The sequence below is a fragment of the Lathamus discolor genome, chromosome 14 (assembly GCF_037157495.1).
Source record: "Lathamus discolor isolate bLatDis1 chromosome 14, bLatDis1.hap1, whole genome shotgun sequence".
NCBI classification, from domain to species: Eukaryota; Metazoa; Chordata; class Aves; order Psittaciformes; family Psittacidae; genus Lathamus; species Lathamus discolor.
This window is the reverse complement of record NC_088897.1, coordinates 11794243-11933908: the sequence shown is the minus strand read 5'-3', so window position 1 is coordinate 11933908 and position 139666 is coordinate 11794243. Positions and strand designations below refer to the sequence as shown.

The window sequence follows — 139666 nt, the reverse complement described above, 5'->3', positions numbered from 1 at the left end:
TATCTCCAGCTCCCATCCATCTGTGAACCTCTTTCCAGTTTTAGCCTGTTAACACCGTAGTTCTGCATCATCTCTGAGGTTTGCAAACTTCTCCAAATTCAGCAGCATTGCCTGGTTGTATTGTCTATCTTACCAAAAACATGAAACAAAGAAAGCTCCCCTCAAACCATAACCACCAGAATTTACCCAGAATTATTCACATTTAAAATGGGAACTCTGTAATACCAGAACTACAGGTATTGAAGTGTTTCCATGGAAGATAATCAGGATGTTGGACTTGCTAATAATTTCGTAGGTGTTCAAGCTATGAAAGGACCCATATGGTCCTTTGCAGTTCTTACTTCTGTTACAAACTGATGTCTGTCTAATTTCAGCAGTGTTGGCTGTCCTAGATGCCTTGAGAATAGCATGTGCTGTTCCCTATGCTGTGAGGCTTGGGACTGTAGCCCAGCCAGTGCTCCCTGTACTTTCCCTACATCCTGAGCCCTCTGTACCCTTCAAACTCGGAAAGTTTCACATCAGAAAGGTCGTTAGAGAAATTTGCCCAGCTCTGCTTATCAGCCTTGGTCCCCCTGGACCACAGGAGCTGCAGATGTGTTTCTGCTCTCATCTTCCCGCTCTGCCATGCCCCAGAGCTACATGATGGGGGAGCTGTTCCGGGTGTCATGGTGCAGTTTTGCCTCCAGCTCTGTGCTGAGCAGATACAACCATCTGCAAAGAATCCACAGCTCAAGACATGCAGGTTCCAGCGTATGTGAAATCACAGGCAGTCAGCAGGAGTGGATGCAGTCTGCATTGCCACATGCCTGGGTGCACTCATAGAATTGCATAATGCAATGTTGTGAACCCTCTCTTCTCAGACAATGTGTTTTAGATATTGACTGCACAGAAGGTCAGCTTGTGCTAGAAAAACAAACAGGCTGCTTTGCTTAGCACAGCAGCACAGGGAGGGCTGGGAATAGGCTATGGCAGGAGATATTTCGCCTTGTTAATCATTGTTCCTGTGATGTGGTCAGGGCATTTCAACCAAGCTTTTAGCAGGCCAGACTTGATGCTCTTTTTTTCATAGGGTGATGTGTAGAGGCATTAATTCAGATTGGCTTCTGATGACATCAGTCATTACACAGGCACTTCTCAGGCCAAACCACTGTCTAAGGGCATGAGACGTATGGGTAAGAGGTGGATTGTGCATGAGTACACAGTGCAGGGTGCAGGCACCTCTGTTCCGTGTGACCTCCTGCCTGTCCTTGTGAGAATCCTGGGTACATCAAGGCAGCTCATGTGACTCCCTGATAAAGTGTTAATTGATTTCAAGCAAATTTCATAGAAAGGAGAAGATAATAGAGAGAATTAAATCCCTACCTGCCTGGGGAAGATAACCTTATGATGAAAGTGTCAAGCTGTAGCATGAACTCATTACCGATCAGACACCAAAGAGAAGTTCTCATCAATGTCCCACCCATGAGAAAGGCTTTGTTTGGAGCACACAGTTAACCACAAATTCCAAATTGCTCTTTGCTCGCAGAATTACTTGACACATCTGAAGGGTTCCATGGGCAGCCCAGCCAATTGTGTTAAGCTGCATGGCCATTGGGAGATAAAGTGAAATGAATGGCTGTTCCCTCTTGTGCTTGTTCCTTAAATCCAGTTATCCAGGCTCTTGCAGTCAGCACAAGAAGACATCCCTGAGCAGAGAAGCTTTGCTCCCAGAGAAGGAGTCAGGAAATACAGAGAGGTATTAAAAGTGCAGTTATGCATTAGCAGCTGAACTGAGAAAAGCACACAGGGTTTGTCTGCACCTGGAGCAAGGGAAAAATAACCACGAGGACTGCAATGTGTGAGGTGTGTAGGGACTTGTCTGCCTTACAGAGCATTGCCAAGGGTCTCAGGCTCTAAATATACAGTGTTTTTTGCTAAATGTATGCAGGTAGTTTGACACAGCCTTCCTTCGCTGGGGACACGAGAAAAGCAGAAAGAAAGGGCTTAATTAAGGCATAATTTATTTTTCTCTTCTGCAGAGGCTATATCTATTCTGTGAGACACATAAAGCAAGACACAGAGAGGCACAGAAACCGTGCTGCCAGGGAAACCTGACTTCTGTTCTTGTTTCCTTGCTTCCTTTAATCCCACATACAGCATCCCTGCTGAGAGCAGGCTGGTGGAAGCTGGTGAATAATGGAGAGGCAGAACACTTAGCCAAGTCATCCCAATGGGCATCTGCTGCACAGAGAGTATTGTTATTTAACCTTTTATTTTTCATAGGTGTTTCAAAGATACATAGATGAGGCAATTATATGCAGAGAAATCAAAAAGATACCACAACAGCAAGAAATAAAAATACCAGGAGATGCAGAATAGTTACTATGGGGTTTTCCCTAGATAGTATTTTCTAAGATGAAGTGACAGTTGTAAGCATGTGAAGACAGCCTTTTTTTTCCTGGACAGATGAGCAATGCTATTTAACTTGTGTGAATTAGGGAGAACACTGCTGAGCAGTGCCTCACGTCAACCTCCTATACCACCACCCTGCTGGAAGAGACATTTTCTTCCCAGGAAACACAGATGTCCTGGTGAATTAAGTGAAAATAGTGCAGGCAATCAAAGACATAAAAATATGGGGTGTTTCCTTGATGGGAGGTGTGGAGGAGGTGAAGCAATGTGGAGAAAGCATGTGCTTCCAACATGTTTTAAAGAGAATCTGTATTTTAGAAAGTGAATTAGAGAGAACTCTGCCAAGAGAGTGAGGTGCTGCTGCAGGCTGGGTCTGGAGGCAATGCACTCCCTGGGGATCACGACATGGCACTGGGAGAGGAATGCAGTCCTGGCTTCCCTTCTGGTTGTACGAGATCTGTAGCTTTGGGCATATCTTACAGGTGATCTTGTGATCTCCTTGTAAGGTGGGGCTGATAAAACTTGCCTGGCTCTTTCCCCAGGTTTCTGGAAAGGTTCATTATTTCAGTAGCAGTAATTTTTCCTGATGACCCCTATTTAGAGGAACTTTGAGATGTCCAGGCTGGGCCCTGCACTAGCTTTAGGGACAAGTGCTGCTCAAAGCCTTGCAGGACCCAGGACAGACAGGAAGGAAAGAAGGACATCTGGTGTCTGCCTTCAGCTGTGGGTTACTGGCAGAGCTGTCAGTGTTTGCAGCTCTTTCATCTATAGCCTGGGAAATGCTGTGCAAGTGTGAAATGACAGAAGAAACTGTTGACCCTGAACATCAGGAAATAGACTGGACTAGCTCATCCCCACATGACTGGGCACTCCCTTCTGGTTATTACCTGGGATCATGATAGCAAAGAACAGGAGCTTAGTCAGGGAATTGCAGGAGAAGGCTCTGACCTGAGTTGTCCAGGAGATGTGTGCTGGATGGCCAGGACAGCTCCCTTCTGTTCCCAAGAGCTGGGAAAACCTCAGTGGAAAGCAGTGGAACTTGCCCACAGTCACTGAGGTTCTCTCAGGAATAGGCAGCGTGCAGGACTGTTAGTGCCATCCCCTGAGCCTTGAGGTGACCAACAGTGAGCAAACAGCTACCCGACAGCATTGCACAATTCTGCCTTTTCTCCCAGTCCGGGAAACCACTTGAGTAAGAAATCGAGCTGGTTGAGCCAACGTGTTTATTGCTACTGGTTGTGGCTTGCAGCCACCACCCGGGCAAGAGTCCCTCAGGCTGTAAATCCCCCCCTGCCCCCCCGTGCTGCTGCTGCCGGGGGGTGCCGGGGCAGGAGCGGGGTTCGCAGCAGGGACCCTTTCACCCGCACGGGTACAGCTGGCGGCTCAGCAGGGACGGGCCCTCGCCGGGTCCTCCCCGGTGCTCTGGTGCCCTCTGCAGCCGGGCGGGATGCGGGGGGCTCCGCGGGCGAACGCAGGGCAGGCAGAAACGGGAGGGTGCCGGCACGCAGCCCTTACCGTGGGCTGAACTCAACACGCCGGTGTGCCGGGGCTGAGAAAGGAGAGTGCAGCCATGGAGAGTGTCCGTGCGTGTGTGCGTGCACGGGGCTGGAGGGTGACGGTGGCTGCACTTCTTTCCTCCCCTCTATTCTGTGTTTTCTCCACCCCAGTCCATGAATTCTGTAACGTACAACCTAGGGAGTCCCTTCTGTGCTGTAATTGAGCCACATGCAGGACAGATAAAGGACCTGCTTTCTTTAAATGTGCATAAATCAAGGTCAGCCCCCTTGCAGCCTCTGGAATAGCAATGTTGAGGTAGGTGATGCTCAGATGCCTGATTAGTGAGGCCACAGTAGCCATTGTCCATGCAAAGTAAGTGAAAGGTAAGGGTATCAAGGCACAGAGGTGCTCAGTTGGCCCTGACTCGCAGTGCGTGTCATGCATGTCACCCGGGGTCCCCTCCCTCTGTAAATACCACTCATGCATTTTCCCAAGCATTCTCCCATGCTCTTGCTATTTTTAGCCTCTACACTACACTGAAGAGGCTCTCTGGCACCCTCAGGTATTTCATGTGACTATGTGAACTCCAGCAGCGCTCACTTCACTATCTTCATCTTTATAATAAAAACAAGTCCTCAAAGACTCACTCTTAAACTTCCGGTTCAGGCTTCTTCCTAAAAATAGTGCTTGGATTGCATGTGGGCTGGAGACATGATTTCATACCTGCTATTCCTGGAGCGTTTTCCTGACCATGAGCACCGCCGGTTATAACCCTCCTAAACACACTTCCTTGAGGAGACTTGTAAAAGATAAATGATGGATGTGATGTCGCAAGCCTGAGGTTGCTTTGTCAACAGGGAAGAGGCTCTTTGTCCCATCCCATGCTGTGATAACCACTGAGGAAAAGAGTGTTATTGATGCAGGTATTCTGAGAGACCCAGCGTTCCCACCACGCCTGTTCTACACGTGTCTCCTCACACTGATGGTGGTTCCTATTACTCCTTTCTTACCAGAGCTGTAACATAGTAGCTTTCTGTCTGTCAGCCACATAACTCAGCCCCTCATACTCATCTGCCTGGTCCCATTACTTACACTTAGTGTTACAGTGTTTTCATTTAAAAGCCCCATTTCCATGTAGCAGTTATGTGGTTTCATGTAAACTTCAGCTTTCACTTTAATAACAAAAAAAAAAAAAAAGCAATTTCTTCATAAAAAAAAAAAAGAAGCTTGCAGGTCTGGTGCTGGGTCCCAGGAGAAGGCAGCAAAGAACACATTTTTATGGAAGATTTTTTAAAGTTAGCTTCCTATTGCTTTTCAGGTGTTTGAATGCATGTGTTTAACAGGTCATATGTAAGGTAATGGGTTAGGAACTGAGGCACCAAGATGTTAAGGCTGCATGAAACTGGAAGATGATTGCAGAGATGGAAATGGAATCAAGTTACCATGAGTCTTAAATCCAGCTTTCCCACAGCTGCTGTGCTGGAAAGGGAACTGTTACTTTATGGCAGTGAAAGATGTTATTTGCAAGACTCGCTTGGCCATGGTGAGCAAAGCAGAACATTGAGTGTTAAATTGCAACGAAACCTCAATTCTTTAACAAAATGTCATCTCTGTGTGGCGGAGAAACAAAGTCGTTACAGAGCTGGAAGCCTCTGAAGTGGTGACTGATGGCTTCATTGTGTTGGGGCAATTTCAGAACGAAATTCCTCAATACTTGCTGGAAGAGCAGTGTTTCCACTCTTCCCTAGGACAGGGGCCAGGCTGGTCTTTCCCAGAAGTGATGAAAATGAGCAGCATTAGCTGGAATGCTCCTGACACTTTCCAGCAAAAGGACTCTTCCAGTACAGCCCCACCAAACAAAAGCACATTGTTCACAGGCCCATACAAATCCTGCTGCAGATGTCAAGTGAGCAGCTTCAAAAGGGGGAACCATGTTCTGATAGATGCCAGTCTCTAGTCACCATCTGGCTGCCATCACGCTCTGAGGCTTCATAAGCAAAGTGTATCAAGACAGGCCTAGAAAGCTGTTCATAATGTGTCATTTCCTTCCTCTTCCTCTCCCAGGGCAGCCGTTCACATGTGGTCCAACTGACCTTTGCTCTCTGAAGGGATCAGAGATAAAGGCTGACAGAGGTGTGTACTCAGGAAAGAAAGCACTTAAGTCTTACATTTGTTTGTTTTTCTGGGGCTGCTGGTGTTTTGTGAGTTGGTTCTTTCCACATTAAAGTGGGGAAACAAAAGATGTGAGAGGTTTGTCTCTCAGCCTTGGCAGAGCTCTTTCACACTCACTGCTGCTGCTGACAGCACATACGAGCAGATCTCCACTCACAAGAAGCCAGGGCAGTAATGGGACAGAAAATCCCACCCCACTCAGTTCTCTCTGCAAAGCTGACACATGCTGTGTGCAGCAGGGTGCTGTCATGGTGCAGGGTGGAGGTGCTGCAGGAGTCTTGCCTCCAAACCCAGGCCAAGCAAATCCCTCTACAAACACACCTTTGTGGGTTTATGACCTGCTAAAGAGCCACTTTCTCCACTCTGACCTCAGTCTCTGCCTTGGTGCATAAACATGGCCTTCCCCCTCAGTCTCCTTTCCCAAATGTCCTCAGAATGGAAATTCTGCCCCTTCAGCTGGTCTGTAGGAGAAGCTTGACAGCTGCAGCCTCACGATACCTTTTGAGGAAAGGCAGTATTATAACCATTGCAACTACTGAAAAGTTAGGTCAGGAGTACAATCCCGGATCTGGTCCTGGGGCAGCTGACACCAAGCACATCAGATGCAGAAGAACAGAGATTCGCTCCCCCCAGGATGCTGTAGTTTTGGACGCATTTCTCTCGTTCACAAGCGATTTCTGCAGTTACAAGCAGGTGGCACCTTGAAGCTTGACAAGGAGTTCACCGGGGTTTTTCCGACCTGTGACCCAGGGGACGTGCCCGGAAGAAAGCAGCTCCGTGCGTTTCCATCGGAGGCAATTTCCACTTCCCACCAGGTGAGCAATAGCGTGTGCCACCGGCAGAGAGCACTGCACACCCAGCAAGGGCGCTGGGAAGGAGGATTCTCCCTGCTTTTCCCGTCGGATGAATACAGCAACAAGTGAAAAACCGGTCCCGGCTTTTGAGGAGAGGTTGAACAGATCCCAGCCAGGGTCAGATGTGAAAGTAAAAGCTCATTAGGATACACACAGGGTCAGGGCTGTAGCTGCACTCCTCGGCAGTGTGGGGGGCAGTGTAAAATGCTGAGCCTGTCTTTAAGGTGGCTTTAACATGATTCAGGTACTTTGGTACCTCTTGACTTTCGTACAGAAATAGAGGTCATGTTCTCAAACATTTCTTCAGAAATACAACACAATTCTGCTCCTCCTGCTTTGAGATGAGATCCATCTCAGATAATTTTCCTCTGGAAATTGAGCTTTCAAGAGTGTTGATCATTGGTGTGGAGTCACAAGACTGGTGTGCTGAAAGAGCAGAGGAAACCAAGGCAGCAGCAAAGCTACATCTGTGATGAGTGGAGCGGTCCCTGCAGACCTGTGTTGACATTTGCTGTGTGTTCTGAGGTGCCAGACAGCCACAGCCGTGTGCCACAGGGACCATCTCCCCACAGCAGGGAGGGAAGTCACATTCCGAGTCTGACTATGCTTTCCCTTGGAGTCCCTTTCTGTGCCTCATTTATTTACCTGTAAGTGAGGGATTTTGTTTGCTGTTCACAGCTTTGTCCCTTTCCTGTTTAACTTGGGGATCTTTGGACCAGAGAGGCGTGTTTATTAAAGGCTTGGATGCTGCTGAATGGGACTAATGGGACTAAACATTTACAGTTTTCCATAAACATTCTAAATGCTGTTATCTTTACATTTCTCAATAGATGCTGCTGACTTACATTATGATTAAAGTATGGTTTGAGGTAATTGGTTATTCAAAATGCTAAATAAGTACACAGTTAATCACATCTGCTGGTGAATCAAAGAACTGTTATAGAGTTAAGAAAAAAAACTAGACTAAACAACCCTCAGCACCACTTTTCTGATGAATTACTAGACAGAACTGATACTAAAAAGAGGAAACCATTCTCTACACATCATATTGCACAAAACATCCTCCCAGCTGATATCTAAGGATCTCTAGTGAGGGGAATCTGGGGTCTGGTGCTGGCTTTGATTTCTGGGGCAAAGAACTCCATAGGGCAAGGGCAGTGTGGGAAGTTCTGCATCCACACAAATGGACATCTTGAATTAATTTCTTTTGGAGGCTGTTGCCAAAAGAACTCCTGATCTGGCCCGTGGACTTTGTGCAGACAGTAGCAGTTTTGTTTAAATCAAACCCTCCAGGTCTGATTGTGCAGATTAGCTGCAAAGAGACCCTTCCTGGCCAGGCTCAGGCTGCTGTGCAGTGTGGGTTCCACTGCAGCACCGGGTGTCAGGCCACGACAGGTCATTTCTGATACGAGGTGGCTCAAGCCTTTATCTCAACAGGGTCACGTCAACAGATGCAACACTTGTCTTGGCTGAATGCCTTTCTGGCACACAAACCCGTAGGCAGGTCAGTCCCCTGCCAGCTTCCCTCCTGTCTCATGAGCCAGTGGACACAGTAAATAAACCTTGTGTTGCCAGCCGGTGTCTCTGCTTCCCCTGGGACCCAGTTGCTACCTCTCCCAAAACAACATTGTCCTGCCAATCAGAGCACAAGTGCTGAGCTTTTCCCAGGCTCAGGAACCAAACCTGGTGGTCAGTTGGCACCAGCACGTTTGAGTTACACACAGACACATGTGGATGGAGGCACTCATCCCACGCCAAGCCATAGTACAGCACAATCGATACATCAGTCTTCCCCTTGTTTACTGCAAGTCTTTCTTTGCTGTGAATGTGACTCATTAGGACCTGGCCATTCATTGATCACGTTCCTGGCATGATGTACTCTGCTTGTTCATGATGTTATGTTGAAGTGTAGTCAGGAGAGGCTTCTCTAGGCAGCAGGTCAAACTGTTTGGCAGGGGCCTTGCTGGGGTCTCTAGGCCTGGAGTAGTTCCTCATCTGCCCCTGTTCTTGGAGGGATCCTTAGTTTAGAAATGCCAATGGCCTGACCAAACCCAGAACAGCTCTCTGCACTGGAACAGCAGCAAACAGACACCTCAGTCTTGTGACATGCCACATCAGGAGCAAAGTTCTTCCCAAACTAAGTCTTCTCACTCCTGTTATCAACAGTGGACCTTGGATTTTTTTCCTTATTTTTTTCCTTTCCCCTGATGCAATAAGATGAAGCAACATTTCTCTTCAGCCTTTCCTCTGGATGTGGTCCTTCTGCTGGGACCACAAGGAGTCAGTCAATAATGAATAGTCCCCCCAGAACACAGCCTGATGGCTGCTGTGCAGGAGGTGTGAATTTGCACTGCTAATAGTACACACTCATATAGTGTTTTCATATCATTTCAGTTTAATTTTTCCATCCTGGAATTTGTTTTGGTACAAGATGCTTTTATGCAGTGGCTGTTATGTGATTTTAAATCAGGTTAAGAAAGTCTTCCCAAAGAGGTGCTTGTCTTTTGGAGCAGGAAGTAACAGAGACGGAAATAGCATCAGTAAAATCTTAGTGCTTCAGTTGTATGGTATAACTGAAAAGGGAATGTGTTTCCGCAGGTCTCTGACCTTATGAGCTTTTTGGTTTGCTGTGTGTATGTAGCACAACGGGATTTCTGTGGCCTGACATGATTGAAATAGTAACAAAAAACCAGAAAAGACTCATTTTGAGTTGTCCCAGCATTGGATGTGAACAGAGCTGCTCCTCCCTAGCTCAGCTTAGATTTTGAAGCCACCTCAGCTTTGAAATATGAGTTACTGAAGGTTTAAAATCATATGTAGTGCACAAAAATGCATTTGTTTAAAGGATCCCGCTTCATGTGTTATAGCAACATATATTTTCTGTTTTGTTTTTTTTAGGAGTCCAGTTTCCATAACTTCCTGGCAGTAGGAACATTACTCCCTTAGCCAGGAAGCAGATCACCTTTCCTCTCCTAGGGATCCAGTGTGAAACTGTGCCTCAGCCTGACAAGTGAGACCTGTTCCGTAGCTGCATTTACAGCACAAGCACCTCTCTTTGGTCATCTTCTGAACTCATGCTAGAAATATCTGCCTATCCAGAACTTCTGCCTGGAATTCTGCTAGTTATACATAACCTTGCTGATACGCAATACTGTTATAATTACTTACACAAAGTTAGTGATTGCTTATCTGAAGTTTACACTGGCCTCCTTTGTGTTCCAGTACATCAAGAATCAAACCTGTTCTGAAACACCTTATTGCAGCTGAATGTGTGCTGGGTTCATGGTGCTGGTAAAACAAAATCATCCTGTGCAGGAGCCAACCTGATACATCAGCCCCATCTGCCTTGCTCAGGTGGTTCTAATCTGAAATCATTACTTGGGTAAAGTTTCTGCCTGACATCTTTACCGGATTTCCCATGGGATATCACAGAACCTCTGGCCTTTATGAGAATATTGCAATATGTGAGGAAAAGAGATCATGGAATTCATGCCCCCTCTTTCTAACCTATTCCAATGGAAAACCTTGTTCGGTATTTAAAAAATGACTCACACACTTTCCGGTGTTCTCAGTCTCTCCCAAAGTGGTTCAACTAAAATGCTGTATATGAACATACGCTTCTGCCTGAAGTTCCACTTTTTCCTGGGCCTTGCTCCTCCTTCCTGCAGCTCCACCCAGTGCTTCAGGGCAGATCCTTAGGCAGAGGCCACTCTGTCCCCTGCCTCCCAAGGCAGGTGGGGACTGGAGCCAGACTGCGAACTGTCCCTGCACCTTTGGGCTCTCCTGCTCCTTGTCTGAAGGCCAGAAGGATGGTTTGTGGGGATGGAGCTCGCAGGAAGCTATGTGGAGCTGGATTTTCAGATGAAAAACTGTTTATTCTCATGGTATTTACACTGTGAGAATCCAACCTAATAATTTTGGTGCCTGCATGAAAGAGACTTTGGCAGTTAAAGCACAGACTTTTCCAGGTCAGCAGAATATGGGACTTCCTTTGGAAACGAGAGGAGCATGTTGTCTGAAATGCTCCTTCCTGCTTACTCCATCATCACTCCCAGTCGCAGCTGCTTGCTAAGGACTGGGCTGTAAAAGCATCCGTCTGCCCAGCCTGCCTGAGCCAGAGTTTACCCCAAAACAGAAAGCACTCAGCTCCATGCTTGTCCCTTCCTGGATCATGGCACAGGGGCTTTATTGTTAGCTCAGGTTGCCTTTTTCTTTCCTTCTTTTGCCTTTTCCCCTGATCTTCCTTGACAGCTGCCACTTAAGAAGAGCTGGGGGGGAATTGGTACCAGCCGGGAGCAGGCCTAATTGCAGTCAAGCCCAAATTGCATCCTCCTGAAGAAGCTCCTTCCCTACACCTTTAATTCTTCAGTTCCTCCCACCCAGCCTTTATTAGGGAAGGGCTTCCCTAGGGAATGCCTTATTTTGTGTTCTGCATGAGAGCTGCTTTTCCATAGATGCTTCTCTGCTGACTGCATGCTGGCCACCAGTGATCCCCAGACCTGCCTGCTGCAGCTCCTCTGTAAGTTATTTGTGGGGTTTTATGCTTCTGGAAATGTTATTATCAAAGTTATAACTAGCTTCAGTCCATAAAGTTTGTGCTGCTCAGGCATCCAGGTCTGTCAGGAAGTGCTATGAGCAAGGATAATGCTACAAGGGATACCAGCAGCTTTGTAACTTACCTATCATGGCACTTCTCAACCACGATTAATGTCCTGAAGATACCTAACTCTGTCAACCAGGGCTTGAGACATATAGGTGTCCTAGAACAGAGTCAAGTGTCACAGTGATGCTGGGGCTTTACTGTACTCAGGCAGAGGAACAGAGCAGGTTAGTTAGTACTCCACATAGTACAACATGCCCCCAGTAGAAACATCTGTTCTATAATGCTGCATGGATTTAATAAGCAGTAACAAGAAAAATGAAAGCCCATCAGCCTTTCTAGTAGCAGTGCCCAGCCACAGAGGAAATGGCCAAAATCTTCCTCACTGAATTACAAATTGCCACTTTGCTCTTGCCTGTTTTGATTTCCTCTGTCTATCACCCTTGTATTCTCAACACCCTTGCCTTTTAAAAGAGCTTCTGGGCCAGTGAGTCTCAATCATTTATTTGTGTCTTTCTCTCTTCCCTCACATTATGTTTCCGCTCCTGCCAGGAAATTCTGCAGGCTCTTGCATCATCCTTCTCCTGTTAATTGCCTTTGCTGCCTGCCCTGGGGAGCTGTGTTCCAGTGTGGTGCTGTATTGCAGGACAGCTTCTGGCTCCCTCTGCTCTGTTCCTGTCAACTTTGTTGGCTCTAATACCCAGAGCATGTCTCAGCAGAGGATTGCAAAAGGATTTGTAGACATTAATTACACTCACCGCAGAAATACTTGCCACACGGAGCATGTTTCCAGATGGCTGTGGCCGGATCTAAACGCACTTCTGCTCAGCCCCAGCTAACAGCCACCAACACCACAAAGGTGCTGCTTTGCTCACTTCAGATTTTCTCTTTATGAGCCGTTTTTAATGAGGCCAGACTGGTTGCAGCAAAGTGTACTTCAGTTCACAAACCACTTCCACCCATCTTAATAACATTACAGGGTACAGGTTATTCCCTTCACTTCTACTTTACACTGAAGGGTAATGGCCCTGGCAGTTTCTGTGTGTTGTTCTAAGGTTGTAGAATTATTTCCTTACTTGGACAGAGCTAAGTACATACTTTAAAATCACAACAGTCTATACCCATCTATTTAATCTTTGCTGATACAGTGATGCTGGTGAAGAGGTGCTTTTTGGTTTGAGGTCTCTGATGGGACAATGCAAATGAACCTCCCAGCAGAGAGCACAGAGCAGAGTGTGCAGTGCTCGAGCTGATCTGAGTGACTGTTTATGGAGGTACGGAAGCTCCCTTGCAGAAAACTCTGTGCCTGCTTGCTATTCTTCACCCATATCTATGTTCAAGTTGAGAGAGTTCTAGGGGACAGAACTTACAGTTCTTCCTTTACGTGGGCAGTGTATGAGAAGCCTTGTCTTAATCATACATATATTTAGAATAAACAGAAAGAGGGAAATTCTTGCTTTAATTAGGCAAAAATTATTGTGCCAAAGGAGTGAGTCATGGAGTAGCCACATGTACACTTTCTGTGTCTTTGAAAGCCAGGTTTTAACTCCTGAGGAAGTTGTGTCCATTGGCTTTGTTCTAGAGTACCTTGGAAAGTGGAAGTTGACTTATGGTGTTTGGAAACAGTGTGCAGGGAAATCTTCCTGGAGAGTAGGGCTGGGGCTCACCAAAGCAGCACAGAGGGAGAGCAGGTAGTGAAGAGCCATGGCCAGGGTATGCCCCTGGACAGCCAGTGACCACCAGTCCAAACTCCATTTCCCACAGAGCAGGGGAACACGAGCACCACATCTGCTTTTAACCTTTGCCCACATACCAGGTTGTGAGATCTCACTGTAGCTCAGTGAGTTTCACCACAATCAGTGTGCTGTGGCCTGAAAAGGAGAACTCTGGAGGGTCCTGCAGCAGCAGATCCCCACTACAGCTGCTGCAGGTGGATAGTGTTGATCCATCAGTCACCAGACAGTGTCAGGAAACTTTTTATACAAGTTTTTAATAAAAAAATTCAACAAAAAAAAATATATAATGAGGCATTTTCTGCAATGCATACATTCTTTGTATCTGCAGGTACAGATAAATAACAGAAGGCAAAACCAAGTATTTTGCTTATCTTTGGCCATTAACCAATAATCACCCTGAAGAGGTATTACAGGGTTGAAGAATAATAAACCGAGTCTGTTACTTCTCATTACAGACCAAGTATCAGGCAATGATACAGTAGTTAGATTTTCAGACATGTAAGGAAATTGCTTTCACACTGCCCAATACTGAATTTAACCTGGTTTGCTGCTATAGAACTTGAGCTGATACACAGCCAACATTCCTGGGTTTACATTAGATGTATTCCAACCCTTCTCTTTCCTACTTCCCCTCACCATACATTGCACTAAAAGCCAGGCTGTACCTCCTCATGACATCAACCAGCATGAATTCTATCTGGATCAGCTTCCCCAGCCAATGTACATAAGGAAGCTTAACTGCTCTCTGCCTATAAGTCAATACTTTTGTAGCTCAGTGTCCCAGAAAATATCCCTCCACTTAATAGCATGGATGCAACTGATGGCTCTATCAAAGCAATATATACACGATACACATTAAAATCAAAAGCAATTTTTAAAGGTACATTGCTAACATGTAGCAGCTTATGTCTATATATGTACATGTTTTCACAGTTACAGTTTAGAAAATTGAGAACACCAGGAATACTTCTACTGTGTTTTCTATAAATAGTAAAAATTTACCTGTCAGGCATTTTGACAAAATAGATTTAGGTATCACTTTAAATAGCTCTTGAAAACCTGTAGAGTTTTAAGCTTAAAGGCTGTAAAGTCTGAGGCCTCTTCAATGTGTTCAGCCAGTTTCAGCAGCTGGGCCCCCTGCCAGTTTGATTTTAATGATTCAGATCTGGTAACAAAGGAACTCCACCACCTTGGATGGGAGGGGCAAGTTCTTGACCTGGGGGGTGGGCATCACTCTGCGAATTGCCATGCGACACAGATGCTGGAGACTGGAAACTTGTCTTGGAGTTGCCCAGAAATACACGCTGCCATCCTGTGTCCTGCACAGAAACAAAACCCACCAAGATTATCCCACCTGCATGACTTCAGCTTAGTACAAATGCTCTCCTACATTGCTAGTTAGGGGGAAGGTGCTCTGTGCTCTCTGTGCTTGGTTCTGGCTGTTCCAGCTCAGTTATACTAGATGCCAGTTCTTCATTTAAGCTACAGCAGCACAGTAAGCCACTTCTGATTATCTGTGTGACAGGCCTGAGCAGATCCTCCAGCAGCTACTGAGGGCATCACCTGAAACACAGCAACTGCCCTTGATTATCTACTGGTCTCTTGCCAATCCACATGTTTGTGGGTCTGTCTCTTATTTATTCTCAGAGATAAGAAACGAGTTTATCAGCTTCTTGATTTTACTGCTATTCCAGGCATGTTTAAACAAATAGTACCAGAAATGCAACTTGGTGCTTCCAACCTGGTTTTCAGTTGTCACAACTGAAGATGTTTACAACACTTTGCCAATGTTCCCAATCCTCTGTACTACCTTAATATTTTAGGAAGGAAAACCCCAGTATATACTTACCCTGCAGCTAGAACACTGCCATCAGTAGAAAAAGTACAGCAGAGCCCATTGTTCAGAGGTGCAACTTGTACAGGGTATTCTTCATCAATTCTCCAGAATCTTACCATTCTGACAAGGGAAGAGCAAAGGAATAAGTTATCAGAGTAGATGTTTAATTCAGTATTTCCTCTGATACTACATGAGTCTGCAGCAGAGCTCACGGAATGCTTATAAACACTTTCATATGCACACAAGGTGTTTCAGATTTGGCCTGAAAAACTAGTGACTTCTTCATTCCTGATACAGACCTTGATCTGTATTTCTTCAATCATTTCAACCCCACCAGTTAGAATAAGACTGCCCTCAAAGCTGAAATACAGTTCTTCCAATACTACCTGCAGTGTTAGTGGAAGTTGAATGTGATCTCACAATACTTTTTTACTTTGGAATCTACTACTATAAAAAAGATTTATATGCAGTAGTAACTCCATCTACTTTTTTCACTGCTTACAACCCCTCTCTTCCTTGTTTAAGCTATTACACACTTGAGTTATTCAGGTCCTCTACTCTATACATGTCTTTCTACATTCAGAGTGAACATTAACATACACCAGACAACTCAGCTACTTTTACGAAGACCATTGGAAGTTGTTTCTCCCTTAAACCCCAAAAAGCCGACTTAGTATTTAAAAGTTCGCATCATCTGGGAATAATCAGAGGAGTAAAAACCTTTCCTCATACTTACTTATCATCAGCCAGGCTTGCAATGTGTAGTCCATCGTGACTAAAAGATACTGATCTGACCCACCGGTCATTTGCACCTCCAGCAAATATTGGAGTAGGAGGAGGAAAGAGATGCCTGGAGACAGAGAGACACTGAGTTAGCAGTGAAATGCTTAAGGACTAGGAAGTGTTCCCTTCAGCCCTGGCTAGCAAAGCTGAGGCAGAAAAACCAGACTGATTTCTCCTATATGGAATCAGCAGTGGAGACTGAACTACTATAGTTTTGTGGTACCAAACACTTCAGCTTTGTTGAAGATGCTTAAATTAGCACACATTAAAACATCAGTGCTTTACATTCCTTCTCAGATAGAAAGATGATCTTCACTGCTCTGACACTTCAGGATTTCCATCAGCCGCTGCTAGATTTTTCGCAAGTCTGATTTTCAGTTAGACACATAAATCCATTAATTTTCAGGAGTCATCTCCACCCCAGAAGAAAGCTCCCAGATTTGACTGCTTCACTTACCCAAACTCCATAAGAATAACTCCAGTATGTGGATCCCAGACATAGACTCGGGTATCATAAGATGCAGTAGCCAGTAAAGCTCCATCAGGAGAGAACTCACAAGCTACAACATCATTGTGATGTCCTTCCAGTTTCCGTATCATGGAGTATTTATCCATATCCCAGAGAAAAACCTGCAATTAAATAAGCTGATGTTATAGCTCTGCTCAGAGCTGCAGGGAAGCACTTACTTTGTTTTAAAGTATAGTTGCTAGTCTTATTTAGGATTATATTAAAATCAGGCATTATGAATTACTACAATTAAGGAATATGCTCAGTGTCATACTCAGATTAAAATCAAGGGTTTTATAAAAATAATTAAAGCAGACATGCAAGTTCTAACTCAGGTTTGTTAAATGTTATTAACAAAATAAGCCAAAATATAAGATAAAGGCAACTCAATTTAACCATGTAGCTTACTGAAATTCATGTATTACAGAACTATTTTATTAAAATATGCAGAAATAAATAGGGTTAAACTCTACAGTCCCCTCTTTTTGTAACTACCAAAATTGTAAGAAATATACAGACAGAAAATGTAAGGTTAACATATTGTTACTCCAGTGGCATCCCTTTGAGTTTAAGATCACTTGTTTACAATTGGCTTGGATCACCAACGTCAGCCTAGGAAGAGAAACAGATACTGCAAGCAAAAAGAATTTTCACAGCCAAAAGTCATGTCTTTGGCAAAACAACAGGGAAGTCTAACCACATTATTAGAAAGGATTTATGCATTTTAAATCAAGTCAACAGTAAAATACAACATTAATATTACAATTTATCCAGGTAATTTATTATATTATAAAAATCAATAAAAGCTGATAGTATTCTGGGATTTTACATGCACTTATACATTAGATATAATATGGCTAATCAACACTGTGCAGAATTACTTAATAGGAATGAACTATGTACTGCAGCATAATTTCATAGAAAACTAAGACTTTAGCATGAGATGTTATGTCCCTAAACAGCTCATTAGGGTCCTTGATGTCCCTGACTCACTTTTACTGCACAGATTAAACACTGACAGCTTGGATAAATGTATATGTTTGAACAAAGCAAACAGTCTTAGTGCCTCATGTACTTCCTCAAACCGACCCATTTACGGTCTGTTATAAAGGTGTTGACCAATTTCTCCAAGGAGACCCCAACATTCCATACAAGTGGAAGCTAAGTTTGAGGAGTCAGGGGGTTTCACTGCTGTGAAAATTATTAAAAAACAAAAAAAAAAAAAAAAAAGGAAAGAAAGAAAGCAGAAGGTGGACATCAACCAGCACCTGCGTACGTACAGGACACCTTGCAGCCGAAGGCAAGGTTACTTCGTCCTACGGTAAAGTTCGCACCCAGCCTGGTAGCCAGAGATGCCACTCTCTGCCCAGCTAACACCATTGTGCTCCTGTGTGAGTGGTGCCAGCTTAACTCAATCACACCAATATTGCTGCCACCACCTGTGACAGGGAAAGCAAGAAGCTTATGGAAAACACACAGCCTAAAGACAGCAATGTATACATCCATATCTGCTCTAAAGAAAAAACAGACCCCAGACCTCAACTATTCTCTACCAAGTCTGCACTGAATTTAAAGTATAAAAAGCATTTGAACAGTCACCCATATAAAGTAGTATCCAAGGATTAAATTGTGCTTTTTATTCAGCATCACTAGGCTTCATTAAACTACCTACAATGCCCCTGCCACTAGACTGAATTACCCTCTCTTTTTTATCCTAATTCTTCAGTGCCAAGAAAAGCAGCTTATGGCATACATGCTTTACCTGCACTGCTTTCAGTTCTCTAGCAGGGCATTAGAATAGGGGTGAAAACAAAACCAGTATGCTGCTCTTCATTCTAGTCTTTAGACATGAGGACCATTTGTATTGGAAAACAGGTAGAAACATTTTTGTTCAATGGGAGACACAATGCCTGGCTCAGACTTTGAAAAGCCCCTTTCATTGACTAGGAGATAGAAAGGATAAAATCAATAACAAAATAGTTCTATGCATTAATCTAAGCATCTTTTAACACTGGAAGCTTTAGTCTTTGGTTTTATACTATGAACATGTGCAGAACTATTGCTCAAAGAACTTTTACAGTTTCTGCAGCTAAAAGCAGTGCAAGTTCAATTCTTAAATCAGTGTCTCGATGCACCATTTGCTTGTTTAATTTCATGCACTTTTACATCATCATAAAACATTAGAAGTTCATGACACCGAGCACAAGCTTGATGTTACTTAGATTTAAAATGATTATGCACTCAATTCAGTAGATTTAATGAACAAGGAACTCTGACACATACTGCTTTACTAGCTCCAACTGAACAGAGGATGGAGGAATCTGGAGAGAATGCACAACCGTATACCCAGTTCTGATGTCCTCTCAACACTTTCATCATGTTTCCTAAAAAGACAGGTATTCCCATAAGAATTGGTTAACTATCACACATCTTGCAGAGGCATTTTACAGAGAAAAAAAAAATTCTGTCATGCAGCCTTTAAATCCCATGTCCCTGTTCAAATAAGTCACTTTGCACACTCTTAACTTAATGTGATACCAGTTTATACCTTTAGGAGACACACAAAGAATTTCAGCAGAACACACAGGGTGATAAAGAGAAGTGATTTTTTACCTAACTTCAATAGCAATAAAAGAGAAGAGTATGTGGCTATTTCTCCTACATATTGCAGCAGATAAACTGAATTCCTACCATCATCTTTCAGGTCCCACACTCGCAGTGTTTTGTCTCTGGATGCAGACACTAAAATCAGGCTCCCGTCTGGGGCAAAGGTTAAATCTCGAACAACTTCTGTATGGTCCATCAGGTTAAGGAGGAGTTTTCCTGTTAAAACACCACAATTCCAAATGAAGGACAGCTTTTTCATTCAGATCAATGCTTTATGGATACAAAATTAGAGCAAGTAAAGCCAGTGGTCTTTGTAGAAATGCTGCCTCAGCAGGAAGCACTTTCAGACTCTTCGGGAAATTGCCTCTTGATACGGAAAGCTAGTAAATTTCTACACTAAGCCCACATGCCTCAGAAATAAGCCAAGTCTTGTCTTTTGATATACATCTCTGTTCTCAGCTTAAATTTACAACACAATGTAAATTACTCAACAGTCTTTAGTTTCATTTCTTTAAAGCTGAGGAGTTCTCTCCCAGCCTAGCAGCTGTGCCACCAGCTACTTGAGACTCCGTCATCTCAAATGCAGTCTCTTACTTAAACAGTTACATACTTTTAAAAGGTTCTCATTAACATAATCCCTCCACATACTCAAGAACAGAGAGCAACTTCAGCTTTTGAAAGTTTCTTTTGTTTGAAAGTATATTACCACTAAAATCCAGGGCAGATTTTAGCGTAAACTACCATTACACAAAGTCAATCACATACATAACCATTTTGCAGCAATGAAGCTTCACCTTATGTCACTCACATCTTGAAGCATGACCTGAATCTGTTCCTTCCTCCAGCAGTATTTGAACATTTCTGGCTGGAGGAGTTTATGCTTTTTTTAGATTAATCTGTATTCAAGATTCAATTCCCAATTCATTCTGTATGTGAATGATGGCACTTCACTGTCACTTTGTGCACTAGTAACAGTTCCTCTCTCCCACTCTACCTGTGTATACATCCCATATCTTGATGCGCCCATTGTTCAAGCCCGTGGCCAGGAGGAGCTGGTCCTGCCCGAACTTGAAGCGGTGCCATTCGATGTTCACGCAGCGGCTCTGCTTCTCCGGCACCGAGGAGCCGAACGCCAGGCTCCAGACGATGTCTCCACAGTCTATGATATGCTCACAGGGTTTGTTTTTCTGAGCACTGTCACTGTTCTGCCTTGGAAGTCTTGTGCCGAGAGAGTTGGCAGCATTCTTTGTGCCATGCACCAAGCTGCAGAGCAAGCACAAATGAAAACCAGCAATGGCATGAGGTATCTTGAGAAAGAAATAGAACAGAGAGGTCTTTAGGATGTGCTGAAATCTGGGAGTTGCTGCAATGTACATTTTGGAGATCTATAATGGTGTGGGTTTAATGTCAATTTACAAAAGCAGCTTTTTATTATAACTGTCTTATAACTAGCGCCTGGAAGCTTTCTTACACAATATAAAACGAGTACTTCTTTACCCCTGTTTACCTCTGCAGGGAACAATGCATGAACTAACCCACTGTGAAAATAGTATTTTTAAAGCATTTACAGAAACAATAGTTACGAAAATTCCAGACTTTGGGCTAAATGAGCGGGAAGTTCCCCGCAAATCACTTCCACAATAAGGGATACTGTGACCAGATCATGGAAACCAAATAACCCCTCACCAGAAGAGGGAAGACAGAAAGGGGAGGTGGGATTTGCTGTGAGGGGAATGTAACCAGCTACAAAAATGCACGTGCTGGTTCCTGACCTCATTAAAACACAACCCAAAAGTGAAAATACAATGTGTCTTTTGGACCTTCCTTGCATTCTAATGAGGAAGGGGTTTGCCTTCAAGCGAATTCCTAAAAACTAAATAGCTTTCTGATAGGAAATTTAAAAGTCCAGCTCTTCCCGAGTCTTTCCATCCCTTTTCACTGTAACTTTCTCTTATTTAAGAGCATCTGAATCAAACACCAAGTCCCTCCTGCACAGCCTATGGGAGGCTGCAGTACAGTTGTTTCTCTCACTGGCCTCAGAGGAAGAGATAAACCAATAGCTGTTACTTTCCCCAAGCCTGAAAAGCCACTACATGTGTTTAAATCTGTCAAGAACTTCCCAACAGGAGACAGCTGTTAAGCTTCTCGGGTGAATGAAAAGCCAGGTAGTTTTGTCTTACAAGTTCCTAAGGCACTGAGACCATGGGACCAGCTTCACCACGCGGTGCCCTTGTGACCAAGCAAAGTAGGATCCATCCGGAGCAAACGCCACGGTCCAGTTTTCACGTCCACACTTCTTGTCAAAGGGAGAAGTTGGGGCCAGGAGTTCTCCCACGGTGCGTGATCGTGCTGAAAGAACACAAGAGATTCCTGCTTTAAAACCTGACAGATCTCACAAGGTTATAAGGGAACCTGGCAACGGGATAAGTGTCTGACTTTTACTGCATGTTAATTTCATGTCACTGGGAAGGTGTTTCACTTATAGCCAATGAAAAGCTCAGCTGCCAGAGGGACTGAGTCACTGCAGAGCAGCAGCTCAGCGTTAAAATGTCCTGATCATCGTGTAAGTAATGGCTCATGTCGCTATCAGAAGCAGAGCTCAAAACACACCGAGGCCCCGCCGCCGCCCTGCGCTTCCGTTCGGGAAGAAAGGGAGAGCGCCTGGGAAGGGACCGATGTCACCTCAGTGCCGTTGAACGAGCTTGTGCCCGCTCCTTCGGCCGACGGAAGCCCCGAATAAGGCACGCGGTTCGCTCCGGGGCTGTGTAACCCTCCGCCGCCCCGCTCCGCCGCCCGGGCGCGCCCGGCCCCGCTCCGCCGCAGCACCGCCGGAACCCCGCAGGGCCGGGCGCGATCCGGCCCCGCTCCCGGAGCCGCTGAGCCCGCCCCGCCCCGCCGCGCCCGGCCCAGCCGCGCCTCACCGATGAGCTTCTCGTTAACCCTCGGGGGAAAGCTGGCCATCTACGGGGCCGCCCTGCGCTCGCCTCGGGACCTGCAACGGAGCGACACCGACCGCGCTCACCGGGACGCGGGCACTGGGACAAAATGGCGGCGGCGGCGGAGGGTGAAGCGCGGGGCGGGGCGGGCGGCGGCAGCGCCCTCGCTGGCTCCTCCCACCGGCACTGGCCCGCATCTGAGCTAAACCGGGGTTTTGTGGGTGCTTTAGCGCAGGGTTACTGATGGGGTGCGGTGTGTGCACTGCTGGGGGACCGCCTATGGCATAAGGCACGTCTTGTGTTGCTTCAGTGCCCCGCCAGCAGCAGGTGACCTTCCTGCCGCAGCGAGTTGGATAGAGGCTGTCTCCATTATCTTTGGAGCTGGTTGTGACATCCTTGGTGGCTGTTTGACCATGGGGCTGCAAGGCAACACATAAACCAAGAGATACGCAAAAGCTTGTGTGAGCTCCCTGCGGAATGTGTGTAGGATGGTGATGTGCACCCCTGGTTGCATCCTCCCTAAGCAGGGGCTGGAAAACTCTTGGGAGTCTCCCACTCTTCAGTGTTGATTTCTTAATGTGTGTAATTCAGTGTCTAAATCCAGCAAGGTCTGGTTTGTGATAAATCGTTGAATTTACTGTTAACTTAATGGAGTTGTCCATAACAACTTGGAGAAAGAAACCCCAAGGCCACATCCTTCTCTGTGTGATTTTGTATTAACATCTGTGTATTCCCTTATCCCCTTCCTTTTCCTCTTTCTTCATCCTTTTGCATATCTAAGTCCTCTCCTCCTCTAGACTAGGTGACTCTTCCTTGCTTCCTCCGGACTTCAGAAAAGCACAGAGCCAGATAATTAACTACAGAGAATAACAGTGATTTCATTCCAAAGTAGTGGCCAAGCTGGCAGAGGCACTGGAATGGCTGCATGGGTTGGCTCTTCAGCTGCAGCAACACCCAGAAGTCACCCTTATGTAAGCAAGGCCAGCAGAGCAGACTTCAATCCTGGAGCGAGATGATGTCAAAGACAGGAGAGGGAAGAAGTTTTGAATACTTCTGGTGGCCCAAACACCAGCATGGATTAATGCTGGTTTGTATAAACCTGGTAACACATCACAGCACTAATCTGACACTGCTTTTTAGCAGCAAGATCCTGCTCTATTAATCCTCTGCTGCCTGCAGATAGAAGAGCCCTATCTTCACTTTATCCCTCAACAGCTTCTTATAACAAGGCAGATTTGTGGCCAGTGAACATTGTGAAATGCTGCTCTGCAGTTACTCATAACTTGTGCATGTTTGAGCGAGGCCAGAGCTGAGATGAGTCACGTTGTAAGATTCCTCCTGAGGGTCTGAGCCTCACACATAGCCAGGATGAGGCTGGATTCTGTTTGCTTACCTTGGGGCTGGTGTAGCCAGGGGGAGATAGCAGCTGGGTTACGCAGCTCTGGGGGAGTGTTAGCACTTCTTGCTAGTTTGGTTTAGTTTTTAAGCAAAGTATTTGGCAATTTATTATGTCTTTCAGTCTCTGTGTTTCTGTAAGTACTGTTCTAGTAGCTGCTGCTTCCTCCTCCATGTGCTTTCTGCTCATTAACGTAATAGATTTGAGGGCCAAAAGGGACGATTCACTCATTAATCTGGTCTTGTGTAACAGAGGAGTATATTTTAACCTAATGTAATACACCTTCAGACAATGAGGGTTTCCAGCAGTTACACTGTTCAGCCTTTACAGCACTGGAGTCCTAATGCCAGTCCTTGAACTTCCCAGTCCACGTTTTGTGTGTTATGGACACCGATTGTGATATGTGAATTCCCAGGTGCTTGCAAGCTTATTAGAAGGTGTTTGGTGCCACAGGCTGTGCTGGAGACACTTCTATATTCATGCCTGGCTGGAAGGGCTCTTGTGCCTGAAGCACAGAGGAGAGGTGGAAAGCTGGGATCTGCTGCAAGCCACCAACCCAACCATTCTGGTTGGTAAGATTCAGTCAAAGAGGAGATAAAGAACCCACGCTTCCCTTGCTCAGCACCCTGGCCGAGTGGGCCTGGATGGTTTCCCTGCTCTCCCTGGTGAGGCATAGCTGTGGAATCGAGGGTGGCATCAGCTGCACACCCTGCACAGTCACATGCTGCAGGGGCCTGCAAGTCTGCCCCATGACTCCGGGATGATTTATGTGTTTTCCATGATCCTCCTTTTCAGATGCAGTTGCCAAGCCTGCACAGTGTTGTTCAGCTGGGAGGAGGCTAATACACTCGGTGCATCTGCCTCCAGACTTTACACACTGCAAGAAGCTTTCACAAATGAAAGGACTTTTGTTGTCTGCCTGCCTTGGAAATACTCTCCAAGATCCAGGTTATGGAGTTCTTTCCCAGGCTGCTGAAGCACCGGGATCTGCTTCTTTCACATTGTCCTATGGTGAATCTGGTTACACTAATTTCAGTTATTTTTTCTTCTTTGATTTTTGTAACTGATTTGTGATTGTGTGTTTCTTAATCAGCTTTGCTGAAGTCTTTTTGACTCACTCAGTAGTTAGACTGCACTAGGAAAGGCATCTGGAATTAGTGCACGTCCCAGATAAAGGATTGTGCTGGTTTTACGGCAATTGGTTTGGGTGCTGTTTTCTCTTTGTATCCCCTTGTAAGATTACCTGAGGTTTGTAAAATGAGCCCTGGTGTTTGCCTGTCTTTTAGCTACTCACAAGAATCTGCAGTGTGTTTGCTGTGCTCCATTTCCATTGCTATGGCTTCCTGCTGGAAGGCTTCCACCACTGAAAGGCCATTCGTTCCGGTGTGTGAACCCTCAGATCTCCAAGTTCTCATTGTGCTGTTCCCCACTCAGCTTGCAGCAGACACCCCACCAAGGTTACTCTGCTCAGGGCCCCCCGAGGCTATCAGTTCCTGTTAGCTGTGGGGTTTGGATTGCAGAGCCAGAGCTCTGGGAGGAGATCAGCACAGCAAGTGTGAGATCCAAAGGACCAGAAAAGCCCATGGTGCTTTTGCAGGCCATGAGTTATGTTCCCCCTCCTCACAGCTCTCATTCCATAAAGCACTCCTGACAAATGAGAGGTGAGGGAGCAAACAAGGCCAGTCACACTAAGACCAAGGTGGCTGATCTGTGCACCAGTGCATGCATCTTGGTGGTCTGGCTGTCATTAAATATTACACTATTTGTGGTCTACACTGTTAATAATTCACAAACTCCTGCTTGTTTTGAGAAGCCTCCTTGGGATGGAGAAAGTTCAGCAAGAGTTTGTGGAGGAAAAAGTGAAGGTGAAAGGAAAAAGCAGAATGGAAGGAAGAGAAGGCAAAGAAAGTTGAAGAGGAAAAGGGATTGCAGTGGAGAGAATGGTGAGAAGTTAGAGGAGAAAACATCATCAGAGTCCCCAGACAGATTAGCTGCTGCTCTTGCCCCAGTGCACACTGGAAAACTTCTGCCACTTCTCTGTCCCCTTCTCCCCCAGTGTTCTGTAGCTTTTACTCCCTGTGGCTTATTGTGGAAATTAGAATTAGTTTTCTGTAGGGGGCTATAAATTGATGCATGTCTGGTACCTGAGGGGTTAATCTGTAAAGGTCTGCTAGATGAGTACACTGTGGAGCAGTTGCACAGATGGAATAGCAGAGATAGACTGCAGTCATTCGCATTCTTTTGGTCTCTTTGGGATTTTATAATTCTTGGACCACATCTTTGGGTATAATAAACAGAGCAGATGGCTTCGTGTGTGTGTGGTGAGTTCAGCCCTTCATGATGAGTCGCTGCACTGGAATAAGGGAGATGAAGGTTGGGGGTTATTCCTTTCAGGTTCAAAACCATCCCTCATTGTAAACTCACCAGGGTGCCCTGCAAGGGAGCTGCTTCCAGGAACATCTGTGCTAAATTTACCCACTGAAGCTGCAGGAGCTGTTATCTCCGATAGCTGAAGGTCATGCTGAGGGTTTCGAACTTGAACTGTCCTAGATGAGGATAACAGAAAAGGGTCCCTGTGATGCAGAGAAAGGTGCTCAGCCTTGCTCGAGGCCACTGTGCCCACAGCCTGGTTTATGTCAGTGTAATCTCAGTCACTGACCTTTACCACAGCTATTCCACTTCTGTGAAAAATCCTTTCCAGACCATACCGTTCCTCTTTGGCCTGGGTTTACCCAGCTGCCAGTCACTTGTATTGTCTGGAGCTCAGGCTCCTTGCTAGAGGAGCACAGTGCCCCACGGGCACCAGCACTTGGGCTCTGGCGTTCCCTAGTTTTGGAATGACGCTCCTGTCCGCTGTGAAGTGAAAAATGTTACTGAGCTGACTGGCGTTCCTCTGGCTCCAGAGGAACATAGGATGTAGTCAGCAATCAACTGCTGACCATGTTTACAGTAGGAAGAATAGGTTTTGCTTTTCATGAAATCTCTGTTTGGCACTGAGCGAGCAGGATTACACAGAGAGAAAATCAGTTGCATGCAGGGCGTCACTGTAAACTTCAATACATTGTCTGTAAGTGCAATTTGTGAAAGAGCAAGTTGAGTTTAATAGGAACAATGAAAGGCACAGACCACCTACAGTCTGTAAAGCAGATCAATAATATCATAAGGACAGAAAAAACTGGCATGTCAGGGAATTACAGGGTTGGGTCTGACAGCTTCTGCCTGGAAACAGAGGAGCTGCATTCCTGCTGTGGCGGGGTTGGGAAAGAGCAGGTTGCTTGTAGATAAAGAGTGTTTGCTCACAGATGAGAGATGGGCCAGAGCTGATGTGGAACTGCGCTTGGAATACTTGGGTGGCTCATATCCAGGCCTGTTGCTACAGGGAATGTGTGCAGAGGGCAACAGAGAAGAGTTTGAGGCAAATGGAGGCTTAACAGCTTAAAGCTCACAGTGTCTTTGACTGCTGGATAATATTAGCATTGTTTTATAGATGGATATGCAAACTCAGACTGAAGATCAAGGATTTACCACAGCCTGAACAGCCTGAACAGCTAAAACTCCTCCAGAGCAAACGGCCAGCACTTCAACTTAGGGACTACCCTGTTATCCCTCCTGAAGCTGATGGCAGGAGCTTCACATGGGTGCTGAGTTTCGTGGGTTCTGGATACTCTCAGCAGCTCTCCTGAGCTGGTGCTTCACTTCAGGCGAGAATCAGTGTTAGGGCACACTGCTGGAGCCTGCCCTGCCTCTCCCAATGCAAATACCATGTGGGAATGGTAAAGAAAAGCAGCCCATTCAGCACCCTCACACATGTGCAGAAGAGCAGCCCCTGCGAGAGGAGAGGACTCGGGATGGGTGGTTTGTCCTGCGGTTGGTGTGGTGGGACTGATGCAGGTGTAATGCTGCTGCAGGGAGTAACGCTGCATCACCACGTGATGGTGCTTGTCAGGCACAGCCATAGACTTGGCAACAATCCCGGTCTCATCCTAGTGACAGTCCAGGCCTCCAGCTTTCTTCCTGTGACTCAAACTCTTGCCCTTTCTATGAGATCACCCAGGAGAGAAGCCAGAAAGTGCCAGTCAGTGCTGAAGTCACAAGGTCTCTCTGGTTTTCCTCTCCTGTGAGAATCCTCTTCTCTTTTTGACCCGTTATACAATAAATGAGTAAGGAAACAGAATGGCAGGGAGAGGCAGTGATAACCTTGAATTATCCTTTGGGGCAGTGTGATAATCCAGCCTGAGCTGATTAGTCATCCAGAATAATTAAAATGCTGCTTTATAGTATTATGAGTAAGAATCTCGAGATGCTGTGGGAAAGGCACCGCTTGCAAGGGGAAGAAAAAAGTAGATGCACAAAATGATCTCATTCCTCTGCAATTTTTAGAACATAAACCCAGAGAGTGGGAGTGATTGTGAGCAAACAAACTCCAACGAGGACTCAACAAGGAGCTTGTTTACACCTCTGGGGCCAAACGGCAAACACTGACTGTATCTTTATCCGTTTCCAGTGCATGGCACAAGTCTCCTGTTCCATTAAGTTCCTTTAGAGTATCTGAGCTCTTGTGACATCTTTATAATGCCTCAGATCAGGTATCAGGGATTAAACTCCTGCTGTTTTGCATTCCAAGTGAGATTTCTACTGGAATAGAAATACTTGCATTTAGAAACTGATTGTGGGCAACAGTGTGCTACAATTGTAATTATCCTTTGTTGATTAGACTTTCCAGGATGAAGGTTCCGGTGTGAATATTGTGTGTGGTAACTCTGCTTTCTCTGAAGTATAACCCATCACTCTGTAAGCACCACTAACCTCAGATCAGTTGTATTTAACAGGTCCTATTGCAGTCAGACAGAATACAAAGGAAAATCCACGGCTTAATTTTCAAGGGAAAGCTTCTTCACATATTGAAATCCACCCCGCACATGTCAGGTAAGTCAATAAGAGACAAGTCATGGGAAGAATACAAAGCCACCGCTCATTTGTCAAACAAAAAGGAATATGGGCCACTTCCCTCTCTGGTTAGTTCGGAATTCAGGGATTTGAGTGGCCTCTAATGCCCTCTAATGGACAAATCTGTTGGAGCAACGTCCTCTCGGGGTGAAACCATCCAGGATCCGTAACGCTGCCAGGAGCCTGCCCAGCTTTCCCTGGGAGCCTGCCAGCTCCCAGATTAAACCCATGTTTAAGGGTTTGGAGCTGAGAAATATTAAGTCACCTCTTACCCAAAACTTGGCAGCTCTTTCCCTCCCTCCCTTCCTTCCGCATCTGCCCGGGTTTGTTTGTTTGGCTTTACTTAAGAAAGGTGGGAAAATGTTTTTTGTCCCTGATCCCAGATTTGGCGCAGTCCCTCCAGGATGAAACCCTGTCCATCAGGAATTGCCTCTGTAAATGGTGGGGGGGTTCTGGAGCAAAGCTGATACATAGAAATCAAAGAGCTGATATCATAGAAATCATAGAGCTTATACATAGAAACCATAGAGTGTCACTGGTGTGTCCAGAAGAGTGCCACTTCTGGAGTGTTTGACAAATGTGGTGAGAATGAGAAATGGGATGGGAGGAATGAAGAGGAGAATGGCAGTATGAAACACAGACTGCTGGGAGTAGGAGGGAAAAAAGATAGGCTGATAAATAAATAATCTGAGTTGAAAATACACGGTAGAGAAAAGCAAAAGGTACAGATGTGGGAGGGGAAAAATCCATATTCTCGGGGACTTTCCTCTTACATGTGACTCCTACCACCAGCGCCACTCTTGACAGCCACAATGGGACATTTTTAGTGAGGAAAACCCACTGGCATTCCCACAAAGCCTGACAAGACTCTGTGGATGCCTTAGGCTGTAATTTCTCATTTTGGTTTGCACATAAGCTTAAGGAAGTGCATTAAGAAGCTCTTGCCAAAGTGTCTTAAAATAATCCACCAGCATAACCATGAAACATGAGATTGTAAAGAGCTGCCAAATAAATGGTTCCACAACTCAGGAGTTATCTGGGGCTGGGGAACTTGGTGTGATTTACCTTTGGATAATACCTAACCAGCAGTTACAGACTGGTATGTGTCTGCCTGCTGGGGACAGAACCGTCTGTGTGTTCATGTGGCCAACAGATGGGATCTAGCACAGCAGTTAGCACTGGTTTTTCCTAGGCCAGCAGATCCCTTCTGGGATAGTGGGTCTCAGGCACTTAATATCTAGCCCAGGGAGAAGAGGAAGCAATTAAAAGGAAGCAGAGAGCTTTGGGAAAGAATCGTCTTGACCAAGTACTGGCTGGAATTTTCCAGAGAGTTTTGAGGAAACACTGAGGATTTCCAGCATCACCATTCAACCTCTGAAGTTTCCCACTGTCTAAAATCTGGGAATACTACAGCAAGCTGTGTTTGCTTTTAGGGAACAGATTTGCTTTGGGAAAAACATTAGGAAAAAACAGGAAAAAGCACTGTTTGTTGTGTTTAGTAGGTTTTGAAGGGAAAAAATAGCCTTTTTGTACCTAAGGCAGGAGTTCCCAGATGCTTTTCTCTCTGACCAGCCCTGGTTTCTTCCTTGGTTTCAGGACGTTTGCAGAAACCTATCAGTAAGCTGAAGCCCTTTCCTGCCCCTGCATGGATTATTATTGTTTAGATTTTGGCAGAACGTAGAGATCCCCATGAAGATTGTGGCTGTACTGCCTTAAGTGGATATTATTCCTGTTGGATTGCTATGGGATACTTAAGGAACAAATCTATAAAGAGTTGAAAAAGGAGACTGGGCATGTTGATGGAGGAGCACACCACTGGTGTTCTGTGTTCATTCCCTCTTGCGCTCTTTGTGACAAAGCTTTTTCTGTCAGCCCAAACAGGTTCTGGATGTGAACCAGAGGGACTCAGAGCCGGCTCCGTCCCCAGATGCCTGCACACCTCCTGGGGGAGCACAAGCAGCGGGGCTGGAAGTCCTGGAGAACAGATCCCTACCCTCATCCTGTTTTCTGGAGTCCAAGTAACCATTCACCTTTGCAAGGGGAGAATAACAAATGTTTATGGAATGGTGTGGGGATGCAATGTGCCTGTTTGCTTGGCTTTTGATGGAGCCTTTGCTTGTGCTCAGACAAACACGACTGGGAAAGGCCTCAGGGAGCAGCTTTACTTACAATCTGACCCAGAGGAGATGTCTGTAATTAAGCACATATATACATGTATCATGTAGGTTTGACTCTGATACGAGTATGCATAGCCAGTACATTAGAGGACTTTTCTAGACCATAAGACAACATTTGTTTTAAAATCCTTTATGAAACATATTAATGCTGACCATTATAGAGCACTCTGCTGCAGAGGGATCAATGGCCTTCACACCACAGCTAGTTACAGCAAATGGATCATACAAAATCCAGGGAACTTAACAGCCCAGTATTGCTCTCTGCAATTTGTATAAATCAGAATGCCCTCTGCATTTCCTGAAGGACAGGACCACAAGTACAGATAGAAACTACAATTTATTCTTCAAACAAATGTTTTTTCTTAAATAAAGTATTTGCAATTGACTTTCATCTTTCTGTAGGACAACTGCCTCTTCAAATACTTGCTATGGGCCACACTCCTGAGTTTATTGCTAGAATGCAGTGGTACGGTTCATATTGTAAATCTGGATTACAGGAATTCTATTGTTTGTTATTTACAGAGAAAGTTTCATCAAAACCAGGATTTATTTGTGTTGCTGTTGCTGGTAATAATTCTTATGTGCTATGACAGTGGCAAGAGTCCCTGAGCGCAACCAAGGCCCCGCTGAATGGAGCTACAGCGAGTGAGTCCCTTTTACTCCCCAGCTCTTCACTGTGTGTTTGACTGCTTGGGAGGTTTTACCTCAAGTTACATCTTCATTGACACCGCCAATGGTGTCAATTCGCCTGGCTCTGCGCTAAAGGACGTTACCTTGTGCTCTGTGCTCTCCCACATCCCGTGTGTAGCCAGAGGGACCCTGCAAGTGGATGTCCCCGTGCCCTGGTGTCCACACACCCGGCTTCTCCGAGTCAGGGAGCCAACGCTGGCTGGGAGCCACGTACCCGGGCAGGGAGGGTTCGTGTGCGGTGACTGCGTGTTGGTAGGTAGTTACTGCGGCGAGGCGGGAGCCGGGACAGGCGCCGCTGAGCTGAACCAGACCGACTCATAGGGATAGCCCCTCCGGAGCCACCGCCACCGGCACACGCACCGGCGCCCCCCGCCCCTGCGCACCGCGGCCCCGCCCCCCTGCCGTCGGCCCCGCCCTCCGCAAGCCCCGCCCACACCGCGGGCTGCGCGCCTGCCGCTGCCCCTTGAGAGGCGCAGGCGCGGGGCGGGGCGGGCCTGCGCGGGGGCGGGGGCGCGCAGGCGCAGCTCGGCTCCGTCCCGCCGCCGCGCAGGCGCCGTGGGTTCACCGCCGCCGGCTGGGTCTCGGCGCTCCCCCTGGCGCGGCGGCCGCGGCGCTGCTGCTCGGGCGGGCGGGGGCGGCCTTGGGCTCCCGCTTCCGGTGTGGTGTCATGGCGGGCCCCGGGCGCTGATGGCTGAGGGGAGCTGAGGGCCCCGCAGCGCGCCAGGGATAACGGAGACCCGCCCGTGCCCTCCCCGCGCCCGGCGCCTCTCCTGCCGCCCTCCCCGCGGGGATCCGCCCCCCTCCCTGGCCGGGCAGGCGGGGGGACATGGCGGCCCACAAGCCGGTGGAGTGGGTGCAGGCCGTGGTGAACCGCTTCGATGAGCAGGTAGCGCGGGCGGCCGGGAGGAGGAGAGAGAACGGGAGGGCCGCCGCCGGAGGCGCGGGGCTGCTGCGGGCCGGAGGCGCGGGGACGGGGCGAGCAGCGGGGGTGGCTGCCCCGCGGCCAGGGGCGCGGGCGGCGGTGGGAGCGCTGCCTCCCGCCGAGCCCCCCCGCAGGGCTCCGGGCCGAGCCGGGGGACCCAGGGAGCCGCCCCCGCCGCGGCGCCCATTGTGCGGGGCCGGTGGCTGGGTGGGGCCGCTCGGTCCATCCCTTCCAGCACACCCGGGGCTCTCCCCGCTCCTTCGGGAGCGGACCTGGGCTCGGCGGCGAGCGGCTCCCCTGCGCCAGCCTGCTCGCAGTGCAGTGTGTCAGCGGGACTGTGCCGGGGTGAGGTGCCCGGGTCCTCGTCGCCTCTGCTCCCCTGCGCTTCCCGAAGTGTTTGCTTTTCATAGACATTCCTGGGAAATTTGCTTACTTGCTTGACACCATCTTTCTCACTATAAAGGCGGTAAAGCCTCAAGAACGAGTTTAAGGAGGGCTCTGTGGAACTGCTCTGGCCATTCCGCCTGGTTCCCTATAGTGTAACCGTGGATGTTGGTGTGCGATTTCACCCACATCACAGGGAGCATAGGCTTGTGGGGAGAAGAGTGTTTTCTAACCAGTGCTGTTACAGTGACAGGCATTTGCTACTCCTTACAACAGCCGGTGCTCGTAGTTGGCAGAAGGATTTTCTGAATGGAAGGATGAGGGATTTGTTGGCCTTAGACTTTGTGTTTCTCTGATCCACACGCAGAAACTGCTTACTGGGATTAGGTGGCATGACTTCCTCAGGGAGGCTAAGCCGAATGCTTGGGCTCTGCATTTCTGCTCCCAGGATGCTCTCCTGACATGTGTCAGCTTGGTTTGGGCTGAATGATCAGCTTCTGGGTTGCCTCCTTTTGCTGCACTGTGAGTACAGCCGTTGTGCCACGTGAGCTCGTGTCACGTCTGTCAGAACCATTAAGCTGGCTTTATAGATTGAGTTTTGTTCACCTGCCTCATAGCCTCGTGTCCCCCTTGGTGATGTTTGGCTCTTGACAGCTCGCAGGAGGACTGGCCTAGTTGGATAAAAATAAGCTCTTCCTCCTTACATTTATATTAAAGCTGCTGTAAACGAAGTTTATTTAGTAAAGGAAAACATCAAACTTTGTCTTTTGACATTAAAATGATGCAGATTTTCCCAATATATTTTAGGCATATTTGCATAGTTAACTTATTCCCCCCCTTATCTTGAGTCATAGATCATTTTTTCCATAAGCCTAAAAAGCATGGTACTGATTATGCTACCAATAACACAAGAAAATGTTTCTTTGTGTACTGGTGTTAAAAGGCCCAAGGCTCTGTCGATTGCTTTGTTATGTATATGGTGGAATTGGGCTTGGTAACATCTGCTAGGAGTTAAGAACTTCAGCTTTGAAACAGAATTATTTCCTTATATGTTTTATGGGATAATTTCAGATAGGTAAATGGGAGGGATCTTCTCTTGGTAGGAAGAAAGCTGGGCTGAGTTTTGAGATGCTGAAATACTAGATAATACACACTAAATAGTGTTGACTGGTAGTCATAGTACAGCTGGTGCTGTAGGGGCTATTTACACAATTTTGATAAGTTTATTGCATATTTTGTGGAAGCAGCGCACTTTTAAGGGAATACTGCATCATCGAGCAGTGAATTGAGGATGAGGCACTAATCGCAACTTCCTTGTGAGGAGTTTTCGCTCTCATTCATTAATTTCAACTCAGGGTCCTTAATTGTGTGTGTTTGCTTTTAATACATCATTTCTTCTGCCCTGCCTGGGCTGCCAGTGATCGTCACGGTGGAGAGGTGACTGTTCTTAGCTGAATACCCAAATGCCAGGTTACAGTGACACCATTGCTACTACTGGATGTACTGCCAACCAATGGTGATATTTACGTGCTCTTGTAACTCCTTACATGTGTGTCATTACTGGGTAGTTGTGTGGTCATTAAGTTTTCTACTTGTTACATTTTACAGTGCTCAGTTGAGCATCAAGTTCGTAGTCCATAAAATATATTGAATATATGCACATTATTTTAGTGGTGATGATGCAGTTTTGAGTCTGCATGCTACGTCTGCTTTTCTAAATGCAGGACCTCTTGATTCAGCACTGAGGGAGCCACTACTAATTGTCTCATAGGTATGTTAGAATGAGGAAGGGGAGCTCCTCTTTGGTGTGGGTTGTTTAGTTTTGTCTTGTTTGAGTTTTTCTTTGTGCTTGGGAGAAGACCAAGCTTTTCAAGGTTTCTTTCTTCCTTTACAAAGGAGGGAAATGTTACCATCTTTCACCAAAATTTATAGATGTAGACAGGCTTCCCATTCATTTGCTAAGGGTTTGAATTAATTTTAAGACAGATGAAACAACAAACCGAGAGAATGCTAATCTGTATTGAAAACAAGAAAAATCAGTGCAAACCAGTCTGCTCTTGTCTGCTCTTGTTTATTGTTAGAAACGCTGCTTTAACCCAAATCTGCTTTTGTGAGGACAAAATGACTGGCAAGAGCAGCGCTATGAGTTAACCAGTGACTGGCTCCCTGGAGAGATTTCTCAGATATACCACATTGGAGATGCTAACTGCTGCAGTGGCCTCTTCCATGAGCCACTCTTGAAGGCTGCGGGAAGGGTTCAGCTGGTGCAGAAGGAACCCATTGTTGGTCTGTGTGAGGCCACATCTCATGCCTCGTGTCACACCTGTGTGATCTCTTGGCTCATTTCCTATGTGGTACTAGTTGTTTGAGTTTAAAACTTCCCAGGGATCAGGGTAGCATTAGGCTGCAGTAGCACAAAGGGGCCAGGCTGTGTTTAAGGGCAGTTCTCTGTGATTTCAGACACAATCAGGTCTTTGTAAAAGAAAATTATCTCTTTTTTTTTTTTTTCCCCCCTATGGAAATGTTCACTTACAGTTTCATGTGTTGTATTTTTATAGTATTTTAAAATGTGTTACAAGCTGAAATCATGCGAAGGCTGATGTAGGGGTGAAGTAGTTCAGAGCATAGTCAGAGGAGCCTTACTGCCTAAACCGTTTAAATCTAGACTGTTTTTAAACTGTCAGATACTATAAAAGGTATTAATCCTGTATAAACTTGTGGTGACTTAAGTGATTATGATATGCTTTAAAGAAAAAAAGCCCTTTATTATGTGGATTATGGTTTAGGCTTCCTATTTGTAGTTTATGAGATCTGATTGCTTTCAGTTAAGAAAGCTTTTGTATAAACTGAAAGCCAGTAGGAACGTTCCACTCTTACTTTCATTAAAAGGCATTAAATTAAAGCAAATATTCTGTCTTCCTGTTGATTCTCTCTGCAGCATCTGAAATCTGTACAGAGACCTCAGAAAGCACTGGCTGCAAGCACTAGCTCTGGGGTTTTCATTGCTGTTAAGAAACCACCAGTAGTAAGTTGTATTTGAAGTGTTTCACTGAGTTACAGTGCCTTGTCCTGTAAGGCAGGGGTTGGTCTGTGCAAGAGATGGAACTCTTTTCCACAGCTGCTCTGCCTGAAACACATTTCCACAGGAGCAAAGAACAGAGCCAGATGATAGCACTGCCCTTAACCACACAGGGTGCTACTTCATCTGTCTCTAACATAAACCTGGAGCAGCTTTGATCTTATTTTTCTAAACCAGGGTGTGTAATGTGTTTCAAACCCAAGTGCTGTACGGCACACAGATGGTGTCCTGCCGAACAGATAAAGGAATGGCCCACATACAACAGATGTTACCTGAGTCCAGTAATGAGCTGCTGACAAGCATCAAGGTGCTTTGATGGTCCTTCTGTGTTTAGCACAGCAGTTTGTGTTAGCAGTAAATACACGTTTGTTCACAGTGCCAGCTTCTAGTTAACCTTGTATTGGTTTTAGGCAACCCATATAAGATACTTTCAGAGTTCTGTGTTCTTCTGAAGGTTTAGTTGTGAGGTTCTTTTACTAAATAATGCCTTTGTACAAGGTTTACAGTTGGGAGCATGATGCCTGTTGGTTTTTAAAGACATTTGTATCTGGTTCTGATCATCATCTGATCATCCTCTGTCCTGATGCTGAGGAAAGAGTGGTGCTGTGTATATTTTGTCTCTCACCAGTACGTTTGCCCAGTTCCAGTGCAGCATCAGCAGCAGATCTGGAGAAGCTATAGAAGGTAAACAGGGCTGTGTACATGGAAGTCAAGTGCATTTCTAGAGATAGGGTTTGACTTAAACTGTATGGTCAGCAGATGTGTTTTAACAGCCAGGGACCTTGCAAGGCTGGTGAAAGCTGGTAAATGCTTTAGTGCTTCTTCTTATAAGTTTAGTTTTCTAGTTGTTTCAGCAATACCTGATAGAGAAGATGACTTACATCCTGAATTCGGGATATGCTTCATCTTGTACTGTATTATTGCAGCTGGCAGGCTCGGCTACTTAATGGCTTTTCCTTGTCTTCTGCAGCAATATTCTTCTTTAATTGAGCCTAAAGATTCCAGATTTCATCTACCTATTTTGTCTCTGTCCACTGCATTATATAAGGCAAGCGGCAGTCCAGAACACCGCTCCCTGTGCTCTGGAGCTTGTTTGACACCTCAGTGAGACAAAGCGGATTAGAGGTGTATGGCAGCATGCTGGCTGTGTGTGCATCAATGTGGTTATGAGGCTGTTGTCTGTTGCTGCCTATTTCAAGGGTGAAAAGAGCTGAATTAAAGCAGTGGACCATCCCTTTGCTGAACAAGGATGAGCTGAAAATGGTCCGTGTGTTCATAGTTTGAAGCTCCAGTTATAGTTAATTTTTTTGCTTTAATTTCTGTTTCTAATTCTAATAAAAGCTATCCAGGAAACCATTTGTGTTGGTCTTTCTCTTTTATAAAATGAAATCAAAGGCAATGAAAGTAAAATTTCAACTTTTTCTCCCTTTTTTGTAATGTTTAAATTTATGGATATTTGTATAGAAGTGAAATAGTTTCGTTTTGGTCACTCAGCACTGGCACTGAGTTCCATGTAGGGACATACAGTGCTCCAGCATGCCAGTGAGCAGAGGAAATAGCTGAGAAACTAAAAAACCCAAACCAACAGTGCTAATATTTCCTTTTTATATAGTTTCCTATTTTAAATGGTAGTATAAAAAGCAGTTTTACTCCTCAGTGACCTTGCTGTTGTGGCAGGAAGCTCCAGAAGTGTGCAATCCGATGTTTCTATAGCATGGAAGCATGCAGGACTAGATCTATGACACAGATTCTTTGAGAGGCACTTCTGAAGTGTTTTATCACTCAGTGCTATTGAGCTTTTCTGCTGTTGTCAGCACGGAGACTTGAGAAGTCAAATAAAATTACTAGGAATGGTGAAACTTTTAATTAAATGTATCTATCTTGCACTAATGACTTCCGAAAATGTCTTGTAAAAATAACATCCAACAATGAAAACAAAGCTTGAGTCACAACTGCTGTTGGTTCTGCTTTTTCCAGTTTTCCAGCGAGCACGTTGGGACACATCTCCCTGGTTTAAAGCATTCATTGCAGCCTGAACACTAGCAAGAGAATCACTAAATGGAGTGAAAGGTACCTGGGGTGTCCTGTGGAACACTGTGTGGCAGTAGGAGGTCATGCAGGCAGAGGGGTGCTGCCCTGATGCTGCACTTGCTGCAGAGATCCCACAGCCACTTTGTGAGTCGAAAGTGAGTGGAAATGAGGAGTCCTCTCACCAAGTCTGCAGAGACCCAGCCTGGCAGGTTGATCTTTAGGCACTTTCCAGCTCTAAAGCTGATTGTAGCTCCTTGGAATCCTTCTTTTAACCTCTCTGTGTTTAAGTTTTTGTTGAAGATACCCTTTCTAATGCAAAAATACTACATCGTGGCACTCACACCAAGCTGTCGGTGTCTTGCAGAATCCACATTTATCAAGAATTCTAGTTAAAATTGGTCAAAACATGTAGTAGCAATTCAAGTTTCTATAGGCAGTGAATTCCTAGGTCATGTATTGGAATACAAATGGCATATGTGAATTATAAAAAGAGGTGATGATAGTGATTCCTTTGTAGTTCCCTTTGTTTGCTTTAAAAAATCAGTAGAGTTTCTGGAGCTCCATTCCTCACATTTTCATGTTCATGAGGGGCCACTGCTGGTGGGGAGCACACAGGGAAGGTGAGTGTGAGCCTGGGAGGTGACTTGCTTGTGACTCTTGTAGAGTCTGGGTATGGCATGAAACGAAGTGCCCAGTATTCACACAGAAGGAGAAGCATCTTGGGTTTGTGCAGTCACTCTGAACCTTATCTGAATGGGAACCAATGCATCAGCACAGGGCTCACAAGCTGTGGTTGGCTCCTGGGTGCTCAGAGCATGTTTGAGGCTGACACCTTGTTGCCTGGCTGGTGGGGATGTTTGTGGGACCCCCCAGTAACCCATGTCCTGCAGAGGCTGTTGGTGGTGGCTCCTCCAGGGACTCAGTTGTACCTCTTGGTTGGTTCTGTCTATGAGAGAGAGGAGGACACGCGTGGAACCACTGTTCCCATGTTCCAGCTCGCCTGCTGGGTGAGCTGCTGTGGCTTTGCCTCCTGTCACGTTTCAAGAGGCAGATTTTTTCCTTGCAGCTATCGACCTTGTGAAGATTTTTGGTATTTAACAGCCAGTTGTTGAAATAAAGAGACTTTTCTTCTCAGAATCCTATCTTAGGTTTTTCTGCTCCTTTTGATGGTTTTGACATTTGGTTTGTGGAAAATTTATCACAAAATAGAGATTTAGTTTCCATTCAGATAAAGGAATAGGTGAACTTCAGTATTTTGTTTTATAGAGAACTAAAAGAAAGTCGAATGTAGAGAAAATGAAATAACCAATGTGTTTGTAGTTGTCTCTTGTAGAAAGTTTTTCAGGTGATTCAGAATCTTTAACCTATCTTTAAAGATGCAGATTTCCATGTAGAAAAGCTGACAATACTTTCCTCTTCTTGCAGCTTCCTATAAAGGCTGGCCAGCAAAATACCCACACCAAAGTCAGTACGGAGCACAACAAGGAATGTCTCATAAACATTTCCAAGTACAAGTTTTCCCTGGTCATCAGTGGTCTCACCAATATCTTAAAAAATGTTAATAACATGGTAAGTTTTCTAATTTTGGATTGTTGGGTTAGGGATCATGTGGGATCTCCAAAGCAGGTAACAGAACTGGCCATACTATAGCAGTACTGTTTTTTATGGCTTTAGTAGGAGAGTTTGCAGCAAGCTCTTCTGGATGTCAGCTGTGTAGAGATGTGGTAAAGCACTACAAAGGATTGATAAAGTCTGAAAATAGATAGTCCTGCTGATGGGGATTTTGGGCTGCTTAAAGTTTGAGAGAGAATTTGTGTTAAATAAACTCCATAGGCACGAAGGAATGTGTTGATGTGTAAGATGATTGATAAATGAGAACTATGCAGTTAAAACAAGTTTCTGTTTGTGATATATAGATTTTCAGAGGAAAGACCTAGCTAAGAATGCCAATAAAAAAAGTCAACATTTGCTTTGCACTGAGTTGCAAGACTGAACATTTTTTGTGTTTGATGGATGGAGCTACTGTATGAATTGGCAACATTTTGGAAGGATTTCTGTAGCTGAAACAAGAGAGACCAGCAGACTGTCAGCATGGTCTTAGTTTAGCACACAGAGGGTTTGCACTCTGCTGCAGTTGAGGTAACCTCTCCAATGGTTTAAAATACAACTTCCTTTGGGTGACTTCTACACGTGTCCCATGTGTAGGCCTATTTTTGGTGAAATCTTTTCTGCTTTATTTTGCTGTCTTACTATTGCTGGAACTAGTTGCTACTGTTGGCAGTAAAACTGGGTGCTGGCTTCAACACCCAATGGCACTCTGCCTTCCTCCTGCGTCTGAAGCGTGGGGTCTCTTTGGAGCCTCTCCTGTGTTTGGTCCTGTGGTCTGTGCTAACTTCTGCAACACTCTAATAAGCTTGTCAGTACGGATTTGTTGTGACATCAGTTCTATTAAGATGTTGGCAATGAAATAGGTAAGTGGGAAAGAGTCAGCAGTAACTGATACCAAAATAGGTTCTGGAAAGGTATAACCTTCATTTCTGAGTACATGACAGGCCTGATGGAGGTAAGGGGCTGCAGCGCACCTCCAGTTGTGCTTTGTGGTAACTGTTCCTTGTTAGACTTGGCATTGCAGACTGGCCGAAGGTATTTCTTCAGCAATAATGTTTTAATTCCTATTTTAACCCGATTTTCATTGGCTTTGTTTCTAAGCTGAAACCCAGAGCTGTAAAGGAGCCATAACTTCCGTGCCACTTTGCTGCATTAATGCGTTACAAGTCAAATTTCTGTGTCTCAGATGAATCTTTGTCCTTTCTGCTTCTAGAGAATATTTGGAGAAACTGCTGAAAAGAATTTGTATCTATCTCAGCTGATTATCTTGGATACACTGGAAAAATGTCTGGCAGGGGTGAGTAGGCTTGCACAAGCCACCGCTAAGTTGGAATCAAGTGAGTTAGAGCGCACAAGTCGAATGCTTGTGTATCTGTTACTACTAGTGCTAAAGTTAAAACTCATCTGTTTAGAGCAAAGTAGGATTAATGCCATTTAGAAAATTCTAAACCTTCCTGTAACTGCAATCACTTGATATAACTGAGAAATGAAGGATTTAGGGGTGCTTTTTTCCTGCCTAAAATCAGTGGGGGTTTTTCAGCTAAAAAGATTCAAATAAACTTTTGAATTTGCCCTTCCCACTACTCAGCTGATTTATGGAGCTACAAATAATGTTTCTCTTTTCATAACTTGTTAACAAGAACACAGCCATACTCAGAGACATGTGTGGACTGGAGAAAGAGAAGCCACAACCCAAATGGAGAATGAGATGCGGCTGTGAAGCTTCGCTAGGTTTTTTTAAGTTTTGAATGCTTGTGGCATGTCCTGCTCACTATTTTTTAAGTAGATGCATCAACACGTTTTTGTCTTAAACAGTTTTAAACAATTTAAACAGAAAAAGTAACCGGAGAGTAAATCATGTTAAAAGTAGCAGATAATTCAGTTCAAGTATCTGTTTTCTGTGTACAGTGGTGATTTTTTCCTTACATTTCTTAAAACTTTCATTTTTTGAAGTAATTCGTCATGAGCTGCTATATACAGCAGAGACTTTGCTATCGCTATTCGAAAGATTACTTTTGCAGGTGTTTCCTAGATTGCATTAGTTCACCATGTCCAGACTTCCACTGGGAGTCCAGTCCTGAGCTTTCCAGTCAGAGCTGTGCTGCAAGGCAGTTTCTGTTACCTTTGGGATGTAAAAGGTTCTGCAGCTTACTGTGCGAAGCTGTGTAATTGCAAAGCCAAACTTCACAGTGAGCAAGGTTTGCAGTGGTTTATTCCTTTAGCGAGAAAGGAACTTCTTTTTGAAAGCTGTGTTCCTGGAGGAATGTCATGGAATCAGCTAAACTCTTTGCTGCTTCCCTGCAACAGTTTCTGAAGTTCTTTCTTTATAAAGTATTGACTTTACTATGGTTAGCTTTGTCAAGCAGCGTATCCTGCATTACAGTACTAAAACAGGCTGAATAATTGTGGATTCTTCTAAAATCACACAAGAGCCAGGTAAATACCTTTTCCAGAATAATTTTCAGCTTGTGCAGCTGAGATAAATGTTGCTTCTTGGCGTTTGTCTTTGGTTCAGAGAGTTGGAAAAGGTGCTTTAACTTCAGAAGTTAATTCTTTTAAACTATTCCTTACATGCATGTTGTTTGAAATGTTAGTGGGTTTTTCCTGGTGATGATATTTGAACAGCCTAAAATTGCGCTGAATACTTCTTGCTTTGTCAATTTAAATGAGAGCGAGTTGAGCCAGTGTATTTTTAATAAGACTTGAGCCAAAGTTCTATACAAAGAGCGTTGTGTTCTGCGCTATCTTCAGCCGTATTTCTTGCTCCCTGTTCTTGCTCAATGTTTCATCAAGTTCTCATGGCAACAGGACTCAGGTCAACTAAGTGGGAGTCTCTGAAACTTCCCAATTCCCTATGGTAAATTCATTGGTAGAATTTTAGAAAGCTTTAATGCTGACCCTCTGTTAAAACTTGCTTTTAGTAGAGCAAAGTTTCACTTTGAATTCTTTTGTAAATAGTTTCCTTATGTCTCATACTGTGCAAACTGGCAAAAATGAGATGTTTCTGTTGCAGGAAAGTTAAGCCATTTTTGACTCGTGTAGAGCAATCTCAGGCAAGAGAAAGGGAGAACATCTTTTTCAGCTCACTTTTTTAATATAAAATACTTGCTGTCAAAATACAGTGATTCAAGTCCTACCCAACAGAGAGGTAAGGGTGGGTCTTTGCTCTTTGAGCTTCCATTCCAAACCAAGATAGTTAATGCTCTACTGCTAATACTTTACACAGATCAACAGGGATAAAGATGCTTTGCTTCAAAAACTAGTTTGATCTTTTGCTTGGTCCTTGATAACATTGATTAACCCAGTGTCCTATATATTTTGGAGACTTAGCTGAAAGTGTAAGATGGTTTGAATGACATGAGTTACTATTCAAATGGAAAGAAGCCTGTTCTGTGTGGACTACGTACACTATGGCCAGGGTTAGCCTTCAGGCAGTTAGAAGCTTAGATTCAGGTCCTGTGCCTACTTACCAGTGGCAGATGCTCTGTGTTTTTTTGCCTCCAAACCGGAATTTCATGCAATACTGCATGTTTATTTTTAGCAACCAAAGGATACCATGCGACTAGACGAGACTATGCTGGTGAAACAGTTGCTGCCAGAAATCTGCCACTTCATCCACACCTACCGTGAAGGGAACCAGCACGCAGCTGAGCTGCGGAATTCGGCCTCTGGGGTTCTTTTTTCTCTGAGCTGCAATAACTTCAATGCTGTGTTCAGCCGCATTTCCACCAGGTAGGTGTTCTCAGTAGCCTGACATAGTGTGTTAAAAGACCTACTACGTAGTGGTGTGTAGAACATCCATCATGAGGTGTAGTCTTCCTAAGTTCAGAAAAGCTAACTGTTTAAATGATATTAAACAAGATGGTTCCTTAGTTCCTAAGTGAAACTACCTCTCAAAACTTCACTTGAGTTTCTGGTTCCCAAATGAACCTGTTTCATACCCATCCTAGGTCACTGCCAGCAGAGTTTCTGTGAGCTGCATTTACTGCGTTTTCAGTTTGCTTTCATAAGTACGTGTCAAACGCTGTTGTAGACTGAAAATAACGGTAACTCTGCCGAATAAGTTCTTGCAAGGTGTTTTGGAAAACAAAGGCTGCTGAAGATGACGGGTTGCATACATTTGCCTGTGAATTTAGAATGCACAATTTCAGCTTGTCTGCAGCTCGATTGCAGCCCCAGGGCTGTTTTCCTTCTGAATTTTTCCTGCCTGAAGGCTTTTATGTCAAATCTGTCTTAGGCCTGAAGGGGACAAAACAGCTGGGCAGTTTGTTAGTTGTTGGAAAAGACCCATTTGTCTTCTGCCTGACTTGAGTTTCACAGCACAGTGACTGTAAAAATAACTGTCTTTGCTAAGTGAGAAGAGAGGCAGGCCCAAAATTTCCATCTATTCTTTGCTCTGTTTGCCTTGTTCCACATCCTTCTGATGCTTCAGCATTTGCCAATCCACTGGAGTCGTGCATTAAGCTTTTTGTTACTGAAATACTTAGATGTTTTTTGAAGGATGCTTGAGGCAGCTTAGCTCCAGGCACATGTTGTCACAACTAACATCACCCTTGCTTTGCTAGGAGGGGAGCTTGAGCAGCCTCATGTGGTCCCATAGCAATGAGTGTGCCAATTTAATCGACACAAAGATTTATATATTCCTTCTAATGGAAGAACAGTTCCTTCCCACATGCTGGAAAACACTTGCATTTTAGAAATCAGTCTAAAATTATTTAATAATTTTAAATTTTAAGTATTTTTAAAGCTTTTGCAGAGCTATAATAACTTCTGCTTCAAGAACATGGACTTGGCAGCTAGGATGGAGGATGTGGTTTTACTCAATAGGTTGATTATGTTTTGTTGCTTATGGAAATGGAAACAATTTCTTTTGCTCCTTTTATAGGAAGTATTTTTCAGTTGAAGTCTTTTGACAGTCTTTGAATCTGGTCCATGGATCTATATTTATTCACATGTCTGTAGCATGGTTTAGTTCTCAAGCTCCATATCCCTTCCTGCCATCCCCCTGAGCTGGCACACAGTGCTTTTTCCCTAACCTGTTTTTCGCTTCACATGGCTTGTACATGAACAGTTAAATATTTGACCAGTTGTTGCTGATCTCCACAGGGGTCAGCTTGCCGACAGTTAGCATTGCTGATCTTTTGACCTGTGCTTCCTGTTTAGGCATATTTCTAGGCCTTGTACAGCAGCTGGGGGATTTTTGGCATGAAAAGCACAGCACTGGGGACCTTCCCATTCCCAGCGAGGGCTGTTAAGTTGAAGAAATGAAGAACTGCTTTTGTGTGTAGTACTAGAAATCACATTCCGTGTCTAAAACACATCTGTAGCTTTGGAACAAGACATGGCAGTCTTTAGTTTGTGAGAACATATGATTTAGTTATTAGTGGCTTAGTATCTGATGAGATGTTTAGTAAATCTTCGGATGCAAAAGCGTGAAAAGATGCTGTTCCGTTTAAACTGGTGTGATTAAACTTGGTCCTCTTTAATCAGACCAGAAAAAACGTGGCCTTTCTTTAGCTTACAAGGGGTGGTTGTAGCTCAGTGATGTTAAGTACCATCAGTCACTGCTTTAGTCTTGAGAAATGACCTGGGGCAAGACTTGCTGTTAAGGAGCAGTAGTCTGAAGGTGTCACGATTCCACAAATTTAATATTTAGTTGGAAAGATGACAAGATTACTGCTACAGTATGGTAGATAACAGAAGGATTTAGGCAACTCTTGGGCATAAACAGACTGTCACCAGATGGTGTTGGTATCCTGTAAGACTCATCACTGGTATTTCTAGATCCATTTCGGTATGAGGATGGAGCAAGATAAAATGTTAACTCTTAATCATTCAAGCTCCATCTTGCATTTCTAAACCTGGAAAAGTTTATCTGAGGAGATCAGATAACCCTCCCCTGCTGTTCCGATGTGTACAACCATAGGCATGTGTTCATACCTCTCTGACATAATCCCATTGAGAAGTTAGTTTACTTTGCATATTTTTAGATTACAGGAACTGACTGTTTGTTCAGAAGATAATGCTGATGTTCATGATATTGAACTTTTACAGTACATCAGTGTGGATTGTTCCAAACTAAAGCGACTCTTGCAAGGTATGATTTGAGCCTGTGTTTTGAAATACTGTTACCTGAATATGGCTAGTTAGAGCCGACACAATGCTATTGATCTGTGTAACTTTTTATTGCTGTGGTTTAATCCAAATAGTCACATATTTACCAATATATTTTTAGAATATTTAAGTCACAGAAACACATTGGTTTAAAAACTGCCTTGCACTTCAGATGTCTTTTATAATCTGTGTTGCTTTTTAGAACCAGGTATCTTTTCTAAATGCAGAAATGTTTTACCTTTACAGAGACAGTATTCAAGTTTAAAGCCCTTAAGAAAGTAGCTCAATTGGCTGTTATCAACAGTCTTGAAAAGGTGAGTATTTTCATGTTTGTCTTCTGTTTCATTGCTTATTTGCAGACTTGCTCTAATTAAGGAGTAGTTGCAATTCAGTAATTTACGATGAAGTGTAAGTCGGTGCATCCCTTCGATGCATATATGTTCTGCAAGAGATGTTGAGTGATTAGAAGTAAGAAGAAAATCTTGCTTCATTTGAATACATAATTCAGAGGAAATATTTGTAAGCTCTGGAATGTAAAGATGTTTTTCATTATTTGCAGGCGTTTTGGAACTGGGTGGAAAACTATCCTGATGAATTCACAAAGCTGTATCAAACACCTCAGACTGATATGGCTGGTAAGGCATAACCAATGATATACTGTTACAAAGACACATTCCCTTGCATTTTTGTCCCTCTCTGCTTCATGTGCAGCCTACAAATAAGAATAACCCCAAATTTGTGTCAACCCTTCCAAGGGCAGGCAGGGGTTTATCATTATCTCTTGTCTCTCTTGACTCACCTTTTAATTAAAAAGTGATTCATTTTGTGGTTCACAGCACAAAGAAATAAAACCTAAAACGTGGAAACTCTTGAAATACATGTTTTCATCTTGATACATGAAAAACCTTAGAGACCATCACCTTCATTTGTCTCGAGGCAAAAAGAGAGGAAAACTTACATTTTCAGGGAAACCATGTCTTTAACTGGGTTGAGACCATTTTGCCCCCAGGAGCGTGCCAGTAATGTGCAAACCAGAACTTCTGTGTAGCTGGAGCTATCACTCTGCCCTTTTATACCTATTGTTTACCTTTTCATCATTAAAATTGGTATTGAACTTGGGCTTGTATTTTCTGCAGATTGTGCAGAGAAGTTGTTTGACTTAGTGGATGGCTTTGCTGAAAGCACAAAACGTAAAGCAGCAGTTTGGCCACTGCAAATCATACTCCTGGTCCTGTGTCCAGAGATAATCCAAGATATAGCAAAGGACGTGGTGGAAGAAACTAAAATGAACAAGGTAAGAGAAGAAAAGTATCTGAATTGGGGTTCTGATTCCTAGAGGATGCTTGGTTTTGCTTGTTCTGTATTTCAGGTGTATTTTGTCTTCACTGCCTAAAAAGCACATTACAATTCCATATGTAAATTCATGCACCCTTTTTAAGTTCTCACCTACATATGTTCTGTCACTGTCAATACTTCATACAGATAGTGTGTCCCAAACAGTGTTACATCAGAACTTTTACATCTCCTTGGAGGTTTAAATCCCAGTGATGTGATTTTTCCCCTGGTAGCATTGCTTCTAGCTGGCCAGTGTGGTACTGCCCTGGATGTCTGCAGTGTGTGTACTGGGTGCTCCCTAATAGCAGCACCTGTGGCAGATGTTGAATTAGATGAGGCTGCAAACATGATGGTTTAGAGTAAACAACCATTTATCTTTGTACCATTCTCATTGCCCTAGATCATAACGAACTTTAATAATCATAACGTTTCTCCAGAATGCTGCATCAAGTTGGTTTTTGCAGTCCCAATATCCATGATTTCTGATGAGAATACAAAGTGTTGTTTGGTTTTAATATTTAAGGATCTAAAAACCCTGACCACAGATTACCAGAGCTCTGGCTATAACTATTCCTGGTTTGAATTGTGCAGAAACTGTTCCTGGACAATCTCAGGAAGGCACTTGCAGGCCACGGTGGGAGCAGACAGCTGACTGAAAGTGCTGCTATTGCTTGTGTCAAACTGTGCAAAGCTTCTACCTACATCAACTGGGAAGATAATTCCGTCATCTTCCTACTAGTGCAGTCCATGGTGGTAGATCTTAAGGTAAAACTGTCTGTTTCGTATTTGCAAGGAAGAAATCTGAATTTTAAGATACTGAAATACTTTACATTTCTCCTTAATTGAATACCATAGTGGGTGGAAGTGGAAAATGTTGTATTGACAGTAGACGTGGATAATCTTGGTGTCTGATTTATACATTTCTATTTTTTTTGAACACACAGAATTTGCTGTTTAATCCAAGCAAACCTTTTTCAAGAGGCAATCAAAATGCAGATGTAGACCTTATGATTGACTGCTTGGTTTCCTGTTTCCGCATAAACCCTCATAATAACCAACACTTTAAGGTGAGAACGCTGCCTACTGATAAGTCATTCTCCACATACTGTTGATGACCTGTCAGTTATGAAAGATACGCTAACAGCAGCTGGAAGCTCACGAATGAGTTCAACTGTGTAAATATATCTTAGTAATAAATCCCTGCATGTTTTTATAACTGTCCTTAGCTGATTTCCTTTCTCTTGTTTAGATTTGACAGCTTTGTCAATTTAATAAAAAGGCTCCACTCTGTTGTTCAGTGTGATAAGAAAGATGGCAAAGGCAAAGATGTTCCTAAGTAGCTTTTATGTGTTTTTATTGTAGATCTGCCTGGCACAGAATTCCCCATCAACATTTCATTATGTGCTGGTAAATTCACTCCACAGAATCATCACAAATGTGAGTTCTGAAAGTATTTCATCAGCCCAATCTGTAATTTCTCTTCACATCAGCATCTGCTTATTAATACAGTTTGAATAGTACACCAAATTCTGTAGCCAGAATCCATGCAGCAGGAGTTGGTTGCTAGTAAGGAAGGACATACAAATCTCTGTTCATGCTGTCCACCAGTTGGGTTCCCAGTTTAAGAGCTTGTGTTCCAGTGTAACATTTCAGCACAGATACGCTTTGATACCCTCTAATGTAGGATGACAAAGGAATCTTTATGTTTTCTGGTTTTATAGTAGGTAGCTTAATTGATGCATGAAAAACACTCTCAGGACATTCAGAGTTACACCACTTCTAGCATATTGACATGAGAACCTGAGGGAAGAGCTGCCCTCATGGTTTCGTTCAGGGATTTGATCCAGTATGAATTGAAAGAGTGTGATATTTGTAGTAAACGCTGAATACCAAAAGTAGTTCAAAAGTTTTGTGCAGTTGCTCACCTTCAGTTTGTTAATGTGCTTTAAGTCACTAAAATAGCACTTTAATTTTTATTCTGTTCTGTATGAAAGTAGTCAATGTCGAGCAGCCAGCCTGACTTAACTTACAAAACACGTTCTATTTCATTTATCCCAACAACATAATGAAAAAGCTATACTTCAGAAGAAACAGTATTAGGCACTTTAGCAAATGGGGGAGAAAATGTTCCTGTAGATGTGGTGGTGCAATACAGCTTTTCAGATATTAGCAAGTACTTCAGATACCAATTTTCCATTTTGTTCAGTGTATCACAGTGAATTTAGTGCACATTGTTTGTTTTGAAGTATTACATAGGAGCACTCAGTATCCTGAAATCCCCAATGGCTGCCTGCATTTGTGGGTACAGAGTTTGTGCTTGCTCAGAAAGAGTAACATAGTGAGCAGCTGAGTTGGAAGTCTTGCTTCTATTACATGTTTAAATCAGTAACGTTTTAAATCATACAAGTTTCATGCTGAGAATACAAGATTAAGGTGTGGGTGATGCAGTGTAAAATACTCATATATGAAGTTTGGTTACACCACAGCTTTTGTAACCTTTGGAGGTCTGAAATGAATGATAATCCAAGTCCCGCATTGCCAGTTTGAACATTGCTGTGTTGTGGTTGCAGTCGGCGCTGGACTGGTGGCCGAGGATCGACGCTGTGTACTGCCACTCCATGGAGCTGCGCAGCATGTTCAGCGAGACCCTTCACAAGGCAATCCAGGGCTGCGGGGCCCACCCGGCCATTCGCATGACTCCGGTAAGGCTTCCAAAGGAGCTCTGCAAACACAGCCCCTCGGTTTTCCTGTGTCTCCATCCCATTCCAGCTTTTTTATCCATTAACTTTAGACTGGAAACTAGAGGGGGGGAAGAACATTGCGATCCAAAAAGCAACAGAGAGCCATACATGCTCTGTAAACCTTGCAGGCCTTGGTGTATTGACTAACTGGTTTTGGTCAGTTAGTGATGTATGTTTCTCAGTTTTCATGCTGCTTTTAAATGGGCAACATAGAAGTATTTCTTCTGTAACTGTCCTCTGTGGCTAAGTGTTCATTTTAAGCTTTCTTGCTGTGTGAATAGCTAGGTAATATGTCCATTCTTGTTTAATCTGAAAACAAAAGCATTCTGTATGTGAAGATAATGTCTGAAAACTGCAATGCTTTTCCCACGATTGACATGAGTATCACTTTCATTTCTCTTGCTTTCTGTTGAGCAAATTGACTGTTTGGTCTTGGTGACACCATCAAAGTGAAAGATTTTTCAGACATTATGAAATAAAGTCAATATTCTTGCTAGACTTGGAAAAATATCCTTGGTAAATGCAAATTTGTAGCTCATCCAAATTTTTTAGTAAGTTCACATGCAGCTGTGTGGCCTTTCTTCTTCAGTTCCCACTTAGGACTTTGGATGTAGTAAGGGAACTTTGTTGTTTTAAAAGGCCTAAAATGTTACAAATGAAAATACTCCTATTGGGCTTCTCAAATGAAAGCAAATGATCAAAATACCTTTAGTTGAAAGCTACAACATGTTTAACTTGCTTTTTACATGTCTGTATTCATCTGTTGAGAAAATAGCAGGGGTTTTGTAATGGCAACTCGGACATTGATTGGTGGTGCTTTGTCTTCTGCTTCTTATTTTCCGTTCTTATTGCCTGCTGTCGCTCACATGGTCAGATGCCAACCAGTCACTGTTTTGCATGGCAGTGGGCCTCTGTTGCTGTAAGTATGACCCATTGTAACTACCGCAGAAAAGCCCTCCCTTGCTCTGACTTTTCTGTGCATAGTTACCACTGCAGTCACCTCACTTCATCTGGGGACAGAAGGTAGTGTGGTTTACACAAGAACATAGGATGGGAGGAGATCCCAGCACTGCCCCTGGCAACTGCAGGGTGATCCCTTGCACAACCAGCTGAGGTCCTTCCTGACAGTAACAGCCTTTACTTGGTTCTGGTCTTTTCTTTCTGCCCCCTTTTCCATCACGATGCTCTTCCAGAATCTCCCCGCTCTGGTGGTTAGAGCCATTTCTAATTTCCAGCCTAAACTTATTTATGTCTAACTTGTCCCCGTTGTTCTTGTTCCAGTGTTGCCTGTTAGCTTCAGATTGGTGTCTACCCCCCTTGCTGTACCTGCAGAGAGCAGTCATGTCCCTGTCTTTGTTTAGCATAGGCTTTAGTTTTGATTGTGTGAAGTAAATAAATTGCTTCACAGAAACAAGTTGGCTTCTTTTGCCACGTGCCTCTTCTCAGAACTCCCTTCACTGTAACACACTAAACTTTAGGAGAGAATTAGTTGACTTAACCAGTGTGGAACCAGTTTCTTGATTGGATGCTTTTTGTGTGATAGATTTTCTGTGTATTTTCACAGTAACTATCATAATAGTTCTATCATAATGAGGTTCTAATCTCCTGTAGGATTGAGTTATACAACGTCATATCTCTTTAGTCACCGGGAGGGTTATTTCCAGTTAATTTGGGTGGGGGTTTTTTGTTCAAAATTTGTAAAGTTCAATGAAAATAAAAAACCAGTTACTGTTCGAGCTTCACAAACTATAAACTACACAGGATAGTTTAAAAAGCTGAGTGTCTGAAGAGCCTTATATCCTCTCTTGTGGTGAATATCCACAACAGCGATTTATTTGTCCAGGTTACTGTCCTGTAACTATTTTGGTACTGATAAGCAAAAATACAAGTTTAATCCCTCCTGGTATAAGATTGAAATTAATGAAAATACAAATTCTGTAAAGTAATTGAAGAGATGAAATTCTTTTGATTTTGGACATACTGGGGATCACTCAACACAAGTTCACCTTTTTAATATATGTATTTATATGTGTGTATATGTGTACAGGCGCACACACATACATATATAGTGTTTCTCAGAGTTCAGCATGTATCCAAGTTATTTTTTGGTTGGGATGAAGGAAGAGCAGTCTCTTGCCATACAGCAGTAATAGAACATGATATGGTTCATCTTGGAGTCAAACCAGAATACCTGATGTGAAATCTCAGTGCATACCTTGCCTCTCCAATTGTCCTTCATTTCACAAAGGAGAAGGAAGTTGTACAGAAGTAGTTCACTGCTCTTTCAGATGAAGCTAGATTTATTTCACTGAAGCAATGCACTGCCTACCTTGTGAGAACCAAAAGGCTCATTTTTCAGAGGTCGCAGAGATGAAAATACTAAAATTCAGACTGATGATGACAGAATATGTAGAGAATATTTTGCCTTTGGAAGAGAGTTCCCTGCCCTCCCATGTGTTCAAACTCACCTGGAAACATTTACTTTTATTTCTTTCTTACACCAGAGAAAATCCCTGTAAATATTTTTGGTCCTTTTATTCATTTTTCTTTGGCCACAGTTCGTCTTATGCATAAACTTTTATTATGCCCACATGCAGCTCACTAGAACAATTTGGAAGGAAACTGTAAAGACACTAAAGAGATAGAGTATGCAGATGTAAAAGGGGATTTTTAAGGAGAAAGCTGTGTGACTATACTGGAGTGAATTTTAGATACTTTCAAAGTTCTTAATGGATTATGGATTATAAAAGCAATACACTTATAAGATGTTTCATTACAACTACTGTGTAGCCTGCCTTACTGACAGTGACTGTGGTTTTCCTTCTGTCAGAGTCTTACATTTAAGGAGAAAATGACAAGCCTTAAATTTAAAGAAAAACCTACTGATCTGGAAACCAGAAGCTACAAGTTCTTGCTGTTATCCTTGGTAAAGCTGATCCATGCTGATCCAAAGCTGTTGCTGTGTGTAAGTATATTGTACTACTCATCCATAGGAAAATTTACTTTTGAATCTACTGAATAAATACAAACTAAAACCACAAACCTAGCACTTAGGATACTTTCCTACTCATTCTTTTCTTGGGTTTTAATGCTTCTTTGAAAGGAAAAAGGTAAAAGTAAAAAGAAACTGTAAAGAGTTGCAGCACAAGGAAAGGGAGCATAAAGCTCGAACCCTGGAGGGGGGCAGGATGAGAGAGGAATAGAAGAAAGCTAAAATAAGGGTTGGGGGAAAACAAGTCATCATTTCACTGCGTAGAAGGACAGATGTGGTCTTCGATCTCCCACTTTCCTCAAGTCTATTTATTTTTTAATTTTTAAATATTTCAGTTGTGTCAAAGATCTGATGTGCACAGGGTATTACAGCTTAAAACTGACATAGTCACTGAAAGATCCAGAAATCCGCCTGGTTCATCACAGGAATGCCGCTGTAGTGATTGGTGTTTTACATTCAAAGTAACATGATTGGTCAGTAAGAAGTTTTACAGCTTAAATTTTCTTTCCCTGTTGCTGTTAGAATCCAAGGAAGCAAGGGCCTGAGACACAGGGGAGCACGGCCGAGTTAATTACAGGCCTCGTGCAACTCGTTCCGCAGTCCAGCATGCCAGATATCGCACAAGAAGCCATGGAGGTAAGGGAGCATGTCCTCTGTGCCAGACAGATCACAGGCAGATCAAGGCTTTTGCAGAAGCTCTGAAGTCCTGTGTTTTGGAGTTTGGTCTCTATTGAGACTTTTCTAAATGCCTCCTGTGCTAGAAGTCTTCCAGGAGGTGCCAGCTGCATTATCCTGCTGTCTTCAGATTCCTATTCTAAAAAATGCATTATAGTATCTGTGCTGCATTGACATCTTTCATGCTTTAGGTTTTCAGAGGTAGACTGAAAAAAGGGTTAACTATACCTACATGCTATTAAAGCTTTATATAAATAGTTGAATTTTAGTAAGTGATTAAGGCTTTTTTGTTTAACCTTCCCTCAACAAGAATTGCCATAAATGGTGTCAATATTCTATTACCTATCGATACATGAAGTACATATTCTTGATAGTTTAATGGTAGAATTCAAGAATATTTCTTGTATAAGAATAATCCTCTTCAGTGTGAAAGTCTCTGTAGGAGTTCATGTTGGGTAGTAACATCCTGACAGTCATTTACAGGAGCTTAGAGATGGAAAAGTTCCTGCCATTATGTAATTTGATTTCAGTGTACTGTTCAGTCTTGATTCTGTAAAAGGTTTCTTTAAGGTAAATCTCTGCCTTTTAAGTGAAGCTCTACTTTGTTTTGAATTAAGGCCTTGCTAGTTCTTCACCAGTTAGACAGCATCGACTTGTGGAATCCTGATGCACCTATAGAGACATTCTGGGAAATTAGGTATGTAGCTTAACTTCTGTAAAGGAGAGAATGGCTGGTTTGATTTGTCTTCTCTTTTGAAATAGCTGTGAGTGTTTTGGGAAAGCTCTGCAACATAAGCATGAATCTGCAGTCAAAATTGTTATGTGTATTCGTGGAAAAGTATCTTGCTTATGCTATATGACTCTAACAGAAACGAAAGAGGAAACATTCTGCTGGTTTACAGAATGACCCTTCAGCCTGATGTTAAGGTGCCCAAACGATCGTTAGTTTGGAAAGTCAGAGACTTTCCCCCCTCATTGAAGTGTTTACTACCTGTTTAAATTCTGTTTTATTCTTGGGGGACTGAAGGAGTTTGTGCTGGTTCTGTAAGTGTGTATTTGCTGATCTTGACTCTGAAGCCCTCACCTAAAGAAGGTAGTAGCTTGCCCTGACCTGAGATCTCCATTTGTCTTTCCTTTGTATTTAAAGAACTTTTTATAACTTCACTGCAGCTATTGCAGTTATTTCTTGGGGAATGTTAAGGGAAATTTAAGTTCTAAAATAGGAATCTGTAAGCTCAGAATGCTAAGAATTGCATGAGCTGAATAATTAATAATAATTTGGTGATCTAATCTGGTTGGTACTGATGTTTGAGTTAGAAGAAAGGGAGCAGCAGCCTAGGAGGAACTCTTACAGCATCAGCAAATGGCCTGCATGACTGCTGAGTGTGGCTCAAGGGGCTTGTTACGGGATAGGTTTGGGGCTGAGCCCTGTGTAGATGGGCAATAACTAGAACTCATGACACTAATTCCTAGCAGTAGGAATGAGTTTGTGCTGCTCGGGCTGGGGGAAACACCCATTAAAATTGACACTAATTTGGACCCTTTGGCAGTTTTAACAGAGAGTGTGAGGCCTGAATGGATATGAAGAAGGAACATCCCTAGATGTGTTCCTTCCAGAACAGAGTTGAGACACGTTGTCAGAGCAGTGTAGGTAAACTTGTACTGCCACTGTCTGTGCTGTATCTGTTCTGGGGATAAATGGAGGATTCCGAAGCGGCAGCCCTGGAGTCCGGACTTCTAACAAGTACCCAAATTGCTTAACTTCCTCTAGGGAGCTGGAGAGGCAGCTGGGCGGTGGGAAGGGTCACAGGGGAGCTTCTCATTTAAACTACACACCTATCTTCTATCTGTTATACATTGTAAAAGATGATGCTAGTATACGTATAGGATATTTGTGCTAATTGCCTATTTCTGTGTAAAATGTTATAATATCTTCAAATGTTGTTGCTAGATTATAAAGCTAATGCTGAATTTCATTTTGCTGCAGTTCACAAATGCTTTTTTATATCTGCAAGAAGCTAACTAGTCATCAGATGCTGAGCAGTACAGAAATCCTCAAATGGCTGCGAGAGATTCTCATCTGTAGGAACAAATTCCTTCTAAAAAACAAAGTAAGGAAATGGTAACATTTGTCTGTCTCAGTTCCTGCTTTTCTGATCAGATATAGAATGTATAGAATCAAATGTACAATACTTCTGAGCTTGGCTTCTTCAGACTGAATTACATCTAAATTATCATTATGTTAACATGTGTTGTGTAGAGTAAGCCCAAGAAGCCTGTAGGGCTTTCAGGAGGCAAAGGCATCATTTTGTGCTTACCTCAAGGTGATGTTTTTTGAAGGCAACTCTCCAGATAATTTCTTAGGGGGAAATATCATTCTGAGATACATTAATATGGGTAACTTTATAAATCCGTGAGAGCACCAGTGTTAAAAGTACTGTGTAAATGGTGAAGAGCTTTTCCTTCCCGAAATCCATTGAAAAACTATGTTGATTTATTGTTTTCTTCCCTCTCTTCACAGCAGTCAGACAGGAGTTCCTGCCACTTCCTCTTCCTTTACGATGTCTCTGGAGGTGGAACTAGTCAAATTTCTCTTGACCATGAAGAGATGATACGCTGTACTCCAGGAGCTACCCTCAGGAAAGGGAAAGGGAATTCTTCCATGGTAAGTAAGATATGATAATAATTCTTTTTAAAACTTGGGGAGGAAAACCTGTGTGCAGTACTGTAAAGGATCACAAAATCTAGCATCTGATAAGGTATACCCTTTGACAGACAAGCTTCTCGCACCTAGTTTTGCTGCTAGTTCTAGCCCATCTTCTTATGAGCAAAAGTATTAATTTTGTTTTTTAAGGTGGTCTTTTCCAATAGATTTTCCAAAGTACGTGGTTATCCTTATGAAAGGAGCAAGTTCATAGCCACTTTATTTGTGCAGCAGCATGTAAGAGCTTTGATCTTGTTTAGGATTGCTTGTTTCTGCTAGAATAAAAGCAGTTTTAAAGAACAGTTTGGATAAGGCTGGATTTTAATCAAGGTGCCATATTCATAAGCAATATTACCAAATCCTGATTTCTCTGTTTCCCAAGGAAAGCACAGCAGGCTGCAGTGGAACTCCCATCTGTCGCCAAGCCCAAACAAAATTGGAAGTCGCCTTGTACATGTTCTTGTGGAGCCCGGACATCGAGGCAGTGCTCGTTGCAATGTCCTGTTTCCGGCACCTCTGTGAGGAAGCTGATATCAGATGTGGGGTAGATGAAGTCTCCGTGCATAATTTTTTGCCAAACTACAATACTTTCATGGAGTTCGCATCTGTTAGCAATATGATGTCAACAGGTAAGAGTCACGGACCAGTGAAATACCTTTGTACCTGTGTAATGAGACTGCTGTTCCTGTTTTAGCTTTAAACAGGTTGAGATTCTTGATTGGATTGCTGCTGCTGTTTTCATTGGAATATCTTAATTATTGGAGTCGCTAGAAAGTAGGGAACTTGAGTTGTCTGAGTTCAAGATTTTAAAGTGTAACAAGAAGAATCCTTTCTGAACATGTTAAGGGGATGCGTTCCTCTGTTAATAATTTTTATTACTTCTAAAGATCTCATAATTGATGTGGGTGGGTTTTTAGTAATCATGGTTAAATGTACTGTGCCCCTTTGCAGGGAGAGCAGCTCTTCAGAAGAGAGTGATGGCATTACTGAGGCGTATTGAGCATCCGACTGCAGGCAACACAGAGGTAACCTTTCTGAGTTGATGTAGTCTTTGCATGCATATTGCTTGAAAACAGAAAATACTGTTGCTGCAAGTGGTCTTGAAGTTAAATCTTGACACAATCTTCCTCTTGTTTTAGGCTTGGGAGGATACACACGCAAAATGGGAACAAGCTACAAAACTAATCCTTAACTATCCAAAGACCAAAATGGAAGATGGGCAGGTGACTATGAACTTTTCCATAGCTTCAAGCCTTAGAAATTCACAGTAACTCTTTAAGCTTGCTTATTTTAAGGAATTGGATTTTAATCTAGAACATGAGCTTTGTAGGCAGACTCCATGAAAGTATCCCGGAAAAACCATTGTAAGCAGTCATTGACTGTGCTTACCAAGAAGTAATTTGACTTGAATTGCTGTAAGGGAGGTAGAGGCTGAGCTTAAAAATTTGAGTAGTGAAAACTCTGGACTACTACTAGAGAAATGGTGATATCCCTTTCACTGGAGGGTTTTAAACAAGCTGCTGCCTACCATGATTTAAACACACTTTATCCTGGTGCAGAGCAGGGGATTGACCAGGCAGCCCGTTCAGTCCCTTTCAACCTTGCTTTGTCAACTTGTTTATAAGCAAAGCCTCTGTGTAGACCTCTGTTCTGCTGTTACAGTAAACTGTAAAATGTGAATCTTCAGAAAGCCTGGAATTGTAAATGCAGGATGTGTCACAGAATACTTTAAACTTCTGATCTCTCTCTGTTGGTTTTAATTAATTGAAGAGATTTCATCTCCTGCCATTCTCTTTCAGGTTACTGAAAGCCTTCATAAGACAATTGTGAAGAGACGAATGTCGCATGTCAGTGGGGGAGGCTCCATAGACTTGTCTGACACAGACTCTCTTCAGGAGTGGATCAACATGACAGGGTTCTTATGTGCCCTGGGAGGAGTGTGCCTCCAGCACCGCAGCAATGCAGGGCTGGCCACCTACAGCCCACCCATGGGCCCGGTCAATGAGCGCAAGGGCTCCATGATATCCATGGTGTCCACCGAGGGAAACACGGAGACTCCTGTCAGCAAGTTCATTGATCGGTTACTGACTCTGATGGTCTGTAACCACGAGAAAGTGGGACTTCAGATACGGACTAACATTAAAGATCTGGTGGGTTTGGAGTTGAGTCCAGCGCTTTATCCAATGCTGTTTAACAAACTGAAGAACACCATCAGCAAGTTTTTTGATTCTCAAGGACAGGTAAAATGTTGATATATTCCTCCTCATTTGTGTCTTAATTAAAAGCATCTGTCATGTTTTTCACTTAGGAATTGACACTGAAACCTATTGGTGTTATGTACAAAAGACCTGCAAGCATTGGGATTGAATTTTGCAGCATGCATTAATAATTATTGTGTTTGTGATTCCAAGCTATGATTAACATGGAGTGATTGAAAGCATTCTTGAATTCTTAGTGAACTCTGAGTACAGAATCTGTGAGAATGTTCTTGGAGTCATTGTGGCTGCTAGTATTGACATACTTAATCTTGACATGCATTGGCATTCTTTTGGCTAGGAGGTAACTAGAAAATGCTTGTACATGAGATTTTTGCAATGCTGCAGTATATTTAATACCCTTTATTTTATTTTTTGTGTGTATGTAAAGAACTAAGACCAGCGTTTTCTTTCTGTAGGTTTTGTTAACTGAGACCAACACCCAATTTGTAGAGCAAACTATTGCTATAATGAAGAATTTGCTTGACAATCACACAGAAGGGAGCTCAGAACACCTTGGACAAGCTAGTATTGAGACAATGATGCTAAACCTGGTTAGGTAAGAAATCCTGTCCACCTTCCTGTACAAAGTAATTCCTGTAGCATTCCTGGTTTCCTTTCTGTACAGTGGTGGTAGTGGTTAAAAACCAGCTGAAGGGTGGATTTCTGCCCAGTCTTACACGAACAGAAAACTCCTTTGGCCAGATGAAATTTGTTGCCTGTCTTCAGTTGATACGAGGCCTGGTTTTCTGGGAGGGTGGAAATAAAGGTAGCCCAAACACTTAGTGGGTGATTATGCACATCTGCTGGGTCAGCCAGGTTGCAGGTTCCAGCGTGTAGCTGAAGAGATTTATCAGCAGTGTGAGCCTTGGAGTGTGAAATAGCATTAAATATTTCGTTACTCTCTTTGCCTTCTTTTTCTCCAGGTATGTGCGTGTGCTTGGAAATCTGGTGCATGCAATTCAAATCAAAACTAAGCTCTGTCAGTTAGTAGAAGTAATGATGGAAAGGAGAGATGACCTTTCCTTTTGCCAAGAAATGAAATTTAGGTAGGTATTGCGTTATGCATCTTCTAGGACAGTGTAATGTGCACAAGTGTAATTGTGTTTGGTTATATGGTTAAAAAAATAAACCAAAACCATTCTCACCTATTCCTGCTATAGGGATGGTTTCCCTGTCTCTGGCTTCAGAATAATTTAAAGCCTGGTGCTGCATTAAAATGTTATTCTGATTGTGGGGATACTAAACACGTGTAAAAATGTGTGTGATGCAGACTGGGGAATTACTTGGTATAATAAAATCCGTTCATCTTCAGTGTGTGGTTATTCAGTTTACACTGAACTTGTGATAATTAAGAATGATGCCAGCAGTAGTGAGTGTGTTTGAGGGAAGGGCTATTTAAAAACAAAACCAAACCTCCTCCACATCTAAAGTGATGTATCTGTATGTAACAGGAACAAAATGGTCGAGTATTTGACAGACTGGGTTATGGGAACATCTAATCAAGCAACAGATGAGGATGTGAAATGCTTGACAAGGTAAGAAAGAATACACTTAAACTGTTCCTAACATTGCTAACAGTGTTCCAGGTGGCATTTCATATCCACAGAGGAGCTGGCACATGTGGACTGCCAGAAGTGGTAGTAATTTGAAGGAAAAGAAAAAGCCAGAAACATAAGTTTTGGAGAGCATCAGAATTATATTTAGTGCTAGTCTTAACTAAGGTTTTTATGGTTCTGTCTTGTTTGTTTAACCATTGAGTTTATTTAATTCCTTTTAATATCCTTTCTGATTTAGCATTAGGACTGAATGCTTTATTTTGCTCTATCTTCATATGATGCACTCTGAATAAAATCATCAAACACAATAGTGTTGAATTTGTACTTAACTGGATTTTTTTCAGTGGCGAATTTGGGTTGCAGTTGTTGTCCTTAGGAGATACATTGCTTGAACCTGTATCACAAAATGTAATAGCCATTTTCCTGATGGACAGAACTTTACTAGAATAACTTTATTCTTAATGATTCTTTTCATCTGCAGTTGGATATATAAGGAAAAAAGACTTGGTACTGGATGGGGAAATTATCAAGGGGGAAGAGGGGCTGATTCTGCTGAACTGATTCACAGCTTCTTGTAACTCTCTTTTTCAGAGATTTGGACCAAGCAAGCATGGAAGCAGTGGTCTCTCTCCTTGCTGGGCTTCCACTACAGCCTGAAGAAGGAGATGGTGTTGAGTTGATGGAAGCGAAATCTCAGTTATTTCTTAAGTAAATGGTGGCTTTGAATGATTTTTCTGTACAATCACATGAAGTACATGCACTGTGTGACACTTACTGTGTGCTATGGTTTTTCTTATAGCAGAGGTCGTTTTATTATCCGAACGGGAATTCTCTTTTGTATGTCCCATCTCACAAATCTCTGCCTCCTGGGTTTATGCAAACAAGTTCATTTAGAAAATAATGATAAAATTTGGTTTTGTTTCTGCTTAATGCAGGCGTACGCTTAATTCCTGGAGGGACTAGCTTGCTTTGGCATTCTATTTTTACCATGAAACTATCTCTTACCAGACATCTGTTTGTAAAGGCACACCTGTGGAGTTCACTTGCTTGGTTTGCGAACACTTCCATACACGTTAGCACAGTGCCTTCTGGTGGATACCTCACATCTGAAAGTTCGGACTCTGCTACAAGAAAGATTACTTGGGGCAGTTAGGAGATTTTTGTGGAGAGAGTTATGTATTTGCTCCTGTATGCACATCATTTCAGGCAGTTGCCTTTGCATGATCTATTTTACTTATCCAGCTTTTTTCCTTTAGGTACTTCACGCTGTTCATGAACCTTCTCAATGACTGCAGTGAGGTTGAAGATGAAAGTGCACAGACAGGAGGCAGGAAACGTGGGATGTCTCGCAGACTGGCCTCGCTCCGGCACTGCACTGTCCTTGCTATGTCCAACTTACTCAATGCAAATGTGGACAGTGGTCTTATGCACTCAATAGGTAAAGTAGTTAGAGATCACTGTGTATAAATGAATACATAATGAAGACATTGGTATTTCATTTATTTTTACATCTTCCTTAGTAGTTCTGGGTTTTTTTGATCAGGCTTGGGCTATCATAAAGACCTCCAAACAAGAGCTACGTTTATGGAAGTCCTCACCAAAATTCTGCAGCAGGGAACAGAATTTGATACCTTAGCAGAAACAGTGCTAGCAGATCGGTTTGAGAGATTGGTGGAGTTGGTTACAATGATGGGTGATCAGGGGGAGCTTCCTATTGCTATGGCTTTAGCCAATGTGGTGCCTTGTTCTCAGTGGGTAAGTTGATTCACACATTTTATTTCCTACATTTTTGAAAATAGTAAGACTTGAAATAAAAAATATTAAAGGTGTAACAACAGTCTGCTGAAGAGATTAGACCTACCATGCATTATAGATAGCCCTGCTTTAGAAGAATACTGGATTTAATTGTCAGGTCTTGGTTATAAGCTGCATTTTATAGTAAACTTCTAGTTAATGCCTAGGAATAATTTTATACACAGTTATTGTAATAAATGCATTTGTTTGGGCTGGTTATTTAGTACAGATAGTATGTGCTGTAATGCAGACAAACAGAACTGTTTTTGCTGCTCTAGGTTTTAGCAAGATGAATTGGGCTTTGTTACACAGCAGAATAACTGCTTATCTATCTGGGCAAACCATTATGAATTTGCATGACTGGATATCATGAGGCAGATTTGTAGACAAGCGGTAGCATAGGAGAGATTTAAAGACATTGCGTGTGCTTAGTTGTGATATTTGTATGCAAGACTCCGTAGCAAATGTAATGCATTAATACAGACTGCTCAGTGTTTTTGTCTTGGTTCTTTGTTTTGTACTTGGCCTGGCTCTCTGCTAGTCAGGTTAACATCTCATTACTTCTTTTAAGGATGAGCTAGCTCGTGTTCTGGTCACACTCTTTGATTCCCGGCACTTGCTCTACCAGCTCCTCTGGAATATGTTTTCAAAGGAGGTTGAGCTAGCGGATTCCATGCAGACACTCTTCCGAGGAAACAGCTTAGCCAGTAAAATAATGACTTTCTGTTTTAAGGTAAGTTATCAAATCTTCCTCCCACTACAGATCACCTCAGTAGCAGGAAAAGTTTAGTAATGTAAAAATATAAAACTACCACCGTATAAATTGTTCTGTTTCAGAAGGGAAACTATGATATAGAAACACAAATTTAACAGAAAACTGGCTTATGCCAAAGCAAATTGAGTGTTTTCAGGCTCGTTTAACATAGAATTGTGGAGTGTTCCCGTGAATTGTGATGTTAACCTGGCACCCATTCAGATTTTCTTTCTACACAGGTATATGGTGCTACATATCTGCAGAAGCTTTTGGAGCCTTTATTAAGGACTGTGATCACATCCTCTGACTGGCAGCATGTTAGCTTTGAGGTGGATCCAACAAGGTTTGAGATTCAAAGGGGGGAGCAGATGTATTTGTAAGCATGATTCCCAGGCATTGGAAATACAAGAGGATTCCTTTTTCCTCATTGCTAATACTTTTCACATACTGTTATACTTTTCCACTCCTCACTTTACCAGACACATAATTGTATCTGCCATCCTTGTACCCAGAGCTGCCCAACAAAGCGGGATGAGTTTTGCCTCATGTCCTCTAAACCCTGAGAGAGTAAGGAAGATAGAGAGCTCTTGCAGGGCCCCTTCTACTTGCTACTTCATACTTTTATGTAGGCCACCAATATGGGGATTTCCTGCAGCACCAGAAAGCATCTGCTTTAAGTCATTGAGTTAATTACAGAAGCAAGATGGAATGAATGCATGTTGTGTGTCGTGTTTTTGCTTTAGTTTCTCTTCTGTCACTTCAAGACTTGCATTCAGCAGCTGCTGCTCTGTTGCTTTCAATTAACTCTTAGAAAAACTTTTAAGTATTTGTCTTTGAAGTAGCTTACCAAAAGCCAGGCCTTCTATTAATAGTTAACTCTCAAATATCTGTGTCTACCTCAAGAATTCCTTTCAGAGAAACCATCGTCAAACTGATAATGCAGTTATCAGTTGGGATTATGTTATGCATGTCTTTGTATGGAACAGTGTGAGAGAATCCCACTTACAGCTGCCTGGTTGTTGCCGAGTTTTGAATGACCTTATGTTTGTAATTTGTGGTTTAAAATACTGATGGAAACTTGTGTGTGAAAGATCATAGAGATTTCTATTTACCCTGGAAATAAGTTACTACCAAACATAAGTACAGCTAATACCATTCGCGTGATTGCTTGGCCATACATGCGTGGCTCTGTTTCAGGCTGGAGCCTACGGAGAGCCTTGAGGAGAACCAGAGGAGTCTCTTGCAAATGACAGAGAAGTTTTTCCATGCCATCATTAACTCCTCATCCGAGTTCCCACCGCAGCTCCGCAGCGTGTGCCATTGTTTGTACCAGGTATGCTGGCACTGGGTGCCTGCCCAGCCCCTGGGCTTTGCTCTTGTCATTGTAGCAGTTTGGAGTGTGGGCCAGTACTGGGTGCACTGTGTCGTTGTTAAAGACTGTTTTCAGATGTTTGTTAAATAGCAGGGATCTAAGCATAGGGACTCTGCTCTGTCTCACTCCTGTTGCTCTGTGCAGCAGCTCAGGAGCAGGTTGCTGAGTCCAGAACACTTGCAGGTCTGTCTGTTCTTTGTGTGTTTCTGATGGATTTAGCTGCTGCTAAAAATGCCAGTGGGGAATACTCCTGCTGCCCTCAGGGCTCATAGGAGATACAACTTCGAGTCCTGTCGGAGGGTCTTAGAGGAGAGCTGTGCATGGCATTGTATTTGAGCTGTGGTCTCAGTTAAGTGGTCTGAAGAGCTGCTTTTGGCCTTTCAGCCATGGAGTCTGTATCTCAGGTCTGAGGTGAAGCAAAGAAAAGAGATTTTCAGAGTTGTGTGAACTCACAGTTGTGTGAACTCATTGTGAGCAATAACAAATTCCACCCAGGGCAGTCTCTGGTTGTATTCTTACAGTGAAGCTGTATTAATACATACAACTGCTGTAATGCTCAGAACTTCCACTTGAGAAACAGTGAATTGTGTGTGGTGACTGTTGTGGATCTTGGGTTGTTATCATGAGCTGTTGGAATGAATTGGGCATGTGAGTGATGCGCCCAGTGTAAGTTGTCTAAATGGCTTCTAATGTCATCAATTTCTTTTCCTGGCAGTGGTTGGATTCAGGTTGGTTTGGGGTGATTTTGGTTTGTTAGGATTTATTTTTGTTTTGAACTGGGAAATGAGGGGTGGGGTTGGTTTCCTTCACGTTCGGATGGCCACAGTATCACAGGCATTGGCTGGGAATATATTTGTTACTGAAGATGTCACACACAGCCTTGGGTGTTGCTTCTGGTAGTTGATGCTACGTTATCCCAATGTCTTTTCCTAGAATTGCTTTTATATGCTGGGATGTATCAGCTTTATTTCCACTTCAGGGATACATTGCTAAAAATTCTTTACTATGCAAACCATTTTTAATTCCTACATGAAATGGGATTCCTAAAGGTACTCGCCAGTGGCGTTGCCAGAGGTTGTCCTATGGAAGCATATCAATGTGTTTGTTTTACTTTTTATTGGTAACAAGGATAGGTTGTTCCTGAAAGGGGTGGTTTACTGGTAAACATACAAGTGGTATTAACTGATGCTCAGCTTCAACACGTACTACTGTTTCTAGTAACACCTATATTTGTATATAAGTAGTGTAGCAATTATTTCTGTACATTGGAATTCCAGAGTTTTGAAGAGTCTGAGCTTTATCTGAAAGAAAGTACAATTGAAATCTGATTTTTTTGTGGGTATTAATGTATTTTTAATCTTAAGAACCAAATAGGTGATTTTAATAAGGTAACTTCATATTTGTGAGGTGAATGTGTTCCATCCCAAGCAATAGTGTAAGTCCTAAATGAGACTGAATTTTGCGGTGTCTTTTACACTTGGATTATTAAAGTAAATGTATGTGTTCTGTAAATGTTTTGTAGCTAATTTTAATCAGTGTAGCAACAGTATGGCAGTGGTTCATTATTTGGATATTGGGTCTACACTGGGTGTTTCCATTACCAGAACAGAGCCCTGTTTTCATCTGGGAACATCATGTAATAGTTCTTGTGACAGATGTACCCTGGCTCATTCTCAGGTAACGTATGTACAGGAGAGTTATGTGGTCATGAACAAGCCTGGTCCCAGTAACTCATACAAAGAATTTCTGCTGGATGCTTCATATAGCCCCCACAAAAAGATGTGATTTTTCTTAACAGAGGGAAATTCTACTTGCTTCCAGTGCAGTAGCCAATGAATAGAGAATGGATATGACTGCTCAGAGCTAACTCTGTAGAGCTTGGATAAAGTCAGAAATTTGGCAGAGGCACCTTTGATTAAATATTAATTGGAGCTATTTAATGTAGCTAGGTTAGCAGCAGAGCTGGCCCTGGCTGGCTTTCACACTCCCAACCCACCTTTCTTTTTACTCTGTCACATTCTAAAGTTGTAGAAATTCTCTTCCAGTTCCATTCCGTGTGATATTCTAAAGGTGATTTGAACTGTTGCTCTCAAACTGCTCACTATGGCTAGCTGTCTGTTGATAGGGCTGCCTATTGATAGAGGTGTTGCTTGCTTAGGGATGCTCAGGGATGCTAATTCACTGTTGCAGCTGCTAGGGAGGATGTGGGATAAGGCACAGAGGCCACAACGTACCTCTGAGCGGGGGAGCAGAGCCCAGCGCTGGTGTTCTATAGCTTTGCTCAAATCCTGATGGGGAATAATGAGAGAGTGTGATGGTTCTTGGTGGATCCCTTTACATTTAGATGCAATGCAGAACTAAGCGCCAATGAAACAATCGGATACCTTGATTTGGAAATCTATAATAAATTAATGTAGCCCCGCTGGCTTTTTTTCTTCCTTTTTCCACAGAGTGTTTTGTGGCAGTGGTTAGCTATCAAAGTAGTAATAACCATGATGATTCAGATCTCACTAAATTGAAGGACACACAGAGAAACATTGGGAAGATTTAAAACTCTAAATTTATTTTAAAAGTAATATGTATTTCAAAGGTATAACGCTTTACTATTTTTCCTATTAACACTATTTGGGGATGGTGAAATACATTTGAAAGCTGAATATACCATTTAATGCCCAATGTCGTGTATCATGAGCACATTAATGTGGTTTGACGTTTAATCTAGCCAGAAATAGTAGAAATGATTGAAATGCAACATTTGCTTGTTTTGTATTTAGTGCTTTGTAAATAAGATGTAATAAAATTGTGGAATAAAAACTCCATCATCAGTCTTTAGTTGATATATTTCATTTTCTGTTGGTTATGTTTGTTACATTTTACTGTGTAATTTATGTACAAGTCAACATTGGTTTTTTGTTGCTGTATGTAGTTGGTGCTGTGACTTGTTTGTGCTCATCTCTGTTCTGTAGGCAACTTGCCACTCTCTACTGAATAAAGCTACCGTAAAAGAAAAAAAGGAAAACAAAAAATCAGTAAGTTTGGAGACCTTTTTCTTAGCCATTTCTTTCAAAGCACAACGGAACCCTTTTGCTGTTTGTTCAGAGCATCTTCACTTCAGTCTATTTGACCTCACTGTAAAATCATTCTACTAATTCTGGCACAAAATAGCTTTCATTTCAATTAACACTGGAATTAAGTTATATTTAAAATATTCTCTGTGTGCCTATTTGAGTAAACAAGAGACATTTTAACGTGACTGCTTAGTGTTTAATACTCTGGTTCTTCTGCCCTTGCCACCATCTTCAAATTACCAAAAAATGCGGAAGAAAAATGTTCTCTTTGGTTTGGGGGAAAATCTGAGCCTGCTTTAACACTCTGGCAGATAACTTGACTGCGGCTTGCTTCCCGGGGGAAGAACAAGTAATGCATATGGATTACTGAAAAGGAAAGAGCCTTTTATGACTTGTTTCTGATACATTTCGTTTTGTTTGCCTTGTGACTGAGCAATAAAATTCAGCGCTTGTATTTATTTACAGAGAAAAGCAGATTTCCCGGGATCAGCACCTTGCTGGCTAAGAGAGATTGGATCCACAGATAGTGATAGTGGTGTCATTAAAAGCTAAGACTTAGCTGTTGACAGTGACCTCAAAATAAAAAGTATGAATAAAACAGAGGCAGAATGGAAATTCAGACTTTTACTAAATGCTCCCTTATTTTTTGCTGTAACTGAACAGAATAATACCCATGTTTAAATGGAAAATCTGTGTGCAAAGTAGTATTTTACAAGAGAATATTATCAGTAATTGCAACACAAGGTAACTGAGTGAAGTTCCTATGGAACCAAAGTGATTCTTGATATATAGTCTATACACTAATGCTTTTACCTGTTTTAAGAAGCATGATTTGGGATTGCACTAGTTATGTGTTGAAGTGTTTCAGTAAAATTGGGTTTGGTTTTTATTTGTCTTAAACAATATAACCTAAACTACAAAGCTTGCTAATTTTATTCTGTGAAAGGTAGAATCTGTCTTATTTTGATTAACTGTTGTTGCTCATAAGAAAATTCATATATAAATGTTGGACCATTATGGAACCACATGTAGTATATTTAAAAATATCAGGGAGCTTATCTTTAACTTTCCAAAGTCAAATGAAAGATATCTAGAAATAGATCATCCTCTTAGCAATACATAGTTGGTATCCTAAAAATAAAGGAGATTTCTCTTTTCTTACAACATTTTCAGATTATTTTCCTAGATAGCAAAGAAAGATATTTGAAGTCTGTAGTTCTTCTATCAAATTCCTATTAGGGTGATGTTGGACAGTGTTGGCAGAGTAAAACACTGGCCATGCAGCTCTGGCTCCCATCTCTTTCCTCCTTTGGCAAATCTGTTGAGATGTGATGGTTCTGAAGAGTATTTCTACAAAGATCTCCTTCCCTGACATTTAAAATTCCTCCTGAAGCTTTACAATGGGTCTGGCTGCTGGAGAGGCTCTTGCAGCAATGCTGAAATTATAAATACACAGAGAAAAGACCCACTAATGTAAAACAGAATTGTCTCTATTTGATGGGAAGACTGTGCAGCCCAAGTATGAGCATACAGCATTTGTCTGCTGTGCTGTCAGTGGTAGGGTGCTGGAATTAAGGGTCTGTAACTGAAATACACCTTATCTTTGTCCAGTAGCTATCGTAGCAGTTTCACCCTAGCAAGGAGGATGGGTGAAAGCTGCAGTAAAGCCATTTAGTGCCCTGTTGCCCCGATAAGGCTGTCTTGTGATCCAGATCTGTTAAGGCAGGAGAGCCCTGCACAAATGTACTGAGCTTGATCCATGTGGGAAGAGTACTAAAAGCTGGATTACCTGCAAGGCTTTGCTCAGCTTGCTTTCCCTTTTTCTGAATGCAGCAATGTTGTTTGTAATTCTCAACTTCATAGGTGGTTAGTCAGCGGTTCCCTCAGAACAGCATCGGAGCGGTCGGAAGCGCCATGTTCCTCCGGTTCATCAACCCTGCGATCGTCTCCCCTTATGAGGCAGGGATTTTAGATAAAAAGCCTCCACCAAGAATTGAAAGGGGATTGAAACTGATGTCAAAGGTGAATCAATGAATGGTTTTGTTTGGCCATTTTGTTCTACCTGGTTAAGTTCTGCTCTTTGACCACTGTGACTACCTACAAGTAGGTAAACTTGTTTGTAGCAACCATCCAGTTCATTTAAAGTGCAGAGTCTGTAATGAGATTATATGCCATGACATTAACGTTGCAGCTCACAGCAGTGTAAGTATGGGGAACAGTCTGTATGGAAAAAACTGCTTTGCCAAAATGCTGTGTAAGATGACAGAAAGCCTTCTGCTCCTCACTGGAGCTTCTCACCTTGCTTCAGATCAGAAACCAATGTTACTTGGAGCACAGTGAGAATAATAGCAGCCAGCTATCGGTTAAGTTCATACTGGTGCCAAGGAAGTGATTTTTCCCATCTTTAATCTCATTTGGTGGGGTTTCCTGTAGAAATTTAAAAGAAGGTGTAATGATGGAGTACAAATTCTGTGAATATCATCCACTTAATGTTGCGAAATTACAGTTTTCTTTAAATAGGCATCGCCTGTACTTGTCTGCACCATTTCCAGAAGAAATAGTTAATATGTAATAAATGGGTTTGAAAGGTGATTTATTTTCCTGGTCTAAACCCAAATAAGGTTTATAATAGGTGGAAGTAAATTTCTAGTATTTAAAAGTATGTGAAAGAAAATACTTTGCAAGTGAATATTTTTGAGTTTCTTGGCTTATCGGTCTTTTCTTGTCCTGAGGTTTCACAGCAAGTTAAAATGAGTATTTCTGACAGTGAAGTTACACTAACTACCACAACAGTTAATACATTCAACCTCTTTACCATCTTTTTATGATGTAGATTCTTCAGAGCATTGCCAACCACGTCCTGTTTACAAAAGAAGAACATATGCGGCCTTTTAATGATTTTGTAAAAAGCAATTTTGATGCAGCACGAAGGTAAGGCCTTGGGGAACTTGCACAGAGAGTGTTGGGTGTAATGTTCTTCCAGCCTTTTAGTTGACATTGAGTCCTGTTGACAATCTCCTTGCCACTCTTACGGTTATTACTGGGTTTGAACTCTAGGTTCTTCCTTGACATTGCATCTGATTGCCCAGCAAGTGACACTGTCAATCACAGCCTGTCTTTCATCAGCGATGGCAATGTACTGGCTTTGCACCGGCTGCTGTGGAACAACCAGGAGAAAATTGGCCAGTACCTTTCCAGCAACAGGTGAGTCTTCACAGCCATGGGGAAGGGAGTTGCTGATGGGAAGCAACTATAGATGTGTGTGTATGAGTAAAGAAGGACTTTTAAGTAACATGCTGTTCCTAGGGACCACAAGGCTGTTGGAAGACGACCTTTTGACAAGATGGCCACTCTTCTTGCCTACCTGGGTCCTCCTGAGCACAAACCCGTGGCAGACACCCATTGGTCCAGTTTAAATCTCACAAGTTCCAAATTTGAAGAGTTTATGACGAGGTAATGAGATTGTGTGAACTTAGAAGTTGCAAATAAAGAGGGTTTGGGATTTCTTTTTTTGTATAGTTATTTTTTACAAGGCTGTTGTTGAAGCTGATGTCAATGTGTTCCTTTTCAGGCATCAGGTACATGAAAAAGAGGAGTTCAAAGCGCTGAAAACATTAAATATTTTCTACCAAGCTGGGACATCGAAAGCTGGCAATCCTGTCTTCTACTACATTGCTCGGCGGTAAGCAATCTTCCACCCTTCTTGTCTGGAATAAGCATGTAAAGTCAAAAGTATCAAGTGTATGTAAGAACGGGGCCCCAGCTTGGTAACAAAGTCTGAAAATAGATGATTTGTCACATTTTGGTGACAATATGATTTCTGCATTGGCCAAGTATCAAGTGCAGGTGAATCTGCTTTTCATAATCATGCATAAAGGCTGTTGACGATTAGAACTACGAGGTTTTATGAACGATATCTTCATGCCCTTCACTTACAAATAATTCCTCTTCTTTGGTTTGTATCCTTATCTGAGATAGCACAAGACCATTAGCATCATGACATGCTGATTGGGATTTGGGTGTCTGATATTCCTTGGAAAAAGGTGCCAGCTCAGTGGGTGATTGTTTGTACACAGATGCTTGAGAGTAAACCTTTCCAAGTCTGGGCAAGCCACTAATGGGCCCTAATAAAGCCAGTGTATAGATGATAAAGGAGGATGCCTCTTGTTTATCGTGTCACTAACTGCTGAGTGCAACTACAGTAATCACAGTGTTGTTGTGTTAGGGGTATACATTGAAATTTGGCTGTGAAACACATCCAGAAGAGAAATCGCCTGTTGAGACAATATGTGCAAAGTTGGCAAAGGAGAACATTAAATCCTAAGGATTGTAAAGTACTTTTTAATTATCAGTTTGCTGGAGCTGATCACACAGTGAGATAGCACTCATAAAAAATGGTAGGCAACTATTTCAGCTTCTGACTTGCCCGAAATAAGTTATTTCATCTTCATCTTTGGTGCTTTGTCATCTTTCCTACTAAGAGGGATGTGGCCAAGTGGTGCCTATTGTGGTGTTTGTCTTGTGGTTCTGAGCTTGACATCATGTTTAAAGGTGTGAAATGTGGAAGGACCGTTTGGATCGGAGCTGCCAGGATGTTTGAGGGTTTGCAGCAGGCTGGGGGGTTTTGGTGGGGTTTTTTTTTGGGGTAGATTGAGATCTTGTTGCTAGGACATTGTTGAGTCATCTCGCTGATCTCTCTGGATCAGTTTATACCCTTCTTGTGCTGTGAAATTTAATTCCTTCTGTCATTTTTTTCTTCACATTTTGTTTCCTGGGCAACAACCTGGCTTCTGAAGCTGGTGTTCTCCTGGCTTTAATCTCCACACTGTTAAAAAATGATCAATAAATATTGATCCTGAAGGACTACCTTTGAGTTTTAAAGCTGATCCCCAGCTAATTAATAGGAACACAAACCTCTGAGTTACTGCTGCAGACCACAGCAATTTTAACCTTTCAGAAGCAGCGTGTTGCTGTTGCACTGTGTGCCAGACCTTTTTTTGGGTGTTTTGAACGTTGTGCTGAAATGCTAAATGGTGGTTTTGGAAAAAGGAATGTCACTGGGAATAGATGGTTTGGTATTTAATGCGGAGTCACTGACCAGCATGTTTAAAACCCAGTGGCACCGGATTCACATCTGTGTCCATCAGTTTCCTTTCAGTTTGACTGCACTGTTGCCAGGCAACAAGTGCATAACTCCCACGATTCCCAGCCCACTCCCTGTGCCGATATCACCTCATCTGTATTCCAGAAAAATACAAGGAAACCCAAATCGCAGTCTGCTTTGTTGAAAACAGCCTCAGTAAGAGCCCTCCTGCTTGCACCGACCCCAGGCAAGGTTTGGGTGGAGGGCATGGCCCTGGGACTTGGGATGCCATCTTGCTTTGAAACCCATCCGCAGTTGTTTTGTATCCTAGCTTCCCAGTCCTGAGTGTGTGGAAATCCTGTGTTTTTGGAAAACCCCACAGCCCCATTTGCACTTCCAGGCTTTGAGCAGGATGCTCAAGACTTTGAAGTCATCTAGTCTGGGGACTCGGTTTGCCCCAAGCGCCTTCTGGAAAACAGTGTTTTTCATAGAGTTCACTAAATCATCTCATTATGGGTGAAGCCTTCATTGAGTGTTTAAAGCTGATTCCATGCAGGATTTTTGCATGCAGTAGAATTTGTCATCCTGTATTGCATTCTTCAGCAAAGACACGTGGAGTATTTGATGTCATTTCCTCAACTCGAGGCAGTTGAGTCACAGAACCTCATTTTGTGATGTCTGTCCTACCTTGCAAGCGAAGCTGCTCTCAACTGTGTGGGATGAAGCCATATGGGTGGGATAATTCTAGGAAATACCTAGTTCTGAACACAGTAAGTAGGTTGATGCTGTTTGTAGCCAGTCAGTACTTGGCAAATACATTGTCCAAAGAGGGTGGGAGACAGTCATGGTTTTTAATCCTGATCCCAGGGAAAATAGGTGGAACTTGTGCAAGTGGACAGCTCTCTTGCACTGCTGGTAGCCACTTGTGCTGGCCATTGAAGGTATCATGCACAAGCTGCTTGTGGTGTAGGTTGTCTAAACTTCCACTTGGATAACTAGTTCTTGTATAATTAAAATGTATATGAAATGTCTTTGGGGTTTTATAGGTCTTCTGCTCTATTAAACATTGAGAATCATTTCTGAGAGGGAGAAAGATCTGCCTTTTTCTGCTGGATAGAGACATGCCTTAAGTGTTTGCAAGTTCTAGATGGTAGGAAGGGGAAGGGCAGACCTGTTACTGTTAACTCATCAGCTTAATAATAAACAATATTAGTGATACATCAGTATCCAAATAGTATGATTTGATTTAACCACAGTTTCCCTCCATAAGAAATGAAGATTGAGCCAAATGTCTGCCTGAAGTGGGTTTGTATAATAAAAACAGTACCTGTTCAGGGATGCTGCCACACGTGTTTGGAAAGAAGCACTGCCACAAAATCAGTTCAGTACAAATGTAACTTTATTTTTACTGAAATGCCAATGAAATAACTGTACAAATTCGTTGTGTAACATTTACTGTTAGAAATTAAAACACATTTCTGGTTATAGAAATACTGATCACAATTGGAAAGTTGTGATTTCTCTGATACCAGTAGTTGTAAATGGTCTACAGCCCTCACTGACACCCAGCAGGAAAGGTAGAGGACTCCAGTGTTGGTAGTGAGGTTTTCTGGGTTTTGCAGCACCTTCATGCTACAATAACTGGAAATTAAATGGCCTGAAATGAATGGAAAACGTTGTATAAACATTCGTGATTTTAGGTGGATAATACTTTTTCAGTGAACTTGTTCTTCAGTTTTCAATTCATGCTGTTTGCAAAACTTCATCTGTAGCATATCGGGTACCTTTGCCACATAAGTTATATTATTTTCCTAGAGTGGACAGGACCATGCGTGCAACTATTTCTACTCGCTGGTGGTGCAGGTGCCAGGGAGAATAGCTTTCATGCTCCCCCTTGGAAAGCAGGGGGTTGGCATGTTCAAGGCCATGGACTGAGTTCAGTTCTTGTTCAAAGATTCCAGGATTGTTTCAGTGACAGCTAATCACTTCATTGATTTGTTACATGTATTAGAAATTGGCTGAGATTTCATTTTACTGATCAGAAAGTAGTAGTTTGATTTGTGATGTTCTTCCAAGCATAATACATTAACATTTCAGACCTTTGGATAAAGTTAAGGAGTTCTGGTTCATTAAGTTGTGTAGGTAACTCCTGCTCGTTGGAGTGTCATGGCATTGAACATCTTGTGTTTTCCTCTACTTTTATCTTTTCTCTTTAAATACAGAGAGTGAGAAATAACTTGCCTGCAGCCTCTAAGTCAAGACAGCAAAAAGAGGTATCAGCCCCTATCACTTTCCCCATGCTTAGTTAGACCATGTTGCCTCTCAGTTTACACCCTCTTAGCAGACATCATGGCATTGTCATATTTAATTCCTAAATTCAGAACTGTTGTTCTTCACAGTTACAATATGCTAATACATATGAAGCAAACATAGATACACATGCTAGCAGGTTTTCTCAGGAATAGCTTCTGGTTAGTGGAACAGCAAGTTTAGTGCCTTTATTTTTTCCCTTTCTTTTGCATGTCGTCATAACTTACAGAGAATCTGTGCTGCTATATTACAGGAGTTGCTCACTGGCAGGTCAAGCAAGATAATGCAGATATGATACAGGCCTTCTGTTTTTTTCCAGTTGTGTAATGACAAAATCATACATGAAATCAGTACTTAAAATTCGGATGGTTTATTCTGTGCAAGTAAAATGAAAAATGTAATTACAAAATAAGCACATCTTTAAAACCAAACATGAGTTAGTTGTACTCAATTAAGACATATTAAAGTAAGTAGCAGCTTAGTATCAAGACATTAGTGTGCACTTCGTCAATTAAGAACTGTTATTTTCTCTAGATCAGAGTCAGAACCTTGGATTTCTTGTATTTTGATTCACCATTTCAACTGGAAGTCTGAACTCCAGCTATGTATCACAGGAACAAACTCAGTGATTCTCACAAGATACAGGCTCTTAGTCAATAAACACTGCCACTGCACTAAGCATCACGACACAGAGCAGACACATCTCACAGGTACTTGCTTGGGAGGGCACGTGAGTATTCAAAACGTTTGTAGTGGCTTCCTCCTTCCTTAAGGTAGCAGTTGTGCTTTGAGGCATTTTGGAGTAGTTTGTTGGCATTCCACTGGTGATGCTTAAAGTCAGAGGAGTCGTGGAGGATCCCATGGGAGGTGTCAGGCTGGAGTTCTCATCAGTTGAATCTCTGATGTAGATGGTGTGTGTGGCTGCTGCTTCTTGAGAACTGACCTTCCTCGTTGTCAGGTCTTCTGGGTAGAGGAGCAATGGTCGATCTGTGCTCGTGAACACTACGATTGGGCTTGAGGTCGTCAAGGTGGTGACTTCCTCAGCTTTAAACTGTTTGTGCATTTTTGTCATTTGGCTTGCCCCTGGAGAAGCAGCTCTGTCTGCTGCCTTCATCCCTTGGATCATGGAGCCGGAGTCTGCCCCTCTGGGAGCCGCTGAAGTCGGTGGGGCATCCACCCAGAGCACAGAGTGATTGGCGCAGGGAGCCCCAACCACGCTGGCCGCAGTTCCCTGCACCCATCTGAGCAAATAAGGGATGTTTTGTTTGTCGCTGCAGGACCACGGGTTGTTATAAAGTGTTACCACTTGGAGCTGAAAGAGCTGGTCAAAAGCTTTGTCAGGAATGTATGTGAACTTGTTGTTGTGCAGGTAGAGGCTGGTGAGGTGCTGTAGTCTCACCAGTGTTCCTGGAAGTATCTGGGACAAGAAGTTGTTGGATAGATCCACGGTCTCTAAGTTGTAGGGCATATTGGTTGGAACTGTCCACAGTTTGTTGCTACTGAGATTGAGAAACTTGAGACTGCTCAGGGTGTTGTTGATCAGAACAGCTCTTTCCACCATATTCCTGGAAACATCGAGCACTCTGAGATTCCACTGGTAAGCTGTATCAAGTTTCTGAAGAACTTTAATGTTGTTGTTTATGGCATATAATTCCCATAAGGACTTGGGCAGGTGAGCAGGAACGTTCTTGAGCCAATTATTTGAAATATCAAGGGTCCTCAGATTGGTGAATCTCGTTAGCTGATGGTCGAGATCTACAAACTGGTTAAAGGACAGATTTAAATAGGTGATGTTGTCCTGAAGTCCCTGTGGCAGCACAGTTAAGTTTCTGCCTGAACAGTCCACATTCCTGTCGTTTCCTGAGCATGTGCAGTTAGAAGGACAGATACCCCAAACAGTGGGTGTGAAAAACAGAAGGACCAGCAGACAGGTAGATGTATTCAGTATCTGGTATTCCATTGTTGCCTGAAAATAAATATACCAAAACGACACCCTTTAAATCCGTGTAGATATATTTTATTTGTGGTTAAGGGCTGTCTCTGCAATGGCCACTTGCAGGAGAAATGAAGTAAAAACATCAAAAACCCCTTTGTGGCATGGTCCTTTTTAGAATTGTTCAAGAGAGACTTTACAAAGCATCCCTTCATAGACTGTCATGTTGTCTGGCAGAATGAGACTTGTTTTTTCATCTCCCTTTCCCCCTCAAGCTCAAATGAGGGCTTTCTTCCGAAAATGCAAGTCTCTTCCAAACGTTATACAATGTCTGCTTCTTGGTTTTAGTGATTTCAAGCCTATATTATGTTTGGAATAATGTGTTCTTTTATACAGGATGAAAAATGGCTGTCAACTGGATCTGCTTTACAAATCTCTGCAGTAATGTAGCATCCCCCCCATACATGCATCCTGTTTGCTTAAGTAGAATTGGTTAAAAATACATCTTAAATTGTTCGGAATTCAGTCTGAAACCCCAATTCCATGCTAATGCTAACATGCACGTTGTTTTTTTCCCTTATTATGGTGGTAATGACATTCTCAAAACTGGTAACACATGTTTGGAAGCTGAATTAATGTTAGTAAGAAATCTCTGACACTGCAGCAAATTTCTGGTGCAAGCATCTATCATCAACTGAGAATTTCGTTCTTATTCCATCTCGGGTTCGGGAGCAGGTTTTTGTGATTAAAGACAAAAAAAGCCCCAACTTACCGGGATCCTTCTGCAGTATCAGCACATCGTTCCTGGGAAAGATGGGAGCTTAGAGGTCGCCTTGTTCTGGAGAGTAGCTCCAGTTGCTGCCTGGGTTGTGCCTCTTCAGCTGCATCGTATTGCTGCTGGCCGGGCTCTGCAACCACCTGATCTGCTCGACACGGGGACTGCAGCGCTGGCGCTGACTCTCTTCAGTGCGAAGGGAGCATGTTCAGCAGCACGGTTGGGGTTTATAATTCCAGTTAGTTAACTTATCCATCTCTGTGTTTTACGCTGTGTTAATGCCTCACAGCACATGTGAGATCCCTGCAGAAACAGCACCGAGTGCAGTTCCTGTCGGCTGCTTCAGCTCCAGCTCTGATTCCATTTAACTCTTCCTATTTAGAAAGTCACGTTGTGATCTTTCTTTCCCTTCCATTAACCCCTCCTCCTGTAACAAGGGTGAGTGTTAATTTAGGCTTCCTGCCTGAAGCTTTTTTTATGCTGCTGTGCCAGAATATCCTTTCCTAATTTTAAACCACTCTGTGTTCTGCTCCTCAGCTCAGTCTGTCACTGCTCTGTCAGGTAGGGAACACCCCAGCCTGTGGGGTTGTGCAGATTTCTGGAGGAATTCGTTATCTGAATCTCTCAATATGGGAAGAGTGGGTACAGTTTATAATGCTGCTAATTCTAACACGATGCAACAAGCCTTAAATCCTTGTGTCATTGGGATGCTGTTCTTTAGGTATATGCAATCACACAGCTTATATAAATGGTAAGAAGAATCTTATCCTATGTCCATGGCATGCACAACAGCTTGGAACTGCTTTGTGTAGCTGATTATTCAGCAGGAATGTAACATTTTAATCTTTATTGGTATAATATGTGCAAACGTGTGCTCTGTGCAACATCCAAAAGTACGTTCCCTCCCCAGGCAAACTCTAAACTACAGACTCTTTGCCACTGTGCAGGGCTGGCATGGAAAGCTGCCCTCAGCACCTAGCAGCTTCTTTCCATAAACCAGAACAATCAGTACTGGTTAACAAAATACGGAATGAAATGAATTTACCTCTGAGACCACCCTCCTGCCTCCCACCAGAAAGTCACTGTACCAAAGTCCATGAGTTTAGAGGGGACAATGAGCTTTGCTTGTGCTCAGAGCCCAGGAAGGAGCATGTCAAACATTTAAACACCTTGAGTTAAAAGGAGTCTGGCATCCACACACCGCTAAATTAGTTGTAAAGTTCTATTAGGAATATTGAGTGCATCCTGAAAACACTGCTCCAGAGGAAGAAATTAGTGAATGCGCACAACTATTTCTGCTAATCATTTACTGAGTGTTCTGCAAAATGTCTCTGTTTTACCCATAAAAATTAGAAGTATTGAGGTATAAGGCAGCCTTTTGAGCTTGTTCTTCAGGTGGTTGGAGCCATTTCAGCATGTTGGTGACCACTGTGTTAACTGTTTTTTCGCACTGTTCCCTGCTTTACCCAGCCATAATGTGGCGGGATTGTTGATAGTGCATCCAAAAGCTTATTGGTAATATTTGATCTAAAGGAAATCTCATTGATTTTAGCAAAGAACAGCTCAGAGGGTTTACTTACGATAGCTGTAAGCCATTGTTACCCATGGAAAATGGGCTTTGTTAGGACAGGCTTGGTTTGAGTTCAAAGCTTTATGTCTAAGCAAGCACTCAGTTGTACTTTATGTGACCAAAACATCTTTGAATTAGAAAGCTTTATTAGAATTCACTTGCATTCGTTGCATTCACTTACACAGCCCAGTAGAACAAACCATTTTTAGAAGCCCCAAGTACCTCTAAAGCTGTGTTCTTTCTTGAAAGTTCCGTGTCTGTGTTTGTTACATACATGTATGTACTGGCACACAGAGGTGTGCACGCTCTGTTTCTGTGCTCTCCACCATCTGGGATTGCTGGTCCCAGATAACCAGTGGGCAGAACCCATATTGTCTTCTGAAATGGTTTGTTTCAGGCAGGAGGAGGTTGTTGCCTTCTGTGAAAGCTGAAGTTAAGAAACGCTGGGGAAATGCCTGTGCTGGGGGCTCCTGTTCCTGCGGGCCTCAACTTCTCCTTTCTTCAGCTGGTTGAAGAGTACCTCATTCAAGACAAACATGAAGTATGAATTTGGGCACTGTGCAAAAGGTGCTGTGGCCGGGGCAGTGGCTGTGAATCTGTTGAATAAGTAACTCAGGTGGTGGGGTCAGCGGTTCCTCTGGTTCTGCGTGAAGTTCCCAGTACTTGCTGGGATCTGATCCATGATGCTTATGGTTCCGTGAGCCAGTCCGGTGGAGGGGGCAGATCTGGGGAGTCTTGTGAAGGTGCTGGGTGAGGACTGGAGTCTCCTGCACAGCCTGTGGCTTCTGGGATGGGGGCTGGAGGTGCCTCTGTGTCGGAAGCTGGAACACTGGCTGCAGCGTGCTCCTCGGCCGGTGGCGGCAGTTCGCCGTTCTCATTGCAGGTAGTGCAGTCGGGTGGTTGCTCTGAGGCAGTGAGCTCCTGCTGTAGGTTTGGGTCTTGTTTGAATTTCCAAGGCAACATAAATAAAGCAGAGGAACGTTTGGTGGCCTGGTCAGAGTCCATGGGGACATCTGGTGTGTCTCCATCCGCAAAGGGAGAGCGGCCAGCCCAGTGCGAATAAGCTTGACCTGGCCTCCTGCGGCATTTCCACAGGAGGATTATAACAATAGCCATTATCATACTAATCAAAATGATGCCAATTATCAGTGCTGCTACCCAGCTTCCATCACTGTCTTCTGTGGGGGCTCCGGGGAACTGAGCTGGTGGTGTAACACCCGGTGCTCCAGCCGGGGCTCCTCCAGCCTTGGGGAAACTGGGTCTGGTTGCTTGCACCGGGTGCAGAGGAGATTTGCCCTCCATTGGACTCCCCATGCTGGGGGATGCATTTGTTGTATTCATGGAAACGTTTTGAGGTGTTGCTGTAGAAAGGGATTTCCAGATTTCCCCAGAGAGCCAGGAGTATGCGGTTGCTGCCTGTTTTCCTGCAGCCTCTTTCATTGTGTCCTCTCCTATAGCTGGGATGAAATAGAACATATTAACATGAGAATTGCATCGTTATGTTACCATCCACTGACACCAGACAATCTTCTGTTAATACTATCATGGTGAAAACACTGTCAGACCCCATGTTCCATTTGCATCGGCAGCAGGCTCGTCACTGACTTCACAAACAAGCAGATTCCCAACATTATTGATCATTGTAATTAAGTGCCTTTTTTGAAGGGAATGCTTTGGTTACTGTTACCTTTATTCACCTCATCAGGAAAAGGCATCAGCAGGGAAGTCCAGCCAGTGTTTCAAACTAACATTTATCAATCATGTAAATGATTCTGGACCTGGAACACTTGCAGCAGCACTGACAAACAGGGTTGTCAGGAGTAAAGGCTGTCTTCTTGTGATGGATATAAGCCAAAACTTAAGTAAAAGCTCTTCACAGTTCTCTTAAAGTTCTATTTCCTGCTCTTGCCTCTCCTCAGCAGTTTTGGGTACAGCGTAATAGTTTTTGCAAGTTTCCAACTAGCAGTGCTGAAACGGAACCATGTTTTAATGTTAAACTGGTTTTAGCAATAAATCCCTGCATGTGGGGCACTTTAACGACAAAGATCATGTTAGTGTGAGGTTGTTGGCTTGACACAGGTTTCTCCTTCCTGTACTGTTTAGAGTTCAGGTGTCTCAATGACTGCGTGTGAATGATAAAATACAGCTACTATATAGAGGGTTTCTATGTGAAGGTACTGCCATGCGGTTTGAGCTCATTTATTAGTTACTCTAGTGGTAGTCATGGGAAGCTGTTTCTGAGAAATGAATATGCATAAATCGTTGTGGGTTTACAAATATGCAAGTGAAATTTCAGTTGCAACAGTGAAAACAGGAGCAGTGAGTTAATGCTTCTGGAGCGCATGGAGGTTTAGAACAGGTAAAAATGATTCCATTTAATTTTCATTCTGCTCTCCTCTTTCCAGTATAAAGTCACATAACAGGAGTTCATGATAGTTCATAGTAACAACATCAAACAACGTGTGTCCCAAACCCTAATACCTTTAAGACAGACACTCAAAAAGAGCTTTGAACACACCCTGTGGTCAGACATAGCCCAGTTCTGTTTCAGACCAAACCAGACAAATACTAAGCCTTTCCCTGTTGAAGCTGATTCTTACCTGCACGTTTATCTTGTGTCAAGCAGGCATGGGCTCACTTTTCTGTTGGAAGCCTGAGGAACACGGACTGTGCTTCAAGTCGAGCAGCTTAAAATGGCTTGTTTCATGTTCTGTAGGTTCTGCAGCTAAAGAGGAAGTTCAGCAGTGCTTGCTGCAGGAAGTGCCAAGAGTGGGAGATGTACCAAGAGCCTGCTCTCGGAGCTTGCATGTTTCACAGCGAACTTTTCAGCCCTGTTGTTTTTATCAAACTCAAATATTTACATGTTTGTGGCTTTAGTTGGGATGTGTTATATACGAACTCACATAGACTCATTTGCCTTTGTTGAAAACAGTTACAGTTATTGCTGTGTGAGTCAAAAGTTATGCAAATCTGGGCTGAATTTGGATCTTACTGATTTAATTTTGGTGCTGGGTTTGGTGTTCTGCTGTGATTATCAGTGGAGAAGCAAACTCAGGCTGGTTGCAGTGAGTCATGGCAAGCTCTGATCACAGGGTGCTGGTTTGCACATCTTCATCTGTGCAGTTGCAGTGAAAGGAGATAACTGCAGATTCACCCCTCTCCTGCCCCTGCTCGCCAGGTTATCGTTCTGTGGGGACAGTGTTGGAGCCTGCTGCCATCATTAACAGAGCAGCTGCTTTCCCACTGCCTGCCTTTGCCCACACCTCTGTGTGTGACCCAGACTATTTCCTTTTGTCTCCTGAAGCATTTTTGCCTGGAAAGGCTCCCTGGCAAAAAGAAACCCACATCTGATATGTCCTCATGGCATTTTGCAAGTGTATTTCTGCCAGTGCCAAGTAGCTGCTGCCAGATCCTTCTGCAGCTTCTCCCATCTCCTCCTGCTTTTCCTGTTGTACCACTCTTCTGACTGCAGCAGTTCTCTTTTTCTCCCTCTCCTGCAGCAAATCCTGATCCCATGCTCACACTGTGACTCAGTTTCTTTCTTTCCTATTCCTTCATCTCATCCCCATTCTTGTCAGCCCTCACTGTCTCCACCAATCTTTTGCCAGAGCTCCCATCCTTTTTCCTTCCTCCTTTTCCTTCCTTCCACTGATGTGATTGTGATTCTTGCTTTTTTTTGTCTGCTTTTCTCATGACCCTGCTGGTTTACCCCTGTAATCTGCTGCCTACGAGCATCTTAACTGTATGCAGTATCTCACTCTTACAGACCATTCTGTTTCGGTTCCGTACCCGCCTGGCTGCGAGCAGTTTTACACCAAGTTAGATTCTCACATTTGCTATCTCAGATGCTTTTTTTAGTACATGCACAGCCTCTGCTGTTGCCCCCTGTGCTTGTGGTCATTCTGGGGAAGGAGAAGGTGACTGCAATGCAGCATCCCCCTGCACTGCCCTTCAGCTTTGTTTCTGTCACCAGTGTGAGATGTTCCTCGGTTCATCTCCTCTAAGTACTGGTTGTCATCACTGATCTGTCACAGTTTGATCTCATTCTTTTCCTGGCCTTTCCCATCATGTTTCAAACTGACATAATCCCCTGTCCTCTGGCTTCTCTGTTGCTTTTTACTTGCCCTTTCAGCCGCTTACAGGGGTGATGTCATGGAATAGGAACTGAGGACTCAGTGTTTTGTCCTGAATCATACAACCACCTCTTGTGTCAAAGATGTTTGGTACAGCTGCACAGGATGCTTGGTGCTTCACCATCATGTGGTGTTAGCACATGTAACCAAGGTATAACAGGTCGCCTTTGACCCAGGGAGCAGCCTGTGGAAAGCTTCTCATCTTTCCTTAAATCAACAGAGCTCTGCTGTAGTGGGAGCAGACTCAGCCCTCCCCCAGATATGGGGAAGTGGAGTCCCTGAGAGTAAAGAAGTAGAGAAGTTGTGGTGGGTTTGAAGACACTTTTGGTGTGTTGTAATCGGTTGTGTTGGGACAGACTGGAGTGTGTGTCTGTGGTGCAAGACACACCACAGCCAGTCATCGGGGAGACCTTTACTGACCTTCACCAAGTGGTAGAGGAATACAATCCAAACTGCTTTGTCTCATGTGTATTTGGAGTATTTTGACTTAGAGAAACAGTATCACGTGAGTTATTTAGAAATGGATGTTGCTGGTTTATTGCAGATAACAAATTGAAACCATTATCATATTCTAACATATAATACAAATGTCCTGTCTTCACACACAAACTCAACACAATAAATATGATTCATGTCTCAATATGGTTTGGAAGCAATTAAGCTGGTTTCAGAAGTTCTTGATGGAAAAACCTGAAAGGGCATTTGGAGAGGGACTAGCTCCTGATGCAGTCATTGCATCAGTGGTGACTGAATTACAGCTTTCTTAGAAAAGCAGCTCGGTTTTACCATGTACACCTTATGGTGTGCTGCATTCATCACACTGCCAGGCCTTCCCTTTCTTTTCCCAGTGACCTTTGAGAATGGGCAGGCCTCTGTCCTTTTTTGTTTGATTCCCTTCAGCTTCTATCCCCATGAGTTCTGGTCACAGGAGTAATGCCGGTCTTGACTCTGGTTTATAGAAAGCTATTTAACACAGTCTTATTCCCTTCTAGATCTCCAAGTTGCTGCCGCATTCCCACTATGGTAGACAGAAAACCCCTAAGATCTGAATTCAGCTTTCTTGTGTTAAAATTCATGTTACTTTAAAGTTAAGTTTCTGCCTTATATTAATAATGTAAAAAAGGCAAGAGACAATTATGCTTTTTTCCTTGAGTACGAATTAAATCTCGACTACAAAATTGGTTAAAATGGGTTTGTGTGACTTCCATGGCTCTTTGCTTCCCTGCTTGTTGTCTGCTTCTTTAGGGAGTTTCTTGGTAGTTTCATCTTCGGTTTCCCTTGGGATTGTGGTGTCTCTCGCTGGTATCAAGTCCTGCATTATCAAGTCAGTTCCAGTTGTCTCCTTCATCCTCTGCCACGTCCCTGCAGCCATTGGCCACAAGCTGTTGGTCGCCAGGATGTCACCATTGCTCCTGGGCCTGCGTTTTCCCTGCTGAGCTTTCTTGAGATAAGACATTTTGTTGGCTATCACAACTGTGGACAGGAATAAGAAGGTGCAGATGAGCACGAGCACTGCTATTACAATGAAGCAGATCGTTATGAGAGACTTGCTGTCTTCACAGGTTTCTTTTGTCCCTGTACTCTTGGGTTTGCTGGAATTCCTGGGTCCTCCAGTGGCAGAAGTTGCCACTGCAGTGCTGGCAAGGGAGGATGTGAGATTTTGGGCCATTGTGGAGGATAAGGATTGCATGGTCCCTGTCTGCATTTCCAGAGTAGTCGTTTTGCTGCTGAAGTTGATGCTCAGAGGAGAATCTGTATTGGCTTCAGTTATGTTCTGGCTTCCGCTTAGATTTTGGCTGGTAGGATTCCAGGTTTCATTTATAACCCTCGGATAATTGGTGTGGTTTGCACTTGTTTGCAGACACAAAGCAAAGCTCATCAGGACAGGGAAGGCAGAGTGTGGTTTGCTGCGTCTTGTCTTCATCTTCCTGTTTAGTCACCTGCAAAAATACAAATGATGGGATTTGTTTAGCAAGGGCTGGTTCTCAGAGGTTTGAGTTGGGCTCCTCAGGGAATAGCAGGCAGCAGCCTTTTAGTTAGAAAAACATGTAACAACCACATTTTTAGTGGATGCAGGGGGTTGAGAGCAGGTACTTGGTACTCTGAAAGAACTGGTTGTCTCGAGCTTCTGACAGTTTGAGGTTTATAGAGAATATATGAAGACTGAAAAAGAACATGGACCAAAGCACAAAGGGAAGTGTTCCCCACTGCCTGCTCCATGATGTAGAGGCAGACTCTCTAGTTCCCCCTCTTTGGTAGTTCCTCCTCTTTAAAGCTGGCCGTACTATAGCTTGAGGTCCATCACTTCTGCTTTTACACAGCCAAATGAGAAACCCATGTGCATGTTACAGATGGCTGCTGCTGTCTGCACCCGCCTGCGTGTGGGAAATGTAGCCAGGCATGTAAAGATGGTCAAGTGAAAAACCTCAGTCTGAAATGCTCCTGTAACTGTTTTCTTTGTTCTTAGCACAGGTGTCAGGAGCGTTTCACAAATGCCCGGGGAAATCTTTGGTCTCTCATTTTTCTGCTTTATTGTACAAAAGGCTATTTTATCACGAATGTACTTCTCCTTTTTCTCACAAGCATGCTGCAGATTGTGACATTTTCTGTGGAATGCCTGAGAATGATGCAAGTGGTATTACCAGTAGCATGTTCTGTCTCACATTTGTGCAGTGATCAAATCTGTACCAGTTAAGTTTGTCTGGAGGGCAGGAAACTGATCTTTAGGTCAGCCTGATACTAAGTTGATAACCTCAGCTTTGATACTAAGTTCGATAACCTCAAAATGACAGACAGAGAAGGAGTGAAGCACTTCACTGCTGCTGCCTCATCCAGTCTGCATGTGTGAGATACTGTCAGAGTTTAATGCTTATCCCATCCAGTGGCTTTCATCTGTCTCTATTAACAGAAGAAAATATTTGCTTTGAAAGTCACAGACTGTGTTTGGCTCAAATATGAACAATGCAGAGAATGACCAAAAGGAACAGTGCTGTTCTTACAAGTACATTTGCTTTTGGAGCACTGCTTTCCAGGTAACACATATGTTTGTGGGGTTAGGTCATTCAGAACTATTCCAGACAGCGCTCATGGTTATGATAGTCAGAAGCTGCCAAGCCTGTCAGAGAACTTGTCCCATTCACTCCCCAAAATCAGAGGGTGAACTTGCCTTTCTTGCAAACCCCTGTCCTGCTGATGTCCTCCAGGAGCAGCACGAGAGGTGACACGGCTGGCGTGTGACCAGGGAACAGTGATGGGTGCCTCTCCTTATGGGACAAAGGAGCAGCAAAAATGGAGATAACTTTGCAGCTTTTCGGTGACGTACAGTTAGACTCATTCTGAGATGAATCCTTATTGCTAAGTTTGAAACTGAAAACTGGTTTAGAAATCAACTGCAGCTCAGGTAGGATTTTTATCTTCATGCAGTGAAGGTTGCCTAGACAGTGCCTTGCACTATAATTTTAAAGGAAGAAAGCAAAGCCAGCAAAGTCTTTCTTTGGGAACAGAACAACTTTTCACACAAAGTTTCTGCATGACCTGCAGAACTGAGCTCCATTTGCCAGTACAGATCTACTCCAACTTGAATGTTACTGCCTGAGAGCCGCAGCTCTTTCTGCCTACCCCCTCGAGGGTACAAGAAGTCCAGTGTTAATTGTGGTGTTCAGACCAAATGTGCTTTTCTTACAAATAAATAAATAGATGTTAAAGGCTTCACTTACAATCACGAGAGCAAAGGAACTGCATTAAAGAGCTGCTTTTTCTTTTGAGTTCAGCCCTTTGTGCCTAGGTACGGACAGGGTCTTCAGTGAGAGCTCCCTGAAATCTGCAGTAACAACAAAGCCAAGGACCAACTGTCACTGTTCATTCTTTGGAGTCTGATTGTGAATAACCTTTAACAGTACTAAAAATACATCAGCCTCCGAATACAGTTGGAGATATTTGTACACGGTGTTTCTGAGTCACCTGAACTTCTTTAGAAATACTTCTGCATGCAGTTTTGTACAACATCTTAGAAACTTCTAAGGGGAATTTACAATAAGAGAAAGAAAACCTGCACTTACCTTGCCAAGATGTAGTCAAAAGAAGAGTAGTGTTTCAGGTATTTAGTCTTTCAACAATAGCCTTTCTTTGTGCGTGCTTTTGCTGTTAGGATGCAAGCGACCATTCACACAGAGCGAGTCAGTTTAGACAGTGCTGGTATTTTTTAAGCAAATCTGTAACTGAAATTATACGTCGTATAAGTGGAGAGCTAAAACCACAGCGATGACACACTTCCTTTTTGTAACAACTCTGCCATGACACGGTAGAGGGGGAAAACACCAACTTGCCCAGATTAGCTCTCAGAACAACAGGAAAAGTAACATGGGAGGGAAGAGAGTCTCTTTGGCAGAGAAACATTCTACCTTCGTGAAGTTTACCTCCTCAGTTACCCTGTGTCCCGCTGGTTTACCTGAGATGTTCCCAAGAGCAGTGTCCCAGCACACTGAAAATTACATCTGTGCTGACCATATGTATTACCTCCTTCTGCAGACAGTCACTTTGCCTTGAAGGAGTGGAGCTAATGCTAGCTTGAAACAGCGGCAGGTATTTGAAGTACCTCGGATGTCCATGAGGTGTTGAGTTTGATTTTCAGTTAATCCTTCCTGGTTGGTTTGTCTGACATGTTGGCTCTGGAGGCTTGGTTTTGGCTGATGCAGGGTCCAGTCTCCTGAGATGCAGAGAATCATAAAATGAGAACAAAAAGGTTGTTAATATTTTACGTTACGTGAAGTCCCAAGTCAACTTTATGATACTGGGCACTAACCTTGGAGTTAGCGTGAGCCGTGGCACACAAACCCAGCCGTGTCTGCCTTGTTCTCTTACAGATTCAAGACTGGTCAGATCAATGGAGATCTGCTGATCTACCACGTGCTGCTGACTCTGAAGCCATACTATGCAAAGCCATATGAGATTGTGGTGGACCTCACTCACGCTGGCCCCAGTAATCGCTTTAAAACAGACTTTCTTTCTAAATGGTTTGTAGTTTTTCCAGGCTTTGCTTATGAAAATGTCTCAGCAGTTTTTATTTATAACTGTAACTCTTGGGTCAGAGAATACACCAAATACCATGAAAGGCTCTTGACAGGTTTGAAAGGAAGCAAAAGGCTTATTTTCATAGACTCTCCAGGGAAACTGGCCGAGCACATCGAACACGACCAGCAGAAACTCCCAGCAGCTACCTTGGCTTTGGAAGAGGATTTAAAAGTGTTTCACAATGCTCTCAAACTGGCTCACAAAGACACCAAAGTCTCTATTAAAGTAAGTCCTTCGAATGCTGTTCCTAGTGGATTGATACGTTTTCATAAGGATTTGAATAGGATTTTACTGTGTCTTAATTCTCCTCTCCTGTCTTGAGGAGAAAACACAAGTTATTAGTATGCCTCTTTAGGAAGCGTGCATTTATAACATTGGAGGTGTCAGACTTTTCTCTCTGCACTGTTAACAGTAGGTGCTGAGCCACTTTTCTGTTCTCTTCCTAAGGTTGGGTCGACTGCTGTACAGGTGACATCAGCAGAACGAACAAGAGTCCTGGGACAAACAGTGTTTCTGAATGACATCTACTACGCCTCTGAGATCGAGGAAATATGTCTCGTGGATGAGAACCAGTTTACATTGACCATTGCCAACCAGGGCACACCGCTCACCTTCATGCATCAGGAGTGTGAAGCCATTGTCAGGTCCATCATTCACATACGGACGCGGTGGGAGCTCTCACAACCAGACTCCATCCCCCAGCACACCAAAATTCGCCCCAAGGATGTCCCCGGGACGCTGCTGAACATCGCACTGCTCAACCTGGGGAGCTCCGACCCCAGCCTGCGGTATGGACCTTTTGCTTTAGCATTGAAGTGTGGATCCTTTCTAGGCTTTCCTCAGTGTGAGCAAGTCTGACTTGAACAGAATGATTTCTCTTTCACCACAGCTCCATAAAATGTACATTTAATTTAAGCAAGCTTGTGTTTTCTGTAGAGAAAGAAAGGCACGTGCACTGTCACAGTTACTGGAGGTGTGTAGGAAGCTTAATTTATAAGGAGAAATACTTCTGCTTTCCAATATATGTTTGTTAGGTACATCTGATTTCCATGGTGTTGAACTTGTTTAACACTGTGGGAGCTGCCGCTATAGAGTAGGCTCTCAGTGGTGGCACAAAGCACTGCCTCTGCCTGCGAGCCATGGTGGTCTCTCTCCTCCCGGCAGCTCAGGTGCACATGGAAACACATAGAACTTCCTAGAGCTGAATGCTGTTCTGGGAATTCCAATGCCAAGTCCTTCAAGCACAGTCTTTAACCTCATCAGGAATTGTTTAAAGCAAGTGGAGGAGTAATTTCTCTCTTCAAGGCAAATGTTTTTGTTTCTGAGTCTTAACTAGTGCAGGGAAGAAAGTTCAGGATTTAAATGTAATCTCTTGCATAGCAGTATTGCTGTGAGTTGTCAAATGTCAGTGTTATCACTGCGGTGCCTTAGTATAATGCGTGTGTTTTAATATATGTCCAAGAAAACTCTTACAAGTCACGTTGCTTGCTTTGTTACAGGTCTGCTGCCTATAATCTTCTATGTGCCTTAACATGTACCTTTAATTTAAAGATTGAGGGCCAGTTACTGGAAACGTCAGGACTGTGTATTCCTGCCAACAACACACTATTTATTGTATCTATTAGTAAGACTCTTGCAGCTAACGAACCCCACCTCACCTTAGAGTTCCTGGAAGAGTGCATTTCTGGATTCAGCAAGTCTAGTAAGTACCTCCAGTATTCCTTCATGCTTTGCAACTTCGAAATGAACATGAAAACCAGTTCCACTGCACATCTCCTTCGTCTGGAGGCTCAGGTTCATTCAGAGAGATCACAGTCCAGGTTATTAGTTTCGTATCGCTGTTGATAGTTCTGCACAGTGAGTGCTTTGGCCAGATCTCTGTCAGGCTGTTATTAATTCATCAGAAGTAGAGAATATTGCAGAATGAGAATCAAAATTTGAGGTCCATGATAGTGAAGGTTTGAACTCCAGAATATACACAGAAGAGTTACAGGGCTCTTTAGTCCTATCAAAATAATCTCTTCAAGTTGACTGTATCTCTCATTTGGACATCTGGTTCTGTCGCACAGCTTATTACTGGAAAAAAAGGATGGCAAAATACAGCTCTGCCTTTACTGTTGGAAGCTGTTTGGAATACATTCTCAAGATTAAAAAGAGATTATTTTAAATACTCGTGCCTAATCCTGAATGTTCACATCTTTGTCACGTCTATTAGTAAGATATTAAATGTCAGCATCTCCTTGCCAGATTGTAACCAGTGTTTCTTGGATGTCGTTAACAGAGTGTTTCTTTCTGAAGCTCCTCTGCTTGCCCAGTGTTATTTGCTCAGCTCTGATAGTAATTATTTTGGACAAGAAAACCGAGAGGAAAAGTGCTCACAAATAATTGTTTGCTTATAATTAGAGACCAGTGTTGATTCTGTGCTTTACTGCAGGTATTGAACTGAAGCACCTCTGTCTGGAGTACATGACTCCCTGGCTGTCCAACCTGGTACGGTTCTGCAAACACAACGATGATGCCAAGCGCCAGCGGGTCACGGCCATTCTTGATAAGCTCATAACGATGACAATAAATGAGAAGCAGATGTACCCTTCCATCCAGGCCAAGATATGGGGGAGTCTTGGACAGGTACACGTTCTGCTTAATCTATTGCATTATAAATAAAAATAATACAAACTGAATTATAGTCTCTCTGCAGTTCTGAAGCATTGTGGTCTGGAGTAAAAGTTGGTAGAGCTTTACACCTCTAAAATATAGTAGGCTTTTCTCCAGAAGGATAACAAGTCACTATGGTCGTTATGCATCTTAAAAAGGAATGACCGCTGATTTAACAGGCTGTTTACTGTGGAAAAAGGAAGTTAATCTGACTGACCAAACAGAATGTATTGTCTCTGATAGATAACGGATCTCCTTGATGTCGTGCTGGACAGCTTTATCAAGACCAGTGCCACAGGGGGCTTAGGCTCCATAAAGGCTGAGGTTATGGCAGACACGGCTGTAGCACTCGCTTCAGGAAATGTAAAACTGGTTTCAAGCAAAGTGAGTTCCCCTTTTGCCTTGATTTTGTTTTATATAATAACTTAATCTTACATAATAATGTGACAGAGAGAAGCTTTCTGATAACTTGGTACAGGCAGTAATGCAAAGAACATGATAAAACAGGTTCCAAGCAATAGAATAATCCCAATATTAGGTTGTAATGGGGTTTATTGAAGTTTGAGCTGTGCTTTTCGTTTGAGTAAAACAAAACTGTTCCTTGTTTTCAGGTGATTGGGAGGATGTGTAAAATAATCGACAAGACTTGTCTGTCTCCAACTCCTACTCTGGAGCAGCACCTGATGTGGGATGACATTGCTATTCTAGCACGCTACATGCTGATGCTCTCCTTCAACAACTCTCTGGATGTGGCAGCACATCTGCCCTACCTCTTCCACGTGGTCACCTTGTTGGTGGCCACTGGTCCCCTTTCTCTCAGAGCTTCCACTCATGGTCTCGTCATCAACATCATTCATTCTCTCTGCACTTGTTCCCAGCTTCACTTCAGTGGTAAGGGTTTCCAGTTAAGCTGATTGCTGCTTCATTTGTATGAGAAATATTGGAGTTGTCTTTGCACTGTTCTGAGAGTTTGAAAGTCCCGTGTTGTGGTTCAGCTTGGTGAGGGTTTGATCTCCAACAAACGAGTTTGGTGGTAAAACTGTCTGGTTTAGAGCAGGTGCATAATGTGAGTTGTTTGTGTAACAGGCTTTAGAAAAAAAGAAAGTACCAGCAAGATCCTGTGATGCAGAGAAAGGAGAAAATAAGGTCTGTGCTAAAAGTGGCTGGTGTGCATCTTTTGAGTGGTTGCATAATGTGGTAGCAAAAATATCAATTACATAAGGGAATTGTGAAACTATACTGTTAAGACAGGTATTTTGCATGCTGCTCTTTTAGCAGTCCTATAATAATTGATGTAAGCAGATAAGTAGCTGTCACTTCTTACCACAGAGTGTAAAACCAGGGAGGAAAAAGTCAAAGTTTATGTAATGTTTTTATGATCTGAAAGCTCATTTTATAACTATATATATTGACATATTGACAGTGAGTGTGTGAATACACATATGTGTATGTATATTAAAAGAAAAGCTCTGATTTGATGTGGAGAGAGAAGGGCAACCCTTTCTGTTCAGAGGGTGAATTGGAAGTGCACTGAAATGAACTGGAAGTTCAGAACTGTAAAAATACTCAGTGCTGCGAGCAGGGCTGTCATTTTCCTCTGAGTTAAGTGGCCTCTTCAGTGCCAGAGCCAAAAGCAGCATTTGATTGCAGCACGGTTGGTATTTCAGAGCAGGAGCTCTCCAGGTTCCCATTTTATGAATCAGTGTGAGGAGAAGTCTCACAGAACCAGCTCTTTAAAGAAGCTTCTTTCAACCTGTTTTTAGAATACACCATCTCAGTGGCTGGCTTCCACAGTCTGTGCAGCAGACCATGGTGGTTGTGGGATACTCTGGGGGAAGTAGCAAAGAAAAGAGTGATGGAATATGCAGAGTGACCTGTAGGATGATTATCTGCTTTGGTGTTTATGGGAGGGTAAGCTGCAGTGTTTGAAACACGGGTTGAATTTCAGTGCTTTAAATCTAATACTGAACATTCCTTCCTCAGAGGAGACCAAGCAAGTTTTAAGGCTGAGCTTGACAGAGTTCTCTCTGCCCAAGTTCTATTTGCTGTTTGGAATCAGCAAAGTGAAGTCGGCTGCGGTCATCGCGTTCCGCTCCAGCTACCGAGACAGGTCCTTCTCTCCTGGCTCCTATGAAAGGGAGACTTTTGCCCTGACCTCATTGGAAACTGTTACTGAGGCATTGCTGGAGATCATGGAGGTACGTGGGTCAAAGCAAATAACATCTGAGAGCCAGTGGCACTGCTTGTGCTTCCTGCAGGCGAGTGGTACAGGGATGCTCTTCCCAGCATGTGGTAGGGGATGTTAGAGTACTTGACTTGTGAGAACTGCTCCGACTGCACAGTCTGAATTTTAAAAGTACTTAATGGTACACATATTCAAACAATATAATTCTTTTTAGGCATGTATGAGGGATATTCCAACATGCAAGTGGCTGGACCAGTGGACTGAACTAGCTCAAAAGTATGTGACAGCTCTAAGACCATAACCCCTGCCTGCCTGAGTGCACACCTAAAATTGTTTGCTCCTCCTTATGCAGCCTGGCTGTTGTCTCTCCATTAATGCTGTGTTTCCTCACAGGTTTGCATTCCAGTATAACCCATCCCTGCAGCCGAGAGCACTTGTTGTCTTTGGCTGCATAAGTAAGCGTGTGTCTCATGGACAAATAAAGCAAATAATCCGAATTCTTAGCAAGGTATGTGGGTCTGTGTCTGTTTTCCTACATGACTCCTAAATAGCTATTTTAGCTATTTATAGCTTTATCTTCCCGAGTACAGAACAACTTGGTATAATTTGAGGATAAATATATTTTTTTCAAGCCTGTTGTTTTATGGAACTGATTGGTTGGAAATGCACTTCATGTAGACCAAGCTTTTTATTTTAAGTCAATTTGGTGGCAGTAAGTTTTGTCACTGCTGTGACTTCTAAAGTAACAGTGGCTGTCAGTCTGGAGTTTATGATCTGAGATGATGAGATGGATGGAGAAGTTGCTATTTAAATAAATGAGGAATGTTCTGTTAAGGCATTTGGCTGCATACACATGATTCACAACTTCCTTGTTTTTAAAGGCAGTTAATAACCTAATGTGTTATAAATAAATGCAATAAAGAGCAGGACAGTCACTTAAGAAAACTTTGAGCAGACTGCCTCGCTTGGTGCTGGTGCTCCGTGTTCCCTGAAGAAGGCTGCATTCCATAGCATGGACACACTGTGCTGTATGTGTTTCCTTTAAGCATTTTTTGAAGTTTATGTCCATAAAACTCTCAACTTGAGCAGCATCTGAACTGTAGAAGCTCTCTAATCCTTGCACCCTTACTTTTGAAACGCACATTGTGCAGTTGCTTTCAGCAGTGCCTGTATCACTTCTGTGTAAATCTCCATTTGGAAAAGTTCTTGAGAGTTGGTTTAAAATGAGCTCAAGCTTTGTAAGCTCATTGAGAGTAACAGTTATTTAGAGCTTTGATCCGCTTTTTACAAAGCAGAATCTAATTATGGTTTTATTTTTAATTACTTTTTTCTTTTCCCTCTACACAAAGGGACTCGAGAGCTGTTTAAAAGGGCCTGACAATTACAATAGCCAAGTTCTAATAGAAGCTACGGTTATAGCCCTCACCAAGCTGCAGCCTCTTCTTAACAAGGTAAAAAACTGGGGTTTTAGAGTTAGCTGAGAATGTAGTTTGTAAATGAAAAATACAATTATGGGTATAATCTTAACAAAACAAGTGAATGTTGGGGCTCTGAAGTTCACGCTTCACTGCTGTGACTCACGGCCAAATGCTACAGATGGGCAGCGTCAGATGTTTCCACGTGGGACCTGTGCGATGGCTTTAAAAACACCTCAGCCTGAGCTGTTCTGCTCCATCAGCCACAGCGCTGATGGAGCACAGGCTGCCAGCGGCTGTCTGAAGGTTCTCAGCCTTGGCTCTCAGTGTTTGCCAGCACAGGCCTGTCAGGGCATGGCTTGCAGTAAATGTCAGCCTGCTCTGATTTGCCGCTAACTTGGCCATCTGTATGGCGCTTTCAAGTTCATGGTATGAGCAGCATTCCAGTAGGTATTCCAGTAATGAAGAGCCTCAGGCACCTACTATTAGTACAGAAACCTTGTTCCTAGAAAAATCTGCTGCTTGAGACCCCAAGGTCTGCATTCCTCCTGTGTGCTTTTTTGATCTGGAGTAGAAATTGCCTGGCCAGTTTTGTGTGCAGAGTTGCAATCCATTTTCAACGTGTGCTTTCAATGTGAGGGCAGGTTTCTGTTCAGTCTGGTGTGAGGCATGGTGTGTCTGACATGTGAGCAAGGGAAAGGAGTAGCAGAGAGAAGGAATGGCTTAGAGGGAAATAAAAGGCTTGAAATTAGTTCACTTTCTACTGTTCACCTGTTAACTGTATGAAGACAATAGGTTCATATGAACATCTGTGTGTTGGAGTGGATGTGGTTGAGGACAGAACTGGCTACAGGAAGGGTTGTAATGATGTGCAAACCCATGTGTCAGTCCCATTTGTCTTTCATTTACAGGAACTAACTTGAAAATCGTGGCTTTCTCTCTTTCCCTCCAGGACTCGCCAATGCACAAGGCCCTCTTCTGGGTAGCCATGGCAGTGCTGCAGCTGGATGAAGTAAACCTGTACTCAGCAGGTACAGCCCTACTTGAGCAGAATCTGCACACCCTGGACAGCCTTCGGGTGTTCAACGACAAGGTGAGCTGTTAGCAACCAGCTCTGACTGACACTGGTTTGTGTGAGCAGTTACATCTGTTAGTACAGGAAAAACCCACAGCTCTTGTCCTTCTGGACACTGGGTAAGGAACTAAAACTGCATTAGGGATTGTTTCACTTGAGTAATACCAACAGTAAAACAGAGATGTATGTAACTGTGTTCTGAACTGGAACACCGATGTACAGATGTGTTGTGTTCAAAGATGTGTTTGGTATTTCAGTGTAAGCTATTAAAATAACTCTGTCACTTGTAAAAAGAACACCTGGAGCTATCATGAGCAGCTCTTGGGTTTTCTTTTTCCTGGTCAGAGCCCGGAAGAGGTGTTCATGGAGATCAGGAGACCCCTCGAGTGGCACTGCAAGCAGATGGACCATTTTGTTGGGCTGAATTTCAACTCCAACTTCAACTTTGCACTAGTGGGACACCTCCTGAAGGGTAAGAACACATCGTGAATCTTCTGGTAGAGTCGTGCTTCCTTACCCTTCATGTGAAGTATCCTGAGAACGTGCTGATGAACATACTAATGCTTCGTACATATGCACTGAACATTAAATACAGTATTTGGTTTTTAACCTCATTTCCTAGGGTACAGGCACCCTTCTCCTACCACCGTAGCAAGAACTGTGAGGATTTTGCACACACTACTAGCTCTGGTTAACAAGCACAGGAACTGTGACAAGTTTGAGGTGAACACCCAGAGCGTGGCTTACCTGGCAGGTAAAGTCAAACAAACCAACGCTGTTCTCAGCTTGTGCTGACTGAAAATGAATGGATTCTTGTGGGAATTCTTACGGGTTTGGGTTGATGAAATTGTACCAACATGAAGGACGCTTGTGACTGGGGGTGGATGAGGGGCCGGGCTAGGCTGGGGTGCATCAGAGACAGCGTTTGTGGGGCTGAAGGCCTCACCCACAGGAGAGCTGCTGTGGAGCAATGGAAACGCTTCGGGGAGGCTGAAGGTTTCTTGGTTTAAGCCCTGCAGCGTGTGCCTTACAGTGTTCCAGTTCCTAGTGATCTGCAAACAGAAACTGGGACCATGTGAGGGCAAGTGTTTAAGTCATGTAATTGTGACTGGATGGGGATTAGCATTCTTCTTAAATGACCTGGTTTGAACCAGAACAAAGACGACCACTGGGACGTAACCACACCGCACTGCAGTGCACACAGGAGAAGTCTGAAGTGGATGGAATGTTGCTTGCCTTCAGCGTTGCCTCTGTGCAGAACTTACCTTGACTCTCTTTGGCTTTTTAGCTTTGCTGACAGTGTCTGAGGAAGTTCGAAGTCGCTGCAGCCTAAAGCACAGGAAGTCTCTCCTGTTGACAGACGTTTCAATGGAGAATGTTCCCATGGATACCTACCCCATCCATCACAGTGACACTAGCTATAGGTTGGTTGTCTGACTTTTAGATATTTCACACACATTTCAATGTCTGTTTCCTTTAATAAATTACCCAAAGGTAACCTGTGTTCTGTTAAAAACTCAGTCACAGAAATTTGGGTATCAAAATTCATAGAGATTTAATTCTGAGGTCTGTAAAGCTATTGCAGAGCTTAACTGCTTTGGAGGTTGTTAAACTCTTTGCTAACATCTTTCTACACGACCTAATTTCATCTCATTTATATTTTAGAAGAAAGTTTTGTTTGTCCTTTTATAAGTAGTCACTTTATCCTTGTCATTGGAAAGTCTCAACACCTGAGAGCCTGTCTGTATGCAGCACAGATATAAGCTGAGAAATCCACCTCAAAGCGATGGGGAGAGCCAGTTTCTCTCAATGGGGAGCACTTTACTCAGTGTCTCTCTTCTCAGCATCCAGTTTTGTCTTGCCTTGTAGGCTGATTTGCTTGTGTTCTTTTCATTGCTTTATTGTTTATCTCTTCAGCATTACATCCATATCAGATTGTTAGCCTTCACTAGTCAGTTTTGCAAGCAAAGTAATTACTATTTTTTTATATGTGTTTTGGGGAGATTAACCTGTTAGGAAAGATGGGTTTAATACAGGATAGCTTGGCTATTTGAACAATTGATGCCTAAATATGCACAGTTTTAAAGATGTTCTTAATTGAATTTCTCTGCACTTTCAGGACACTAAAGGAAAATCAACCCTGGTCATCACCAAAGGGGTCAGACAGACACCTGGCTGCCAGTTACCCGACAGTGGGACAGATAAGCCCTCGAACACGAAAATCCATGAGTTTGGATATGGGGCAGCCGTCACAAGCGAACACTAAAAAGCTTCTAGGTTATTCACATAACTAATTCACTCCTTTGTCTGCAGTGTACCCCAGGGAGTGTTACTGGCGAGACATTATACTTGTATTTGTTCTGACTTCAAATGCTTATTCCTTATACAGAGGAATGTATGCAGTCCTACAAAGTATGATTACAGAGCACTGTACAGTTAAAGAGGACTAACTCAGGTCTTTTGATCACAAAGAGGGGGAAGCAAAAGTGACACTCAGAATATGTGGAGGAAAAAGGAAGGAAAAGAGATACTCCAGACACTAAAGATTCATAGTGCCAGTGTTCTGCCACCAGCCCTTTCACCAAAACCAAGAAGCCAAATACCTTAGCTTAGCTGGTGTGTCGAGTTGTCTGTCCTGTGCTAGAAGAGAGGGTCCCAAAACATTTTAGATGTTTTGTAAGCAATCTGATTTTTATTCATGGCTTCTCAGTGCATCCTGTGTACAAGCAAAGCCTCAGTGTCAGAGAAACAAGATGAGCTGCTGGGTGTAACTTGTGGGTACCCTTTACATTCCGTGGTGTACGTGGAAGAAGAGGAGAGTTACTTCATTATGATCCTGTTACTGCTTCCTTTTCAGTAGTCACATTTTGGCATGTTTATTGGATGTGATGTGGTGACCAGGAAACCATAGCATGCCCCAGCATACATCTCTGAGTAAACTGCATGCTTCCCTCATACATACTGTGAAGCATTTTGGAACCTGTGATGGAGAGCGGCATGGTGTGATCGTATTTTCTTTACCATCCCTGAAAATGGTGAAAACGTCCCCAGATTCCTGTCAATGCGTTGTAGATAGGAGAGTAGCGTGGCCAGAAAATCAGGAAAAGTTAGCATATGGATCTAGGTTTAATGTTTTTAATTGCCTGATAAATTGTTTTTAGGTACAAGGAAAAGTTTTGACCATTTGATATCGGACACAAAGGCTCCTAAAAGGCAAGACATGGAATCTGGAATCACAACGCCTCCCAAAATGAGGAGAGTAGCCGAAAATGATTATGAAATGGGTGAGAAACAGGACTAACATTTTCAGAATAATACTAATTATAAATGCTTTGTATGCACATACAAAGAATTACTTCTAAATTCAGTGTTTATTTGCCTAGGACACGACAAGGTAAGGGAGAAATATCTGTCTCAGCAGTGGCTTCTAGAGAGCAAAGCCTTCCTATCACTAGGAACTGAGGTTTGAATTAGAGTTGCTCAGTTTTTTAGCTGTAAAGCTGTACATACAGGAGTGGACTGAAATAAACCAAATCTGGCTTTTCCTGAGCTAACAAACCCAAGCTGCAAATTCCTGCAGGAGATGGAACGTGACCTAATGCCTCGAATGCCTCTCTTCATCGTCTCCCACATCTGCTTCCTGTGCCCCCACCCCCAATTGCAATGCAAGACCAGGGTTCTGCTCTCGTGTCTGATGGCAGTCTGCTGCCAGAGCCGGAACGTGGGACTTGCCACCCCTGGGCCTGTATTTCACTGACGAGGAAATTGGGGTTATTGTTGACCATTTGATAACACATCCCATGGAACGGTCCAGTGCTGCCAGCATTCCGGCATAGCTGTTGCTTTCCTACCTTACGAATGCTGGTGACCTCAAAGTTTGCATATGACCGAGTTCGTTGTGCAAGAGCTGGTTCTGGTTTGGTTGAGGTCGCTTTTGCTTTGGATGAGTTGCTCTTTTTTATCTGGCAGAAACCCAGAGAATATCACCACAGCAGCACCCGCATCTCCGAAAGGTTTCTGTGTCCGAGTCAAATGTCCTGCTTGATGAAGAAGTCCTGACTGACCCCAAAATACAAGCGCTGCTGCTGACGGTTCTTGTAAGGTTTCTTTCTGTCTATTCCCTGTTATTTTCTGAGACTGTTACGTTATGCGTGCTCCTTGCAGTGTTTGCAGCTTCACGTGGATCAGCATCCCTGTGATGTGCAAGTCGATTCTTTTGATCCAGCTTTCTAGGAATCACTATTAGAAATGTGTTTAAATGCTCCTCGAGAGCAGATACTGAATTTTCATTGTTCCATCTTGCTTTGTAGAACTTGTCCTACAATTGTCCCTTTTTTCCTGGCAGATTATTATCACAGACTAATTTTATATGATAAAATGATAGTAATACATTATACTTCTAAAGCCAAGAAGTGCAAGCTGTTGGAATCCCAGCATAAGTGAGTTTTTCAATGATTAACTGTTAATAGAGGTACAGTATGATGGTGCTTTCTGCAGCTGGACCAATCCAGTTGCCATTCCTGAGGTAATTCAGACAGATTCAGTTGCCTGCTTTTGACAAAAACCAACTAGCTAAATATTTATCAAAATAGAAGCCATTGCCAACTGGTTTTATTTCCCACATACACACAAAATGACTCGGTTCCATGTCCAGAGAGGACGCAAACGAATCTTTTGTAACGCTGCTTTCTGCTGTTCAGAAATCTTAACACCTTAAAATACAGCAGCAAAGCCTGTGTATAACTACTCAAATTCCAAGTGCGCTCATTTAATCCTTTTTCTTGTAACAGGCAACATTAGTGAAGTACACTACTGATGAGTTTGACCAGCGGATTCTGTACGAGTATTTAGCAGAAGCCAGCGTTGTCTTCCCAAAGGTCTTTCCTGTTGTGTAAGTATCCAACACTCTGTTCATGGGGACCCTCGACTTGGCCCTTCCTTTAAAAGGTCTGCACCAGGACAAGCTTGTATGAAGGACTTACCTTGGCTTGCTGGGACAAATGTCCATAGCAATTTGAGAATCATCCTTTTCCCCTGTGTTAAACTAATGCAATGTTCTTCCTAGACCAGACCTCCTCAGGTACCGCTGCTGCTGCTGGTGCTTCACCCCAGTCACACTCAGGTTTTGTACTTAGCACTCCACGTGCCAGTCAAAACTGATTCAAAGCACAGGTCAGGACACTGGTATTTCTTCAGATACCTGTTAAAAGTAGTATTTGCTGGAGTCAGTCTACGTAAGAGAAACCCAACCATTGGGTCTTCAGAGGAGCAGACTTATAAAGCTGACCTGAGCATGATGCAGAAATCATGCTGCTATTTTCTGCCTTTATAAATGGGCAAAGCACATACAAGTTGTGTGAGTTATTGAAACCACGGTTACAAGGAAGTGGCATTTGTATTAACAAAGCCCAGGGAGGGAACACTGCCACAGGGTGAAAAAGCTGCTTTGAAACTGCAGCTCTGAAATGTTCCCGAATCCAGTGAACTGGTTTTTGGTTGAGAATAACGAAACTCTTTGCAATGTAAAGTGTGAGGTGAATGCTTCAATGGGGCACATGGTGAGTGCAGCCCTTTGGAAGCGTTACACTGAACACACGTGGCAATTGCGTTGTACTTCTGAAGTCACCGAGGCTTTGAAAATCCCACCCTAGCTGCTGTTCGCTGAAGCCATTTGGGAGCTGCGGCTGGTTTGTGTTTAATGAACAACAAATAAACTGCTTCTCTTTTCCTTCAGGCACAATTTACTGGATTCCAAGATCAATACCCTCCTATCGCTGTGCCAGGATCCAAACTTGCTGAATCCAATTCATGGGATCGTTCAGAGCGTTGTCTACCATGAAGAGTCACCGCCCCAGTACCAAACTTCTTACCTACAGAGTAAATACCTTTCCTTGGGTTTAAAAGCAGCCGTATTTGAGATCAGATTTACTACTGACAGCGGTTTGGAACCGCAGCCCTAAACAGAACACTCGGTCGGTCTTGTGTGGCGTCTTGCCAGTGTCGCGTTCTTGTAAACAGAAGAATTTGCATAGCACAGACCCTGCTGCCATGAATATTAAAGCTGCTCCCTGCTGTTGTGCACTAAAATTCAAAGTCCTACACCAGCTGTGTGTGTCAAAAGAAGCTGAAACTCAGTATTGTGGCTGCTAAGCAATTTGCAGGAATACAGACCAGGAGTGGGGGAAAATGATGAGTTTAACCCTGTAAGGCTGGGCAATTCCATAGTTTCTCGTTGTTTTCTGTCAGTTGAGAACTGTGTGTGGTAACATTCGATTTGTTGTTGTAGGTTTTGGATTTAATGGGTTGTGGAGGTTTGCTGGCCCCTTCTCTAAGGTAAGAGCAGCACATTCCCTGCAAGTTCCTGTATAGAGCACACCGGTGCTCCGGGAGGGACGCAGATCATAGAATTTCTAGAGAAAAGAACCAGTCTCTTTCTTCTTCCCCCACCACGCACAGCAAACACAAATCCCGGACTACGCGGAGCTCATAGTGAAGTTTCTTGATGCCTTGATTGACACGTATTTGCCTGGAATCGATGAGGAAACCAGTGAAGAATCTCTCCTGACGCCCACCTCTCCGTATCCCCCCGCAGTGCAGAGCCAGCTGAGCATTACTGCGAACCTCAACCTTTCCAATTCCATGACCTCGCTTGCAACCTCCCAGCACTCTCCAGGTCAGTGGCTGTTCTGGTCCATCCTGAATTCACTGCTTCTGTAGACCCTCAGCCTCGTTGTTTCTTTGGTGGGGTTTCTGCATCAAAACTCCTTGCATTCTTGAGTCAAATGAATATTAAACTGTTCACTGAGCTGTTAATTACACTGATATTTCAGATGTTGGGATTTATCCAGCACAAAAGTTATCTTCCAGGTCGTTACAAATAAGCCAATACCTTGCTTAGAATGAACCTCCATGTGTCACCATGGCGGAATTTGGTGGCATCTGGGCTGCGCCATCCCTCTTGGTCCAGGCTATTGGTCCCCTCTGGGGCTGCAGGATGCAGCGAGGTTAACCCCAGTCCTCGTGTTTCCCCAGGGATCGACAAGGAGAACGTGGAGCTCTCGCCCACCGCCGGGCACGCCAACAGCGGGAGGATGCGCCACGGCTCCGCGAGCCAAGTGCAGAAGCAGCGCAGCGCGGGCAGCTTCAAGCGGCACAGCATCAAAAAGATCGTGTGACTGCTCCTCTCTGAGCCCTCTAACTTTCTGTCTGGAGACTGACGCACGCGGGCCCCTCGCAGGGGCCCTCACCGGTTGTGATGCTGCACTTAACTTTTCCAGTTCCCATCCTGTCAGCCGTGTTGCCAGATGATCAACTCCTGAGACATTGCCTGAGTTTTAATGCCTTCATTTCCTCCCTTCTGTGTCTGGTTTTAGTCAGTGTTTCAGAACCGCTCCTGCAGATCCTGACGGACTTTGCAGCCGAAGGAGGTGTGGAGTTCTTTAACACTGCCGAACCGTGTCGTGTCCAAACTCGAAAGCCATTGCCCGTAGACAGTTCTACCTTGCTTCTGTTGTCTGCCTTGGTTGCCTCTCTTCTAGAGGGACGTGTTCGTCCTTAACCTTGTTTGCACATGTTTCAAGGTGGTGGCTTTATGAGCCAGAGGAAGTTCCTATAATCCTGGTTTTAATTCAAACCTGTAAGATTTTTAGCTGTGGACTTTTTTTTACCATACTTTAAAAGAAACTTAGGATAGCTGCAGTGCAATGAGCGTAACCATCGTGGTGGGTTAGGTTAAATTCCTGGTAATCAGCAATAAATTTGAGAGGAGAAGGAGGCCACACGAGTCTCTTCCATCCCCCACCCCAGAGCTGCACATGCTTGGACTGTGTGGACCAGACTGGACAAACTGGCTTTTTCCCAAAGCAGATTTTTTTGCTTGTTGTGGCTTAAGCCCAGCCGTAACTCAGAACCACGCAGCCGCTCTCTCACTCCCCCCCTTCCTCCCCCTTGCTCTTGGAGGGATGGGGAGGAGAATGCAAAGAATGTAACTCCCACGGGTTGAGATAAGAGCAGCCCAGTAACTAAGGTGTAACACAAACCACTGCTGCTGCCGCCAGTTAGTAGTAATGATAAGGGAAATAACAAGGGAAGAGAATACAACCGCTCACCACCCGCTGACCGATACCCAGCCTGACCGAGCAGTGATCTCACCCTTCTGGGTAACTGTCCCCAGTTTATATAGCGGGCATGCCGTGCTGCGGTATGGATACCTCTTTGGTCAGTTTGGGTCAGGTGTCCTGGCTCTGCTTCCTCCCGGCTTCCCCTCCTCCCTGGCAGAGCATGAGGCTCAGAAAGTCCTTGGTCAGAGTAAGCATTACTGAGCACCAACTGAAACCATCGGTGTTAGCAGCGCTGTTCCCAGGCCGAAAGTCAAAACCACAGCGCTGCACCAGCCACTGAGAAGGAGAAAAGTGACTGCTACTGCTGAACCCAGGACATTGCTGTACTTGAACTGCACTTAACAGGTTGTATAGTGGAAAGAAACTATCGAGAACTGACCATTATGCTGTCATTGTAGCAGTCTTGAAAACTTACTGCTTCTTTCTTCCATCTAGCCCCTGCTTTCGTTTTGCCCTTCCTTTGAGGAATTCCTGGCAGAATAACCCGTGGGGTGTGTGGGAAATGAAACCTCGAGCTCCGGGAGATGGCGTTTGGCAAAGCTGCTGTAAAACCAGCAGCGTTTGCTTAAGGTCCATGAATCTAAAGCCAGCTGACGCTGTGTGGAGTGCAGGTTACGTCTGAAGGTCTGCAGTGCAATTCCTGGTGTCAGTCCAGGCATCCGCAGCCAAACCCATCTCGCAGAGCTCCCCTGGGCTTTCAGTTCGTGAGGGTTCGTGCTTGGGGGTGACAGAACTGAAGCTGCTGTTGCTGTGAAGCACTCGGCAGCTCAGTCGTGCGTCGCGGTGCACGGCTGTGAACGTGCTGCTGTGTGAGTGGTGTCAGGCGCAGCGCTGGGTGCTGCGGCTGCTCAAACGTGCTGGGTGCTGCTCTTGGGGTGAGCAGGAACCCTGGCCAAGGGCCCATCCATCAGCTGGGTGCGCGCTGGAGGGCTCTGCATCTCCTGCTAAAGAACAGCTGAATTCCCCAGTGCCAGAGCCCTGGGTTATGTTAGGTCTGCAAGTGGCTTGAAAGGAAAACAAAGGCATATCCAGTAGCTGCAGTAAAACCCTCCAGTGCAATTTCCTTAGTGGCTTTCAGTAAATCAAACTCCACAGCTAAATTATTAGAGAATGGTACAAGTAAGTGTTGAGACTTTATTGCTATCGCACATAATTCACATGTATCCACACAGTAACGATGTAACATGTATGTAAATAAAAATACCTTTATTGTATTGATTCCTAACATAACAATTCAGTTTCTTTAATTTGTTTACAGTCCTGGAAAAACTCTGAACACAAACTTCATATGCAAATAGTTTGCCAAAACAAGAGAAAAGCTTAGAATCAGCAGTCCTGGAATGGAGACACTGGGAAAGGCGAAGGCTCGTGCAGTCAACCAGACCTCTTTATTCCTGGTGGTAGGAATGTGGTTCCTGAGCTGCCACGGGACTGTGAACGGGGTTGCGATGCCAGAGCTGCGCGCAGGAGCAGAGCAGTGGCTGGGGCTGTGTCTGGAGCTGCTGTGCACAGACAGCTCTGGGAGTCACGGGTGTAAAAGCCGTTCTCATCTCACACGTCACGTTCAAAGAGCCACCTTCAGCATCGCTGCCAGCGAGTGCTTGTGAGTCCGAATCGAGCTCATTCCAGCCCTTTCTGCTGTGCTGAAGACAATGGATTGTAGAAGCCTGAAGGTTTGTAGGTAGGAGGGGAAAAGTCTCTTGTAATTTGCTGGTAGAAAAACGTAGTTTTCATTTTTCTCCTACAAGCAGATTTTCTGTAATCAGAAATTCCAGAGGAGCAACCAAAGGGGTTTTGTTTGACCGGGAGCACGCGAGAGCACCTCTGTCAACTGTTTTTGCATTGCCTCTATTAAGAGAGTCCCTAAATTAATGCATTGTTTGAAACACACAGAATGTGAAACCAGATGGACAGCGACTGCAGTTACCTTTCCTGTGAGAACTATTCCAGGCTCCCAGTCCCTGCTGAAAACAAACCTGGTACCTTCATAAAGGAAGTCAACAAAAGTGAATTCATCCTGTTTCCTGGAAGGAGGGGGAGTCATTTCATGTCTTCACTGCATGGCTCAGTGAGAGGACCTGAACCTTCTTAGAGCAGGGGTGTCAAACACATGGGTCCCAGGAGCTGAGTGTGGGTGTAGTTACAGCCGATGGCCAAGGTCTATTTTGGGATCACGTGCGCTCTGATACATGGGGACGTCATCTCCCAGTACTAGTGGTTGGGAAGCTTGTGCTTAGATCAAGGAGGAGACCATGGCCTTTCTTTACTGATGAAACTCCTATTAGTAATTAGTTGTTCAGTGCCTTACTGTCACATGCATCCCTTGGCCTGCTCCCTCTAACAGCCAGTGCTCTTATTTTGCCTTTTTGTTTTCTTGTTTGCATCCTCCTTCATTTGTTCTCTTTTCCTGGTTTTTCTCCACCCCGCTCCGCTTCGTTCTGGTGAGCACCCCTCAGTTCCCAGTCCAGCCTGCTTCCATCCCCTCCTTGCCCGTTACTCCTCTCTGCTCGTAGTGATCAGCAGGTGGGTAGTTGCTGGTGAGGATTTGAACCTGACCTAGCGAGCAGGAGACAGATCCAAGCATTCCGACCTGCGAGTGGCTCCTGCAGGCAGCTCGGGGGCTTCCAGGCAGTCACTGCTGCACGGGCTGCTCCTGCAGCACGGAGTCACTGTACTTGGACATGAGACTTAGCTTCAGGAAAACCCGGGTTTAACACGCGGCCCATGCGAGGACATCACGGGGACTGTACGTTTGACACCCCTGGTTTAGAACACGTTGCCCATCCCGCACTAACTACAGTTAAGTACTGTAAAGATGATTAACATTTTGTTTGTGTTTGTATTTTCCCTGACTTAAAGATAACTCAGTAGTATTTGCATAGTGCATAACCTACCTGTTAATTACGCCAATGTTTCTGCTTTAATGTGCATGAGGTTTCCAAGAACAGGAAACATTTCACCTAAGTATTGTGGACCCAGGAGCATTCCAGTGCTCTGTTCCTAACTGGGTTGTAGGTTTTAGGGCCTTTTCTGTTCCATTCTAAGGTTAATTTCTTTTCCAGTGTAATGAAGCACGTCTTATTGTTATGCAACAAACTTACCACAGAAAGTCACTTCTAGTGTTGGTCCCACCATTTTTTTTTAATGCAGTATATTCACCTGTAAATAGTTTTTTGTGTAAAATTTGACAGAAAGGTATATTTACTACACTGTAAATACATGTGACAATATATTGTATTATTTGGCTTTTTTTGTAAAGCAGTTAGTTGCTGTATATGTATAACATACAAATTTGATTATTCTAGTGTTAGTAACTGGTAACTACTACTACTCCTTCCTGCTGTTGCGTTACGTCATTTAAAAAGAGATGCTGTGTACTATAAACTCACACTGTGTATGATACCTTACTAGTTCCAGTTGGGCCTCAGCTTTGAACCCGTTTCCTTGATCCACAATCCTGTTGCTATTGTAAGCAAGTGTGTGACGGCTGGCAAGAGCCCGGCCAACTCAAACGCTGGTGGTAACTGTAGGTGAAAGGGTAGAAGGCTGGGTTCAGGTAACTCTTGTTCACCCCGTTCCCCCTCATGTATGTACTTCCCCTTTTTTTTGAAGTAAAATGTAAATTCAACCTGCTCCAAGTTGTTCGAAGGTCATTCAGTGGTGCTGCGCGGTGGAGTTGGTGCAGTCTGCAGTCCCTTCTCTGGGACAGCGAGATTCGGATGGGTCCCTGGGGTCTGAGCAAGGGCCTCATTGCCGCAGGGGTGGGATCAGCCCTAATCCCAGGCCTCAAAACCCTCTCTGGGGAAGATTAGGATTGAGTTGAACTCCTGGGATCTGTCTTTCCAGCATGGTGCTGCTCTGTGTGGGTCATCTTGCACAGCTCTAAATAACGGCAAAACTGCCTGAGGATAACTGAGGACAGGATTTGGAGAGAATAAAGCCCACTGTCATGAATTCCCTGTCACTTCAATAAGATTATCATAATTGAATAATAAATCAGAATATTTCTTTTTAAATTGTAAATTTAATATTTTAATAAAGCAGCTGCTTGGTCTTTAAAGAACATTTCAGTATAATTTGTCTATTTGAGCTTTTCTAGCTTAGAAGCTTGAAGTTCCAACTGTCAGGCAATTTTTATGACAAATAATTTATCAAATCTATTTTTCTTTTAGGGGAATATATTACTTTCCTATTAAAAATGTATAAGTACCTATACTCTGGCTTTGTGAATCATAAAAGGATGTAAAAACACATTAAAGCGTGACTGCACTGACTACTTCTGAGACATCTGCTTGTTCCTGTACACTGAACGGACCCCTAGGCCCACTGAGCTGCAGCCAGACAGACATTGTGCACAGGCCTGGTAACTCACTGCAGTGCTCCTGTGCTGTAGGGAGTGCATGAATGCAGGAGCTTCTGCATGGTTCAATGGCAGGAGCACATTTTCTTTCCTTCGGAGGAAACGTTCATTAACCCTAAAGCAGACGCAGCAGCACTGCAAGGAGTGGGGAGCCACCAGGGAGATGTTTCCTCAACAACACTGCTGCTAAGACCACTTCTTAAGTACCTCTCTTTGGACAGTTGAGCTTCCCTGCTCCCTGAGATCACAAAACGCACTCCAGGCATGGTGAGGGAATGAAAGGAGGAAGAGCTTTATTTCAGTTATGTCTTTAAAAGGTTAGAAAGTCTATTTAGGGAAAAACCTGGAGCAAGCAGTTCTGTCTTAGGAAACAGCTTCCAAATCCCTGCCCAGCTGCTGCCAGTGCTGCTAAAATACCTTACAAAGCAAAAAGATAAAAGTAGAAATTCAGAACGTTCTTGATGTGGGGGCATAAACTCTGGTTTTGAGTTAATTCGGGCAAAGCTACAAGGAGGAAGAGAAAGGAAGTTGTTGTTCAGGGGCGGTAAGACTGCCACACAACGTGAGCGGCTAATTACAAAGTATTCAGCTGTCTCTGACTGGAGTAAGTTTCTCCCAAAACCTCTGACTGGGAATACCACGTCTCCACAACGTTCCTGTTAACACATGAAAATACACACGCATTTTCGAATATACTACAATTGAAAAACGTGACTCTATGACCCAGAAGTTTCATACTAAGCTTTGTGTTCCCTTAAGACTTTCTCAAGTAGGCTGAAAAAGTGCAAACAGGCACAAACATTAAGAGCCCTTTCCCAAGGCTGGTGAGATGCTGCCACTACAGGGAACGGTGGTGCCAATCCTGTGATGAATGTGATGCCTCTGAATGGCAGCAGCCCTGATCCTGTCAGGGATGAGGTGAGCCTCACCTTGGGCTGCCCCACAGCTGCGAGCCGCCAGCCTCAGGGAATGCATCAGGTGCTCAGGGGAGCAGTGAGCTGCTGGGAGGGTGGGCAGAGAAGAGTCTCCAGTTCCTGCTCCAGCTGCCTTGGGGCTACCTGTGAAGGTGACAAACACCGCTGTGGGTTAACTGTGCTACAGCCACACCAACAGCCACAGGCTGGACCTGATGATCTTAAAGGTCTTTTCCAGCCTAGTTGAGTCTCTGATTCTATGGGGTGAGATGCAGGCCCTTGCACCCTACCACAGGATTTACTTCTGCTGCTACTTCAATGTCTGCTTCAGCCATTGCCTACTGCATTTTATTTTCCTATGCTCCCCTTAGGCCTATCTGTATAGGAACGATGGACACTGAACACCCAACCTAAACAGACACACCAAGGTAAGCCTCTGGGTGTCACAGAATTAAAGCCAGCCCCTTGCAGCTCAAAGAGCGCTACTGGCCGTTCCAGTTCAAAGCGAGGACGGCCTTTTCCCACCGCTGAAGCTCATGATCTATAGGGGTGACTCCTTTGTGTCTTGGAACATCGGTTTCCTCGCCTGATGGCTGCTGGGTTTAACAAGCTCGCAAACGAAACAAATCCCAGGGTTGCGTGGGTGGGCAGTGCAGAAGGGGAGCATCTCCCATGACGTGACTTGTTAAAACACGCATGGGTTTGTTCATCAAAGCAGCAATGAGAAGAGTCCGGCGATGCATTGAAATGACAGTGCTATAAGTAGCTGTGACTAACTGCATGCTCCAGAAAAGCCCACGGAACCATTACAGTGCACTTTAATTTTTTTCTCATAGCATCCCGTCTGTTCCGCGGCCTCTCCACCCGTCACTGCGCGGACAGGCGCGTTCCCTTCGCCCCAAATCAACACCCATGGAGTTCCGCCACTCCCCACAGCGCGGGGCTGCAGGGGACCCGCGCGGGCCGCGCTACGCCAGCAGCGGGGAACCCTCCATTACCGCAGCTCCCGGGCGGAGGGCGAGGGCCACCACAGGGGCGGCCGCCAGGGCTGACCGGGCCTCAGCCGCTCCGCTCCGCTCCGCTCGCCTCACGAGGGGCGGGCGCGCGTTCCGCACCGAACGCAGCGCGGAGGCAGCGAGGGACGGAGGCGGCCAGAGCCCTCCGCGGGCCACGGAACAGGAGGAACGGACACGAACCGGGCCCGGGCCGCGCCGCTCGCCTCACGTACCGGCCTCCGGGGCAACGCCGAGTGCGGAGGGCGCCTGCGCAGCGTCTGAGGAGACGGGGTCTCGCGAGAGCGCCGCCTCTCGCGAGAGGGGCGTCCCGGGCGGGCGGGGCGGCGGGGGCCGCTGCAAGTCCCAGCCCGGCGGGCGCCGGCCCCGGGAGCTCGCCTGGAGCCCGGTTCCACAGAGCAGCAGAACCGAGCAGGAAGCGGTGTAACAGAGCTGCAGGTGGGGAGCTGAGGAGAGGCCACCGGAAGGAACCATCTCTGCCTGTGATCCGGCAGCTTGGGATACGGGACCCCTCTATACATGTTCAATAGCATTATACGGCTACAAGCTGTAGTAGAAATAGTAGCGAGTAATAGAGGAGGTGCATTAGGATTAGTTGCAAAGCAAAATACTAAGATGAGAGCTGCAATATATCGGAATCGCCTGGCTTTCGATTATTTATTAGCTCAGGAAGGAGGCGTTTGTGGAAAATTTAATCTTAGCAATTGTTGTCTAGAAACAGATGATGAAGGAAAGGCTATGAATGAACTTACAAGGGAAATGATAGCTCATGTTCCAGTTCAGACAGGGAATGGAATTAGTTTTGGAGGACTAGGATCTTGGGGACAGTTTCTTAATGGGGATTGGCTCACTAAAATCGGAATAGTGGCATTAGGAATATTAGGAGGACTGTTAATTATCCCATGTATAACCCGTGTTTTACCAGATTAATGCGTACAGTTATCCCGAACATGCAATTAACTGCTGTACCAGTGGAGTCTGAAAAGACAGGCCAAGGAGAAGCTCAACCATTGATGATACTAAAACCAAGGGCGACCCCAGTATTATCTGCGGCTCGGAAAGCAGTCATTAGATTAGAAGCCAACACACGAATCAGTAGGTTACATAAAAACAGATGGGGCAATTGTAAAGCATAGGAGAATGATTCGTGTCGAGAACTTGGGAATCGTTGTTACCAATGCACCTGTGACCAGTGTACCATGTGCGGGATGTATAAAAACGACTTTGATTATAATAAATGTTGCTGTCAGTATAATGAAGGAAGAAGGAACAAAGGAATAGAATAGTCTTCTCTTTAATCATTTTTGACTGTTAAAATAATAAGGTTTTGTTTTACTGCTTGAGTGCTTTAAGGAAGGGATTGTTTAACCAAGAGATACATCCTGTTACAGCGGTTTGTAAAACCTACCCTTTGACTAAATAACCATATGAGGATAGAACTAGGGCTGTGATTAAGCTTGTGATAAACGATTCTTTATTAATAAATTACCAAGGGGTTCAGTTCCTCTTCCAAGAAGATTCTTCACCAAAAAGCAGCAAGAAAAGAACAATGAAAAGGGGCCGCATTGGCATCCAGGTACAGATGAAGGCATTGGCTGAGACCCAGGACCAAGAAGTATAAGAGACTGGACCCCAAAGACCCCGGCGTGCGTCTTGGTGGAGCAGAGACTCCCCTACGCACCCAGCGCTGCTTGCTTATTGCCCCTTGATATTAATCAATTGTAATAAAATAATTAAATCAGACCACAGCTAAGACGGAATTTTTATAACACCAAGGAGGTGGTCAGAGTCCTGTGGAAAACCTCAAAGGTTCTCCAGAGAAGTCGCCTTTGGTCAGGGAGGGCTCAGCCAGTCGAGCTGAGACACCTCTGGAGATGGCAAGTGCTGTTTCCACTGCTCAGACACTTGCAGAGGAAGCTGAACTAGCCGATACGAACACTGCTAGAAACAGTGATGCTGCGGTACTGACATCCCCACAGGCAGAGGAACAGGATCAGGATGTTACACATTCAAGCTGTTTAGCACAAAGCGCCATTGGGGGAGCCACAACAGACTGTGAGATGAAGACTCCCGTGTGCAGTGAGTCCCAAGGAGGTGGTTGGACTCCTGTGGAAAGCCTCAAAGGTTCTCCAGAGAAGTCGCCTTTGGTCAGGGAGGGCTCTGCGTGCAGCACATCCACACGTGAAGGTGGGGCACGTGTGGAGGGCCCGCTGCAGAGCACAATGCTGGCTGTTGCATCGGGCCAGCATTCAGAGTTACTGAGTTTATCTGCAAGCCGAGACACAAGCGCTGGGCAGAGCTCCGGCGCAAGTGAAACTCAACCTACTCTGAAGCTGCCTGAAGACAACGAAGTGCCATACAGCAATGGAGTGCTGCGAGAGGGTGGTCCAGACCTGTGTGATGAGTGTAGCAAGGCACCAGGAATAGATGGAGACTGCCCACAAGGTAAGCATTTTGAAAATCCTCTTACACGCACACGGTGAAAAAGCACTGCTTGTGCCTGGGATGTGACCAGGAGGAAGATGTTCGAGTTTGTCCCCCTGCCAAGTAGAAACGTTCCTGGTATCAGCTGACGAATTGTCTTGCAGGATCGGATGACCACGGTACGGATTTTGGGAACGGTGGCTGTGTCGTGAAGAAGGCAGTGGCTCAGCAGAACACTAAGACAGGGAGAGAAACCAGCGAGTGTGACCACCTCATCTGGGAAATAGAAGTCCCAAAGGTAAGCAGCTGCTGGGCTGCTCCTGCATCCTGCCCTGCCCTACACAGCCATCTTCTGGCTCTTCCCGTCCTGCACTGGCTTGGTGCCTTCCCAGGGACCTCAACCACAGATGAGGGTTGAAGTGATTGGCTCCCATCAGGACTCAGCAGGACGGAAGGGCCAGGACAGACTGTAAACATGAGGCACTCAAGGCTGTGGCACTCATTATTCCTCATGATCTTCCTCCCCAATCTCTTGGTGTGATGCTTTGAAAGCATTCAGAAGGTTTTGAGGGTACACAGTGGTTAAGAGCAGGTGCTGAAATACGGTGCAGAGAACAGTGTTGTTTGATCAGTATTTCTCTTGCTGACTGCTGCTTTCTTGTCCCTTTCATAAAGGAATTAGTTGGCCGCTTGATCGGCAGACAAGGAAAATTTATGAGCTTCCTGAGGCAGAAATCTGGTGCCAAAATCTATGTGTCGACAAAGCCTTATTTCCGTGACTCCCAGGTCTGTCACATTGAAGGTAAGAGGGAAGTCTCTTAATTCCTTGTCAAATATGTACCCTGGGGGCCTTAATCAGGTGGGCAAGGAGTTTAAACAGGGTTAGTGCCTCTTAGTCCAGTGCTTCACAAAGCTTTCTGTCCAGTGCTGTTACAGTAGAGGTCTGTGCCAGGTCACCCGTGCCCTGGCATGTGAGCCCTCTGTTGTGGAGGTGAGAATGCGTCTGAATGTCTTCATCTGCTGCAGTTTAACCAACACCATTTGTAGGCTCACTTTGGGCCTACAGGAGGAGCTATGGGATGTGTATCAGCTCCTGCTGGTCTCATGCCAGTTTACATGGCCAATCTGCTAAAACTGAAGTTGTTGCTGTAGTGCAGAAGGCTTCTGGTAGCTATATTGATTCACGTGGCAAGGCTGGGCTTGTCCTCACCAGATCTGTGCTACAGCCCTTCTGTGGAACTTCTGTCTTCCAGGTTTCCCACATCAAGTAGAGAAAGTACTGAGCCTGATTGGCATGAAGTTCAAGGAGCTGTGTCTCAACAACATCCACGATATACCTCCACCAGCACCACTGACACTTCATTCCCTCCTTATGACTGCCTGGGTGAGTCCCAGCTTGCTGGCTGTGCTGATGTCGGGGTGGAAGGCTGTTGCTGGTCACTGCCATTGTAGGGTGCTGTATCCGTACGGCTGGCTCACAGATGCCCTCAGACCCAGTTTGATTTTGTGTGGCTGGTTGTTGTCCAGCTGCTTTAACCGTTAATAGATGAGGTTTATCTGCCTGTTCTTCCACTACTGTTCCCATTGTGCCTGTACTAACTGTGCACGTAACTGTTTCCTTGGATGTGAAGATAGGCTTTATTCTGGAGAAGTGAATTTATGTTGGGAAATTAAAGGCATTTTGGATGTGTTCCAAGCACAGTAATGCTCGGAAGCTGCCCAGCACAGTGGCTCTCCAGCAGCCAAGGAAAATGACTGAAAATGAGGCGTCTGTGACAAATCTTGGACAATCCCTGTGAAGATTACCTTGATGTTTAAAACCTCCATGGGCAGGGAATGCTGGCAAGTTGCACAGTGTCGATAGTGCAGCATGGCTTGACCCATCATTCCTGACTCTGCTCACTGATCTCTTGGGTACATAAGTCTTGCAGCTTTGCTGTGCTGATAGTCTTTTTGGGTAGAAGATGGGCCCCCAGCCCAGGTCTGATTTCCTTGAGAACCGCACGGAGCTAGCAATGGGTAGCCTTCTGCTCCTGATCCAAAGCAATCTTTAGAAGTGAAATACAACAGTGCCATGACTGTAAGCCTCAGGAGGTGCTGGTGGAACAGGGAGTTGCTGTGAATGAAGCTTGAGTTGCAGTGAACACTAACGAGAGCTTCCTTCCTCCATGTGACAGCTCTTCCTCCCGGATGGAGTCACTGTGGAGGTGGTCGTGGCGCACCAAGTCGATGCAGGGCACATGTTCCTGCAGCAGCACACTCACCCCACTTTCCATGTCCTGAGGAGCCTTGAACAGCAGATGTCTGTCTGCTACTCTCAACCCGAAATTCCAACCCTGCCAGCTACAGAAGGCGGCAAGTAACTTGGCTGCTCACAGGCTGTTCACTTGAGAAACTTCGAGGGTCATGTGAAATTCTGCTGCCCTGAGTTAGGCTTGGGAGGCTTCCCAGCGCGTGAGATGTGACAGTTCATTTGTTATTCCATTTATTTGGGCTTTGTTTAATAGGTAAAGCACGAGGCGTAGCTCTGTTCTTCCTTACCCCACTCATCCCTGAATACTTCTCCAGCCCCTTAGTTGCACACTGAAATTCAGAAGGAGATAAGTCAGTCTTGGGTTATTTCTTATCTACCTGGCACCTGGTATATTTTTGCTGACAAAGTGTGGAGCTAGTCCCACATCTTCATAGTGTCGCTGTCTGTACACGGTCTCAAGTGGCAGGTGCATCACATGGAAAGGAGTTATTAGTTATAACTAATGCCTGAAGTGCTGATTTCTGGAAATCCACTGAGCTTTCTTCTCTCTACCCTTATGTTCCGCAGTTGGTATTATCTGCGCAGCTCCAGGCCTGGATGGGGCAGGGCTACGTGCTCAATTTATGAGCTACTTTGAAGAGAGCAGCGAAGTGGAACTCTGATATGTGGACTATGGAGGACATGACAAAGTGAAGGTGGACACTCTCAGCCAAAACAGGTCTCTAGCTCGTGTTCCATAGCCTGAGGCCATATCTGGCTCGAATCTTCATCAGAGGCATCTGTATTGTTTGACTTACTCCTAGCTTTTTGCACAGCTGAAGTGGGAATTGGTAGAAAGCAGCAGGGCTGGCTGGGTTTCCTGGCAGCACAGCAAGCTCCTGCAAGGCTTTATTGAAGGGGAGGGAAGAGGAAATTGTGCCTTCTGTCACTTCAGCCTGGCAGCTGAGCCAAAAGGATGCCTTTGGGAGGCCCCAAGGTGTAGTTGGTTACTGAGCTAGGAATAGGATTGGGATTCTCTACGCTCCAGCCCCACTGTCTGGAAGGGCTGTATTGGATGAGGGTTTTCTTAGACAAGCGCATAAAGTGCTTGATTGTGCCCAGAGGCGGGAGGAAAGCAGTGCAGCCTCCATGGTGGAGGTGGCTTTTGCTTGGAGCCCAGTCCATCCTGGCATGCTCATCAGACAATGGATTGCTGCTGCTTAGGTTGCTGGGAGGTTGTTTTTGACGGTCATCAATTTTAAACTAAATCCCTGTTACAGCAATTGGTTAATCAATGTCACCTTAAAGAATACAGGAGTGACTTAAAGCCCTGTTCTTATTCTGATGGATTCTCTTTTCTTTAAGGTCTGACTTTTTATCACTGCCTTTCCAAGGAGCAGAAGTTTTACTGGACAATGTGGTGCCTCCTCCAGGTAATGGAGCTCCTGACAATTACTGTTGGTGACCCTCCTGCAGTGTCAGTGGGTGCCAGCAGTGGGCAAGCAATGATTGTGCCTGAACCTTCCCTCTCCTATTGCAAGCACAGCCTGTGGTGTGACTAGAGCAAGGACTGGAAAGAATGAATTTTCTCCTAAATGTGCTAGCATGGCAGAACCTGTCAGACTCCAGGGGAAAGACGGTAACTGTCCAGGCTTTTTCCTGCTTGGAGGAGAGCGCGAATTACTCTCCTAAAGAGCAAGTTGGCAGGGCTGGCAGTGTATTAAGTGAAGTAGCTGTGACTCCTCTGCCACCTTCTGTCATAAAGCAGCTGTAAATGCAAGCTTAGTTTTGATGTGTTAAACCAATATCTGATACCTTCCTACTGAAGGGAGTGATGTGTATGGTTCTGTGTTCAAAATGCTACCGCTCAAGCCCTGGCAGAGTGCCATGGTGGTAGGGATGCCTGATGACTGGGGGCCTGAAAAGCTGCCTTGTCCGGAAGGGGCTTCTGTAGGAGCTGGGGGTCAGGTGGGTCAGTAGTGTCTTCAGGGTCATTGAAGTCCTGAGGCCCTTGAGCTTAGTTTAGTAAGGATCAAAATCCTAAGGACAGCTCAAAGGGACTGCAGATATGCACTTTGCTGTCTTTAAAGCCTCGTAATGCTGCCCGTGGGTGCAGCGGCGGCACCGGCACCGGGAGCTGCCGCGCCAGCGGGAGCTGCTCCTGGCCCTGGCGCGGGGAGCGCGGCACCGCGCCGGACAGGCCGTGAGTACCGCGGCGGGGCGCTGCCAGGCCTCGCAGGCAGCGGCGGGAGCGAGCCGCGGGCTGTCACCGGCAGCGCTCGGTGCGGGGCTGAGGGACTGAGGTGCTGCCGCCGCGTTGCCAGCCCCGTGGGCCGCCGCTCCTCAGGCCCCTGCACGGTCCCACCAAGTCCAAGGTCAGCGCCGCCGCGGTCCGGCCCTCAGGTCACCCACGGTGGGAGGGGGGCTCCTCGGTACCGGGGTCCCAGTGCTGAGGGCCGGGCTGCAGCGGGAAGAGGCCCGCAGAGTCCCGGCAGCTGAGGGGTGCTGTGCGGCGGGCGGTGCAGCAGGCAGAGGGGTGCCATGGCCTCCTCAGTGACCTGTTCAGAGCAGCAGGGAGACAGAGCGGGATTCAGCACGAGGAACAGAACCATGTGTTCCTCAAAGACAGCTCTCCTTGCTGGAAGAGGAGCACACAGAGAACAAAACTTCGACCTCCCTGCTGACAGCGGGGTTGACGATGCCCTCTGTTGTGTGTCACGCTGATGAGAGGCTGGATCTCTCACCAGACTTGCCAGTAACAAGAAATCAGCCCAGCAGCCTGGAGAATGACAGTGAAAAACTAGAAGAAACAGGATCTCAAGACGAAAAGAGCATCCCTGCTTGTGTTTCTCTCCCGTGGGAGTCTGCCTGTTCAGAACAGCCGGGGGAAGAAGACATGTCCAGGTCAATTGATGCAAGTGATGTGTGCACTCAGATCTGCCAGGCTGCTGCCAGTCGAGCTGGGACACCTCTGGAGATGGCAAGTGCTGTTTCCACTGCTCAGACACTTGCAGAGGAAGCTGCAGTAGCTGATACGAACACTGCTGGAAAGAATGATGCTGCAGTACTGACGTCCCCACAGGCAGAGGAACAGGATCAGGATGTTACACGTTCAAGCTGTTTAGCAAAAAGCTCCTTTGAGGGAGCCACAACAGACTGTGAGATGTAGACCCCATCGTTGTTTTTAACTTCTGGTCTCGCACAGTTCCTGAAAGAGAGAAAAATTACTGCTCAAATCCCCTGCAAAGCAATTGGGCGAGTACACCTCTGCTGGCCTCAGTCTGCCAGCTTTGTTTGAGATGTTAATGGCTACACCTCTAATTTACAACAAAGAAGAATAAATTGGCCTCAAGGATGCTGACATGCCTTACCTGTTCTTTTCTCAATTTCAGTAATCTTTTTACTTTGTAGGGTGTCAATTTGCCTTGCTGGGAACAGGTATTTGCTTTTTAAATGACCAGGAAAATTGAACTAGCAGGTCAGAAAGCTGTTCCTCACTCAGGCAAACTTCAGCCCCGTGAACTTGCTTCTGTAAGAACACAACTTGTCAGACCTGGAAGCAGTCTTTGTTTTATTTGACATCACTGTCATTTTATTAGTACTCAATAGAATATCTTTTTCTTTCCACCGTAGTAAAGCTTATGGCCTTTGACTGCTCCAAGAGCTTGGCTGCGCACTGCACGCAGAGCATGACACTGGGTTTGTCCCAAGAGCTTCAAATGTTGATGGTCACCCTGTGTCTGACACAGTCCACCCCTGTGACCTTGGTCAGATCTCCTAACACCCTACAGTCAGGAGCCACCAACACCCCAACTGCCCGACTGTAACAGTCAAGTATGGCTGTCAGCAGAATTCCTGACAGAAACTTCTGAGCTCTTCGTTTTAAAGTCATTAAATGGGCAAAGTCTGAGCATTGTTGCATTTTTTCTGCTTCAGACGTGGCACAATTCCTGGTCTTTAAGCAGGATTTATTAGTAATTTCTGCCTGCTCAAAATACAAATGTTGAGGCAAATCAGGAGCTTTTCATAGAAAAATACTTCCGCAAATTACTAATTCCGGAAGGCCAGTCCTGCGCAATTATGACTGTGGTTTTCCTAAGTTACCCATTGACACTCTCTAAGGTGATGCTTGCTGCATACGTGTGTAAGTAAACAACTGAGTGGGCTTAACTCCAGGCAGGCTGGTGAGCTAACCCGATGAAAGCAGCCTGGTGTCCTGCTGTTAAGGTGTTTGTAACAGGTTTCCTGCATCATTACATACATAGAGACAAGCTGCTCACAGCCAGGCAACCTCACAGGGCTCTGCAGAAGGAGACGGTCACTGGAAAGAGCAAGGAGGTTTATGGTTATCACTTCTTGATGTGCTCTTCCCTGCTACCTCTTCTTGCCCCAAAGCCCTTTTGCTGAGCCATCTCTCCCTGGCCAATTTTTTCTCTCTGACTTTCCAGAAGATACAAAAGCAGCGTAAGTTGTTCCATTGGGAAATTCAAAGCCACCTCTGTTACCACAGATTTGGGCCCAGTGACAAACTAAGTCTCCCCTTTCCTGCACACAGTGAGGAGCCAGTGTGCTTGGGAAACACCACGAGTATTTTAACAATAAAATGAACACGAAAGTCTCCCTTAACTCCAGCTTTGTGCTATTGCAGCTAAGCAGTAACCTTGCCCAAACACAGATTTTCATGCTGCACTCTGGCTCAGGCTTGGCAGTTCCAGTCCTGCACTGCTGTACCTGCTGCCTCATGCACTTGCTTACTAACGTGTTTCGTCACCAGCAAAGCATTCACAGCATGTCTGAAGCTGTGTATAAGGCAGGCTCACCTCTGTTTACTTCTTTGAACAGCAAGGGGGAAGGCAGCAGCGTCTGGCTGTGCAAGGAGACAGTCAAGGGCTGCGGCTCTGGGGCAGAGAGGAGCTCTATAATCTCAGCAGAGAACAGCGCTGAGCAGTCGGAGTGGGCGAGGGTGCTCAGACGCAGCCTCTGAGCACTACGAGAGGGAACAGCCGTTCCCAGCCCTTTGAAGAGATGCCGCAGGTGCCCAAGGCCTGGCCGCTGCGCAGCACGCAGCAGGTCCCAGCAGTGAGAGGAGGCAGCGCCGCACCACGCCGGAACGCCGGGGCAAAGCGCCCCGACGGGCGGGCTGAGGGCAGGAAGCGCTCCCCACAGCGCGGGGCTGCAGGGGACCCGCGCGGGCCGCGCTACGCCAGCAGCGGGGAACCCTCCATTACCGCAGCTCCCGGGCGGAGGGCGAGGGCCACCACAGGGGCGGCCGCCAGGGCTGACCGGGCCTCAGCCGCTCCGCTCCGCTCGCCTCACGAGGGGCGGGCGCGCGTTCCGCACCGAACGCAGCGCGGAGGCAGCGAGGGACGGAGGCAGCCAGAGCCCTCCGCGGGCCACGGAACAGGAGGAACGGACACGAACCGGGCCCGGGCCGCGCCGCTCGCCTCACGTACCGGCCTCCGGGGCAACGCGGAGTGCGGAGGGCGCCTGCGCAGCGTCTGAGGAGACGGGATCTCGCGAGAGCGCCGCCTCTCGCGAGAGGGGCGTCCCGGGCGGGCGGGGCGGCGGGAGCCGCTGCAAGTCCCAGCCCGGCGGCCCGGGCGGGCTGCTCGTGGGCGCGGCGGCGGCGGCACCGGCACCGGGAGCTGCGGCGGCACCGGGAGCTGCTCCCGGCCCTGGCGCGGGGAGCGCGGCGCCGCGCCGGACAGGCCGTGAGTACCGCGGCGGGGCGCTGCCAGGCCTCGCAGGCAGCGGCGGGAGCGAGCCGCGGGCTGTCACCGGCAGCGCTCGGTGCGGGGCTGAGGGACTGAGGTGCTGCCGCCGCGTTGCCAGCCCCGTGGGCCGCCGCTCCTCAGGCCCCTGCACGGTCCCACCACGTCCAAGGTCAGCGCCGCCGCGGTCCGGCCCTCAGGTCACCCACGGTGGGAGGGGGGCTCCTCGGTACCGGGGTCCCAGTGCTGAGGGCCGGGCTGCAGCGGGAAGGGGCCCGCAGAGTCCCGGCAGCTGAGGGGTGCTGTGCGGCGGGCGGTGCAGCAGGCAGAGGGGTGCCATGGCCTCCTCAGCGACCTGTGGTAATTCGGGGTCTTTGAGTGGTTTTACGTGGCTTTTGCTGCTTGTTTCGTACTTGCCAATGGCAAAGTCCGGGCGGTGCTGAGGGAAGCGGCTGTGCAGGCCGGAGGAGTGTGTGAGTTGGTGTTAAATGTGATTCACTCTCGCTGTGAACTTTCCTGTAGCTGCTTAGAAATGAAAGCAGGAGCTGACATAAGAGCGGCAGACGAGGTAGTAAAGATTAAGGGTGCCTTGTGTTGTCTCTTGTGTGTCTGGTAGGGCAAGGCTTGCTTCTGTTATGGTAATGGTCGATAAAAGCTGTTATTACCAAGCTTTTCATATAGTGTGGTGACTTCTACTTGTTTATAAGCCAGCATGGAATACATTCGGGAGCAAAGGAATTAAATTGTATTGCTGTTGAGGAAGGAATGTTTCAGTAGCCTTGCTCCCTGAAAGAGGCCTTGTTGTTTGGCTTTTATCTTTTGTTTTTCATTCTTATTCTCCCTTCTTGAAGCAAGTGAGATCCGCGTTACTCATGTTTCAGAATCGGGCTGCTTGGTCTATGCTTGTCTGAGGTCTTTATCACAGCCTAGTAAGTTGTATCATGAAGCAGGGAATGCAAAATGAATGGGCACCCTTTAATGAGAGTTATCTGCAATAGTAAGGATTAGCAGCAGAAGCTGTGTTTGACCACAGCCAGTCTGCTACAGGAAAGTAAGGGGCAGCAGAATGGAAGTAATCCTGGCTTTGCATGTTCACAGGGTCTTGTGCTGCCTCTGTGGTTGTGCCTGCTGAGTGTTACCAGAGCCTCTGTGGACTTTGTCTCAGGTGAAAGGAAATAGCTTATTGTTGGGGAAGGCAATAGTGGGAGATGGTAACTTTCCTTTTCTCCTGCTTGCTTTCTGCCTGTGAATGATCTACTGAGCTGCAGCCCAGCGTGCGTGTGCGGTGTAGCCAAGGAGGAGCACGTGGCGTGCTGGAGCGCGGCACAACTCGTGAGGGAGGGATGGCTTTCTCTTGGAAGCACATGGCCCAGAGCTGTCGGGGCAGTGCAGCTGAGTTTGCTTTTCTGCCAGGGCTTGCTGTGTGACCTGGTTCAAGTCACTTAAACTCTTCATTCTTTAAAGAGCTAACTGAGCAAAGGGTGGAGATACTGTGCACTGTGTGGTACCTGTCATCTATTAATGTCATGTACCTGTGCTCCTGATACAGGATAGTACAGCTTCACTGCATTTATCTTGATGGCACAGTTTAGTTCTTGATTAATTGGTTTGCTTGCATGTGCTGCTAGTGCACTAAATCATAGAATTCCAGCCTGGTTTGGGTTGGCAGGGACCTTAAAGCTCATCCAGTTCCAACCCCTCTCCAGATTTCTTGTCGTCAGGGTACTTGAAGGCTGCAGTAAGGTCTCCCAGGAGCCTTCTCCAGGCCAAAGAAGCCTCACTCTCAGTCCATGCATATGTCCATGCATACTTCTGCAGCAGTGGAGTGTGCTGGTTTAGCTGAAGAGCATAATGCTTTCAAAGCAACAAACTGCACTTACCCATGGCTCTCGTCTTTCATGTGCACTTACCTGATGTCAGTTATTTAACATATTTCTAGTGTCCAGGGAGACTGTAATAAGATGAGGTGTCCGTAGCAACATTCAAAAGCAATAACAAAAGTTAAAACAATTAATTACTTATAATTGCGTTATGTTTCAGCTCTAATGACTGGCTTTTTTAAATCCTGATTTCTAACTACAGTGCTCTAAATGCAGATGCCTGGTTAAACTTCATGAAGTGATGATTAACTTTAGGCAGCTTGTTTCAGATACTTGGAAGAAGCTGTTTTATTCAGCAGGTGCTTAATATTTCCTGGAAATGAAGGCTGTTGAGTTTGCTTCTCGTAGGGCTTGCTGAAGATGATAAGTTTGCCTGTCACTGGCTGCTTCTGTAGACGATTGTCTTAAGCTGTGTTACTGTGGGTTTTTATTGTCCACCACATGGATTCTGTTTCACTTTGCTGCTCCTGGGTGGAAGCTGACCCTGAATTTATGGGTCTTGTACCTTACTGCTGGCAGATCTGAGTATTTCATGCAAGATCATTTAAAATCCTCAGCAGGCAAATCACTGCTGGTAGACCTGAAGAGCTCCTGGTTGCCTTTGACCTCTGCTGCCACCTGGCAATGAGTATGAGAAACTTTTAGCATGTGCTGTGGCTGATTTTTGACTCCTGTGTATAAATAGCAGCAGTTCCTGGCAAAAGCTCATGATCTGCGTGTGCCTCTTTTGTTGGGGACATTAGCTTTGCGTAGGGATGAATCTGGGAATATGGAATGAGGATTGGAGTGTGTGTGTCCATAAACTTTAGGGTCTTGCTTATTATTAGCTTGGACTTGTATTCCACTTCTTATTGAAATGCAGGGTTAAGGAAAATATTTTGGTGTTCAGGGGTGCAGGAAAGAAATCTGCACATAACTTCCCTAAAGTATTCCAAGTTGGAGTATAGTGTTCTGTTTGCCTGGTGAGAGGATGGGCTCCTCTCTCTCGAATTGGAGCACCTATTTGTCATTCATGTGTTTCCTTCAGCTTGATGTGACCATAGGAAGGTGACTTAATCTGTCTTGGCTTTGCTTTTTAAAGGAAGGGCTGCCAAAGCCAAGGCAGGGAGGCAGCCTGCAGTCTTCAGGGGAAGCCTTTCTGTCTCTGAAAACAGCCCCTGGTGTAATTTGGGCAAGGGCTCATCGGTGCTACTGTAACAGAGATCAAAGTGAAACAGGCCTCTCTCATCAGTCTCAAGTATGTTGTGTAACTTCTCTTAGCAAGCTGGTTCAGTGCATACCAGTTATCTTCCTGCTTGCTCAGTCCAAATGACTCTCTGGAACCTCTGCAGTTCCTTCCTAGTGCAGATGAATATAAAGTGCCTTTTCCACTAATATTTGCTGTTCTTCTCTGGGTGCTTCTGCTACTTGCTCTCAGCAAGCCCAGCCTCAGGCACAAAACTTCCAACTGAAAACCACTACTCCTTGCTTTCTGTTTATGTCTAGTGCAGCTTTTGTTTTGAGGAGCTGCTTATCAAGCTCTCCTTGCTGGGCACAGTCAATCTAGTGAGTAGGGCTCGATGCTGTTCTCCAGATAACTGCTTGCTGTCGGTGCTGCCTCTTTTCTCGCCGTTCTTACAGTGGTATCAGCGTGTTGTGATTTAAACCTCGCAGGTCTGTCTCCTTGAAAATGCAAGTCTGGTTCTTGTCTTGTGTGCAGAGAATATTGGAAGCTTTTGCTTTCCTTAGTCTCTGCTCCAGAGTGTTCTACATGCCTGTTTTGTGGGAATGGATCTGGATATCGGGCACTTGACTTAGCTGGTTGCTTTGAAATGGCAGTTTATAAGCTGCCCTGTAGTGGACACTCCACTGCTGCCCACAGCAAAGGCTGCACGAGCTTCCCTGTGGAGAAGCAAACACAAACTGCTAAGCCTTGGGTGTAGTTTCTCTGAAATTCTGCTTTGCCTGAATTGTAGAGGAGGCTTTTAAAAGTAATGAGAAGACTGAATGCTTTTAAAAGAGTTGAATCTGGACTGGAAGGTGTGCTGAGGAGGTAGCTGTTTGGAAAGAGTCCTGGCAACTGTTACTAAGCTTGTGATGTCAAAGGTCATCAGTTCCAGCCCCCCTTGGCTTGAGAAGCGGTGTTGATTCTGCAGTCAGAGGTACCTGTGCACAGGGTGCATTAGCCTCAATCAGAGGGCTTCGACTGCAGTTTAAAGCTGGGCGAGACTAGAAAGGCCGTGTGGTCTCTGGCGTATGGGCTAAACCCTTTTGGGTGGCTTGGGGCAGAGCATTTGTCCTGACTGTTTCTGGAGAGGACCCCAAAGCTGGCAAAAAAAATCCAGGAACAAACTTCCACCAAATTCTGAGGAGCAGCCGAGAAAGATCAAGGTGCTATTGGTGAAGTGGTGCAAGAGCCGTTTCTGAAGTCTGCTTCTGCATCTGAGATGCCTTTCTGGCAAAGCGGTGTCTGTAATAAAGGATTCACAGGGAGACACTCCTGGGCTGAGGAAACCATGAATGATGAAATGATTTGAGCAAGAAGGTAATAGGATAGAACATGCTTTAAGGCTGCCTATAAGACAGAGCATGTTCTACTGGTTATTTTTAGCCTGGAAAATTTTAGGAGCCCACGTGGTCCCATTTTAGTTTGAACTCTGCCAGCCTTGTCCGGTTCTCTTTCACCCGGACAGGATTTATTTCCTGAGTGCTCTATCACTAAGTGTAGGGTCTGCACGGAGTCATCCTGTCTCTGCTGTTGAAGCTGCGTTTCCAGTTTAGCTGCCTGCTTGGTTGCTCTGTGATCCTTCAGGATGGTCTTTAATTCCAGCCTTGGTTTCCACTGCTTTTGTGGTTTGGAAGCGTAAGCTCTCGAGTGCTGGGGCAGGAGGGAAGTGGAAGAGGCAGGCACCGGCAACGCTGTGGAGAACGTCCCTGCAGGGCATGGGGGCTCCATCATTTGGGAACTGTTTTTATCTCCCTTCTTCTAGAGACTGGAAGCAGCCTGCCTCCAGAACAGGCCTTCCTGTGTGTGGAAAGCCCTGGAAATCTGGAGCAAGTGCCTGCTGAAAGTGCCTCTCAGACCTTGAGAATGAATTATCTGGCTTCTCTGGGAACCTCGTGCTGCAAACATTTCTAGCCTTATACTGATATAAGGAAAGCAAGTGCCTGGAAAACATAGGGTTAAGATACTTTTAACTTAGGTCTAAGATGGAGAACAATGTTTGTGGTGTACTTCTGTTGTGTGATAACAGAATTTAGTAGTCTTACCAAGAAGAGTGAATTATTTCTTTCCATCCTTCTAATGAGTGACCATCCTCCTAATTACTGGTTAGTTTGGAGACAGTGACTCCAGAGCATCTGCTGGCTTGGGAGGCAGTAAGTTTTGTGGAGGAAGGTCCCACTGTTTTAAATCTTTGCCAGCTATCAGAAACTTGCAGATACGTCTCGTTTCAGCTCGTTTGTGATTACTGGGGCATCCAACTGTGGCAAAGGTGAAAAGTGCACCTGAGGAAGACTGCTTACTTCATCTTGAATACCCCTGCCCACGACCATCAGAAGGCAGTGCGCAAGTGCCAAAAGGGAGGAGACTTATAATAATGAGTATCTAAACTGATTGTTGTATCCCTGTTGAAATATGCATGTTTGTGTGTAATAAATATCTGCTTGCTTAACCCCTCGGTGTGCAAGTTAGGAGGAGCGATCCCCCTTGCACCCAGTGCCATAACAAACATACCTGCTTTATAACTCTCTTTAAGTTGTAGAGTCTGATTTTGTGCTTCCAATATGGATGTGTCTTCTGAAGGGTTGTTTTTGCTGGTGAGAGAAACAAGGTGGCTTAAAACTGCTCTGGGATCCTAATGTGAGCAAGTAGAATAAGTTGACTGTCCTTTCCCTTTTTTTGTAAGGTAGGCGACTGTGTGGGTTCGTTCTTGTCCTCATCCCCCTGATCTTTACCTGGTGTTTTCCATAAATCAGGTCAGGATACAGATTTGGAGAGCAGACTGAACCCTATTCTCCCCTTGGTGTCTTAATCCTATCCTGACCTACTGTGGGGATTATTTAGCAAGTTGGAAAAGCCTCATGCCCTTGCTGCAGCACCCTGTTCTTTGATACAAGGTGTGACATTTAGAGTGGATTCCTGACATGCCAGGAGGAAGAAGTCGAAGTGGCTCATGGTGTGGGGCAAGCATGTACAGTGTGCGAGCTCTGCACTATTTCTGGTGCAGGACTGCATGGAGCCCTGCGTGTTGGGGAATGGCACTGGTGCATCCAGTGTTCACACTGGTTCTGGCTTTCCCAGGCTGCTTGTCTGTGGCCCAAAGCCTCTGGAGCTGCCATGCTTCCCCAGCTGGCTCCTCCTGCCTGGAGAGTGCAAGGGCTGCTGGGCCAGGCTCCCGCAGTTTGGCACTGCTTAGGGCCATGTGATTTGACAAGTTGCCATGTTCTGTTCTGCTGCTGGCAGGAGAATCCCAGGCTTCCTTCCCCCCCTCAATGTGTTAAAATGATCCCTTTGCTCCTGCAGTCCTGAACTGGCTGTTTAGCTGGCAATGGAGGGAGGGTTTTGTCACACTTAAACCTATTGGAAAAAACAAATGTGGACTGTAGGAGCTCCCCTGTGGAAGAAATAAGAGAGAAGTATGTGCTGCATCTTACAATGGTTATGTTGAGCAGGTTAAAAATCGGCTGTCTTCAAGGCATCACATGCAAGTGGTGTTGTGACCAGCATATTAAAATCAGGCCACCAAAGTTTTCCTGTTGTGTTTATGCCAGGAGATGTTTGTCAGTGCTAGCTGTCCCCTGGCCAGCCCAGTACTTAGGATGTCTGCTTGTGTCTTGTGCAGAGCCACTGCCTTTTGTCCCTTTCCAACTGATGGAAGCATGCGGAATTCCCATTTAACACATCACTGGTAGTATAATGCAGCTCTTCCTGAAACTAGTCAATTCAAAAGCATGAAGTGAAATCAGCTTTCCAAGAAGCAGTCAGCTAACCCACCATTCCCACTGATCTAAACATCACAGAGTACAGATCTTTAACTTAAATGATATTAATGTTTAAAAGGACTCTTGGATTTGCTTTGTCTGCCAGGCTTTGGGATGGGCCTGGCCCTCCGTGGGGCATCCTGCTAATGTCTCCCTGTGCTGTAGAATTGTGTGGGACCATTGTTTGTACAGTTGGTGCAAGTTAATAGGGAATGAGGTGATAATAGGGCTGTCTGTTTAATCAGGGAAGCTTGCTGGGAATGGACTTGTGAGCTGCTTTTGAGTTTGTGGTGCACAGTCAGACAGCTTGTAGAGTGGTTCTGCATGAATTACACCACCTTAAGCAGGCAGCGGATGAGTGCTGGCAGTCACTCACAATGTGCCATTGTGCTGGAGAGCAGAAATGGGTATCTTTTGTTTCAGGAATGTGTGTACAGACTTCATGCTTTCCACTTCAACCAAGTTCCAAAACCCAAACATCCCAATTACTGCATAGGTTTATTGTGGTGTTCTGTTTTTTAATTCCAAGTCTCAGGTGTTGCTGTTAACTGAAAGTTCATCCTCAGCAGTAAGCCCTGCTGTCTGACTGGAAGGAGCTTGGATTTAAGAGACATCAGACATGAGTGTCACAGAGTGAACAAGACTCAAGTTGCCTGTATAGATCAACGCTGGTGATACGCCTGAGATGTCAGTGGACTTCTTAAATCATGTCTATAGCTGAGCTTTGATTTGGGATTGAGCAAGACATTTTCTAGTCCCCGTTTCTGCAGTTCATTTATTCACTTGCCTTGGCCAGGTCGGACTTGGAGCAACCTTCTCTAGTGGAAAGTGTCCATGCCTGTGACAAGGGTTTGGAACTGGATGAGCTTTAAGGGCCCCTTCCAACCCAAAGCATTCTGTGGCTTTATGACTGTGTGACTCTGCAGCAAGCAGTACAGAAGGCTGGCTGGTGTCTGAGATAGCTTGGATGAAGTTTGTGTGTTTGTTCCTGTGGGATAGGAGATTGTGGCTGGAGGAGGTGAGCAATCTGGAGTGTGTATGAAATGCTGCAGGTCTCGAATGCTCGGTTTGGGTCTGAGGGAGGCACGGTTTTGTCCTTAGCTAGAGTGTAATCGGCTGCTGTGAAAATCAAGGCCCTGAAGGGGGTATCTGGAAGGAGGCTTGCTCTGATAACAAGGTGTTTTCTGGTTGAGACAGACTGAGCATAGTTGAGAGACTGACTTGATTGTCTCGTCTTTTTATACGTCTTTATACTTTTGAAGAGGAACTCGATAATACTGTTTTGCAGTGGGTGGTTGCCACCCCTAGGATTCTATCTTCTGAAAACAATCTTTATCTTTGTTGCTTACTGGTGAAAGTGTCAGGGCCCGTTTGGAGAAAAGCCTGTTGTGTGTAAGCATTGTCAGGCACGTGGGTTCTGCTTTCATTCCTGCCCAGTGACAATATAAACTGAGTGTCCTTTGCACTCTCTGTTCTGAGGATGTGGGGAACTTCAGCTCTGTGTGCCAGCTGTAGGCTTTCCAGCAGGAAATGGAAAGGCCTCTCAGGCCTGCCTCATATAACCTAGGTGAGGCTTGTAGATGGAGGAGCATGGCTGGGATATGAGTCCCAGGGTGTCCAGGCAGGGAAGGGTTCACACACTTTCTGGAGTAATAGAGAAAGCTTGCAGCTCAAAAGTCCGAGTAGCAGCTGTCCATATAGGAACTTTAATGTGGAATAACCTGTTACGAACCCAGCCTGCTGCTGGAGAGGCTGCAGTGCTGGATGCTGTCCCTGTGTGTAGCAAAGGGGAGGCAGGGGAAAGAAGGTGAAACGGGTTTGTGTGGAAAGGGGGGGTCAGGTGAAAGTGATGACTGTAATGGTGAGAAATGTCCAGAGATCCCTGGTCTTAGGTAAGGATCTCGTTCTGTGGTCTCTTGTAGAGCAGAGATGTGGATTTAAAAAGCAAATGGAAAAGAAGGCTGTTCATACTACTAGAGATACCTCAAGGCACTTAGGAAACTTCAGTCTTCCTGTTCCCTTCCCTCTGGCTATTGTAACATGTTTTCTATTTCTCGTTGTAGGTATAAGTGCTGAGACTTTCTAAAATGCCTTTATGCTTCCGGAGCTTCGTCACATATGCCGTACCTGGAGTGCTGGCACTTCTTGGGTGCTGGTGGATTTATTCCTATAGAAAAAAGCATGGAACCTATCCAGAGGAACAAGAGGTAGCTGCTGAAGAGCAGCAGGAAGAAGCAACAGAGCAGGATTCAGCACGAGGAACAGAACCATGTGTTCCTCAAAGACAGCTCTCCTTGCTGGAAGAGGAGCACACAGAGAACAAAACCTCGACCTCCCTGCTGACAGTGGGGTTGACGATGCCCTCTGTTGTGTGTCACACTGATGAGAGGCTGGATCTCTCACCAGACTTGCCAGTAAAAACAAATCAGCCCAGCAGCTTGGAGAAGCACAGTGACAAACCGGAAGAAACAGGATCTCAAGACGAAAAGAGGGTCCCTGCTTGTGTTTCTCTCCCTTGGGAGTCTGCCTGTTCAGAGCAGCCAGGGGAAGATGATGTGTCCAGGTCAATTGCCGGTACTGCACCTGTGTGTCAGGAGGAGGAGGACACACAGCCAAAAAGAGATGACTTGAGAAGAGAGAAGGTTAGAGGAGTGGGTTTGTGCAAGGAAGACATTGAGAAAATTGAGCAAGTGACAATACAGATAGTTTCCAAGGTCATTTTGGCAGCAACTGAGGAAGTGCTGTCAGGTGGTGCTAGTGATGGATCCACTAAGCTCTGCCAGGCTGCTGCCTGTGGAGCTGAGACACCTCTGGAGATGGCAAGTGCTGTTTCCACTGCTCAAACACTTGCAGAGGAAGCTGAACTAGCCGATACGAACACTGCTAGAAACAGTGATGCTGCGGTACTGACATCCCCACAGGCAGAGGAACAGGATCAGGATGTTACACATTCAAGCTGTTTAGCACAAAGCGCCATTGAGGGAGCCACGACAGACTGTGAGATGAAGACTCCTGTGTGCAGTGAGTCCCAAGGAGGTGGTTGGACTCCTGTGGAAAGCCTCAAAGGTTCTCCAGAGAAGTCGCCTTTGGTCAGGGAGGGCTCTGCGTGCAGCACATCCACACGTGAAGGTGGGGCACGTGTGGAGGGCCCGCTGCAGAGCACAATGCAGGCTGTTGCATCGGGCCAGCATTCAGAGTTACTGAGTTTATCTGCAAGCCGAGACACAAGCGCTGGGCAGAGCTCCGGCGCAAGTGAAACTCAACCTACTCTGACGCTGCCTGAAGACAACGAAGTGCCATACAGCAATGGAGTGCTGCGAGAGGGTGGTCCAGACCTGTGTGATGAGTGTAGCAAGGCACCAGGAATAGATGGAGACTGCCCACAAGGTAAGCATTTTGAAAATCCTCTTACACGCACACGGTGAACAAGCATTTTCCGTGCCATAACCCTCCTTCATGTTTAATTTCTCCAGTAAATGACTCTTTAGCCCTCAGGTGCAGGTGGGTCTGCATTAGCTGTCAGAATTGGTATCTCTGTAGGATCCAGTGTTAGCTGGGTGATCTTCAGGGTATACTGCAAAGGGGTGAAGAGGCTGGTCCCTGTTCAGCACAAAGCTTCTTGTCTAAAGCTGAGCATGTTCTCGAGTAGCCCAGCGCAATGGACTGTGTCTGGATGTAGGCCAGGCTGCTGAACACGTTGCTGGTTTGAAAGCTGCTCATCCCAATGGTTTCTGCTTCAGTTCCAGCAGCCTCTAGCAAGCCCTGGGCTTTTCTCTGTGTCTGTAAGCTGCTGCTGTAAGGGGCCATGAGGAAGGTTTCTGAGGTGCTGCTGGATGAACCAGGGAAGTGCTCTCATGAGCTGGGATAAAATCAGTTGGTTGCAGACCAATTGCCCTGAAGCCTTTTTACTTGGAAGGGAAGGTGCGTGCCAGGAAATCCTAACAGGGAGCAGTGGTCATGGAGTTTCCCCATCTCTCTGTGTTGCTTTTGCCTTCTAGATCCTGGATGATGTGTGTGTGGCAGAATGCAAAGCTGTCTGAGCAAATGTTAACCTGTGTGACCTTGGGACGGATGTTTAAGTCCTCTAGAAGACCCTGTGGTGCCAACAGCCCTTAATGACAGGGTAGCTTTTGTAATTGCTGCAGTGGAGTTGGAAGGCTGCTTGTTGCAAGGCATGTGGACTGAGTTTGCCACCAATTAAAGATTAAACCCACAGAATGTGGTCTTTAGTGAGAGTCACTCTAGGAAGATGGTGGGTTTGCCTTGTTGTGAATGCTGGTGTGGCAAAAGGTACAAATGTGTTGTGGAGCCCGGTGGTGATGAGCTGAGACCTCAGCATCCAGAGAGCTGATGGGCAGGGAGAGGGGACAGAGCAGGGGGCTAATGCGGGATCAGAGGTCACACAGCTGACCCTCACACCCAGGCTTCGAGGCTTCCATCCCCATCCTTGCCTTTTCAGGCATGTGTGCTGTGTTCCTAGTTAAGATGTGGCACATGTGAAGCAGGTGTTTGGTTTGTTTTCCTCTTTGGTCCTGCACTGGATGGCCTGAATGCTTGCAGGCAAGTGAGGGTCTTCGTGCTTCTGCTTGTTAATCTGAAGGAAGGATCAGCCATGTGTCACACTGCTTGTGCCTGGGATGTGACCAGGAGGAAGATGTTCGAGTTTGTCCCCTTGCCAAGTAGAAACGTTCCTGGTATCAGCTGATGGTTTGGGCAGAAGCTGTAGCTTGGCTGTGGCACCTTACTTCTTCAGGCATACGAAGACTTGGGCAAGAGGCAATCCCCTACCACCGCTCGCAGTGGGAGCAGCCCTGGCACTCAGGTCCCCGTGCACCATCTGCTGGGGCAGGAGTGTAATGTCAGCACAAAGAGCAGATGAATCGGTTGCGCGTCCCTCCTTGCCTGCTGAGCTCGCTGTGAAGAGCCCTGCCCAGGCCATGGGTAGAATGCAGAATTCCTTGGGCAGCAGCAGGCTCTCATTCAGCTTTTGGTAACTTTGAGTTCTGGTGTCTGTCTCAGCCGCGGTGTGAGAGGTCACTGTGTTTGAAGGATGATGGCTCAAGTCGGGCTGCTTCCTGTGGCATTCCCGGAGCTGCAGAGGCTTTTCTCGAGGAATAAAAGGAAACTTTCAGTAGGCTGCATGTGATGGAAACCCTTTCTGACACACTGGGGAACCCGATACAGGAGCAGCCTGAGTGAAGGCATGAGAACGGCTCTATGTAACCTCTCTCTGAAACGATGTCTTTTCACGGCCTTGTGCCTGGGAGCTGGCCTGGGGAGGGTTGTCTGCATGCTGACCCATGTGCTTGTCTTGCAGGATCGGATGACCACGGTACGGGTTTTGGGAATGGTGGCTGTGTCGTGAAGAAGGCAGTGGCTCAGCAGAACACTAAGACAGGGAGAGAAACCAGCGAGTGTGACCACCTCATCTGGGAAATAGAAGTCCCAAAGGTAAGCAGCTGCTGGGCTGCTCCTGCATCTTGCCCTGCCCTACACAGCCATCTTCTGGCTCTTCCCATCCTGCACTGGCTTGGTGCCTTCCCAGGGACCTCAACAACAGATGAGGGTTGAAGTGATTGGCTCCCATCAGGACTCAGCAGGAGGGAAGAGCCAGGACAGACTGTAAACATGAGGCACTCAAGGCTGTGGCACTCATTATTCCTCATGATCTTCCTCCCCAATCTCTTGGTGTGATGCTTTGAAAGCATTCAGAAGGTTTTGAGGGTACACAGTGGTTAAGAGCAGGTGCTGAAATACGGTGCAGAGAACAGTGTTGTTTGATCAGTATTTCTCTTGCTGACTGCTGCTTTCTTGTCCCTTTCATAAAGGAATTAGTTGGCCGCTTGATCGGCAGACAAGGAAAATTTATGAGCTTCCTGAGGCAGAAATCTGGTGCCAAAATCTATGTGTCGACAAAGCCTTATTTCCGTGACTCCCAGGTCTGTCACATTGAAGGTAAGAGGGAAGTCTCTTAATTCCTTGTCAAATATGTACCCTGGGGGCCTTAATCAGGTGGGCAAGGAGTTTAAACAGGGTTAGTGCCTCTTAGTCCAGTGCTTTACAAAGCTTTCTGTTCAGTGCTGTTACAGTAGAGGTCTGTGCCAGGTCACCTGTGCCCTGGCATGTGAGCCCTCTGTTGTGGAGGTGAGAATGCGTCTGAATGTCTTCATCTGCTGCAGTTTAACCAACACCATTTGTAGGCTCACTTTGGGCCTACAGGAGGAGCTATGGGATGTGTATCAGCTCCTGCTGGTCTCATGCCAGTTTACATGGCCAATCTGCTAAAACTGAAGTTGTTGCTGTAGTGCAGAAGGCTTCTGGTAGCTATATTGATTCACGTGGCAAGGCTGGGCTTGTCCTCACCAGATCTGTGCTACAGCCCTTCTGTGGAACTTCTGTCTTCCAGGTTTCCCACATCAAGTAGAGAAAGTACTGAGCCTGATTGGCATGAAGTTCAAGGAGCTGTGTCTCAACAACATCCACGATGTACCTCCACCAGCACCACTGACACTTCATTCCCTCCTTATGACTGCCTGGGTGAGTCCCAGCTTGCTGGCTGTGCTGATGTCGGGGTGGAAGGCTGTTGCTGGTCACTGCCATTGTAGGGTGCTGTATCCGTACGGCTGGCTCACAGATGCCCTCAGACCCAGTTTGATTTTGTGTGGCTGGTTGTTGTCCAGCTGATTTAACCGTTAATAGATGAGGTTTATCTGCCTGTTCTTCCACTACTGTTCCCATTGTGCCTGTAGTAGCTGTGCACGTAACTGTTTCCTTGGATGTGAAGATAGGCTTTATTCTGGAGAAGTGAATTTATGTTGGGAAATTAAAGGCATTTTGGATGTGTTCCAAGCACAGTAATGCTCGGAAGCTGCCCAGCACAGTGGCTCTCCAGCAGCCAGGGAAAATGACTGAAAATGAGGCGTCTGTGACAAATCTTGGACAATCCCTGTGAAGATTACCTTGATGTTTAAAACCTCCATGGGCAGGGAATGCTGGCAAGTTGCACAGTGTCGATAGTGCAGCATGGCTTGACCCATCATTCCTGACTCTGCTCACTGATCTCTTGGGGCTGATAGTCTTTTTGGGTAGAAGATGGGCCCCCAGCCCAGGTCTGATTTCCTTGAGAACCGCATGGAGCTAGCAATGGGTAGCCTTCTGCTCCTGATCCAAAGCAGTCTTTAGAAGTGAAATACCACAGTGCCATGGCTGTAAGCCTCAGGAGGTGCTGGTGGAACAGGGAGTTGCTGTGAATGAAGCTTGAGTTGCAGTGAACACTAACGAGAGCTTCTTTCCTCCATGTGACAGCTCTTCCTCCCGGATGGAGTCACTGTGGAGGTGGTCGTGGCGCACCAAGTCGATGCAGGGCACATGTTCCTGCAGCAGCACACTCACCCCACTTTCCATGTCCTGAGGAGCCTTGAACAGCAGATGTCTGTCTGCTACTCTCAACCCGAAATTCCAACCCTGCCAACTCCAGTAGAAGGCAAGTAACTTGACTGCTCACAGGCTGTTCACTTGAGAAACTACGAGGGTCATGTGAAATTCTGCTGCCCTGAGTTAGGCTTGGGAGGCTTCCTAGCGCGTGAGATGTGACAGTTCATTTGTTATTCCATTTATTTGGGCTTTGTTTAATAGGTAAAGCACGAGGCGTAGCTCTGTTCTTCCTTACCCCACTCATCCCTGAATACTTCTCCAGCCCCTTAGTTGCACACTGAAATTCAGAAGGAGATAAGTCAGTCTTGGGTTATTTCTTATCTACCTGGCACCTGGTATATTTTTGCTGACAAGGTGTGGAGCTAGTCCCACGTCTTCATAGTGTCCCTGTCTGTAAACGGTCTCAAGTGGCAGGTGCATCACATGGAAAGGAGTTATTAGTTATAACTAATGCCTGAAGTGCTGATTTCTGGAAATCCACTGAGCTTTTTTCTCTCTACCCTTATGTTCCGCAGTTGGTATTATCTGCGCAGCTCCAGGCCTGGATGGGGCATGGCTACGTGCTCAAGTTATCAGCTACTTTGAAGAGACCAACGAAGTGGAACTCCGATATGTGGACTATGGAGGATATGACAAAGTGAAGGTCGAAACCCTCAGACAAATCAGGTCTCTAGCTCGTGTTCCATGGCCTGAGGCCATATCTGGCTCGAATCTTCATCAGAGTCGTCTGTATTGTTTGACTTACTCCTAGCTTTTTGCACAGCTGAAGTGGGAATTGGTAGAAAGGTTTGTCTCAGCAGCAGGACTGTGTGGGTTTCCTGGCAGCACAGCAAGCTCCTGCAAGGCTTTATTGAAGGGGAGGGAAGAGGAAATTGTGCCTTCTGTCACTTCAGCCTGGCAGCTGAGCCAAAAGGATGCCTTTGGGAGGCCCCAAGGTGTAGTTGGTTGCTGAGCTAGGAACAGGATTGGGATTCTCTATGCTCCATCCCCACTGTCTGGAAGGGCTGTATTGGATGAGGGTTTTCTTAGACAAGCGCATGAAGTGCTTGATTGTGCCCAGAGGCAGGAGGAAAGCAGTGCAGCCTCCATGGTGGAGGTGGCTTTTGCTTGGAGCCCAGTCCATCCTGGCATGCTCATCAGACAATGGATTGCTGCTGCTTAGGTTGCTGGGAGGTTGTTTTTGACGGTCATCAATTTTAAACTAAATCCCTGTTACAGCAATTGATTAATCAACGTCACCTTAAAGAATACAGGAGTGACTTAAAGCCCTGTTCTTATTCTGATGGATTCTCTTTTCTTTAAGGTCTGACTTTTTATCGCTGCCTTTCCAAGGAGCAGAAGTTTTACTGGACAATGTGGTGCCTCTTCCAGGTAATGGAGCTCCTGACAATTATTATTGGTGGCCCTCCTGCAGTGTCAGTGGGTGCCAGCAGTGGGCAAGCAATGATTGTGCCTGAACCTTCCCTCTCCTTTTGAAAGCGCAGCCTGTGGTGTGACTAGAGCAAGGACTGGAAAGAATGAATTTTCTCCTTCTAAATGTGCTAGCATGGCAGAACCTGTCAGACTCCAGGGGAAAGACGGTAACTGTCCAGGCTTTTTCCTGCTTGGAGGAGAGCGCGAATTACTCTCCTAAGGAGCAAGCTGGCAGGGCTGGCAGTGTATTAAGTGAAGTAGCTGTGACTCCTCTGCCACCTTCTGTCATAAAGCAGCTGTAAATGCAAGCTTAGTTTTGATGTGTTAAACCAATATCTGATACCTTCCTACTGAAGGGAGTGACGTGTATGGTTTTGTGTTCAAAATGCTACCGCTCAAGCCCTGGCAGAGTGCCATGGTGGTAGAGATGCCTGATGACTGGGGGCCTGAAAAGCTGCTTTGTCCGGAAGGGGTTTCTGTAGGAGCTGGGGGTCAGGTGGGTCAGTAGTGTCTTCAGGGTCATTGAAGTCCTGAGGCCCTTGAGCTTAGTTTAGTAAGGATCAAAATCCTAAGGACAGCTCAAAGGGACTGCAGATATGCACTTTGCTGTCTTTAAAGCCTCCTAATTCGTCAGCCACTTCAATTCATATTAACTTAGCTAGTGGCTGTAGAAAGCACTTCATTCTTCCCGTCAGCAACACAGCGGGCGTGATGCTTGTGAGATTTCCAGCTCAATAGACTGGGTTTAGCAACAGTGGGTGAGGATTCACTGGTCTGCTGGGTGTAGGAGGTCAGGCAAGATGAGCTTAATAGTCCCTCCTGGCCTTTAAAGCCTGTGACTCTCATTTGTTTTCTCCTGCTCTTGCCCAAGATGAGGATCGCTTCTCCCCTGAGGCTGACGCGGCTGTTGGCGAGATGACCAGAGGCGCAGTCCTTGTGGCGCAGGTACGTGGAGCTGTTGGGGGAAGTCCTGTTGCTGGTGGTGCTGTTGTTGTGACTCTGTGCACCCCGCATCCTGTGTGTGTGTGCAAACAGACAGCAAAGCCAGAGCCTGGAAGTGTGGCTGCTGGGCAGGGTGTGGCTGAGAACTGGTGGTGCTGAGAACTTGCTGGTTTAGCAGCAGTTACCGCTGAGGGCTGCGTGGCTGGCAAGGGATGAGTATTCCCTCTTGTGAGTGATGTGGGCAGAAAGCCAGGGTATGGATTTGAGGGAGGAAAGTGAACTTGCCCACAGGGTGTTCCAGCTGCTGCCTGGTGGCAGGAGCTGCATTTCCTCCAGCCTACGCATAGGAAGGGGTATCTATCTGATAGGGAGTGAATGCTGCTGGCCTTGCATCCTTCATGGCTCACACCAGAGCTGCTGCCCACTCTGGTTTTTCTGTGTTTCCAGGTCACAAATTATGAGAGTGCAACAGGCCTGCCACTGATACAGCTGTGGAACTTGATGGGCGATGAGGTGCGTGTGTTGACATACCTATTTTGTTGGGGTTGATGTGAATGCAGGCTTCCTGTTGTTGATTCGGAGCTTGCTGATTGGATTTTTTCTAGTGGTTTGTTCACCTTTCTACTTTTTCTTTCTTTTCGCTTCCCTTTAGGTGGTGTCCGTAAACAGAACTCTGGTGGAAAGAGGCCTTGCTCGGTGGCTTGACTACTAGCAATGTCCTACCATTTCCCTCGAAACACATACCTCATCTCGGCGAAAGGCGGGGTTATTAAAAGCCATACTGACAAATACTGTAGCTTTAAAGCAAAAAATGGTCTCTGGCCTCTATTTAAAAGCTGAATGGGAAAAACCTTAAAAGCGAAGGTAGCAAATGCCCCTTAAGCTGTGGTCGTTCCACATGTATAATAGCCATGAACTTAGTGTCTGCTTTTCCTTCCAAGTTACATTGGTTGTCCTTTTTTAACAGGCTCTGCCTATGAAAGTAATGAATGTGATTAAGGAATTTAATGTTCGGTTATGGATTTCTCTACATTGTGCCACTAACCTGCATAAACAATATTCATCTTGTGCCTTCCTTATGCCAGGAGGTAGATGAATTGCATTGGTTGCACTCACTGTGGCACATGTCTCACTGCAATCGTGGTTTTTAGGCTTGATACGCTAAAGGAAGAAAGCTGCTCTGTGCAGATGCTTGAAGGCAGGATGTGTTACCAGTACAATTTTTGCTCTGAAATGATGTGTATTTAAAGAGAAGAAGTGATTGCCAAGCCCAATCGTAGTTTATATTTTTCTAGCTGTGCAAGTCTGTAAATATATATAAAAAACCCAACACTGTAATATTTTGTACAAGAAAAACACTGGAAACAAAGGGAACTTTACAGAAACTTTTTCACACCAAAATGTCCTCTGTAGGTAGAACTGGTTTGCAGTTCATTAGGGTAGCCAACATTGGAGCATCAGAATGTTGGGAATGTTTCAGCTCTGTTGTGTACAGGATTAGGATTCCCTTAGGTCGCTGTCTGGTTGGCATTGTCATCACTGCGTTCTTTACTATGTTTCTGTACAGTTCTGTTTAAAAAGAAAGTGATAACTTGGCATTAAAGCTGCAGTGGTGTTCTCTTCTCGTTCCTTTTATTTTTCGTTTTTCTCCTTTTGAGGTTTCTACGATGTATTCAAAATTCTGCTCAAATAATTTAAGCTGACTTAATACTCTTGCAACACGTGGCCTCTAATGTCTATCGTGTTAGGTATGTATTGAGCTGGGATTTATGGCTGGCAGAGAAGATACTTGCCAAGAAGAGGTTGATGTAGTCAGTCCTCAGAAGGTTTTTCAGGTGGATTCAAGTGTCTTTGCATCCTATGAGCTAACATGTCCATGTTTGGATAGCTCCCTCCAAAAGCATTTGGTCCAGGCGTTCTGATATGATATGGTTGTATCTCTTTCTTTTGAGTTCTCTCCTATTCAGTGCTTATGATTTACCGTTCATGTTGGCAGTAACATCCAGTGAAAACTCAATTTTATAACTAAGTGAAATCTCTAAAACATACTATCTTGGAATGTTTCTTTCCTTTTCAATTAAAGCTCAAATTTGAAGCTGTCTTAATCAAACTGTGATGACCGAGAGCCTTCATTTCCTGACCTCTAGCGATGTAGGGTTGGGAAGGGAGCTTAATGGGGTAAGCAGGTGAGATCAGACCCTGATCCTGGCTCTGCAAGAGATGCAGAAAGGTCAAGCTTCAAATTTCCAGGGCTTCATTTTACTTGCAGCTGAAACCCAGGTTTATTTTTTATGATGAATTACTTCTTAGAAAGCCTTAGTCTGAGCACTGGTACTCAAGGCTGTCAAGACTGTTACATATTTGTGGAATTAACTTACTTTGGATTCAGGGCGTGCCTTTTGTCGCACTTGCGCGTTGAAACGGAAGCTTGGGAGTCTGTTTCTGTTGTGCAGGCTATAAGATCCCCTCTTTAGGATGATGACAGGTTTCTTGTTGAAGCCAAGCAGTGCAATAATGTCAACAGTTTGTCCTTGCTCTCAATACTCAAGATGTTTGAGCACCTTGCAACCAGAAAAGTCTGTTCTTGCAGTAAGCTGTACTCACACTCCCTATGTGGAAAAGGGAGGGCATGGGCTGGACTGACCACACTGGGGCTGCATGGAACCAAGTGTGTTAAACACGAGTTACTGCAACAAGACAAAAGGAGTTGAAGAGAAACGATCACGCAATCCTTTTGATGCTGTGAGCTTGAACCTGCCAGTGCTGGCGCTGCTTTTGCACTTCTGGAGCCGCAGTGCTTCCTCCTGCTGTTGGCGTGTCTGGTGGTGGGAGTGCTCCACGTTCTCACGAGGAAGGGAGCAGTTTTCTAAGCAGGGTATTAGCAGGAACCGCCCAGAAGAGGCAAGTCTGGAAATCCTTGCAGGACCTGCGCCCACCCAAGTTCAGCTCCACCAAAAGCAGGAGGCTCTCAAGTTGAGGATGAAAGCAGACAAGCTTTAGACCTGATGCGTGTCCGTTCCTGAGAAGCTCTGGATGTTCTCTGCGGCCGAGGAAACTCTGTTCTGTTTTGCTAAGAGAATAAAAAAACAAAGTTGCAAAAGTGCTTCCTGTTTGTTTCCTGGATTGCCTGGAAGCATCCCTGGCTAATCCATCATCCTGACCCCGTGGAAACGTGAGTAATGGCCCCTGCTTTGGCTTGTCTGTGCTGTTTATAGACTTCTCTGTCACCTGTCTCTGTTCCAGGCTGAAGCATCTGAGGTGTTGAGCAACTTGGGCTGGAGCTGGTGGCTACCATACCTCCTCCCTGACACCCAGCCTGGACTTTCCTAGCCCTGTAGTGCTTTTCCTGAGGTGAATGCGTGCCGGAAGCTTTCCTCCTTTTGCCGAATCGAGTAGAAAAGCTGCTGCAGATTCCGAGGTGAGTATTTTGGTGTCTAAACCCAGGGTTGGCTGTTTATGAAGGTGTTCTCCATCCTTGTGGGGAGCAGGAGGTGACAGGAGTTGTGCTGTAGGTGTGACTGTAGCAAGGTTTCAGGCT

General features: G+C 45.0%; 7 protein-coding genes and 2 long non-coding RNA genes across 18 annotated transcripts in view; 3 read left to right on the top strand and 6 right to left on the bottom strand.

Moving 5' to 3' along the window:
- The window catches only part of LOC136021758 (uncharacterized), a 5579-nt gene extending 2079 nt beyond the window's left edge, over positions 1-3500 (bottom strand). Inside the window, exon 1 of the long non-coding RNA XR_010615883.1 lies at positions 3340-3500. This is a non-coding gene — a long non-coding RNA (uncharacterized LOC136021758). The remainder of the gene's footprint in view (positions 1-3339) is intronic.
- A 9985-nt stretch (positions 3501-13485) lies between these two features.
- Positions 13486-22046, bottom strand: WSB1 (WD repeat and SOCS box containing 1). The gene is made up of 9 exons (XM_065694291.1): positions 21907-22046; positions 21166-21334; positions 19980-20248; positions 19070-19201; positions 18662-18762; positions 16328-16500; positions 15824-15937; positions 15100-15207; positions 13486-14569 (listed from the first exon to the last, which is right to left on the bottom strand). Exons 1-9 carry the CDS (start codon positions 21944-21946, stop codon positions 14410-14412), a joined length of 1266 nt encoding a protein of 421 aa, XP_065550363.1. The 5' UTR covers positions 21947-22046; the 3' UTR covers positions 13486-14409.
- A 9681-nt stretch (positions 22047-31727) lies between these two features.
- Positions 31728-106475, top strand: NF1 (neurofibromin 1). Of its 5 annotated transcripts, none has more exons than XM_065694217.1 (58): positions 31734-32017; positions 38973-39116; positions 40369-40452; positions 42697-42887; positions 45146-45252; positions 45516-45583; positions 45829-45904; positions 46406-46563; positions 47196-47369; positions 47549-47671; positions 47967-48041; positions 49175-49306; positions 52176-52310; positions 52860-52973; positions 53630-53709; positions 55000-55123; positions 55537-55677; positions 56099-56345; positions 56668-56741; positions 56856-56939; positions 57516-57956; positions 58391-58530; positions 58898-59020; positions 59426-59509; positions 60122-60238; positions 60787-60968; positions 61074-61285; positions 61896-62057; positions 62318-62421; positions 63276-63411; positions 66417-66479; positions 68382-68540; positions 69352-69449; positions 69576-69722; positions 69825-69971; positions 70090-70200; positions 87185-87617; positions 87840-88180; positions 88892-89094; positions 89827-90020; positions 90291-90431; positions 90659-90938; positions 92031-92245; positions 92447-92508; positions 92626-92740; positions 93582-93683; positions 94600-94740; positions 95068-95194; positions 95345-95476; positions 96011-96146; positions 96842-96999; positions 97884-98006; positions 98692-98819; positions 99513-99613; positions 100457-100599; positions 101009-101055; positions 101179-101395; positions 101755-106475. In XM_065694217.1, the coding sequence occupies exons 1-58, from the start codon at positions 31958-31960 to the stop codon at positions 101895-101897; spliced, it is 8499 nt and encodes a 2832-aa protein (XP_065550289.1). In that variant the 5' UTR covers positions 31734-31957; the 3' UTR covers positions 101898-106475. The 5 variants fall into 5 exon arrangements, with proteins under 5 accessions (XP_065550291.1, XP_065550292.1, XP_065550289.1 ...); XM_065694216.1 differs by having other exon boundaries at positions 55534-55677; XM_065694218.1 differs by lacking the exon at positions 66417-66479 and having other exon boundaries at positions 55534-55677.
- On the bottom strand, positions 74266-78246 carry OMG (oligodendrocyte myelin glycoprotein). Its single transcript, XM_065694224.1, has 2 exons — positions 76617-78246; positions 74266-75877 (listed from the first exon to the last, which is right to left on the bottom strand). Exon 2 carries the CDS (start codon positions 75869-75871, stop codon positions 74561-74563), a length of 1311 nt encoding a protein of 436 aa, XP_065550296.1. The 5' UTR covers positions 75872-75877; positions 76617-78246; the 3' UTR covers positions 74266-74560.
- On the bottom strand, positions 78316-81026 carry EVI2B (ecotropic viral integration site 2B). The gene is given in 3 exon segments (XM_065694225.1): positions 78316-78879; positions 78881-79646; positions 80790-81026. Coding segments are annotated over 2 exon segments (918 nt in total). The 5' UTR covers positions 79630-79646; positions 80790-81026; the 3' UTR covers positions 78316-78710.
- Positions 82833-86545, bottom strand: EVI2A (ecotropic viral integration site 2A). 3 transcript variants are annotated; one of them, XM_065694227.1, is made up of 3 exons: positions 86381-86545; positions 86039-86142; positions 82833-84262 (listed from the first exon to the last, which is right to left on the bottom strand). In XM_065694227.1, the coding sequence occupies exon 3, from the start codon at positions 84244-84246 to the stop codon at positions 83482-83484; it is 765 nt and encodes a 254-aa protein (XP_065550299.1). In that variant the 5' UTR covers positions 84247-84262; positions 86039-86142; positions 86381-86545; the 3' UTR covers positions 82833-83481. The 3 variants fall into 3 exon arrangements, with proteins under 3 accessions (XP_065550299.1, XP_065550298.1, XP_065550300.1); XM_065694226.1 differs by lacking the exon at positions 86039-86142; XM_065694228.1 differs by lacking the exons at positions 86039-86142; positions 86381-86545 and adding an exon at positions 85489-85911.
- A 995-nt stretch (positions 106476-107470) lies between the features above and the next one.
- Positions 107471-119279, bottom strand: LOC136021729 (uncharacterized). 3 transcript variants are annotated; one of them, XR_010615876.1, is made up of 2 exons: positions 119240-119279; positions 107471-108260 (listed from the first exon to the last, which is right to left on the bottom strand). It is a non-coding gene; the product is annotated as an uncharacterized LOC136021729 (long non-coding RNA). The 3 variants fall into 3 exon arrangements; XR_010615877.1 differs by lacking the exon at positions 119240-119279 and adding an exon at positions 109345-109360; XR_010615875.1 differs by lacking the exon at positions 119240-119279 and adding an exon at positions 109115-109354.
- Positions 110080-113916, top strand: LOC136022095 (A-kinase anchor protein 1, mitochondrial-like). The gene is made up of 6 exons (XM_065695028.1): positions 110080-110224; positions 110906-111574; positions 111718-111851; positions 112229-112355; positions 112807-112937; positions 113731-113916. Exons 1-6 carry the CDS (start codon positions 110080-110082, stop codon positions 113914-113916), a joined length of 1392 nt encoding a protein of 463 aa, XP_065551100.1.
- A 77-nt stretch (positions 119280-119356) lies between the features above and the next one.
- Positions 119357-137746, top strand: AKAP1 (A-kinase anchoring protein 1). 2 transcript variants are annotated; one of them, XM_065694221.1, is made up of 11 exons: positions 119357-119497; positions 128403-129726; positions 131657-131790; positions 132168-132294; positions 132746-132876; positions 133645-133822; positions 134289-134439; positions 135077-135144; positions 136058-136131; positions 136576-136641; positions 136781-137746. In XM_065694221.1, the coding sequence occupies exons 2-11, from the start codon at positions 128427-128429 to the stop codon at positions 136838-136840; spliced, it is 2289 nt and encodes a 762-aa protein (XP_065550293.1). In that variant the 5' UTR covers positions 119357-119497; positions 128403-128426; the 3' UTR covers positions 136841-137746. The 2 variants fall into 2 exon arrangements, with proteins under 2 accessions (XP_065550293.1, XP_065550294.1); XM_065694222.1 differs by lacking the exon at positions 119357-119497 and adding an exon at positions 119542-119669.
- Positions 137747-139666: the final 1920 nt, after the last annotated feature.

Coding starts and splice junctions, on each gene's coding strand:
- EVI2A (XM_065694227.1), bottom strand. CDS start 84,246: ATGAAGACAAGACGCAGCAAACCACACTCTGCCTTCCCTGTCCTGATG.
- LOC136022095 (XM_065695028.1), top strand. CDS start 110,080: ATGCAATTAACTGCTGTACCAGTGGAGTCTGAAAAGACAGGCCAAGGA. Junction 111,852..112,228: donor GGGAAATAGAAGTCCCAAAG/GTAAGCAGCTGC, acceptor CCTTTCATAAAG/GAATTAGTTGGCCGCTTGAT. Junction 112,356..112,806: donor CCAGGTCTGTCACATTGAAG/GTAAGAGGGAAG, acceptor TCTGTCTTCCAG/GTTTCCCACATCAAGTAGAG.
- OMG (XM_065694224.1), bottom strand. CDS start 75,871: ATGGAATACCAGATACTGAATACATCTACCTGTCTGCTGGTCCTTCTG.
- AKAP1 (XM_065694221.1), top strand. CDS start 128,427: ATGCCTTTATGCTTCCGGAGCTTCGTCACATATGCCGTACCTGGAGTG. Junction 132,295..132,745: donor CCAGGTCTGTCACATTGAAG/GTAAGAGGGAAG, acceptor TCTGTCTTCCAG/GTTTCCCACATCAAGTAGAG. Junction 133,823..134,288: donor CCTGCCAACTCCAGTAGAAG/GCAAGTAACTTG, acceptor TATGTTCCGCAG/TTGGTATTATCTGCGCAGCT.
- WSB1 (XM_065694291.1), bottom strand. CDS start 21,946: ATGGCCAGCTTTCCCCCGAGGGTTAACGAGAAGCTCATCG. Junction 16,501..18,661: donor CAGTTGGAGCTAGTAAAGCA/GTATGTGTCAGA, acceptor ATTTAATTGCAG/GTTTTTCTCTGGGATATGGA. Junction 14,570..15,099: donor GGCAGTGTTCTAGCTGCAGG/GTAAGTATATAC, acceptor GTTTCTGTGCAG/GACACAGGATGGCAGCGTGT.
- NF1 (XM_065694216.1), top strand. CDS start 31,958: ATGGCGGCCCACAAGCCGGTGGAGTGGGTGCAGGCCGTGGTGAACCGC. Junction 90,432..90,658: donor TAAAACTGGTTTCAAGCAAA/GTGAGTTCCCCT, acceptor CCTTGTTTTCAG/GTGATTGGGAGGATGTGTAA. Junction 92,509..92,625: donor TGGACTGAACTAGCTCAAAA/GTATGTGACAGC, acceptor GTTTCCTCACAG/GTTTGCATTCCAGTATAACC.